At 38.6% G+C, this 144,179-nt stretch overlaps 6 protein-coding genes across 9 annotated transcripts; 3 read left to right on the top strand and 3 right to left on the bottom strand.

The window, feature by feature from the left end:
* Nucleotides 1-12,591: 12,591 nt before the first annotated feature.
* LOC137276659 (uncharacterized) lies at nucleotides 12,592-23,142 on the top strand. Its single transcript, XM_067808276.1, has 7 exons — nucleotides 12,592-12,852; nucleotides 13,325-13,545; nucleotides 13,794-13,865; nucleotides 14,355-14,931; nucleotides 15,561-15,692; nucleotides 19,293-19,481; nucleotides 19,897-23,142. Exons 2-7 carry the CDS (start codon nucleotides 13,354-13,356, stop codon nucleotides 20,133-20,135), a joined length of 1,401 nt encoding a protein of 466 aa, XP_067664377.1. The 5' UTR covers nucleotides 12,592-12,852; nucleotides 13,325-13,353; the 3' UTR covers nucleotides 20,136-23,142.
* A 1,430-nt stretch (nucleotides 23,143-24,572) lies between these two features.
* LOC137277668 (exocyst complex component 3-like) lies at nucleotides 24,573-50,249 on the bottom strand. The gene is made up of 24 exons (XM_067809533.1): nucleotides 50,141-50,249; nucleotides 49,116-49,281; nucleotides 48,113-48,169; nucleotides 47,272-47,384; nucleotides 46,500-46,590; nucleotides 45,256-45,362; nucleotides 44,832-44,913; nucleotides 44,124-44,272; nucleotides 43,589-43,702; nucleotides 42,808-42,913; nucleotides 42,255-42,338; nucleotides 41,818-41,891; nucleotides 41,102-41,203; nucleotides 40,339-40,405; nucleotides 39,458-39,550; nucleotides 39,116-39,209; nucleotides 35,945-36,015; nucleotides 35,565-35,737; nucleotides 33,821-33,898; nucleotides 30,699-30,851; nucleotides 30,305-30,410; nucleotides 29,664-29,747; nucleotides 28,075-28,167; nucleotides 24,573-26,183 (listed from the first exon to the last, which is right to left on the bottom strand). The coding sequence occupies exons 2-24, from the start codon at nucleotides 49,227-49,229 to the stop codon at nucleotides 26,106-26,108; spliced, it is 2,283 nt and encodes a 760-aa protein (XP_067665634.1). The 5' UTR covers nucleotides 49,230-49,281; nucleotides 50,141-50,249; the 3' UTR covers nucleotides 24,573-26,105.
* A 987-nt stretch (nucleotides 50,250-51,236) lies between these two features.
* On the bottom strand, nucleotides 51,237-62,215 carry LOC137277667 (uncharacterized). The gene is made up of 6 exons (XM_067809531.1): nucleotides 62,065-62,215; nucleotides 59,240-59,446; nucleotides 57,280-57,584; nucleotides 56,783-56,992; nucleotides 56,508-56,630; nucleotides 51,237-56,054 (listed from the first exon to the last, which is right to left on the bottom strand). The coding sequence occupies exons 1-6, from the start codon at nucleotides 62,118-62,120 to the stop codon at nucleotides 54,628-54,630; spliced, it is 2,328 nt and encodes a 775-aa protein (XP_067665632.1). The 5' UTR covers nucleotides 62,121-62,215; the 3' UTR covers nucleotides 51,237-54,627.
* A 519-nt stretch (nucleotides 62,216-62,734) lies between these two features.
* Nucleotides 62,735-72,541, top strand: LOC137277672 (probable peptidyl-tRNA hydrolase 2). Of its 2 annotated transcripts, none has more exons than XM_067809539.1 (6): nucleotides 62,735-63,279; nucleotides 66,458-66,688; nucleotides 67,797-67,886; nucleotides 68,935-69,143; nucleotides 69,400-69,514; nucleotides 71,457-72,541. In XM_067809539.1, the coding sequence occupies exons 2-6, from the start codon at nucleotides 66,572-66,574 to the stop codon at nucleotides 71,541-71,543; spliced, it is 618 nt and encodes a 205-aa protein (XP_067665640.1). In that variant the 5' UTR covers nucleotides 62,735-63,279; nucleotides 66,458-66,571; the 3' UTR covers nucleotides 71,544-72,541. The 2 variants fall into 2 exon arrangements, with proteins under 2 accessions (XP_067665640.1, XP_067665639.1); XM_067809538.1 differs by lacking the exon at nucleotides 62,735-63,279 and adding an exon at nucleotides 65,184-65,371.
* A 6,127-nt stretch (nucleotides 72,542-78,668) lies between these two features.
* On the bottom strand, nucleotides 78,669-104,363 carry LOC137276658 (PAS domain-containing serine/threonine-protein kinase-like). Its single transcript, XM_067808275.1, has 20 exons — nucleotides 104,247-104,363; nucleotides 97,586-97,841; nucleotides 96,104-96,312; nucleotides 95,580-95,747; nucleotides 94,752-94,892; nucleotides 94,088-94,222; nucleotides 93,085-93,202; nucleotides 92,013-92,161; nucleotides 91,549-91,687; nucleotides 90,837-90,948; nucleotides 89,397-90,143; nucleotides 88,308-88,456; nucleotides 87,605-87,777; nucleotides 86,777-86,983; nucleotides 85,918-86,043; nucleotides 85,088-85,222; nucleotides 82,259-82,458; nucleotides 81,341-81,474; nucleotides 80,651-80,791; nucleotides 78,669-80,237 (listed from the first exon to the last, which is right to left on the bottom strand). Exons 1-20 carry the CDS (start codon nucleotides 104,289-104,291, stop codon nucleotides 80,065-80,067), a joined length of 3,657 nt encoding a protein of 1,218 aa, XP_067664376.1. The 5' UTR covers nucleotides 104,292-104,363; the 3' UTR covers nucleotides 78,669-80,064.
* Nucleotides 104,364-114,995: 10,632 nt separating this feature from the next.
* Nucleotides 114,996-137,481, top strand: LOC137277663 (uncharacterized). 3 transcript variants are annotated; one of them, XM_067809515.1, is made up of 5 exons: nucleotides 114,996-115,139; nucleotides 122,473-122,632; nucleotides 129,868-130,629; nucleotides 132,294-132,418; nucleotides 132,922-137,481. In XM_067809515.1, the coding sequence occupies exons 2-5, from the start codon at nucleotides 122,590-122,592 to the stop codon at nucleotides 133,033-133,035; spliced, it is 1,044 nt and encodes a 347-aa protein (XP_067665616.1). In that variant the 5' UTR covers nucleotides 114,996-115,139; nucleotides 122,473-122,589; the 3' UTR covers nucleotides 133,036-137,481. The 3 variants fall into 3 exon arrangements, with proteins under 3 accessions (XP_067665616.1, XP_067665617.1, XP_067665615.1); XM_067809516.1 differs by lacking the exons at nucleotides 114,996-115,139; nucleotides 122,473-122,632 and adding an exon at nucleotides 126,326-126,403; XM_067809514.1 differs by lacking the exons at nucleotides 114,996-115,139; nucleotides 122,473-122,632 and adding an exon at nucleotides 127,548-127,614.
* Nucleotides 137,482-144,179: the final 6,698 nt, after the last annotated feature.

Below are 144,179 nucleotides of genomic sequence, written 5' to 3'. Positions count from 1 at the left end.
GTCTCCGTATCCCCTTGATCACTGGATTGTCTGGTCCTGACGCCATTATTTCAAGACCTACGCCATGTAGCTGGAATAGATGTCAGTTTGACGTTAAACAACAACCAAACCAACTACGAACAAGCACATACTTAGGAACATACACTCATGGAAACGACTAAGGGAAAACACGAGTGTACAAGTGTTCTTTTATTCTTTTCCAGGTTTGTTCAGAAGGTATGTATTGCGCTGTTAGTAAACTTTTGGAAATACATGATACATTTCCGTGAGTATGTGTATACACAGTATGCCCATCATCAATAATGTGCATAAAAACAACAAATGACAGCAATGTTTCAGATAATTAAAATATAAAAAACGTAATATTACCAACTTTGTTGACAGCAACATGTGTATTAATAAAGTTATCCAGGTGTCTTGTTTACTGACTGACATCTTGAGAGCGAATAACAAATATAGGAACATATACTCTTGGTTAAAAATATATTGCCGTGGCGGAATGTGGAATACTATTACAACATTTGAAGAGTTTAGAGTTTATTTAACGGAAATGTAAAATATTGATAAAAGCAAACTTAATTAAAACATCATTACATAAAGAAGTAAGGATGTAATATTTATAATATTTATGATCAACGTTATTTTTTTAACAGTGTTCTAATATTTTTTTATGTCTTTTTAACTCCTTTTAATTAATAATAAACCCTTTAAAAACGCGTTTATATCCTCTCTTCATGTTAGGTATCATAAGCAGATATGCAGCATTTGATTCTTTCAGCAATATCAATAGCAAATTATAAATGTTTGTCTGATTAGTATAAACATCTGACTTTCATCTGAAGGGAACAGCTAACCTTTTTTTCTATTACCAAAACCTAAGAACATAGCTATGACTCTGACAGACAAAGGATGATGAGTAGGTAAATCGATCATCAGAGTGACTTTGTGACCACGCCGTCAGTCTGTAGAAAGCCATTGCTGTTAATAAATTGTTTCGTAACAGCTGTGCACAACACAACCAGACTTAACAGGTCACCTTGTCTCACAACCTATTCCAGTTTACAGTTCTATTTAAAACAGCAGCAGCGCACAATGTCATATTCACCAAACATGGGGGATACGTGATAATGTCATTGTTCTGACTTTCAGAAATTCGTCATAAATTGAATGATATTTGTCCTCTCCAAAAAGTGTGTTTACACATCTTAAAACAAATGCCAATACGACGCTGTCATTGGGAATATTTCAACAGTTCTCACGGACAGATACAATATATATGCCAGACTCACACGTACTCGTGTAATAGTTGCATGTTTGTATTTCAGTCACTGATGTCAACAAGTACAGGTCGCTCTTCAGACACATTTCAAATATTTATATAAGTATCAATATTTACTTCAAGAAACTAAAATCTATTTTCAAACTTTATTTACGTACTGCCGAATTTGAAAAATACGTTTTTGTACGCTCAAAGATAACAGTACCAGCTACAGTGCAGTTTTCCTTTTTTCATATTTTTTCGTTTCTTTGAATGTAACTGATGCTTGTCATGTTTGCTTCTTTTGTTGGCAAATACATCAAATGCATCAAAACCTAGCCGATAACTGCATCTTTCAATGTTTTTCCTTTAAATAGATTTAAACCGTTGTGCACCTCGTTCCAAACATCACTATCAGGTGCAGCGGGTATATGACAGCAATATCGCAAATATATGCGGGGAAAGTACGAGGAGTAGATAATGCGGTGTTATGCCTCTATGTAATCGTTGCTCTATGCATGGGCGTTGCTTAATTAACCTGAATCGAAATCCAGTTGTTTTACTAAGTCCCCTCATTCTGCGTTGTTAATGTTAGATTTGTTTACTTGACAGAGCTCCCCGGGTGTTCTATCATGGGTTGTTGCTTGCTGCGGATTTGATCACATCAACACAGGGGATGAATGAACACCACCTTCCGTTTATAATAGATGGGGGTTAAATAAAAACAAAGGTAAATGTTAAATTTCCACACCAGAGAATTTCCAATTTTGAATTTATGACAGAGTCCATTAGCGTAAAAAGTATAACACGGAGAAAATTACACAGAATGGAAGACATGAGATCAGTGTATTTCTCACGGAGTGATTTATACTGGGTACATGCCATCAAAAATGTGAATGTCGTTAAAAACCTAGCTATGTATATATAATCTTTATGCAAATTGTCTTAGAAGGACTTCTGACATCCTTTAAGAAAGATACAAATAAATGCAATAGCAAAACTCATCTGACCCAAATTATGTTCCTGTGTCTTTTGTTCGTAGAATTTTTGCAATGTAAGTGATTGTCTTCGAAAGCGTTCTTAACAGGACATGTTAAAACGATGTCCGGTTTTGTACATACAGGACGGGTTAGAGATGTGAAATAACTGTAAGAACATGTAAAAAGGTTGCTTAAACGTCTCAAGCATTGAAGAACATGCGATGTTCCGATCCCCTGTATGCACAGGACAATTATAAGTAAAAACAGCAACGGTGATTGTGTAAATCGCCTCACAGGCTAACAAGATTGAAGTACCGACCCTGAGACGTCGAGCAGTGTAACCTTGCAGAGTGAATGTTCCGCAAACACCTGAGAGGATAACGGTATTGAGGCTGAGGGTCAGATGTGTGTCTAAGTAATAAAAACATGGACAAAAACTTGTGTCTCGGGACTCTCGGAGATTGTTGTTGATTCTTGTAAACAAGGCATATAAACATTCCTTGTGGATTGAAGTTTTTTTTCCTAAAAGTGGAGTTGACTTTTTGCTCCCTCCGACCGCAACTGTTTGTTGTAGCGCCTGCACAGGATAACTAAACATGTGAAATCTTCATTGCGACTGGTTTGTGCAAGATAGAATTCCAGCCCATCCCCAACGATTTCCCCATGATTACTTTGTATGTTTCAAAAAAAAAAGATGAAGCTGATCTGATACTGGCTCGTCAAAACCCATCCCCTCAAGTATATTTCCTTCACTGCCATTTCCGCTTCAAAGTAAAACACCAATTTGCAATTATGCAGTTATTTAAACAGTACTAATAGAAACTAGTACGGAAAACGTGCATGATATATGAGGTAATGATATGGAATATAAAAGTTGTCGGCCCTTGCAGTTTCTGTATCCGAGGCCGAGCTGATCCTGACTTACCCACTAGCCAATGGCATTGGATTGAAAAGGTATGATATAAAACGTCACTTCTTTGAGAGTCATTTAGAAGTTAAAACTCTAAGGACGGATGACCGTATATGGACGGATATCTTCTTTAGAGCAATGGTCTAAATAAAGAAGTGGTGTTAATGAATATGCTGTTATCCTTAGAACAGTGTTTGGTTGGTGACAGTTTTAAGACCATTGTTCCTAATGAGGACAAGGTTATTATTATTGGTTATACACGTTATTCAAATTAGTGGCGGTACAATCACTGAACAAGGTCGGCGGATCGCGGACACCGTTATGAAAAGAGCATTGACGTTGAAAATGGTTTTAATCTTCGATATGAAAAATTATGAAAACGTTGATTTACAGAGGCTGGCGCGTTATTGTATCGGTCCGTTCAGGCGTTATGTGAGAGTATCAGTCAAATAAACTTCCATTTTGTGAATTGCGGTTGCTAGTAGTAAGACATGCCTTTTCGAGAACATCTCGTTTCATCACTGGCTTCCAGTGATTCAGTCATTCTTTACAGCTATTTTACCCTTTACGCCAAAAGGATGTTCCCTGATAGACTGGGTATGATTTTATATCTATTATCTCTGGTATCGTCACGTGTGACGCCTGTCTGAGCTGATACTGTCGTAAGTGACTTGGAATATACGAAACCTTCTCGGAAATCTTTGGAATCTGAAATGGGAGCACAAAAGTATTTTCAAGCATGTGCCTTTCCTGATTGTTTCACTGATACAAATGTGCAAGAGATCATTATAACCCTTGTAAATGCATTTCAACTCTGCCCACATTCCGGTGATAATCAGCGACCAGACGACATAGCTATAAAGGTGTAGTCCGGACGACGTTTTGCGAACTTTGACCGATCAATGAAATGATTACCAAGAAGTTGTCATTAATCAATTCAGAATCATCTTGTTCTCTGCTTTACAGCAAGTTACATCCCGGTGACTTTCATTACAGGCTAGCTTTCAAAAATGTTCAGACAATGTCCACGATTAAATATTTGACACCTGAACAAACGAAATTCTGGAGCATCTAACAGTATTGCCTCGGGTTCATAAGCCCAAGGGCAATGCAAATTGTCTTTCGTTTGAAATGATTATCTCAATGATGACAAAGCTGGACAATGAATGCATGATGGCGTTTGCGAATTCCGGGTGTGAACTATTTCAGGTTTGCAGGAGCGGAAAACCCATTGGCACTGTAAATGGTTCTGGTGAGTTGGTGGGATGTAAGTTGATTCTGACCTGACCCGTAAGGGAATGTCCTGTTTAGCGGTAGCTAGAACTAAGGCCTTAGTGTCATGAGATTGCTCATTTCAAAATTTACCTTGGAACTCATGGTTACGGTACATAAAGACAATTTATCCCCCGTGGAGCTCAAATCCGGTCTCAAAGCCACAAACCCGTGAAGATCTGGGTTTAAACTGATCTTCAGAAACCCATGCTTGTCATAAAAATGACTAACGGGATCAGGTAGTGAGACCTGCTGACTTGGTTGACACGTGTCATCGTATCCCAATTGCGGAAACTGACGTCCATGCTGTTGTTCACTAGATTGTCTAGTCCAGACTGGATTATGTACAGAATGCGGTCATATAGCGGGAATATTGCTGAGCGTGACGCTTAACAACCCACCAACCAACTCAATCCCTCAGGGTGAGTTCCAGAGAGCGAACAAAAGCTAGGAATCGACTTTACAATAGACAGTATACACAATTAACTTAACTATGGGTTACCATCCCGGGACACAATTTGTGAACTATGTAACAAAGTCATACCCTGATCAAATCAGACACGTGTTAACATTATATAACCATATGAGAGACTGCTGCGATCAGTTCATGAGTCACAGCAGTGTAGGAAATAGGACTCGTCCGACCGACCGACCGCGACGTACTAGATTTACAGCCAGTCAGTCCGATCGTGTGGTAATAAGTTTAGATAATCTGTTCCATCCCTTCGACTCTGAGTTTCGGAGTGGGATTTCGCTGAAATGACTTTTATGAATATACTGTTCAGCAGTAAATGCAAACAGCAGACTCATTCACTGTAACCAAAAATTATCTTTGGATTTTCTGGTCTGGTTAAATCCATTTTGGACTCTATACGTGTGACCAACTCTGACGTCTGGCTGGGTTTTGACTTATTTCGTACACTGATTGCAGACCTTTAGATCTCGGAGTGACTTGAAATGAAAGCACTTGAAATGAAGATACTCTACTCTAGTTTAAACCAGGAGTTCCAAGAGCCATCCAATTTGATGCAAATGACACATTTCAGGATCCGTGTGTGACATTGAGATTTGAGTGGTGGCGATTTACCAAAGGGAACTTGTTATCAGTGGAAACACACCATGAATATGTATCACCGCTCTACTTGCATTGTCATGCAAAGTGACGTTTAAACTGAACGCAAGTTTATATCTTGTTTTGTAGGAAGTTGAAATAGCACTCACTGTTTTTACCTACTTACAGTCTCTTAAATATGCTTATGATTTCCAAAACAAGGAAATACAGATAATGATGATGACATATTATATCTGTATTACTTAAATACTCATAACTAACTGATTACTAAAAAAAATTATTATTAAACAAAATGAGTTTGAAAAGACTTAAATCAAAAGTACTACGGCTACGAGGAGCTAGCTGTATCAGTTCATCGAGTCCCAAAGCGTGATACGTTGCTCCACATCCTGTGCACAGCTGATACTAAAGTATATGCCAATCGTCATGTTTTTAATAGTCATGCATGAAAAGAGAGCTGTATCATACTTTAAGACCAAAGTAAATTCGCGTTAAGAAACTAAACGTGATGCTTTACTCAGTAGTATCTCGGTAGTAAATACTCTCAGTATGAATACATCCCATAATGGTTGATTAATTCTTTAGGTAATATATGGTATTGTTAACATGGCGTTAATGTATGTGCCCTATTTTGTTCCTTTAAACAAGATTTTCACTTTTACGGATCAAAAGTTCGAAAATTATTGAATCATAACCCTTAGCAAGTAACAACCTTCATACTGAGACAATAATACCAACTGTGACATTTAAATGGTATGGACATATCCTTACTGTTTACCAAACGCCTCATTATTTTACCTTTTTTATGTTTTTTAATTTGTTTATTCATTTCGGAGAGTATCGCCATTCGTTTACACAGATGGAAAGTAAATACGCCTTGAAATATATTCACCCTTCTTATACTTAGCTTTGTGAAACTTAGATAATTGCAGGTATGTAAAGGTATGAAGGCCAGGCTCGGTGTATACCTGAAATAGCTTTCTAGAATATACTCAGCACGCCAACAATCTCATTGTTCTTCGCGTTTGCTGATTTAAAACTTTAATCTTCTTATTTACATTGTTCTGCATTGAAATTTCAGAACGGTTTTAGTTTATTTATCGGTGGATTTGGCGGTATTGATAACAATCTGCAGTGAGAGAGGCACGAAAACACATAGAAAGGTTCGGTTAATCGCGCTCTATTACTTACCATCAGTCACTGTATGTTAAGAACCAATACATGAATTCACACACCGCCGCGACGTCGACCATACCGCATTGTCACTACATCGCCAACCATTTTCCCCAAAGCGTTGACATGTCGACGGGATTCGAACCCGGTACATATCTCACGTAACCATGTGAAAAAAATGACGTCTTTGTCACGCACACCACGTCGGCAACGCTGACACCGACACGGAGATGGTCTTCAGTGTTGACACACCGCACGTCAGGCTTAAGGCCATTCCACACAGGAATTCAATGTAAAAAAGTTAATGTTAAAAATTGCGTATAAAAACAAGATTCGTCCCCGTAAGCGTTACTGTTGCAGACTGATTTCATGTCAACAAGACCATTGGAACGTTTCTGGAATTTCAGTCTGACGTTCGCACCGCGCATGCGCAGGGGTGTTTACAGACTGAGGATATAAAACGGCTGTTTCGAGGCGAAGCTCATCATTCTAGACTTGCCAACGTGAGGAATACACCAAGTTTCATCTCTCACGATCTACGACATGGATTTATTAACACTTCTCACACTGATTACAGTTTGTGCATATTCCCAAGGTAGGTGATCTTAAGCATCAATGTTATGAGAGTTAAGTAATATCTAATCTTGAAGTCTTCTGTACGAACCGTGATTTGCATGCATTAAATTCATTAACGTGTTTGTCATGTTTGTGGTTGTTTTTGGTATGCATTCCAAAGGTAAGTGATCTTAAGTATCTGTTATTTGATAAGTGAGCTTAAATTGATTTGGTTTAATTTTCAAACAGTGTAGTTGATTCAGACTTTACTCTCTTTTACCATTTTCTTTTCTCTTTATTGAGTTTTACTGACCAAGTGTCAAAAGTTTATCATGATGGTTTTATGACAGGCTCATGACAGAAGTTGGAAAAGATGAAATTATTCATGAAAGACCTAATCGTGCATTTATAGGCTAATTAAAAGGAGTTCCGAATACCCTTCGGGGGTCTTGGAAGGGTTCTTACTTAAAGAGCTAATTCTGCAATATTCAGTATTTATAGGTCGATTCCCTGTTGTGTTATATGCTCTTAGAATACATGGCTATGGGGGGCTTAGCTGAAGATGCCGTCAAGGTCACACTGTCAAAGATGTTGTTCAGAAAGTGACAGCTAATCCACCTGTCAAAGGACAAGGGGTTCTGTTGGAAGTGTCTGTTTTTGCTAACCGTTACTGATCGGTGGTTCAAATGTAAGTTCTGGAATCTAAACTAAACACATGACACATAGTTTGATCTTCTGTTTGGGCAGAAACCATATACTTACAAAGCAGCCACTTTCAAAAGATGTGACGTTATAATGTATATGTGCATCTGTCAAGTACAGCGTTTGTTTAGCTCCATGTTCAGTAAACGTACTCATATAATGACAAAGAGAATGCTTTGCTCATGAACACTTGATCATGCTATTCTCAGCGTTGTAATCCAGAGCATGAACAACATTTGGTAGGGAAGTCTGTATCTTATGTAGTACCTTTATCCGTGGTTTGATATACCCATTATCCGCTGAGGTTAAACGTAAATCAAAATTCTGCTACCAAGGTATTTGGGTCATACACGAATCCGAGCTATCGCCACTATGAAGGATATGCGGGTTTAATGTTACTGGTGGATGAAAACATGTCTCGATTACACCGGACATACAGTGACTTAAAAGATCATCTCACAAACGTATGAAGCATATTTCTAGCATCTCTCAAGGGATAGTGGAGATTACTGTAATCTTATAAGATAATAATGAAGGCTCGGAAATGTCATCAATGTGCTTGAGCATATGATGAATGCAAATATTTGGATCATCACAGAGCGCATGTTAAGATTATTCCTTTTTTGTGAGTGAGTGAGTTTGGTTTTACGCCGCTTTTAACAATATTTCAGCAATATCAGTTTGCGGACACAGCAAGTGGGCTTCGCACATACCCATGCATGTGGGGAATCGAACCCGTGACGAGCGATCGCCTTAACCCACAAGCTACACCACCACCCCCATCCGTTTTCACTACCAGTGGTGATAAAGATAAACTATGTGTAACGCGAAATTATAAGTTCGCGATAGCCATAGCTCTATATTTTCTACGCGATGATATATATCATTGACACAATATATACTGGTGGTATATCTTCTAAACAGTTTCAGAAACGTGTTAACTGTAAGTCTCACTGACAAACTCTCACATTTAACTTGAGACATGGACATAGTGAGGATGGACAAAGACACATTCAGTACGTACAGGGTATGTTTTGAAATTAAAAACAAAGCAAACCAAATAATTAGAATCGATGGCGAAAATTAGATATGGAAATGACATACTCCGTTTAAAGTTGATACAGCGAACCAAAGAAAATATATTCTCATATTCCGGGTTTATGTATATTACAAATCAGTCATTGTTGCGCGATTGTTAGTATAAAACAAATTGTAATGGTTTCAAACAGTACACATTAATATAATTCTTGATCATTTAGTTAAAACCATTGGTAAGGCGACAACATCCGTACATCCGCACCTACAAGTACCTAACTTACAGACTACGGAAGTCACAGTGACGATGTCGTTATGTTCAGTGGAGAATGTAGTGGTAGTTTCCAGAAGGCACAGGAGTGGACTGTACACTGTAAGGGAAGTTTGCTTGCTCGGACCTGTGGTCATGTAAGTCACAGGGGCAGCGCCATGCCAGGGCAGACCACAGCACAGTCACCGCTATTTGTTTAGGTTTTTCGTAGTGCCTCGTCGACAAACATTGTCCGGGTCTTTCGGATCCTGTGAAGGATGTCGGAACATGTACCGAGTTGAATTACGACTTCCTGAATGTTTCAGCAAAACGAAAACAACTTTATCTGTTCACTGAGTCCCGTTTTAAGTAGACAAAATATCGGATGGTCAGACCCTGCTGCTACTCTCCGCAATACAAGCGATGGTGTGGTAGACGGAAGGCAGAAAGTATTGCACGTCACACCAGAAAAGTCGATATGGTTGAAAATAACACCAAGACTGGTCGCCTCGGAGTTAATATGCTCTGTCTTATTGATTGTTAAGAGGTGGTATGATAGATCAGTGGTTTAAACAGGCATTACCCCGGGCTAGTACAGACAAGCACGCACGCACGCACGCACGCACGCACGCACGCACGCACGCACGCACGCACACATATACACACACACAAAACGAGAGAGGGAAAGAGATAGAGACGCGCGCGCGCCCACATACACATACCGGTCGATCTTGAAATATTTCTATAGTTTATCTGACATAACATTGACTATTGTAATATCATAGACTCGGGTAGAATCGTCCTTCAACACTTTCGTAATATATTTTTCTTAGTTTTATCTAAGTTAGAAAGCTCACTTACATTCCCTGACTGAGCAGACTCGCTCCAGCCGCAATGACTGAGGCAGTCAGATACCGACAGACAGTACTGTTCGCATGACTTGTAAATGTCACTAAAGTAAACTGACTGTGTGTGCAGGGACCATGTGAATACTACGAGTCGATGTTCGACAACACAAACTGTTACATAAACCTGAATACGTACGGACCTGGTCCTGCGAAGATACCAATATCGATCAGAACAGAAATCTAAGCGAAATTTACATGAACATTTAAAATGTCCCTGTGAAACATATTTGTATACACTCAACCTTTTAAGGCGACAACTGGACTCTAGGAGACTTGAAACTCGATCTAGTGTCGCAAACAACATTACTGCTTTACCGTTTTCAGAAACAAAATCTGTCATTATGAAACTGATTACTTATTTTTAAGCGGGTGAAAGTGTCCAATACACTTCTGGAAACCGACTCAAAGCTTTGAATTCAAGACATCTTTTACAGTTTAAAGAAGCATCTGAGCGGTTCTCATGGCGTCTTCATCTGACGTCTCGTAGTAAACGCATGACTAGTGTTGCATATGATGCTTGCATTTGCTTTTTCAGCTGCATGTTTCATGATACGACCGTAATTTAGCGCCATACCCTAAATAAACCTTATCAATACACGGCATTGCTTAGATCGGGTTGTGTTGACATGGGAAATTGGCCTTAGGTGTGTGTCATATGTTGCTAGAGCAACTACTCTTCAACACTATCAGAAGCATATTATCACACCCACAAAAATGTCCATTATCCCTCTAATAAATTACCAGCACCTGGATAATTTGAACTATAACATTTGCAAAAGGGAATTTTTAAAAAGTAATCATGTGGTTCTCATGATCTTCATTTTTCGCTTCCTCTCCACCTTAAAAAGACCTGATCCTGTGCGTAAACTCATGCACAATTTGAGACATCCTCGATCAACAGACATCGCCTGTTCCCTGTCCTGTTTGTCTGTCTCTAGGGTTTTCTTTATTCTCCTCACTGTCCTAGTTTGTAAAGTCATCTCATACTTTATATAGACATCTGTAGTGCGGTGATCGAACTTGGAGGAAACAATTACCAGAATTTGCGCAACAGGCTTGTCGAGCAAACATGGCGGCGTTGGAAAAGAGTGTCGTCTGACTACAAACATCTACGTGATGTCTTTGTTTGCGGTGTGAGTTTAGCCAGGCGTTCAGATTCAACAATCCGTGTTTGCCTCCTCGTCAACAGAATAAAGTATTAGGGTTGTCTATAAACTGACAAACGGAGTTATATTTGTTGGAATTATTTGCGGAATTTCTCGTGGAATCGACAATGGTTGGACAACGCAAGTTAAATGTATTTTTTGAGTTAAAGAGGTTTAACTAAACACAAGCTATGCTTTTGTCAAAAGGGAAAGGATATTCCTGTTGAGAGCTGCTAAGTACATGTGTTCGTATGAATGTGGCAGGGATTATATTTACAAGGGTGGACATAGGTGGTCAGTTCATAATTACATGATTAGCTATAGCTGGTCAGGACATGTCTAAGTAGTGACATGACCATTTTCGAAATACCTTTAAAGATTAAAATGAAGAATGTAAGAGGCGACCAACGGAATCGGCTGCTCAGACTCACTGACTTAACATGTCATTAACGTGTCAACACATGTCATTGTACCCCAAATGCGTAGATCGATGCTCATACTGTTGATCAGGGGACTGTCTGGTCCAGGCTCGATTATTTATAGATCGCCCCCATTTCACAGAGTGCAGAGTGCGGCGTAAAACTAAACTCACTCACCACTGGCAGCAGGCACCAGTAATCCATTTATTTGAACACAGAGAAGACAAATTACATGAACAACATTGTGTTTTAGATGGTTGGGTAGTTTATTGTTTGAAACGACCCAGTGTTGTTCATCCGCGAACAGAACCAAAAATAGATTCCTATCCAAGGTAGATTCATGCCCTGTATATGTAGTTTCTGGTGTCGCCCTAACAGCAGAGTAAAGTTATACTCTTTCACTTTATTTGATGTTTGGATATATGTAGGATGTGCGATGGTGTGGCATTGTAGAGAGTGTCAGTATTATCAAGAATCCAGACTCTGGATGTTTTTTTTTTTCAAATCAATGGTTGATAACATGAATACTCCGCCTCGTACCACGTCTGACAGAGTCGCCAATCGATGTGTATACTTGTGTCCTTTTATAAGGACTCTATTATCAACGGTGTTACTGAAGAAATATATTAATTCATCATATCAGGTGTAGAAATTACGGATATAGTTTTACAGTAGCTCTAATGATTCCATACCAACCTAGTAAGAAGAATACGAAAAACACTTTACGTACGTTTTTCAGAAATTTTTTATTGAGAACAAATGTGACACAGAAAGAACATTTCCTATATCAAGACTAGCAACAGACTCAGCTGAGCACAAACACTTTGACAGTTGTCAAATACGTCATCTTATCGATAACAGCGTAATTTTGAAGGATAATCATATTGGCAACAACAACACATGCAGACACACATTCCCATTCCATTTATAAACAGAACGCATTATATTTAGTCCATTTGGACTCTTTCAACAAGTTGAAAATTACCTGTCATTCTGAGTCCAGAGGTGCATGAACTTATCTGACATCGTCTCCTGCAGCTATCAAGTGCCATGACTGCACCAGCTGGAACCCCTATTGCAGAGAGAAGGTGAACGAACCCTTCAGTGAAGCCGTCGCCACCGTGGACTGCGACAAGACCAACACATGCTTCCTTAAGAAAGAAGAAAGTGGAGGTTGGTAGACCTACTCACTATATGTCAATAACACACATCTCTGATATGGTAAAATAGAATACTGAAACACGAACAGCGTATCAAAAATACAGAATTTTTATTCGGTGGCACAAAAAGATTCAACATCTTGTAACAGATATTTTAAAGAAGCTGAAATAAGAACTGGAAATTTAAAAAGAGTATTATCCGGTTGCACATATTGTGAAATCATGTAAAGGTAATGTAATGTGTATTTATTAGATAGTCCATTGTTACATCTTGAAAAAGGTCATGCGTGTCGTGTACTGTTAGACTAAATTGTATTTTTTAGATTTTGAACCAACCATCATACTTCAATCCTACACTTTCATAGCACTGTGACATTCGTAAACCTATGACAAAGTATAGAGTTGCGATAGGTCGTAACGTTGCGAACGCTTTGTGGATCGGGACCCAGGTGCTTAAATGTTTCATTCATATCCTCCCCTGGCAGTTATCTCCCGTGGTTGCACCGACTGGTGGATGGAGACGCAGGTGGACATAAACTACGAAGGCTGTCAAACACAGGAAGTACAGTGGGTGGGGAAGCAGACGTGGTGTTTCTGTAAGTCGGACCACTGCAATGGCGCCTCTGTAGAGATGCTTGAGTCAGGCATCCTCCCGCCTCCTCCTCCATCGGGACCAGAGAAGGCGGAAAAGAGCAACAGGATACAAGTACGTGGTATAGTTTGTGATAACTGATTCTCAGTCTGAATCCTTATGCACAGGTCTTTATACACCTCAAGGATACTTGTTGAACGTACACTCATCCGTTGACCGTTATTTTGACAGATGTGTAAACGGTTTTGATTAAAAGAGGGAGTTCTGTACGGTCATGCAAAATCAAGCCACGATTGCCTTTCACAGTTGAAAGCCTCGCACCCCCTGACTCTGTCGGTAGAAAGCATATCTTGTTGTTACAGGATGACGGCTGGAATGGCTGGGAGTTCTCCCAGGACTGGCAGCAGTGGCAGAGGACAGGGGACACATCTGAGGTAAGCTGAGTTCATTTCAAATTATTACGAACACCAATCTCCAGCACCATGACAGAAACAAATGGGTGCTGGAGGACCCTCATGACCCTTTCTCTTGCGCCACGATATTATTCAAAGTCAAATTTGTATAGTTTATATGAATATCCTGAACCCTTTCCAACATGGCGTCAATGATTATAAGTAGACTGAAAAGGGTATTGCCTGTAGTAGGCTTCTTTTTTGACTGACTGGGTGACTTCGAGAGCGCTATGAACAGTATATCTGTTTGATGATGCCCTAAACATTTTGTCAGAAGACATCAGGTAGGACTCTTCAACAGCGTCTTCATTAGTAAGCATGGCGTTCATATGAAAGTAACACCTAATGGTGTTGGCATAGTTTTGTCTTTAAACCCTTTTCCAGTAGTATGTAAGACGTGATACACGCGGTGCTATTCGGAAGTACCCTTCGAATTCATAACAAAGTAATTGCACTAACTTATGTTTACAGGAATGGAAGAATTGGAACGAGATGGTGACAGTTCCCTGGAGCGAGTGGGAACATGATGGCACAGGTCACAAACCCACAGCAGCCCCGGTGCAGGACAACAAACCAGAACAGAAATTCGATGACGGGAACCCAGATTATCACCTTGAAGAAGCCGACCACAGCAAAGACCCTGCATGGCAGCTGTGGTGGTGGCATGCCGACTCCGACAGACCCAAGTTCAACGACTTCGAGAAGACCTGGAAGGCTCCCACGTGGGTGGAGAACAACGACGGTCAAGGCTGGGATTTCCCCATCACTGCCAGGGAAGAAGAGGTGAAGACACGGCCCACCACCACAGAGAGGCAGTGGACTTGGGGCAAAGGATGGGGTCACATCTTCCCATGGTGGTCTGGTAAGAAGGTGGCGTCCACTACAATGCGCCCTCGCTTGACCACTGCTTGGTGGACGGAAGCACCTGCAGCCGCCTCTACTGCTAATCCTGTAGTGATCCAGAACGAAGGAGACAATACGCTGCAGGAGGTGGTGGAGAAGGAGGAGAAAAACAACGTGGACGCCAGCAGCGACATCTCTGACGCAGGTGAGCTACACATGGCCTGATGTACTGGTGTATTTGGAGTCAGTCGTGTTGATCTGAGTATTTAGTTCAATCGTATCGATGTGCACTAACCTCTGCTCATCTTCAGTGATGTCATTTTTACGTCACCGTGGTGATTTGGACTGAGTAAATTTCCCTACCATTCAATACTTGTCGCAAGAGCCCATTCAGGGTTGGAAAATCCCCCAGCCATTCAATCCTTGTCGCAAGTGCTGATTTAAGGTTAGTCAAATTCCCCACCATTCAATGCTTGTCGCCACAGCTCATTCAGGGTTAATAACACTCCCCACCATTCAATGCTTCTTGCTGGAGCTGGCAACCGCTTTTTAGGAAGGTTAGAAGATAAATTGTGGATGAATGTGTGTCATGTCACGACCGTAATCTAGTTACTCATATTATGAGCCACTATTTTGCCGCAAAGGTATTTGGCATACCACGTAGTTGTGAACAAAAATTTACAATGTGTACTGAGTAACCTAACTCTGTCTTGTGGGATGAGAATTGAATTTATATTTTGTATAATATTAAGAAACTATTCAACATTAAAATTCGTTTTCGTATTCAAGACAGCTGTAGACACAAACATCACATAATGTCATTTTACGTTTCAGAATTCTTCTGTTGGGACTGCTACAGTGACAGCCCTCTCTGCGGCACCAGGGTGGACACACAGAAGGCTCACTACCTCGGCAAGACTCCGTGCCCCAGCACCAACAAATGTTTCGTCAGGAAACAAGGAGACGGTAAGTTATTTCTGCCTAGTACTGCACTGTCCATGCACTCTGACTCCAGTGTTACATATACTCAGGGCGAGAGCGCCATACCTCACTGTGCTGACATGCATCCCTCGGTTGCTCTTCAGTTCGCATCCAGGAATGGTTTCTGTCAAGTACATATCCACATTCTTTGACCTTTAAACGGGAAGGAGTGAGTTAAGTTCACGACCATTGAAGAATATTTCAGCAATACCAGGGCAGGGGACGAAGAAAATGGGCTTCACACATTATACCCACGGGGGATATTGGGTCATGGGCGTGATCAGCGAACACCTTAACCACTACCCTAACGCCCCTCTACAAAACTGGAATGTGGAATTGCAGATGCTGAAACACTGCACTCACATGCAAGTATCAGAATATGCAAACTTCATGTCAATTGCATTCCATTGTATCCATAGTACGTGACCATTAAAGCTAGAACAGTATGATACCAAGCCTGCGTTCATCTGGTTTTTCCTGTACAAATCTAAATCCCAAAATGCCGCCATAATATCCGTACTCTATATAGAACATGTCCGAATCAAACAGAATGGCAGAGACAAGTTCGAAAAACTACATTCGGAAATAAGCTGTAACAATACAAAAAGCACATCTGGTGTTCTCAGACAGTGTTAGTGCATCTTTACTCCACTTCCCCACAAAGGCCGAAATTGCAAAACAGTTGGCCCAATACACATAGCCTTGAAATCATTCTCGCACAGACAAATTTCTGAGAAAAACACTAAGGTCTTCCAATCTACGAACTATTTCCAACAGAAAAGGAAACTGTTTAGGTTACTCAGCAGATACCATTTCACAAGCAGTTCTAAAGATTCAACAGCCTTGACACACAACTAGTTTCTGTTGTTGTTTTGAAACATCTCTTTCTTGAGTTAAAGTTTGACAAAAAATTCCGTCGTAACGTTTACTCTTTCCGTACCTGTCATGTTTAGGGAGGATATTGTGCCAAATCCTTCAAAGGCATGTGTAACTTTGCTCACAGCACACGAACATTCTATATAGGCGCCATCTTGAGGTCAGAATAAAGCACTATCAAACGACAATCCTAGTATTCAAAGTACTCAACGTGGCGCCTAGCCAAACCAATGTTTGGACAGTGCCCATGGAATGTACAGCGCCACCTACCGGGACATACAGGAAACTGACGGCCTTAACTGTTCTGGTTTCAATTTTAAATCGGATACTTCTAAGAGGAAATCAAATAGTCTGGTAAACTGTCGTAACGGACAAATATTGGTAGAGTTTTAATACGTTTGGACTAAGCTATATGTTAATGTTGAATGTTGGCAAGAGTTGAGATGGGATGTCCATGTACTAAGCTATATACTGTAGCAGATCCTATAGTATAGCGACATGTGACACGACGATATTTGCAGTCACACAACCCATATAATGTAAACTGTCAAAGGAGAATGAATTTTACAAAGATATCTATCAATAATTTAGTTTGATTTCAAATTAGTGCGTGCCATTATAATGTTTACAGAATCTGTTACAACATTTGGGCAAAGTTGTAGGTTTAAGATTCAGTGTGCTTCCTTATCTGTGCAGGGGAACATCAGAATTTCCTTTGCAGAAATTGTGCGCGCTAAACTGAAAGATCCGGGTTACAATCCATCCTTGTCATGAGGACTTACTAACGGGATCGGGTGGTCAGGTTCGCTGACTTGACTGACACATGACTGGAATATTGCCTTAAACAAAGGACATAACAAAACTGATGCACAGACTCTGTCATTTGCGAACATTTTTTCCTAATTCAGTATTAACTAACAATATATATGTTCACCTGGTAGTTTGAAGACGATATTAAGCCATCATCTCCTACCACATGCAGAAAACTTGGGTGGTGAGATAGTCTTATGGTGGAAGTGTTCGCTTGTCACGCTGAGGATCCCGGTTCTATTCCCCACATTGGTACAATATGCGCAGCCCTCCTTGGAGTCCCCCTCTGGTGTACTTTTGCTGGAGTATTGCTCAAGCGGCGTACACATTTACTCTCTTACATTGTCCAACGTGTCCTAATTTCAACTTCCCAAAGTATATCACGTGACTTCATTGGAGAGGATCCAAAGTTCAAAACCTTCCAAAATACCAGAACTTGCTGAGAGGTCTGTAAGCCAATCCGTAAAACCAAAGTAAAGAAACGCATAACTGCACAGTTGGAAGCATTAACTAAGTTATGTAACATTATCTGCCACTCTTTGGCGTCCGAAGGTCTCCCTTGTGTGTTTCATATAGAGGGACCAAGCATCTGAGACCCGATTACCTGGTTTGATTCTAGATTTGCTCTTTCCGTAACAACCTGTTCCATTAGTGACACTTAATACCGTTTGCTTTAACTTCGAATATTTCAAATCAATCATGTTTCATTAAATTTATTTCAAAATCTGTTTCTTTTCCGATTCTAACAGTAAATTTATATTAACTTATTATGGCACATATTCATTCAATAAGGAAGAGGGGCAGTGGCTGATGTGTTTGCTCACGTCGAAGACCCGGTTCGATTCCCCACATCGGTACAATGTGAGAAGATCATTTGTGGTGTTATTGCAGGAATATTGCTAAAAGCGAATATTTGCTCAATCTTATTCAGTAGTATCAGTTAAAGAAGTGTTTCCTACTCGTCGGTGACCGTTCCCTTAAATTACTGCACACACACCGAATTCCAAACCCACTACTCTGAAACAAGGGGTCCCTGTTACATCAGAGATGTTGTCGGACAATATCAGTCCCTTCTATTGTTTCCATCCCCCATATAATATCCCCATAGATTAACGCCCCCTCGCTATGACAGCGTTACGGACATCTGCAGCTCTCTTGATGCTGGTTCTGTTTTCAACATCCTTGTGTAAACTTCTTTTAAAGTCCACGTGGATTAAAGAGTTAACTTTAACAGACACCGACTATATGGTGTGACAATGAGAACCTTAGGAGAACATGTTGCCGGGTTTCTGTCTTTGGGGATTATAGAAAAAACAATAGGGAAACCGAAGTGACGTCCTTGCCTTCAACCCTGATTAAGTAACAGCAACAAGACAAGAGTTGTATCACAGTCGCAAGACACTCTTGCCTATGCCTTTCTGTATATATTTGATGAGGTTTAGCGGTGAGCGCGCATCGTCTAAATGTATGTTGTGTTCAGTCCTACCTGTGTCGGAGGCCCGGCTTAGAACTGGTCTGTAAGAGGCGAATAAGGGTATTGAGTAGTCACATTTGGTTGACACATGTCATCGTATCGCACTTGCGTAGATCGAAGCTCATGCTGTTGATACGGTAATTTTTAACGATTAACAACAATTGTCAGAGGGGTAGACAATGTACGTGATCGAGACTATTGCAGTGCCGGTTGTTGTGGACGCCGGCTGATTGGGTGAGATGGCTGACTTTGTGTGGTGATAAGGCCTCTGATTCTGACAGTGGGGATTCGAATTCCGAATGGGACTCAACGACAGATAAGTACTAGAATCTGTACTTTACTATGAATGATTAATCGCAAATATAACGTATGTTGCAGATGATGTTTATATATGCATGGCCTAATGGCTCTATTTTGTCTGCCAGTTACCTATCGCGGGTGCGCTGACGGTTGGACCAGTAGCGTCATCAGTCACGACTACGTGGGCTGCAAGACGCAGATGTTGTGGGGGAAGCCGGTTGAATGGTGTTTCTGCACTGCGTCGCTGTGTAATGGAGACTCTATGGATGACATCAAGATAAAATACCTCAACCCAAACCCTCATCCATTTAAAGGTGAGACTTCGCGGGACTTCCCGAGATTTCCTTTGAACGCGTATTTAATTTATATTTTGTGTACATACAAGTTAGATACGAGAGGATTCAAATGGACAAAGAGCAAGGCAGTGGTCTCCTAGACCTTGGATACTACATGAATATTTTCGAAAAAAAAAAGGTTAGAATGTTTTTGAAGTCCAAGATTGCATTATGACATAGGTTGAATTAAACACTGTTCTTGTCTTCATTTGTTTTGTTGGGTTTGTGTTGATAGCTGTTGCTGCTGATTTGTTTTGCTTTGTTTGCCACATTTTGCTTGGATTTAGGGGTGTTTCTTGTAATTATGATCAGAATGATCACTCAGTTGACAAGGAAGAGAAATCCCTTTCGGCAACTTTATAAAAACGTGTTAATTTTTCTGTTTTCATTACAGGAAACATCTCTACGACAGCGGGCCCTGACAGCACCACAGACAACGACTACGACAACACCGGTTCTTCCGACACCACCACAGACAACACCACAGATGACCAAACATCTATGGATACAAATGCATCTACTTCCAAAGATGGCGTTACGAAGGTCACGGAGGACTCAAGCAAAGGGGAGACAACTGAAGACAAGCAGTTATCACCCTTCCTTACCCTTCTTGGTTCTAAGGGACTAGCGTGAAGAACATAAGCTGGGACTGATGAAACCTATGTATTTCCTCAACAGTTTGTAATCGTATCCCATTCCGAGAGCTACCATGGATGCACTGCTAATATACACAGTGGTTGCATAGAATGGACAACGTGTAAAACGTATCTTGAAACATTTCTGAATTAGCCCGTACGCTCGCGTTGCGAATGTTAAGATACCGAATACAAGTTCTGAGGAAACTCCACAAAATAATATCCAACTGTGATTGTCAGTGTCAGTAACCTTGACGTTATGATTGTTTCCAAGTGTGAGATATGATAACACATATTCTAGTTTGCAGTCGAGCTTCGGCGCTAAGCTCACATTTTGTTCCGTTTTAAGAAAAAGCTTAGTTTATTTTTGCCACTTTGTAAACATTAAATGTATGTTTTGTGTGCTGTTGTGTGTAATTGCCCATTGTCGAGTCACAAAAACCTGTATATAGTTCTCCTACCTGGATATGTACATAACATATAACGTCCTGCTATTTTAACCACAAGAAAGGTTTTCTTGGCGCTGTATTTTACACGTTCTATGCTTCTGTTAAAGCACTAATTACCTGTTTTATTCGTGATGTATTTTGTGTGCCGTCGCTATGTAGCTATATTATTGCCTATCTGTCGTTGATCTATGAACAGTTACTCCAAAAAGCATCAGTGTCTATACCTCATAGAGCTTCATAATCGGTAGGGGCGGCGGTGTAGCCTAATGGTCAAAGCGTTCGCTCGTCACGCCGTAGGCCCGGGTTCGATCGCTGACATGGATACAATGTGTGAAGCCCAGTCTGGTGTCCATGGCCGTGATATTACTGGGGTATTGCTAAATACCCTCACTCATAAACTATTGCTCACTCACTCATAAACTGTGCCAACTAGAATTTAAAGAGTTGAGCATCTTATACCTTTACCATCTGGACATGACAATATTTGGTCGATAATATGAGCATCAGATATGGAGTTTGATAGAAACAGCCAGGATACCTTCGCATGATCATATATATTGTATCTCAACTATATCAGTCATGTTATAAAAGTGCTAATACTCCCCCAACACATATATTACATACCAAATTCGCTTTCAGCCATCAGTGCATCGCGCAGTGAGTTAGGAACCAATGACCACTTACGTTAATACAGAAGGATATATATACATTCTGAATTTCGATAACTGCTTATTTGGGTTAACCCCTGATCAGTGGACTCTGTTTCGATTTGAGAGTTAACTGTATGAAAATTTCAACTAGATATATTTCGCTGTAGAATAGTAATCTTTCCAGGAAGACACTGTTAGTGCAGGCACTTCCTGTTTCGAGAAGAAAATCACTCTTATACAACTATAGTATGTAACGGTACAAGAAAGGGCACGGTCATCCTGTACGTCCAACATCCTTAACACTGCGTGTCCACTGTAAGAACCATGTTGGTCAAGCTGTGATATTTGTTTTCGTGTTTGCCCGGTGGTTAGGCGTGTGAGAATCTAATCAGATGTGGTGGTCAGTCTAAGTGAAGTGTAAACACAGTATTGACATGGCCAGGTGTACGTGGTGCACAAGCTTCAGTCCGCGCTTTTCCCTGGACGGCTTTAACTCTTAGACTTTGACGCTAACAGCACGACGTTTCCATTAAAAAGGAGCAGGTTGACCTTTTAGTAAATTTTAGATTACCTTTCTTAATGTGCATTGCTCTTCGACCAAAGGCGTAGCTACCATTACAGAAAAAGCCCGGCCTTACACTTGTTTTTGTGCTATGAAAGTCCTCAATACTATTTAAATATTAAACTTTGCGACATATCAGGTTGACACGAACAAATTGCCTAGCTATGCACCGGTCGACAGTCAATCTGAAAATAAACAACATTATTCTCAAAAGGATCATTACCTCATGCTGTTTAAACATTTGGATATGATTCCACAGTGATTCTTCTTAAATTACCGTTCTTCTGTCGGAGCCGATGGGGCAGCCTAGTGGTAAATGTGTTCGCTTATCACGCCGAAGACCAGTCTTCGATTCTCCATATGTGTGCAATGGCTGAAGCCCATTTCCGGTCTTCCCTACGTGATATACCTGAAGTATTGCTGCAAGCGGCCTACAGCCATGCCCAACACAGTTTGCTTTGCTCACTGTTTGGTTCAAGATTGGCTTCACTTGGCACTTGTATAATGACTCAGACTAGAGTTCCGACCACCGACTAGTCCCCGTCAGAAGAATGGAGGAGGATTGTACATACTCTCGCCAGTTCATTTTTAGATAAGCAGAAAACACATTATGTAATGTCAATCTACAGACTGTTTCTTGTAATGTTTTAATTATATATGCCTATATGGTCCAAAAATTATCGAGCTTACTGGGATGCAGGTCTTGCTTATTGGTCGGTTGTGGATCCTGTAAGAGGATGGTATTCAGTGAAGTGCATGTTGACTAGCATCGCCATTGTAGCTTCGCTCTTGTGGACAACATTGTCAACATGGCTGAATCTATTTTATCCAAGGTGCGTCTAGCAGGTGATGGAGCTCCGCTGCTGCTGCTGCTGCTGCTGCTTGTGTTCAGTGCATCATTTCAGTATTAACAGAGTGTGTTGTTTTATGCCTTGACGTCGATTGGTACAAACATATTTAACGTATTTGGTGATAATACAACAGGTGAGAAAAGTGTATTTGTGCCGCAACTACAGACAGTGGTGTATTTGTTCACAGTTAGTATTGCCGATCAGCAAGCCACTAAATATGCTTCCATTGCTTCTAAGGGTACTTTGGGGACAACTGATGTTAAGATACATCTCAAACGGACAATTCGGGGATTGTGTAAAATAGATCTATCTGTATGTTGTAGATATTTCCGCGATTTTTGTATGAATGTTATGTCTGTTAATCACTTGTTTGATATTTATTTCATGAACGCACGTGCTTCAAATGTAAATAACCATCACTTATTAGACATATGTGTATATTTGACTATGTATACTTGTTTATATGGGAAATATATCAAACATACACACACTGTACATGTATGGTTGGTTTTGTATGTTGACTTAGCATCCTGCATCTTAACGCCATTACACATCATGACAAATGTGTCTTGTTTCCGTACGCTGGTACTGGCATGACGTCGTTCGTTAGGACTCATCCAAGCACCTCCATGCCCACCCCGAAAAGTCCAGAGAGAATTGGATCTCATCTGAGGGGTCAGGGAGGGATCGACAGAGTTGTAGACAATATCACGGCGGGGAACACTATATGAGATTCACAGGTTGTACCATATGGAGAATCGAACCCATGTCTTCCGGCGTGACAAGGGGCCGTTTTAACCACTTGACTACCTTACAGACCCTTAACTCATCATAAACATTAATTTTCTAAGGTTTCAAGCTCTGAACACCAATGGTGTCACGATACAATATGTCCATCTGCACTGCAGATCAGGTCAGTGTCTTGAACTCTGGTGAAATGACACAAGCGGATACTGATTTGAATGGCTATCTGGCTCGAATTTTTAAAAGCAAGGGTCAATAAAGATCCACAAAGAATTCGTAACATTAGGACTTGTCGTAACTCTACGGCTTATCACAGGTTTACGAATACCGTAGCACTACGGGGGTTTTGTGAACCGGGGCCATGGTTTCTGATTAATCGGTCCTGAACTGATGCTTGAATGTGCGATATATTAACAATTTGACCTCAAGTACAACAAACACGTAAGACAAGAAGAGAACTAACGTAAAATATAATAATGAAGATCTCCAATGCCAGTGTTTCAAAGCGATCTGCCGACCTCTAGCGTGCGTGTCAAACTTATGACTTACGTATGTAAACTGAAGAACGGCAAGGTTCATGTGACCTGTTCCGTGTGGTTTGAAGCGTTGGTTTAGGTCATAATTTTTCAAAGTGATTCTTTCTTAAGATGACCGACCATAACATTCATGATCGCTCAATCTTTTGGAAAGTGAAGAATATAGAACTAGAAACTCATTATAGTTTATATGTTCCCTCGTGAATACATGTATATCACCTCGTTCAATTCTTGGAGCTTCTGTTGGGACAGATCTTCCCGAATTTCTCACACTCAACATTAACGATCGGACCAGTGTTGGTGTCCTGGTTGTCCTCTACTTCTTAAAACAAGCAATACACTCGCCATATCTGCGCTTTTGTTACATGCAAGCCGTTGGTGAAATATGGCTGACAACTTCAATACGTCTTCTGCACAAACATTATTCATCACGTTTCATACTTCATTTCCATTATATTCAAACATCAAAGGTATGCCTACACATTTCCATTTTGCAAATGCATGTACATTAATTTGTTCTGTCTTTTGCAATTGTTCAGAAAGACATCTAACAACAAGAACAGATGTTCCACTGTCAATCGTTCCATTAGGTTCTCAGCTTTTCTTCAAAGGTTACCTGTTCAACTATACATCAAAAGAAGAAGATATTTCCATGTTTTTATTTCACACCATCAGTGCAGTGGTGTGTATGGTGTATTTATAAATACATACAACAGAATCATTACACATGGATAATAACTGAAGGATTTGACCAGCCTTATCACACTAAATGGAAAATTGATTTACATTCAGTGATATTGAATCTGTTTGAAGGTTGTGAAAATAACCAAGTCTTCAACAGACAATCTAATGATTGACATCATAGCATCAGTCGATGTCATAAAATGCATCAACCATGTCAATAGATCTGAAAATCCAATTCTTTTACAACAAGCAGTGGTTGCTGAAGACCACCTTAAAGCAGAATCATCTCAGGGAGGCCTTGCTATTGTCATCAGCCTACACACATGCCATGACTGAACATGTATGTATACAGTCTCAATCAGCCTCAACAATGGCAAGCGTACTATATTGCACTTGATATTGGAATGATATCACAAAGTACAAAACACCTGCTTTTTCAGGAAAACAAAATAATGGAGGGAGTACTACTATAACCCACCATTTCAACATGACATGCAGTACTGTTTGTACATTTAACACATCAAGAGTTAAGTAACATTAGTCTCAATTACCTGAAGGAAGATTCCCTTAAATGTAAAAGGAAAAACAGTGTTGACAATCACATGAACAGATCACTGAAATTCTGGGATGATCCTAGGTGCTTGTGAAAAAAACAAGAATGACCGAGTAGAGTGAGTGAGTTTAGTTTTATGCCACACCAAACTTCCAGCTATATGGTGACAGTCTATAAACAGTCTAGAGTCTAGACCCAATCAACAGCATGAGCATTAATCTACAGTATTAGGATATAATGACGTGTCAAGCGAGTCAGTGAGCCTGACCACCTGATGCCATTAGTCACCTCTTACGATGAGTATGGTGTGGTGTTCCGTGGCTAGGCATGGTGTGCTGTGGTCTGGCATGACATGGCATGGCAAGGCATGGTGTGCTGTGGTCTGTCCTGGCATAGCATGGCATAGTGTGTGGCATGTTGTGTATGCATGGAGTATGAACTAGTAGACTAATACGGTGCTGGGCAACTTTATCTCATGGCACAGAGTTAAAATGGATTCACCACTGAGACATAATATACTGACTGTATGCCTACCAGTTATATCCACCAAATGTAAACCAGGGCACCTGTCTTGAAGTAAATAGTGAGGGAATGATCCATTAAGTCATGCTACAAGTAGTCAGGAAATATCCAGGTTTGTAATTATAGCACTAAGAATAAAATATTTCAGCCTTAAATTTTCTTGAGGCTGGACATACTGCCGATGTGATCAAAATGATACTCACTCACTTGAAGCTATACAACGAAACATTTATAATGCTCATTGCCAGTTCATGAACCACTTGAAGTGCAAATACATGTAGCCATAAACTGTTGCAGCCACAGGACTGTACGCTTACTTACAACTCCATGTGTTGATTTAATTTTTAGAACAAATATCTATTAAAAACTCAGCATTATATCTGAAAATACCATTCCTACACAGATCTTTGTGATCTTTCATGAATTTGCCAGCTCTGAAAAGATGCCCTTAGGCTTGTTGTTAGCGTCATCCTCTCCAAGCGTGTCCACAGCCATCTGTCAACACGAAGACAAACATGGGTTATAAACATTATTGTTGTATGTGTGAACAGGCAGGCTGGGGAGATTTACTTTTGCCCCAATGTGACCCCTCCACATGACACTGTCTAGCTGTATCTGTTGACAAAACAACAAAAACAGACTCTGTCGTAAGAGATTAGCTGTGAGGCTCTTGTTGGATGACAGTGATTTTTTTATCATTTTCATTCCGATCAGGAATCAGCGCCTTTGGGAAACAGGAAGCTTTTGGATGTAACTAAGAAGACAAGACTGTATTGAAGTAGGACATGGAATGGATTATTTATCCAGAACAGGATGTCTAAGAGGCAGTTATTTGTTGGGGATTGTATTATTAGCTTGGTTCTTTCATCCCAGGAAATGGGTTTAATTAAAAATGTCACTGTAAGGGAACTATGGTAAGGTATAGGAAGTGTGCTCTTGCCCAGTTCTTTCTCCTCAATAATATTCGACATGTTGTGCAGAAAATTTCAGAAAGTCAAAAAGCATAACAGACAGGGGGAGTGTCCAAACGCTTCATCATAAGTTATTCATTATATATTATGGCAACTAAACACTAAATGAAATTTTGTTTCCATAAATACATTTCCATATTTTCTAACTAAATACACAAGTCAACTGAAATGCTTAAATTCAGTTACAGATATTACAAAAACATTTAGTTTCCATTTTCAATTTAAATTATAAAAATAATTATGCACAAGGAAAGCATTTGGTTTGGATGTTCTACTATCAAATTCCAACAGAATGGCATTCGATCACATGAAATCCATGTCTCAGTACTGATGACAATTGTATTTAGAGATCGAACTAATTTTTTTTTTTTACTTTGTTTCATGTTAGTCATAACACAAAGGTACTGAAACATTTTTTGAATCTAAAAAAATTATAGTGGGAGTATTTTTGTGATAAATTAATGACACTACTCACAACAAATATACCTCTTTTCTTTTGGAGAAGGTGGGAGTGAACTGGACATTTGGGAGAAATGCTCCTCCGGGGAGGGAAAAGGTTTTGGGTGTGAATGGGGCGTGTGTGAAGACCTGTCCCTCTCAGTCATCTATCCTTCACTACAGTTACTAAACCAATTATATATCATGTGGTATGGATACGCTGTTATTGGTAGCTCTGTGACTCTATGGTTGTAGGATAGCTGGGAGAGTATAGAGCAAACCATGAAGGTAGACTGTTCATTTGATGTTTCTTAAAATATCAAGTATCAAGAGGTACGGCCATGTGCATGATGAAATAATTAACATCTTTGTTGAGTGTATATTTATGTCTTTTTTTCAAATTAATGGATCCACCCCTGTCCATGCCCACTCAAGAGGCAACACTATAAGAATATGATGTGAATGAACTGAAACTTGAACCTTATGTGATGATAACAAATGGTAATAAGAATATGATGGGAATATAAGGCAGTGAAGTTGAATGTTATGTAAAAACAATGTAATATGTGTTGAATATAATGTTATCACAGTATGTTATAAAATGTGTATATTATGTAAGTTGAACATAATGAAATGTGAGCATAATTCAGTATGCACATACTTTAATGTGAGTTAAATATGATCTGATGTGACAACTATTGACAATTATTTAACAAAGCTGAATACACTATAACAGTAAGTAATGAAGCTAATATCAGTGTAACTGACATAAAATGGAATGAATTTGAATACAGGAAAATGCCTTCTGCATTATGTTTCATAAAATATGTACAAGTTTTGTCAAAGACTAAAATTAGATGTGTGTGAAGAGGGACATCCCTGCACCACTCTCCATTTCTTTTAAATTAATGGCTTTGGATATTCTCCACTGTATAAAGTTACATAATATAGTGTAAGTGTAAAGTAACATAAATAACCTGTCTGGCCTCTGACTTGTTCATGTCTCCTCGACACAGGATCAGGTTGATCAGCTGCTCAAGACGGATGTCGGGGTGCTTCTTCACCAGACCCTGGAACACATCAACAGTGTGTCAGAAAGTGGGACAGTACCAGTCATAAGCAGGCACCATCACAACACTGTCACAGAAACACTATCTTAGCACTGTCACAGCAACACCATCCTAGCACTGTCACAGCAACACCGTCCCAGCACTGTCACAGCAACACCGTCCTAGCACTGTCACAGCTACACTATCTCAGCACAGTCACAGAATCAAAGCACTTTCACACATCACTATCTCAGCAGTGTCAATACATCACTATCTTATCACTGTCACAGCAACACTATCTCAGCACTGTCACAGCAACACTATCTCAGCACTGTCACAGCAACACTATCTCAGCACAGTCACAGAATCAAAGCACTTTCACACATCACTATCTCAGCGTGTCAATACATCACTATCTTATCACTGTCACAGCAACACTATCTCAGCACTGTCACAGCAACACTATCTCAGCACTGTCACAGCAACACCATCCTAGCACTGTCACAGCTACACTATCTCAGCACAGTCACAGAATCAAAGCACTTTCACACATCACTATCTCAGCAGTGTCAATACATCATTATCTTATCACTGTCACAGCAACACTATCTTAGCACTGTCACAGCAACACTATCTCAGCACTGTCACAGCAACACTATCTCAGCACTGTCACAGCTACACTATCTCAGCACAGTCACAGAATCAAAGCACTTTCACACATCACTATCTCAGCAGTGTCAATACATCATTATCTTATCACTGTCACAGCAACACTATCTTAGCACTGTCACAGCAACACTATCTCAGCACTGTCACAGCAACACTATCTCAGCACTGTCACAGCAACACTATCTCAGCACAGTCACAGAATCATAGCACTTTCACACATCACTATCTCAGCAGTGTCAATACATCATTATCTTATCACTGTCACAGCAACACTATCTCAGCACTGTCACAGCAACACTATCTCAGCACTGTCACAGCAACACTATCTCAGCACAGTCACAGAATCATAGCACTTTCACACATCACTATCTCAGCAGTGTCAATACATCATTATCTTATCACTGTCACAGCAACACTATCTCAGCACTGTCACAGCAACACTATCTCAGCACTGTCACAGCAACACTATCTCAGCATTGTCACAGCAACACTATCTTAGCACTGTCACAGGAACACTATTTTAGCATTGTCACAGGAACAATATCTCAGCACTGTCACAGAAGCACAATCTTAGGAATGTCACAGCAACACTATCTTAGCACTATCACTATAGCACTATCATAGCAATGTCAAAACAACACTATCCTAGTACTACCCCTATAACACTGTCTTGACACTGTCACAGTGAACAGTGACCATGCTGAGGTGGATGCCAGTGGTTAATAGTGGGATGACACGTTCATCAATCCACGCTGTCCTCACATTAACCAGAGCATCAATATGTGTATGTCCATGCTACTTTTCAAGTAATTATAACCATGTTCTTGTTGCATCTCTGTTCCACTCACTGTGACTTCCAAAGACAACATGGAGTTATCTTTCAGCTTAAGAACTTCAGCCAAGGAGTATAGCACGTCAAATATCGAGTTGTCCTGGGAAACACAAGTAAATATACACAGGTAAAGATTATTATCAAATATTGAAGCTACATGGTGGCAGTCTTAAATAATTGAGTCTGGACCATACAATCCAGTGATCAACAGTATGAATAGTGATTCTATGACACGATGACAAGTTTGACTACTAGATCTCATTAGTTGCCTCTTATGACAAGTCTGGGTTACTGAAGATCAGTTCTAAATCAGATCTTCACAGGTCTACAATTAGGACAAGACACAGTACAGCTGTCAGGTTCAACCTGTGCCATCAAGGTACCCACAATCAGTTCACATACACTAAATCAGGCATCCGATAAGACAAACACATAGGACCTAATCTTTAGTAGTTCATAAGCTGACGGAGGAATATGTGACCAGGTGAGTCAGTGTGTTAAAACTTGGGATGTTTGAGTGAGTTAATGCTTGAGCCTCATAATGATGAGACCAGCATGTCTTAACACTGTGAGTCAGTGTGTTACTATTTTCATCATGACACAACCTTGACACACTAAATGCACCACCACCAAGGGAGATGACTCCTGATGAGGTACCTGTTTGGGGGACACATGGTGGAACAGCTCTTTGAGGGATGTGGCTTCCTTCAACATCTTGTCTGCAGACTCTCGCCTCTCCTTGTAGTTCTTGAAGGACAGTTTTCTATAACAAAACACATCCACTTTACAATAAGCCATCAAAATCAGTTTACAGTCCAACAGAAATGTTCTCAATATCAGCAAAGTTTTAAGTACAGGTTATAATCACTTACGGTTCACTGCACAGGTTCAGATCTTCAAATACATACACAAAGATAGCTAACAACTTGCTCTCCCTGTGTGACAACATGTGCTAATGATATCATCATGAGGTTGCAGTTAAGAAAGGAATCACTCATAAAATCAATAATCCCTGCAAGTGGTTTTCAGGAAGATAGAATCAATTCATCACCTTGACAACAGAGCTCTCAGATATTCTGTGAGTATCTTCCTTTGTCCAGTTGTCACCAACATGTCAAAGTTTTTAGGTCGAAGATGCAGAAAGTCTTCATTGTAGTCTGCCCAAGTTGCACATATTATGTCTATTGCATTAGAACTGGACATCCTGCAACAAGAACCAAGAGTCTGTGTAGACATGTTATGAAGCAAACATGGCAAGAAGTGATGACTGCTGAGGAGAGTGCAATGCACATATGGTATGATTGATGACTGGTGTCTTTGTGTATCTCAGCAAGCATCTGACATGGACCAGATGCTGTCTGTGGTAGAAATAATCAAAGATTGGTAGCAGTGACCAACAGACCAAGCAATCAATCACATTTTCTCATAATCAAACACAAACAATTTGGTTGGAACTCTTCATTTTTTAGACATTTTCAGGGCCTGAAAACATGTGTTTTTCTTAGAAAACTCAATTCACTAAATGAAAAGTCATGACAGAATATTTCTTGAAGACTCCAGGACGTTTACACTCATGATATATTATAGGTAAAATGGATAGAATTATCATTAAAACGACCGCACGTTATCAGAAATGAGCTTTCCATTGTAACTTGATAATGCCCGCAAAATGCTTGACGACGGGCCATTATCAAGCCCGTTGTTACGTGACGTCATAAGTAGTTCAGCTGTTGATGTTCAATCACCTACGGCTCGTTTAAACTTGGACTCCATTATTGACCAAATATCTGGCTCACATTCGTCACATGTGCCTGTGCTATTATGCACTTTCCTGCCTGTGCCAACCATAACAATTGTACCATAAATGACAACATACAGCAACGAAAATATCGACTTGAAGCCTAACGTTGTTGATCACTGAAAACAATGGCGGCTGGTAGTATGAGCAAAGGTCAAAGTCGAATGTTGTCACTCTCAATAGTGACGTCATCTGTGTTGTTCTATGAAGTGTCTATGTTTGTAAAATGTGTCAGTGACCTCCGTCGTTTTGTTGTTGGCAGTAAATGCTTCTAAACTGATGCCGCTGTTTTTATTCTTATTTTACTAAAAATTCTATTCATTTTAGCTATAATAAGAGTAACGCTATTTTTCAGGGCATTATCATTTGCAGAAGCCCTCGGTCTTTTCATCAGCACTCCTTCGTCGGGCAGTTAATGAAAGACCTCTGGCTTCTGCAAATGATAATGTCCTGAAAAATAGCGTTACCTTTATATTAGTCATCACTTTAAAGGTCACATGCAATGTAAAACACAACTTTGCAGATTCTGGTACCTTTCGGTATGCACTTACCGAAACAAATCATAAAAAATGCCTATTCAACCTATAAAGTTGAAAAAAACGCGATGAAAAAAAAGCCCGCGAAATCAGAGTTCAAACGTTTCACTAAATTCCCCCCAGCGCTGGGGGGAAAACTGGTTTCAACAGCTGTGCTGCGCAGCGTCCATAACTCATGCGCAGTGAATAGGTTCGAGGAGCTTGAAACAGTATGCATGCCCAGCGTCTGAGGTCGTGAGCAGTAGTCTAATCTTGGTTGTGTACACAAACAAGTACATAATCTACTCGTTACGTAAAACAACTTGTTGATTGTGGTAAGCAGTCTCTGTCACAGAGAAAGCTCAGTGTCTGGTTTATTCACACCTATATGTCTGTCTGCCTGTCTGCTAAAGACAACATGCAATACACAGCTTCAATCATTTACCATGTGCAATTTGAACTTAACACCTATCAGACTATACGACATAAAGAAAATAAGTTGATTTATGACTCGTGCACCCGAGTCCCGTGTCTGCCACATTATGTAATTAGGCACGTGTGATACACCTGACATGTTTTATGTCTGTGGGTTGCAAACAAACTACATTCATTTTTTTCGGATGACTGGATCTGACGGAAACTGGTGCAAACTCTTGTCAGTTTCAAGCTTTGTACTTGGACGAATGACAGATTCCAACCACGCAGTAGTTTACCATCTCTACTGACATGATTTTTTATTGGTTCGAGCGCAAAATCAGAGAACATGTATTTTCCAAACCCAGCATCTCTATATACATTCTTCATGGATAACTACTTCTTTTCGTGTATATTATTTTGTTTGACGACAGTATATGAGTCCATACTGAAACGACGCATCAAGTACACAAAAAGAAGTTGATATCCTTAAAGAATCTTACTTTCTTGTGACTGGCTATACTTCTAAAATGTCCATCAAACTGATCATCTTTCTGCACACACAATGAACCCTCAGCATATCAGCAAATGAAACAGCCAATCGGAAGCCGTCTGTACACTTGAGTGCATATCCACCCGCTATGACTGGGTTCGGTCTCCCGAGGGCTTCGTTTCGGGGGAAGTAAGCCCAAGTACAAAATATTGCACTTTTGAATCGCGATTGTATGCTTATAATTTTCTTTATTTGTTTTTTTAAAAGCAGCAATGTATATTATATGTCATGAATAAGTGATAAATGCGTTTTAATTATGTTTGATTTTTTGGTTGCATGTGACCTTTAAAGAAGCAAGGTGCATCATGTTATACATATCTGCAATAACCAAGATAGGAAAATCTGAAAAATGATGCTAACCAGTTTCACACTAGTAATGAAGCAATCATCAATTGTGAGATTTCAACCAATTTTCAACACTAGTCTGTGGTCCAAATCACCACCAAAATGAAAACTCTACTGTTCCTGACAGATCTCCTCTTGACAGAATGGTCTTGATCAAGACGGGTTTTAGGGTTGTTTTTTTGTTTGTCTCCATACTCAACAATATTCCAGCTATATGGCTACGGTCTGTACATAATCAAATCTGAGCCAGGCAATCCTATGATCAACAGTATGAGCACTGATCAACGCAAATGTGACACAATGACATTTGCCAACCAAGTCAGGGGGTCTGACCATCCAATCCCATTTGTCGCCTCTTGCAGCAAGCATGGGCTGCTGAAGATTAATTCTAACCTTGATCTTCACTGGTTCTCCACGGCACTACTTCATTGTACAGTTAAAAACGAAACCACCCTAGAAGGTAGCCACTGTACCACACATGGTTGTCTAGGTTGCTTTGCTTATTCAGAAAACTACAGACATGACAGAGAAGGGCTTCTGGTACTCACCATGCACGAGTCATAAGTTCATTCAAGCAGTTGCTGTCTTTCAAATCGATGAAGAACTCATCCAGAATTATTCTACAGCTGAAACAGACAAAACAAGTGAGTCCTGTGATGGCAATCTGGAAATTATGGACCATACGATCAAGTGACTGAATACACTGATTCATGCTACAGATCACTAGCCCCTCAGTAGAATCCATCCTGGAAATTATGGACCATACTATCAAGTGACTGAATACACTGATTCATGCTACAGATCACTAGCCCCTCAGTAGAATCCATCCTGGAAATTATGGACCATACGATCAAGTGACTGAATACACTGATTCATGCTACAGATCACTAGCCCCTCAGTAGAATCCATCCTGGAAATTATGGACCATACGATCAAGTGACTGAATACACTGATTCATGCTACAGATCACTAGCCCCTCAGTAGAATCCATCCTGGAAATTATGGACCATACGATCAAGTGACTGAATACACTGATTCATGCTACAGATCACTAGCCCCTCAGTAGAATCCATCCTGGAAATTATGGACCATACGATCAAGTGACTGAATACACTGATTCATGCTACAGATCACTAGCCCCTCAGTAGAATCCATCCTGGAAATTATGGACCATACTATCAAGTGACTGAATACACTGATTCATGCTACAGATCACTAGCCCCTCAGTAGAATCCATCCTGGAAATTATGGACCATACGATCAAGTGACTGAATACACTGATTCATGCTACAGATCACTAGCCCCTCAGTAGAATCCATCCTGGAAATTATGGACCATACGATCAAGTGACTGAATACACTGATTCATGCTACAGATCACTAGCCCCTCAGTAGAATCCATCCTGGAAATTATGGACCATACGATCAAGTGACTGAATACACTGATTCATGCTACAGATCACTAGCCCCTCAGTAGAATCCATCCTGGAAATTATGGACCATACGATCAAGTGACTGAATACACTGATTCATGCTACAGATCACTAGCCCCTCAGTAGAATCCGTCCTGGAAATTATGGACCATACTATCAAGTGACTGAATACACTGATTCATGCTACAGATCACTAGCCCCTCAGTAGAATCCATCCTGGAAATTATGGACCATACGATCAAGTGACTGAATACACTGATTCATGCTACAGATCACTAGCCCCTCAGTAGAATCCGTCCTGGATTCCATGACAAATGTTTCAGAATTCCACAGCAAATTTGCATCAAATTTTAAATTTTTTTCAAAATATTCTGCAGTTAAATACTTGAAAATTATATAGAATTTCAAACTTCAATTCGTAGGCACAAAGTTGTCACTGTTTAGAGCTTCATGAGAAACAAGGCACAGCCAGCAGCTCGATGTTTTTTTTCATTTAGAAAGATGATCTGAAACAGCACTGTTATGAGTATGATAGGAATGACTTTACAACATCTACAAAACTTGTTGCGTTTGGTAGGCAATCTTGATTCAGCTTTCAAAATAAGTAAATTCAGCAGGAGACACATGGCAAATTCTGCAGGAAAATGAGTTTTCTGTGGACCAGTCATTTCTCTGTATGAACAGGTATTTTCCTTGATTTATTTCATAACCATGGAATCATGAAATCCATGAGGGACTGTACACGTGAACAGTCTAATCCCTCACACAACAGGGTGATGGAGGTCTGGGATGACAAGAATCACCACAAGATAAGTATTTCACTGAAGCTCTACCTGGTCACTTATCATCCATCTACTCACCACAATCTGCTAATCTGGGAGAAGGTGTCCGTCAGCTTCTGGAACCTGTCTCTCCTGATGTCTGTTTCTTCTTCCCCTTCCTCTGCCTCTTCCTCGTATTCATTTTTCAGATAACGCTTTCGAAGCTGTTTCATGTATTCCCCAAAACACAGGCAGTTGTTAGCATTGGCAATCTGTAAAAGAGACAATACAACAGTACTAACCAATGTCTAAAATATGACTTCTAAAAAAATTCCTTCACTTAATCATTTAAAAGCAAGCACATCCTCTTAACTTGAAATATCATCAGTTAAGAGTCAAAATAAATGACAAGTAACTGTAGACCTTTCCATCACTCTTTCACTATCCATACACCATGAGCTAATCAAATATAGACTTACCACATAATGTAGAAAATACTTTTGCTCATTTCTGTTTGCAAGATGTCGCTCTCTGAAGTTTTTGATTTCTCCTGGAATTTGAAGAAAACATTTGAAGACTTTCAAACATGCCCAGTACAATGACATTATTATAAAACATGAGAAGAATCAATATGCATAGAATTATATGAAAACTTGTCAATGATAAAGCAGTACAGATGATTTCACAACAACTAAAAAACCATCACCAATGATTACAAGAAGACAAAGTTACCAATATCCTCCACAATGGCAAACTACTCTTCATGAATATGTCTACTAATTATGATTACAGTATGACAATATTTTGGATGGCAGAGTGGAGGGAGAGTATTGTGAAGGAAATGTACACTACCACCAAATTCAGTCAATCATACCATATGTGCATCAAATTTTTACCACAAAAAATATAATTCATATCTGAATCTAGCCCCCAAAAGCCACATCTAGGGATCATGTTTGACAGGTGTACCATGTTTGGTTAAGTTATCACAAACAGTTTAGGACATATGCTTCAGACAAAGTCTTGCAGACAAACGGACAGACAGACAGATGGAACATGTTTGTATATCCCCCACAACTTTGTTGTTGCGGGGGATAACAACTAACATAGCAGAACCTAGAATTTCTTTCAGAAATGATAAAGTTGTACTTGGAACTAAGCAAGTGTAATGACAACAAATGATCAAGCAGTACAACAATTATCCAACAAATGATTAAACAGCATGAGAAGTATCCAACAAATCATCAAGCAATACAATTATCCAACAAATCATCAAGCAGTATGACAATTACCCAACAAATCATCAAGCAGTATGACAATTACCCAACAAATCATCAAGCAGTACAACTATCCAACAAATCATCAAGCAGTACAATTATCCAACAAATCATCAAGCAGTACAATTATCCAACAAATCATCAAGCAGTACAATTATCCAACAAATCATCAAGCAGTACAATTATCCAACAAATCATCAAGCAGTACAATTATCCAACAAATCATTAAGCAGTATGACAATTACCCAACAAATCATCAAGCAGTACAACTATCCAACAAGTCATCAAGCAGTACAATTATCCAACAAATCATCAAGCAATACAATTATCCAACAAATCATCAAGCAATACAACTATCCAACAAATCATCAAGCAGTACAACTATCCAACAAATCATCAAGCAGTACAACTATCCAACAAATCATTAAGCAGTACAACTATCCAACAAATCATCAAGCAGTACAATTATCCAACAAATCATCAAGCAGTACAATGATCCAACAAATCATCAAGCAGTACAATTATCCAACAAATCATCAAGCAGTACAATTATCCAACAAATCATCAAGCAGTACAACGATCCAACAAATCATCAAGCAGTACAATTATCCAACAAATCATCAAGCAGTACAATTATCCAACAAATCATCAAGCAGTACAATTATCCAACAAATCATCAAGCAGTACAATTATCCAACAAATCATTAAGCAGTATGACAATTACCCAACAAATCATCAAGCAGTACAACTATCCAACAAGTCATCAAGCAGTACAATTATCCAACAAATCATCAAGCAATACAATTATCCAACAAATCATCAAGCAGTACAATTATCCAACAAATCATTAAGCAGTATGACAATTACCCAACAAATCATCAAGCAGTACAACTATCCAACAAGTCATCAAGCAGTACAATTATCCAACAAATCATCAAGCAGTACAACTATCCAACAAATCATCAAGCAGTACAACTATCCAACAAATCATCAAGCAGTACAACTATCCAACAAGTCATCAAGCAATACAACTATCCAACAAATCATTAAGCAGTACAACTATCCAACAAATCATCAAGCAGTACAATTATCCAACAAATCATCAAGCAGTACAATTATCCAACAAATCATCAAGCAGTATGACAATTACCCAACAAATCATCAAGCAGTACAACTATCCAACAAGTCATCAAGCAGTACAATTATCCAACAAATCATCAAGCAATACAATTATCCAACAAATCATCAAGCAGTATGACAATTATCCAACAAATCATCAAGCAGTACAATTATCCAACAAATCATCAAGCAGTACAATTATCCAACAAATCATCAAGCAGTACAATTATCCAACAAATCATCAAGCAGTATGACAATTACCCTACAAATCATCAAGCAGTACAATTATCCAACAAATCATCAAGCAGTATGACAATTACCCTACAAATCATCAAGCAGTACAATTATCCAACAAATCATCAAGCAGTACAATTATCCAACAAATCATCAAGCAGTACAATTATCCAACAAATCATCAAGCAGTACAATTATCCAACAAATCATCAAGCAGTATGACAATTACCCTACAAATCATCAAGCAGTACAATTATCCAACAAGTCATCAAGCAGTACAATTATCCAACAAATCATCCAGCAATACAATTATCCAACAAATCATCAAGCAGTACAATTATCCAACAAATCATCAAGCAGTACAATTATCCAACAAATCATCAAGCAGTACAATTATCCAACAAGTCATTAAGCAGTATGACAATTACCCAACAAATCATCAAGCAGTATGACAATTATCCAACAAATCATCAAGCAGTACAATTATCCAACAAATCATTAAGCAGTATGACAATTACCCTACAAATCATCAAGCAGTACAATTATCCAACAAATCATCAAGCAGTACAACTATCCAACAATTCATTAAGCAGTACGACAATTATCCAACAAATCATCAAGCAGTATGACAATTATCCAATAAGAGATCAAGCAGTATCTGCTCCAAAATGAACATTATGATGTTATGTATAATATCGGTTTGTTTTGTACCACGTTAACAGTATTATAAAATGTAGGAACAAATGAGCGCTGTATATACATCCTAAAACATGCGCATGTGAAAGGTGTAAACTATTATCTACATGTATTATGGACCAGTGGCCTCCTTACTGAATAAACTGTCTGTCTGTCTGTCTGTCAAGCAGTATATCAAATATCCAACAAATCATCAAGCAGTATGTAGTATTTAGCTCAAGCTCAGTATGTAAGCACAACAAGATAAAACAACATAATATACCATTAGTCCCTCACAAGACTTGGTCCTCATCAGGGTTGTTGATTGCTCACTGTTCAACTAACCTTCATACTCTGAAGCATATTGACTCAGTTCATCAGCAAACAGCTCCAACACCTTCTTCACTAGATCTTGACTTATCAGCTGTGCCACTTGAAGCTAAAGTTGACAACAAAATAACCATGTATACTATACATTTCTACATAACATGTTCTACTCTCTTTAGTTTTTCAGAAGCACAACAGACAGTAGAAATTAGAAAGAAATATAAACAGCTGCCCTGGTTTATTCACCAGAGTGGTGTGTGTGCATGTGTTTGTGTGTTATTTAGCATATTTATAATCATCACCATCAATAACATCATCATCAGCAATAGCATCACTATCATCCTGCTCCATACTACTCACATTCTGCTCCATCATCTGGAAGATAATGACTGGGAGAGGAGTGTTGAAAAAGCCATCTGCATCTGCTTCCGGCTGCTCATCCTTGAACCAGTCCTGCAAATAACGGTGACCAACAGAGTGAGTGAGTGTCTTTAGTTTTATGCTGCACTCAATATTCCAGCTATATGAAAGCATCCGGTAAATAATGGAGTCTGGACCAGACAATCCACTGATCAACAGCATAAGCATCAATCTGCGCAATTGGGAACAAATGACGTGTCACCCTAATGAGCAAGCCTGACCACCCTATTCCACTTGTCGCCTCTTACAACAAACAGGTAGGTGAACAACAGAAGTTTAACATGCAAGTAGATTGGAGATACATGGAAAAGGAAATTCTAGAGAAATACATTATATATCTTGATATGCTTGATACAAGAACCTGTAAAATCATTATCCCCAATAAGTCTGACAAAATCTATTGTATACAGATTGCTCAGTTGGAATGAGAATGGTATAACATGCTACTGACAGCAGCATTACGCATCTAACCCTCATTAGCAGACTTGGTCCTACCTGTCTAAGCATGAAACAATAAAGAGTGAGTGTGAGTGAGTTACATTGCTCACAACATCCCAGATACATCAATGCGTGTTGGTGTGATGTGAGAGGAATGCCTGGATTCTTGGCCTTTACCATTTTTGTGAAACACACAAGTAGACTGTGGCACTGACAATCCTTGAAAGGGGGCTTGAGCCCAAAGTCAGAAGTTACTGGGCCACCAAAGTTACAGCACAGCAAAACCAATCACTGCACCTGGGGTAATCTGGGTTAACAATGCCTCCACTACACTCGCTAAGGAAGTTTCTATTAATTACTGAGTGCAAGAGATAAGGACTGACCTTGTAATCTGACTTCAGGGCATTTCTGGTCCACTCTGCTATGTTGCTCTTCATGTTTTTCAGGTAACTAAAAGAAGGGAACAGCTGCCATGATCTCGGGTTAGCTCCGCTAGCCTTGTCAGACAGGAGCACACTAATACAGACCCTTGTAGGGTCATCATAAATATGAGCAAGTTTTTCACTACCTCATGTGTTCGGTCTGATGTAAATACCTGCTACAGCAATTCATTTACTCATAAAGTCCCTCATCACAGACACCAATCTCCTGTCATGGCAAGTTACAGCCTCTTGCATGCCATGTTACAGTCTCCTGTCACACCTTATTGTTACAGTCTCCATTTCATGCAATGTTACAGTCTCTGGTCATGCCATGTTACTGTCTCCTGTCATGACAAGTTAGAGCCTCTTGCATACCATGTTACAGTCTCCTGTCACACCTTATTGTTACAGTCTCCATTTAATGTCATGTTACAGTTTCCTGTCATGCCTTGTTACAGTCTCTGGGCATGCCTTGTTACAGTCTACGGTCCTGCCATACTACAGTCTCCTCTCAATACCTAATGTAACAGTCTCCTGTCTGATACAGTGACCTGACACACTATAACACATGTTTATCATGCCATGTTAGCTTCCGGTCATGTCATGTTTCAGTCTCCTGACTTGCCATGTTACTGTCTTCTCATGCCATGGCACAGTCTCATCATTACAGTCTCCTGTCATGCATGCTACAGTTTCCTTCCATGGCCCGTTACAGTTTACTCACTGGTTCTGCAGATCCTCTATGACGCTGTTCTCAAGTAGAGGACCCAAGCCTAATTCCCTTGTGTCGATATTTAACCCTGGATGACGTAACAGGTCTGGCGAGCTGCAGAAACAAACAGATGTTGTAATGATGACAATAACACACACTCTAGGAAAATAAAAATAAAAAATATGATGGATAACAACTTCTACATCATATTATGCTGAAATGTTTGAGATTTGATTCTCATACTGTTTTCAAGTGTGGTCTTGCTTGACAGAATAAATATCTGTACTAGAACCTGTCATCCATAAAGTATGATTCCTTTCTCAATACTCATTAGTCTAAAACGTCAACCAAACAGATAACTCTAGAAAGTATGCATATGTACCTTCCAGGGACAGGAACATCACTTAACCATGGTAACTCTGTTGTCCAAGGCTATCTCAGTACTGGTCTAACAGCATACTTTCGATATAAGTTGCACAACAGCCAGTATTACAACGTAATGTCACCTAATCTCAATAGAAGCTTTTCTGGGTTCAATTATATGACTCAAGCTCAAATGGGCTCTGCTGAGGGGATCATTTTACATTGTCTATATTTATATACAGACTACAGCATTTGAGAGTCTACATAAAATCAACACAACTTGGTACCTCAACACAAAAAGTATCAAGTATTACTTCACACCAAACGTCTTGACTGTAACCTGATATAAAATATCTACTACTTACTCATAAGCATGGACCCACTGTAGAAGGGAGACAATCTCATTTCCCTCCAGTTCCTGGTCTATCAGCTCCACCAGCTGTAACATCAGGAGAACATTTCTATATGACACACGCAACATTTGGAGTGAAGGGGAGTAGGGAGATCAACATCACAGTGCTACCCTGTGGGGCTGATTATGTTCAACCAAAGCAATTGCTTCAAAATGAATTCTGGGACACTAACCCTGCATTACTGCTAAGTCACATTTGTCGAATGTAAGATTAAGGACATATTTAACACACAGAAATAATTTAATACAAAGTGAATAAACTCCATCAGAGATTCTTTTAGGCCTCATTTTGCAAACTTTTACTTGTAATAGCCAAAAACATATTGGTAAAATATCACAACTTAACATGTTAGTCTCAATGTCCTGGTGGAGATTACTCTTTACACTTACATGACTTCCAAGGGCTTTGTGATACATCTGGACGTATCGCTTGACTATTTGGTACTCCGGGGGAAAGACTGGAGGCAACAGTGTCTGCAACATACAGCCTCTTTGTCATGAAAGCAGCATGCATGTACGTGCATGTGTGCAGCAGAAAGACACAACCTCACAGGAAGTGTAATAGCTCAGAGTAATCAGTACAGAAAATTATGGCATATAGACAGACCTTTCCTGAGTGATAAGCTGCCAAAATCATCGATCACCTTCCACTTGACAATCATTAGCTGTAGACATGAATACTCCTACTGACCCACCTTGAAGAACATCTGCTTGACAATAATGACATTGTGACACTAACATTCATACTTTATCCAACAGTGAACATATACACTTACCAACTGCATGAATATCAGCCATCAAGTGTAATGGAGGCTGACAGGCACTGGTGCACTACCTGGTCAGGATATGCAGTAGGCTGGGTGAATCATATTATCTGATTTTGATACAATGTCCACATTTGGCCTGGAAGGATCTCGAGACATTCACTCCCTCACTGACTCACCTTGACCACCTTCAAGTTGTCAATCATGAGCTGTCGGGTCAGCTCCAGGTGCTTCACTAGCCACATCTTGTCACCAGAACGGTCATTCAGCTGGTTCCCCTCAATCCTGAAATGTCATAATGAGACAATTTATTATAACACAACACCAAGGTCCATTGAGGCTGTAGTTCTAGTTTATTTACCATGGTTGACTGTATAACACAAATCTGAAACAATGTATATGAATATATAATGCTCCATCAAAACATCAATTTTATCACACTAAATTCATTGCACATTGCTCAGATAACAATTGCTGTACTACCACTGAACATATAAAGAGAACTCAAAATACACTGACATCACAAAATTAATGCTTCTAATGCTCTAAAGACTTAAATGAGTTAAGATATTAATTCCATAAAGCTCAGTGGCTTGTCTATGTCACTTACATAGATACAGTTGTGTGGTTCGCAAAACAAACTGAGTAAAACTCACCACTTTCTTAAGCAAGGAAGCCCATCTTTCAAAATGACAATCTATATTCACATTTCAAAATTTCATGACTTAATTCACTCTGACTGTCAATACTGTCAATACTCTGTATGCATAGTTTGTAACCATCCTTTTGCACTGATTAGGTTATTATAAGTGAATCTTCCTCCAGTGATTGTTAAAGGTCTGCCAAAAGTTATGAGATTTATGGCAATTGTTGACGCAAAATGTGTCATGATACTATAAAGTGATCAGAAAAACTGACATATGTTCTTTTTTAAAATCATCGTCAAAATGCATCACTTACGTGGCAGTAATGGACTCTTCAAACACAGCAAAGGCCCTTTGCCTCCAGTTCTTAGGACGTCCCGGGGGCATGAAGCCCGTCTGCTCCTTCTTCCTGCTCCAAGCCTGATCCATTCTGAAGGACGGAACATTTCACTGCATCTTGAGTAAACAACGTCTTTATTTGTTATCTAAAGACACACTCAGCAATATTCAGACTGTATGATGGCAGTCTGTAAATAATCAAGTCTAGATAAGACAATCCACTGATCAATGTTATTGGCAACAAATTGTGCAGTTATAGTACTGTAACATATTATCAGCCATTTGACTAAGCATGACCACTCACCATATAACAACCAAGATGGGTTTCTGTGATCATGTTCTATCACCATGTTTCCACAATAGCAAACTATGTGCTAAGTCATGACAACAGTGTATAATTCAAAACCTGTGAAGGTATTTTCACACTTCAAATAAATAACAGAAAAGGAGGATTCATTTCATAATGAATTTTTTACTGCTGATGAAAACATGAAGCAAGGGAGGTAACTCACCTCTCCTCCCTCTCAATGAGCCTGAGAGCTGTAACAATGAGTGTTGGTTCACGTCGGACAGCTTTCAGAGTTTGGTGCAGGATTATCCACAGTTGTTTGCCAAGATCCTCTGAAAGTTTTTCTACATCAGCAAAATACCTCTTTAATGTCTGAAATGGGAGTGAGACACAGTCTTGAGAAGATTTATAATGAATGTCAATTATGGTGATGAAATCTGCATTAGCAGTCTTCCATGGCTGAAATCTCATCACTGAAACTATATGACTTTGTCAACCTATATCAAACTCCAGTGATTTATCACAAACTATGTCTTCCTATTCCAACAAGTCAAGTTTCTTTCATTTTAAAAGCACTGCTGAGAAGGTCAGAATGTGACATCACCAGTTACAGTGTTACGGTTCATAAGACTGCCTCGTATTTAGTCACACACCTTTTCCAATTATTCATTCCAACCTATATGTATTAAAACATGACAACAATCATAAGTGCAGTCCAAACAAATACATACACTTAGCATGCAGAATGATGCTAAATCATATTATTTACACATTCGTATTTATTATGTTTTAGAGCAATATTTTGCTTCCTATTTAGAACCAAACAATGTGGATTAATACATCATATTGGTGACTGGAATGTCAACCACTTCACTCCAGGAAAAAGTACACTGCGTAGAGAACTTGAAGGGTTACGGAGCAATGCACTCACATTATTATCAGTTGGGCTCTGGTTAGGCTGTCGGTGAAGTTCAAGTAGCAGGTCATCTCGAGACATCTCAAGGTCAGCCAGGCTGCACCAAACAAATCAAACAGTATTCCCAATTGTAAATGGCATGTTTCTCTACCTGACATTCATTATTCAACTATTACATCCTCCAACTGAGTCAAATGTTTTGCAGAAATACAAAATCACAAGAAACATCACCACAATCACAAAACACAAGAAACAGTAGAATAGTTACCAAAAAGATATAAATCTGTGCTAAATGACACGTGACTATGTTTGATCTGACCGATTGTTGTTAACACCTCACTCATCAAAATTTAAGTTGTATGACGATGGTTTCTAAATAATGTTGTCTCAACAAGGCAAACAAGTGATTGACAGCATGACCACCAACTGGGAAACTCACTGTTTATGTGCCTGTAACAGTTTTCCATCGTTGATGAGGTCCCTAGTGCGGGACACACTCTCCGGAACTGTGAATATGTGCTTCAAGTTTTCCTGGGCAGCTGCAAGCTGAATTACAATTATTTTTTTATAATTTTCAATATACCCTGCTCACAAGCGAGTAACATTTTCTATGTAGCCCTACTGGGAATGCCAAACTCATTTGATACTTTATCTCGAATGACATTAAATCACATAAGATGTACAGAAATTTCCAACATTGGCAACTGCAAATCAATGGACGGGAAATAACTCTAAATCTGTTCTTCTTGTTGTCTGCAAAATCTAGATATGGCTACAATATAAGTTATCACATCGTGTTGAGGGAAATACAGGGTTTTATCAGTCCCTGGACTGATAAATCCCAGTATTTTCCTAGACACGATGTGATAACGCATTTATCTAGTTGAATGTTTTCACTAGATCGAAACAAAACAACACGCAGCACACAACACGTTTCATTGCTGCCATGTTGACACCACCTGATCGTTTCACCTAAATGCACCGTACGTTGCTAAAGGCTTGTCGATGCACGCTTTTCTCAATTCACATCATCACCGAGGCGTAGCGGGGTGATATGACTTTCATAGTGGGAGTACACGACTTTTATACTCCCGCTCGCGGATCGTGATTCTTACATGAGGCTAGATATAAAGCTTTGTACCAGTGCTCCAAACAATTCAAAATTAACATTGAGGTGTTCAGTAAGATAAATACATTGTTCACTGATCCCTCGGGCCCATAGGTTGAAGTACCGTTGATGATTGTTTACGTTTACATAACACAACATAAACATAAATCAAGAGTACATCAAGCCATGTTCCACTCATAACCAGTGAACAACTTATATTGTCACTACTCCATCCATTTAGTTTCTTCTACAAGCATAGGCTGATGGGGGTATCCTATATCTGAAACTCTGTTTGGTGCATATAAATTGTGCAACAACACAAGCTTTCCCCTCTAAAACACATGCTAAACACAGCCATGTTCACATTCCAATACTGTTATTAGACCCTAAAGGCCAAAGAGCTGAAGATTTCTCCAGTAGTGACACTTGTATTAGCATATTTTGTATAAAAGTAAAGCGAAAGTATTGTAATATTTACCTCACCACTGACATTTTCAAACACACCATCACAAAGTTATGATGTACCGAGGGATAAACTTATATCTGTGGTTTTCTATGGTATTGGGAAGGTATACCTGGCAGAACTCTGAGTTTTCTCTCTTCACCTCCTTCAGTTTGTCATGTAACGGCTGAATGGACTTGTAGTTTTCATCCACCTCGTCCAAACTGGTAGAAACATAATACCAAGAGTTACATCCTTGCTGTTTTCATGATAGAGAAACCATGAGATTCCACTGATTCAACAGATTCAGATGACACTTCTAATTTATACAATGTTACTGTTGATACTCAATTTCTAAAAATAAATTGCATAATGACCAATAGTTATACCACTCTTAAAATTTGTGAAAAAAAAACAAATAAATGTTGAAGAATTGTTTTAACTGGGGTAAGAACAACTCATTGATATGACATACAGATAGACCCAACGGAGAAGAAAGTGAGGCTTTTACTAATTCTTTCCCCACATAAAACTTTGAGCATTACTTCAACCAGCCTTGATATCTCCAGGGTCTATGTCTGTGTTCTGACTGCTATCACTGGCAAGCTCTGTTGTAACAGCGGCTTTGTTGATTGGCTACTGTGAGATTGCAGGGGCAGTAAAAGGAGGTAATAAACTTACTGAGCCAACCCATAGATGCATCCAGGGCATAGTGGAGACTTATCGGAATGTATACCCTGGAAATATCGAGGATGTACCTCAACACTTTACTCATTAAAAATTCACAACTATCAACACACATGTCAAATAAATTGAAATAATTAAATAATGTTAAACTGTCATCTTTCTTCTAGCACTTTAACCTTGAAAATCTTCAAAAAAGATTGAAGCTAGTCTGTCCTTACGATTGTTTGATTTCATATACATCCTGCAGAGCACTCTGTAGTTGGTTCAGTCCGGTCTTCACACCATCCAGCTGTGACTGTACAGCTGTCTTCAACATGGCCTCCACTGATGCCTGTGATCACACCAGGAAAGTACATCACAAAACAACAACAACGCTCTTTCAAACTTCACTCCTTCTCTCTAGTGAACACAGCATTCCCATTTTTCCCCACTCCTTTCAGACAAGTGTTACTTAACATACCTGTTATTGCAGATATTTATAACATGATGCAACTTGCTACTTCAAGTGATGACTAATGTATCATGAACATACATTTCCTGGAGTCTTCAAGAAATATTCAGTCATGACTTTTCAATTAGTGAAGTGAAATTTCTAAGAAATAAACATGTTTTCAGGCCCTGACAACTTAGAAGATATGTTCCAAAAAAGCTAGTGTTTCAAAATGAAAACAGCAGTTCCAAAATCATTTGTGTTGATTATGAGAAAATGTGATCAACTGCATGGTCATTTGGTCACTCCAAACTTCGATTAACTCAGTAAATTGGAACACAACTAAATGTAACAAATGTTACCTAAACCACTAAGACATCTGCAAAACAGAAATCTGTTTGACAGGCAATTTAAAAGTTGATGAATTTTGGGAAAATGGTTATAATTTATGGATAACAACTTCTGTATTTTATTATGATACAATGTTTCAATATAGCTTCTTATACCATTGTCAAAGGATTTGTTTATCCCAACCCTTATTCCCATACCACATCATCGTCTCCCCAACCTGTCCCATTTTGACACTGACAAACATTTAAAGGGTCTGTTAATTTGAAAAAACAACTCACCTTCTTACGGGCTGCTCTTCTCTTGAATTGATCAACCTTTTCCAGCTGCTCTGGGCGCTGAAAACATCCATATGAACTCAATACGATCATACTACAGATGACTATTAAAACATTCATGCTGAAACTGAACCTGCTGCAAACCACTAAATAAAAATAAGTGTCCAGCAGATTTAGGTTACATTGAGAATGTTTTTAATATACTAATGTAATATAAGTCTTTAATATATGAGGTAGGACCTGGTAAACTTTTCAGCAGACCAGTTACTATCGAAATTATAATCTCTTAGCACTAATGAGCTACACATCCAGACCAGATTATCTGATTGCTGTATTTTGGAAATATCAACCTATTGCTCTCTTAACTCACCGTTAACCAACAGTGGGCCTACTTTCAATGTACACCTCTTACAAGCGGGTACATTACAATGTACCCCGCTGCAAATGGCGACTCATTCGGTACTTCATGGCAGTACTTCTTTACTTCGAATAACATTGAATCAAGCATGTTGTACAGAAATTACTGATGTTTTGCAAATGCAAACTAACAAAAGGGAGATAACTCAAAATCTGTTTTTCTTGAGTCGTCTGTAAAATCTAGCAATGGCTATGAAAGTTTTGCCTCGCATTCCAGTGAATAAATTTCTACAAAATGTTCAAATGTAGTCCCTTGTGAATGTTAAGATGGAGAATTAAACCACTGGAATTACACAATACAATATCTGCGGGGAAAACAGCAAGATGGAAGATTCGAATCATATGATTCACATAGGTTGACTGAAGTGTAAGATCCGATACCCAGGCTTCAAACAGTTCAGAATTAACACTGAGGTGTTCAGTAAGATAAATATGTTGTTCACAGGTCCCTCAGGGCCCATGGGTTGATGCTCTATCGAGGGAACATAAACAAACCCCGAAGGTACATCAACCAATGACTCCCTCGTGACCAGTGAACAACTTGGATTATCTCCCTTTCTCCTCACCTGTAACAAGTTTTTCCACTTACCTGTAACAAGTTAGCAACATATTTCATTGCAGCTTCCCTTGCAACTGTTTCAACTCGACCAAGATCCAAGGGAGCAGGAGCTGGCCCCTGATCATGGCCTTCATCTGACATCATAGAATGATTTCCTCGAACTACAAGGTAGTTTTAGATCTGCAGGAACATCAGTCTGAAAAGACCATGATGATATGATAATGCATTTTGTTGTGTAACTGATGAACAAATACTGATTTTCTTCTCATAATTATTTACCTCCATGTTTTATTTTCTAATCAATGTTTGGGACGATAGCCTTTTACGGGTCCATGCCTTCAGCAATTAACCCTAATGCTAACCTAATCCTAAACCCTAAGCTAACCGGAACTTCCGGGGACCCGTACAGTGCATTTCACAACTAACTAGCTTAAAAAGACGTTTCTTTGATTATCTGAACATTCTGTTCTTGCCCAATAATTTCAATCATGTAAGTACTATCATGCAGTTCGCTTGAATACGAATGTTTCTGAGAGATTTGTTTCACGATTCTTGAAACACGTCAGTCTTATCCAAGCGTTACATCTCTGTTGCAGGAAATGGGAGAAAAGTGGGTAATAATATTTATAAATTGATATATACTAGAACTATTAACAAACCCCATCACAACCATTACACAAAAAATACTAAAAGCCCTAAAATTAAGTACATCATATAGGGTTGTACCACTTTGTTGCCTCTGTTAATTCCGAAAAATGTATATATGTGATGCATATTTGGCGTAGACCGTTAAACAGACCTCTTGTCGATGACATACGACTCCAAAGATATATTCAGGCTCAACAACTAGGGCAGTACCAAGGATATACTAGTACCCGGAAATATGTGAAATCTCTACACTGGCCACTCAGCTCTAAAATCTCTCGCTGACAGTCACAGTCATGTTTATCATTGCGATCAGTCGTCATAAACAATCTCTTTTGTATAATCATTAAAGCTACAAATATACAATATGTGTAGTTGTCCAAGTAATTCAAAATTTCAAGTGCACAAACCTTCGATATGTACGTTTCAAGACAAAACGTGAAGAACAATGTACCGTTATGTTTACGCCTACAACATGGGCGCAGACATATTGGATCTCGTAACTTCACGGAATCTCTCGGTATTTTACGTGCGCTTCACACTGAACGTCTTTTCTTGTGGAGAAGTGGCACCAGTTTGGAAAAAAACATGTCACATTACGACAGACACACAAGATCCTCTTTAGTTGTATCGTATGACAAAAGGTGTCAGTTTAAAGTTGTTTTTTATACGTTTAAGCATACAAGATATTCAGTACAGAATATTTCGGAATGTTTATCAAAGTTCTCTTTGCAATGATGCATGCTGTAATGTATTTATAATGAAGGAAAACATTTGTGGTTCATTTAAAACAGAAAGATAATCAGAAAAACCTCATATGTTCTTTGCGATATACCAGTAACACCATGCAGTCCCAATCATTATGTGTATTCCATCTGAAATATACAGCAAGTGACTTGAACCAACAGACAGTACAGTAAATCTGTCAGATCATTGAGTGTATTTGTTGTAAACGTTTTCTGTGGATTCTTGGCTTCATTAAAATAAATCAGTAAATGTTTCATTAAAAGCTCTTTCCTGTTCTTATAACCCTCCTACCACTACTTGTTCTCTGTTGTTGGGCTTCTAGTAAGTAATTGAAATATTTCAAAGAATAAAACCAAATACAAAAAGAACAACGTAAACACACTCAGGCCATTGTAAGCAATGTATTATGTCCAGTTAATGTAATCAAGATCTTGCTGGTACACAGGTGGCCCATCACCCAAAGAGCAACAATTTACTGGAGTTGCATCCCTCAAACATGACATGGGTTTAAATCCCAACTTCACCTTGGTCATGGCTTAAAGTTCTTTGAAATATACCTTGTGATGCCCAAAGGTTGCACTGAAGTTGTAGGCATCTGCACAAAACATTTCAACAGCATTTAATATCAGGTCAGAAAATCTTTCCCTTTAAGTCCTCTCTAATAAACTCTTCTGAGCATAACCTGCCAATCCACAGACCTGCTACGGAGGCCGTCTGCCATGACCTCATTGTGCTAGGGTAATAAATACATGAAACATATTCTTATCAAATCTTTATTTACATAAGTATACATTCAACATACTGTAGAAACTAGCAGAACACATTTGGGATATTGAAAACTGTGAATGGAAGGTATCAAAAACAAGGTGAAGAAAGTTTGTGAATGAATTCTCTGAATTCTTGTTCTGGGCCTTAGTATCATGGTACATGCACCACACTAAGTCTACTGGGAGTAACATGTCATCGCAGACCCAGTTGTGGCATCTTATATCAGTATCTCATAAGAATTTCACTATAATATCCTGGATGCAAAAGCCTGTAAATGTTTAAGCACGTTAGCTGACTACAAGTCTTCATAAAACAAGTGCAAATTATGTACTAGTATACACTTTGTAGCTTGCTTGTTCAAGGCTTTCTACAAATTAGGAAACATTACATTAGGTCCCATATAAATTATTAGTGCCCTTAGCAGAAATATCACTGTCTACATCGTTTATCACAAATACACTAGGATTATAAACATTTAATTACCCTATTTCCTCTAATGAGCGCCCATTCGTTTCTTTTTTCTCAAACAGACTTCCAGACACTGCACTTATTAGAGGCCCAGGGCCTAGATTTTCGAAGCTCTCTCAGACTTAAGATATTCTCTAAGTTAATGATAATGTATGGCACATACAACTATCTTAGCTCTAAGAGTGTTTTGAAAATGTTGGCCAAGCACTTTGACGCAGTGTACTTTGTTTATTTCATAAACTCCTGCTTATTAGAGACCATGGCCCACTTGCAGGAAGCGTTCTTAGCGCTACAATGATTTTAACTCTCCAATATTGCCTTAAGACAGTCATAGCCCTCGGATCACTTTGTGCGAGTGGGCCCTGGCCCTTACTAGAGGAAATAAAGTGGATTTCATTTTACAATGCTGCTGCCTATTTATACACACATTGCCTGAGCAAGATAATTTTACCTGCAAGACTCTTCAGCATGTCCAGATGTGAGAGTTCTTTAGAAGTACTCCCTCTCTTACAGGGACACATCATTTACATGAAGTCCTCTCCTTCCAAAGAACTATCAACCATGGTTTTGCGAATTGCATCAACCTGCTTTACATAACAAGGACATGAAGTGAGTGAGTGAGTATGGTTTAGCATTATTAGGGTAATATAAATAGGGGGACACACACACTGTATGAGTATACAATGTCATTTTGAAAGTGGTGAAATGTGACATATGTTTTATCTGGGATTACACTTTCTTAATAAGTAGAGATTCTAGTACTTTTGTAGCCCACCCAAAAGCGCATGAAGAACAGTGGAAGCCGCTCAGTGGAAGTGACTGAGCGGGTTAGGCGTCTGAATTTGTGTGCTGGTGATGGTGACTGTAGGTTTGAATCTTGGATGGGACTCGACCCATCAAAAGTACTAGAATCTGTCACTAATAATCTTTCATTAAGAAAGCGTTATCTCAAATATATATGTTTCACACACTGCATCCCACATGGGGAATAGACACAATAACCACTAAAATACTCCACCACCCCCAAGTACATACAGAATAGAGAGTTTGGCACACAATGCCTGGACAGGCAAGGGCATTACATGGAGCAAAATGTGGAAAATATTGATAATGCTCTTTTGATTATTTTGTCTTAGTCAGTTTTGACGGATTCTTTTGTAACTACTTTTAAACAAAAACTGTTAGCTCACTCACATATCACTCATTTCCATACTTTTCATACTTTCTTTGTCACATTCATGTCATATGACCAACAATACTTGTTATCAGTCCAATAAATATACTATTTACAGTTACAGTTCACAGAACATCAGTGAATGAAGTGCTTAGCAAATAGGGAACTGGACAAAAAAACATACTAATATTTGCATTGTCTATGAAATGTACAAACAATTCACATTCCAAAGACTCCTTTACGTGTTACAATGCGATTCCTGTACAAACCACTAAATGTACAAATACTCCAGGTCAACAAGCAAGCGTTGATGATAAGCATCACACTGACAGAGCACTAGATATGCATGAAGTAGATGCACGAGTTCTGATGATTACATTCAACACAAAATGTTCACTCCTCCAAATCTTCATGAAAACACAATGAAGATATGAACTCAAATGGACATGAACTTCTTATGTGTACCATTCCAATGCTATTTCTTGCCCCTTTATCATTACACAATACAAAGATGTTATCTGGAAATCATTGCATGAAAATGTAATAAGTTAGATCACCTTGAACACTAAATGCATTCATAGTTCAACAGCCAGCTGTTTATATATGGTAGCTGCCTATCAATTAAGATTTTTTTTTACTCTCTAGTGACAGCTGAGGTCAAAGCAATTCCATGATCTTTGCAGTAAATCGTTCTTATTGTTTCAAACTAAATCACTGAAACAACATTCTTAACTTCTGCACTGCATTGGTGAAAATACAAAGAATTAAGAATATACAAAATAGAAACAAACCTGAGAGCTTAATATCAAAATCCACCACTTCACTGTTATGGTGTTAATCCCCTACTTTAGAACAGGATTAGATTACTTCAGGTCTAACAATAAAAATGATAAAAAAAAACTTAACAGTGTATAAACAGAACAATGGATTAATTGCTTGTTGACATTTGAGAGAAAGTATGTACATATTCTTAAATACTTTTGGTTGTCAAATGTATAACAGGTCCTAATTTCAACCAAATAATTTACCATTTTAACACTTAATATGTCAGATGGTTGCTAGACAATCCTCAATGAATGCAAAATAACACATAATGAACACTATCATAAATATGCCTAATGTTATTACCCACTATTTAGTAATGTACAAACTCAGACATCAAAATTATCTGCAAAAGCATCATCAACAGCTAAACCATTAACACAAGTACAACAGATATCTACAGCATACAACTGCCAACTCGAATGCTGTGATTGTTGATGAAAATGGAAACTGTATAGAATGCACAACATGCACAAGAGAAGTACACACATGTATGCTGATGTATTTAGTCAGTGTATGAAAAAGAGTTCAGCCAGACATCAGGGCTGGTAACTTCAAAATGTAACCAGTCCCAAATGGATTTACTTGGATGTTTAGACTATTTAACAAATGAAATCATCAGATGATCCAAAGGGGACAGCTGGTTCAACGCACTCCCCTTGTTTCAGACATCATACATGTATCATGTGTTTCTGTTTACTTGGTGACATGAAAACAGGCTGCACAACATTCTGTTTTCATGACACTGGATTCTGCATCTGGGATTATTTCGTCATGAGTGATGTCGCTGGATTCATCTAGAGGTCTCCCATTTTTGGATAAGCTTAACAAGATTCAGTATGTTGCCATTTGATCAAGAAAAGCACACACAATAGTATCATTGGAAAGGAAGCCGACATCCATGCTGTATATACACATCTACTCCGCATCCCAAGAAAACTTATGTCTAATTTCAGTCATATCTGAAGGTTGAGACCTCTCAATTGTATAAAGCTTATCGGGGCTGTCCAACTCTGAATCTGTTTTTCCTGCTGGTTCAGCTTCAGTGTCACCTACTTCGCTGCCACTCTTCACACCCCATGCAAACATGTGGGACGTCTTACGACTTGATCGGCGAGTATTTACTACTGGTTTTCCTGTCACGTTTGACTTTTCTTTTTCTTCAGATTGTGGATGATTTTCCCGCACTCCATCAATAGGTGTCTGACAGCCGCTTTCAAATGTCACCTTACTCAGGTCACTTTCAATTTGTGCACGAGGAGCATTTTGCAAATGTGGCAGAGGGACATTGTAGAACTGAGTCTTTGATTTGGGACCTGGTTTCCTTTTTCTAAGTTCCACTGTACGGACTACACTTTTAGCCTCTTTAGTAACTGGAGGTGAATGGGTATTTTTAGTGCTCCCACTTGGTGATACACGAGTGGAATTTTGTTGGGATTGTTTAGAACTATCACCTTCCTGCTCCAGCTTATCACTTGATGAGAGAGTATTTGTGCTGGGGTTATATGTTACACATGTTGGGGCAATGGATGTACAAGCAGTTTCAGGCATAATTTTCATCACAGTTCCCGTTTCATCACTGGCTTCTGGCATCACGTTACAGCGAGCAATGATTTTTATTTTCTCCTTCACTGGTCCAGGTTTTGGAGCAGACGCCATGGTATCAGGTTTGTGAACACTGGCTGACGCCTTAGATGGTTTGGTTGCCATGGACTCTTTCAGTTTCATCACAGCAGCCTCTTTAAGTTTCTCAAGTGCCTCACCATCATTACATGTGTCCATCAAGACCTGACGAATTATTGTCCCCTTCTTCCCTTGGTCTGCAGTCTTTGGTGGCACTGACACAGTTGCTGAAGGTTGTGGGATAAGGGAAACAGTCGCTGATGGTACATGAGACACTGTGATTGGTGTCAGGGAGTTGTTCTTTATAACAAAGCTGTTGCTACTATCTGCAGGAAGGGTGGTTATTTTGGCAGAAGACAGATTCAACGTGGAATGTGAAGACGTGCTGCTGCTGCTACTGCTACTTTCGGCTGGCGTCACCACATTTGTAGGCACAGTGACCAATCTTTCCTGAGACTCATCCCGCTTTAACTCCTCTTCAAGTCCAGGAGCATCCATGGTATCCTCATCCTCATTATCCTCATCATCATCATTCTCGAAGCAGACGTCTACCACCTCCTTCTCACCATCACTGTCATTGTCCTCCTCATCAGAGTCTGCATTCTTCTCAATGATGAAAGCTTTTTTGTTGGCACTCATGTCCATGAGATACTCAAACTTCTCAGATTTCCGTTTCAGGGCCTGCTTCCTCAGCTCGAACTGTGTCACCTTCTGTTTCAGTGCTGCAACAACAAAGCAGGAAGAAACAATCTTAAGTTTGTATTTCTTAAGAGTAAAACAGTTTTAAAATAAGTTTATGGCAATAATTCATCAAAAGAAGTTACAGGGCATTTAATGTTAGCTTAATGCTGATCTGTTCTGTATGAGAAACAAACTCTTCATCCGCAGGACAACCATATTTACAAGTCGAACAAGGGATCTTCAATGAGAAACTCCAAGAACAGACCGGGCCAGAAATACCAGTGAAATGTTCTTGAAATATCTCACTAACAAGCTTATCATGCAGTTTAACATGCTGAAATCTTCAAAGTATCATCGTGGCCTTGAAAATTATGTGAAGGTCACAAAAATCAACTGGCACCTTTCACATACCATGATGAATCTAATCAACGGTTCTTAAGATATTCCAATTCCTACAAGTATTTTGATTACTGTATTCCACAACTGCATCTCACCTTCCATTTCTTTGTCAATTTTGGCCTGTTGTTGGTCCATATCGGACTTGAATGCTGACAGCCTCTCTTTCAACTTCTTCATCAAACCCAGAGTACGCACAATGTTACTCACACGAACAGCATCTGTTAACAATAAGCAGCACAATGACTGATAAAAAAAGACCCATTATGATCAAGTCTCTGTGAATGCAGTTACATCTCATTTTCCTTGAAAAGAACCTCCCATACTTACATATCTCTGCTATGATCAAACGACAAGTCTAAATGGTACTTACCACTGGCCCGGACTTGGTGTGTGACAAGGTCAGACTTGAATACATCAAGAGTTATTTTTATTTCCCTGAAGAAGTGTTCCAGGAGTCCCAGTTCCATGATTCCAATCCAGAACTGACGGTCCTCTTCTGCTGACTCAACATCGACTTCCAGGGGTTCAATATCTATTTCCTTAGCCTTGGAGAAAGCTGCAGCAACATCTGGAGGTAGCACTGTAACAAAGCATCATACAGTTCATAAATACATGCATAACCTTCATGTGGTACGGATGGACAAGATAGTCATAAATAACTTTGAGTGACCGAGGGTTGATACTCCAGTGAAATTAAAGACAAGCTGTTTCCTCACCTTTAACAACTTTGATAACAACTGACCTACATTTCATCAGTTTTTCAACCTTTTCTTTATTGGCTTCTGAGTTCATAGAAATGTTCTCATTACACTTTAGGAGTCCAATACACTGAACTGATCTACACAAACTGCTGTAAAATAAGCTCACCTTCAGTTGACGTTGCAATAGGTTTCTCCAACAAAGACTGCAAGAGCGCCACATTGGGTTTCACATCCACTGGTTCCGGAATACCTTTCATCTCAATTGTTGGAATATTGGCCAACCGTGACTCACTGTCATCTGGCAGATGGCAGTAAGTGTGTTCATTTATGCTGCTAACAAATTCCACTTTAGGAATCAGAGCTGGTGGTGAAATTACGCTGTTTCTGTTTACTGGCGATCTGGCTATGCATCTGCCAGTGCAAAATTCATCATGGCGATAGAAATCCAGGGTAGAAGATTCAATGTACTTCCTATGGAAAGAAGCAGTAAACATAACTGAAAAATTCATCACAGTGAAATATACAAAGGAAATTTATAATATATGAGGCACATTGGACCTGTTCCACTAAAAAATCTCAACAATGTAAATGTAAATCACAACGTTGTAAATGTAAATCTTGTAAATCTATCTCACAATGGGAGTTCCCGAGTTGTGATACTTGTACTGTTAAAACTTTTTCATGAAATGAGACTGACAGACTGTGACTGAAACATATGCCAAAGATACACTGCATGTGATGTCAAACACTGGTGACTGCAATATTCCAGCAATATCACAACGGGGGACATCAGAAATGGGCTTCACACATTGTACCCATGTACGGAATCAAACCTGCTTCTTTGCTGTGACAAGAGAACGCTCTAACCACAAGGGTGCCCTACTTCCCCCTTATTGTCAGAGTACTGCTGAGTGTAGCGTATAACGTAACTTACTCACTGAAACACCGATTTACCTGATCCAGATTAAACTATTTACAGACTACATAAAACACGCTACAAAATGCATATATCTGGGTAAAGTATATGTTTTATTTTATTACTTAACAGTAGAACAGTTCTTGAGGTTTATATGTCCATTCACTAATTCATTATGTGAAACTGTTTTATTAAATGACACATGTTTCAATACTGGTCAACTGCTGTGCAACTTATCTTGACATTTCAGTTATTTTGATTCGCAACTGAAGGTGAAAATATTTATAAAAATAACTTCAATAAAGTTTGAAAAAGAGACATCAGAGTCCATGATTATAGATTTTGATTTGAAACTGAAACCCAAACAAATATCAATCAATATATTACAGAATAAATATAGTAATGTGAACATGCTGAAACAACCAGGTTTTCCTAGACCTCATTTGAGTTGCATACATTCATTAATCTCCTAGCAGTTCAAATCCAGAAAGAATAACTACAGTCTAAGTAAACTTAGTCTCAGTGTATTTCGTTACACTCCACCACTGAGTCTAACAAAACCTAGTAGAAGCTCGCGTCAGGTAACCTTTGAGCAACCAATGACCATCCAATCAAACGCGAGATGGTTAAATAGATTTAACCAATCAGACAACGGCTACTATTTAGGGATCGGAGGGACTTTCAAAGTATTCAGGTCACTGACACCGATCTTTCCACAAACAAAAATCTGCATATAACAGAATTATTTGACCTGCAGTATATACCCTTTGGGGTTTCTGTTGACATGTTTACTATTAGCTGATATTTCCGCAGGATCACATCCTTGAATATTGCCCAAAACACCATTTTCAGTGACTGTTTACTCACCGTTGTCATGGTTGTACGCCGTGTGCATCACCCGGAAGCGACCTTAAGCTAAATAGCATTCGGAATCGTTTGGGTGCGAACGTTTTCGAGATAAAAGTTCAAAAGGTATGTGCAAATGTGCACTTTCACGATTTGGTAAGCTGTGTTCTGATTGGTCAATCTCAAAGGTTACCTGATGCGACCCCCCATAAGGCCTTGTTAGACTCAGTAGTGGAGTGTAACGAAAAGTACTGAGACTAAGTTTACTTAGACTGGAATAACTAACGTAAGAATCTGGTGTTCTTTAACATGTTTTAAAACATTTTATTAAAATTCTCTCATTAACCTAAATTTCGATTCCTACCTGACTTGGATGCCATTGATTCTGATTGCATTTTTCCAGTCTTTGAGTTTTTCTTTATCTCCCATCACAGAGAACACCTTTGGTGTAATGAATTGACCTTGGAATTCAATACACTCTCTGTGAATGCCTGGGCAGTAAAACTTGTTCTTGTGTAGATGACCCATGACACTGCCACATGTGATCTTTATTACTGACATCTCTGCCATCCTGAAAAATATAACAGACAAAACTATATCTTTCACAATGTTCACCTAATAACTGTGTTTATGACCAAATATTCAATCGTTAACAGGGACCATCAAGGATCCTAATAAAAGCTGCATCGACATATGTACGGATACAAAATATGCATGATACTTAAGGGAAAAAATTAAAAACCATAGCAGATATGCATCACAGCAATGGTGTATAGTCTTACAATTATTTACAAACGTATTTATCTGGAAAACTATTGTTTTAATTGACCTGTTTACACAAGAGTAGCAATGCTGTGGTGCATATATGAAATGAAGCAAAAGATTACTGATACACAATTAATTTCCATTCACAAGATTACTGATACGCCATTAATTTCCAGTCAATATGTACTCCTGGTGTTGAAAGATGACCTGGAGCCCTGGATAACTATACTGAAACTCAGCTTACTTAAATTCTTCACTACAAATGCAAATGTATGAAATCCTTACTATGTTCGCACTATATGAGGTAAGAGGTTTGTTTACATAAATTTAACTTAAAATTTAAAATTTCCATGCGTTTGGATCAAACTTGCTTGACACTTTTGTTGGTCAGAAGATCAGAACAAATTCCAAAAATATAAATGTATTATTATAAGCCTTATACTAGTCCTTAGTTCATATTATACCATCTGCAATTGAAGCTGACAAATTTAAGCTCGCAGTTGACAAAAACATTCAAAGATGAGAAATGTGTTTTAATGACGTCTTTTTCCTATGTCATCAACAAGGCAAATAATATGTCGTACTCTTGCAAGATTACACACATACAAGTTGAACACCCCAGAATGACTTCTAATGAATTTGCATGACTGGTTGTCATTGGATAATGGCATAGCTCCTCATGAAAAAAAGTTGATGTTATGGTTTTTACTGATTATGCAACAGGGTAGATCAGTTTCGAAGTTTCTTTTTCTAAATATGAAATTAATAATAACAAAATTATCTTCATTACAGAGTAATTGGATTCTACTATCAGGAACAATAAAATAAATTGCCCATCAAGCATGATATGCAATATATATAATTACTAACTTGTATTACACCATACAAAGATTACTATCTGTAATGTTGTATATTGACACAATGATGGAGTAAAATCATTCAGCCAACATTGACGCTTGCCATGTGAGAATGAAATGACAATGTAAAAAAAATACAATCATATCCAGTACATTACAAGAGATTCATATTAATTTTTTTTTAATTTTAATAAATAACATGATATGTTATTAACATCATTAGCATATCTGAAGCTGGACATAGATCACCTAACTGGGGCACAAAATATATCTTCGTGGTAACTTATGGCTGTGATGTGATATGTGAGACAATTTGCTGGATGTCACCGAAAGACCTGTATTCCATCATCGACACAATCAAAGGAAACAACTTTAGATGAGACAAAAAACCAATGGGGTTAATTTTAATGAATAATGCTATTACTAACAAAGACTTGAGGCCTTCTCAGTACCTGGAGTGAGTGAGTGAGTGAGTGAGTTTAGTTTTACGTCGCACTCAGCAATATTCCAGCTATATGGCGACGGTCTGTAAATAATCAAGTCTGGACCAGACAATCCAGTGATCAACAACATGAGCATCGATCTGCGCAATTGGGAACTGATGACATGTGTCAACCAAGTCAGCTAGTCTGACCACCCGATCCCGTTAGTCGCCTCTTACGACAAGCATAGTCACCTTTTATGGCAAGCATGGGTTGCTGAAGGCCTATTCTACCCCGGGACCTTCACGGGTCCAGTACCTGGAAAAGGGTGTTTTCCATATTCATTTTCTCAACATTACATAGTGTGTATATACATAAACCAATGCAGTGGGACATGATGGAACTATTATACAATGCAATATACTGATGATTGTCATGTACTATTTTGGAACTAAAACAAAAAGCAATACATGTATCTTTATGTACAAACACTAGCAACACTTGGTATGCAACTTTGTTCAGTTATTAAAATTGAATGTAATTTAAGGTGTCATATTTTATATTTTTAAATTAATTAAATTAACAACAATGTAAAAATGACAGAATACCATTACTCTTCTGTGAGAAAAAACTATAAGATGTAGATCTGTACATGTTTATATGTGGAGTAGATATGCTATTATATTTTATACAGTGTCATGAACACAAATTCCATATGTAATTAAAATTCCGTACGTTAAACAAATTACATCTGTGAAGCATAACTACACGTGTACATTACACCATGACAGTCATTAAAATGCAACTACAGACGCTAGAAACCCCATGTGAAAACAGCACAGGACAAAGTTGAAAATAACATGGTGTGTTTTCACGGTTTGAGCTTCGGAGCAAAATGTCTTGAAAACGACGACGATGAAACACCAAAATATAATCTCAACAGGTGTAAAACATTCAAAATGTGCAGCCCACGTAACAAGTACTTCCGTTGGTCACGTCCAACGGAACGTTGTTACTTTCCACAACAGTGTTGCACTTGATTTCAAATGCGAAGGTAAACAGACTAATCGGGCAAGGTGAGCGTCAAGTGAGGAAACGTACTTTCAGCAAAATTCATAACAATCTTCAGTAAAAGTACTACTTACTTTTTGGACACTTTACCGAAGCCACGGCCTCGACTGCCCACTCTATTTTTCATCATTTTGCTACCAACACGTCAAATTATGGCGGCCAGCACGTTATTTCCTACAAACCTCATGACGTCACCGACGTTCCCGCACACGCCAGTCAGAGCATAGTATTTCCCTAACGTTGAGTGTCGTATTTTAGAGCGTCATGCGAATCTTACAATAAACGAACATCATGAAATATCACATTGAATTAAATGATAAGGAATGAATTGCAAAACAAACATCCACTCAAACTACACGTAAAGTGTGAGATAATTGTGTACGTGTAGTTGGTTCATTCGGTTACAGCAATTCCAAGTGAACAATTGTAAGAAAATGTCAAAACTAACTAAATTTTCAAATATTAACAGATTTGAATTACACACGCACCGGGTACATTAGTCCAATATCCCGTTTATGTTAAAAAAAACCCCCAAAACATGCAATAATATATCCATGATTGAATATATTATCAGGTTTAGCTAATAATTACATGCACCTATGCGTTATGCATTATTTAGTGCTCAGTTTGTATGTTTTCGTGTAGAGGGGTATTAAATGATGCATTTATGTCACTCGCCTACCATTTTCCCTTTCGACAACAAGGAGAACGGTGTATACATATGAGACTAGTTGTTAAGAATACACCCTGTCATTGTTCTGCGCTGTCAGTGGTGTTTAGGGCCGCTCGTCTTCATCGTGGCGTGGATGGGTTGGAGCGCTAAAATATACTGATAACGACTAAAACGGCTCCAAATGAAGACTTTGTGGGCAATATACAAACTGTCATAGCAAACGTTCATTTCTAAGCAACCGTTTTTGTAGAAACGTGAATGACTGCTTCAAGAATATGAAAATGAACGGCTACGGCACGAGTTTACAAACGCCTTTGTGATTGACAGCTCGGTAGTGAACGTGATTCCGAGGTCACCATGACCTGACCTATTTCCTTCGTCCTGGCTGGTTATGTTCGATACGGCTTCTCACTCGTTTCCGGAGCTTGATTAAGGATTTGTCACACGTTACAAGTTAACTATTATTCCCTGTATTGTCAGCTCATTTGTAAACGCTTCAGTCGTAATACCGCCACCACTGTTGACTGAATACCAAGGATTTTTCTCTGAACAAAGTTGGTCAACATGAAATTTGTACAAACGATGCCAAGCGCGATGCCAGAAGATTTCTAATCGAGTATGAATAAATATGTGTGTCAAATTTATATCTAAACAGGAGCTGTAAACTTATCATAATATCCATACGTCTGGGAATATATACATTCATGTAAACCATACCCTGCTACAATATTGTTGTGTTATTGAAGATATATTCACACGCAATGTATTCTGACTTTTCAGTAGTAGGACATCATTAGTATGTAGTCATATTTATTAATAAACACGGTGTTCATATCGTGCGGTCTTTTCAGGGCCCAATATAAATAGCTGGAATATTGCTGAGTGCGGCGTAAAACTAACCTCACTCTTTTCAGGGCAGTAAGGTATACGTTATACTGACACGAACAGATTCATTCAACATTATGATTATGTTTCCTGATAAGCAGGTAACGTTACATAATCCAGGGGGTAAGCCGTGGAAAAGGAAATGCCTGTTACGCATTACTATTCTTCTAGGAAACCAGGAGCAGTGGTGAACAGACAAATACCTTTGACAATAGGGCAAGTGAGATGTTGGAGTTACATGTACATCAGGTTTTTTCCCCTTTCTGCTGTTAAATGATTTCTGTTGGTTATAAAATTTATTTCGATTGTAGAGATGAATGATCAGCTGCGTCACTAAGACGCTGACTCACCGGATCTGTACATCTAACCTACGCTTTTCTTACAAATGTTGTGTGTTAGGGCATAAGATGCCAGATAACCCCGTGATCAACACCATGAGCATCATTCCACGCAACTGGGATACGATGACGTGTCAACCCATTCAGCGAGTATGACCACCCGATCCTGTTGTAGTCGCCTCGTAAGACAAGCATGGGTTGCTGAAGACGAATTTTAACCCGGATGTTCTCGGGTGTGTTGAGAATGACGTTTGCTTGTTGCATAGAGGGTGGGACGCGTGGCAGATGTACGTTCTGTGTGACGTTGTGCCATTAACTTGCCCTGGGCGTGTACCAACTGCATGTATTCTGCATAGCGCTATTGGGGAAGGCGTGCCACGTCATTATCCTCCCGTCATCGTTTTGTTCCTATACACTTCCTGCATGCATTTCCGAGCATAACGTTTTCAACGACCTGTGTAATGCTGGGTTTACACTACGACCGTTTTTTTCATGTGTCGCGTTGTATTGCGTTGCTTTGAGTTATGAACGGCGATTGTTCATTCACACTACATGCGAAATCGCTTTGCCCAACGCCTACGATTTGTACCAAAATATATGCCAACTGGCTGCTTTCTATTTAATCACTGCATTTGTACTTGCAATTTCAGTTGACTTTGTTGATTGATTCAGAAAGCAATGCAACACAACATGGTTGACAAGTTCAAGGCAAGTAACAGAAACGTACATATGCAAAATATTACTTCTGTTATATATATTGTTCAAGAATGGCAGTGGTTGAGTATAAACTGTTACTTGATATCAACGAAGCACTCCAAAATGCGTGATAATCACCCACCTCATTTTTTCATCCACGTGGGTCTTCGGGAAAGTCCCTGTTGCTCGTGCAAAATATGACGTCATCGATAGGAATTCCCATGCGATTTCCCTTGCTTTGCGTCAAAAATAGGTGCAGCACCTATTTCCAACGTGACGCAACGCAACGCATTAAAAAGTCTGTCGTAGTGTATTGCAATAAATGAAATTACATGATGTGCGTTTTTTGTACGCAACGCATGACGCATCGCATCCAAAAACGGCTGTAGTGTAAATCCAGCCTCAACACGACGTCTTCTCGCCTCCACAGAGAAGGCAAAAACGTGAGTCGTCACAAAATGAAACACGTCTTCGTCGCTCTTCTGTTCTTGACACAACTGACCGACATCATAAACGACGGTACTGATCAGTCAGAATGACGCTTCAAAATGGTCATCTCGAGTGAATACTGCTTTAAGCAATATCACGGCGGGGGACACCAGGAATGGGCCTCATACACTGAACCCATGTGGGGAAGAGAACCCGGGCCTTCGACGCGACTATAGCGAACGCTTTAACCCCACCACCCCTGCAGCTGTAGAGATGGTCGTGGTGAGTCTATCACTGAAATGGCGAACCCGCATGAACCTGTCCTTCGCTGCAGTTATGACGCGTGGCCTCTCGAATCTTGTAAGTCAGGTTTGAACCCCTGCGTCCGATAACAGTTCCATAGTCTTGTAATGTTCTTTTCCGATACGTGGAAACCAACCACAATCGATGCCTAGTCGCTAGTCTGCAGTCGGCCGATGCGTTGACCGTCTAGTCGTGGCATGTTCGAAAATGTTACATTTGGTATTCAGTTTGTTTGAATATCAGCAAAAGTCCCTAAGATTTTTTTCTACTTTTCCTCCTGGCACAGTATAATAATATTTGGGAGATAAAAATACTTGGTTGGAATATCAGCTAGAGGTATATAACGAAATTATAATAGCTCTGAATTTCATTTAAAACCGAATGCGTAGGGGAGAGTTTGGCCGTTACAATGGCAGATGATGATAGTTGATCCATTTGTCACTTTCCCGGGAGGGGTGACTCGGTAACTTGTTAAAGCGTTATTTTCAGTGAAAGTAAAGCATTTTACATGAAGTTATGATAAATAGTAATGTCAAGTACGTATACAACATGTATGTTGTTATGCTATAGTTGGTATTTTGTTTTAAGATGAAGGTTTTGAATACAATGTACTCGATCAATGTACCCTGTTTCCTACACTTTCATAATGTGTCTTTTATTTGTCACATTAATTTTTATCACACTATAATTTTAACTGAAAGTGTACTTTGCGGTGAGCTAACAGCAGACAATGTGTATCATTTATGATATAAGGGGGTTGGGGAAAGGGTAGCTCATTGCTCGGAAAACAATATTCCAAAACCTGCCATAGGCCGTTCTGCTTTCAGTAAGAAAAATAAGAGGGTATATCAAATGACCACATCTAATTCAAAAATTTATTTCACCAAAAACGTGATTTATTTTCGCAAACTACCCATAACAAGTCTACCATTCGTTTCGTGAAATCATTAAATGTACAGTTAACAGTCAGTTCATCTCTATACTTCACCAATCTGGACTTTCTCAGGGAAAATATTTATACGTTTTCATTCCTGCCAACAAATCGAGAGAATCTATCAATGCGCAATATCCCCGCTTCGGAAATTTTGGCCCCGTCAGGCGATGACTGGTCGAAGGGAACTAACTCTAAATTAACACCCACAGTTCCTTTCCCAAGATGGATGCGCCCATCGACAACGTGAAATAGCAGTATACTTGGATACGTCGACGTGGGATTTCAGCTTTGTTCCCAGAGTCACTGTACGCCAGTCCGTCATCATGGATGAAGGAGAGAGCAGCACAGGCGCATCTGGATCAGATGCAGAGTTCGTACCCCGGGAAGATCTCATTAAGAGCGTGATGGAATTGGGCTGCAGCAGAAATGCGGCAATAAAAGTGAGTTCCCCCGGCTTCACCTCGTTCGGTTTGGGCGTTCGTCCGGTTACAGGCGAGTTAGACACGACTTACTCCAGTTATATATCCCCACATTTAGAGCAACTCCTTTTCCCATTTGTAAGACAGCATCACGTGAACTAACGTGAACGTGTTAAACTTAATGTCTTTATCAGCTGCAGTCATTGTAATTAGGGACCGTTATGATTGGGAGATGTGATGATGCTCCTTATGGAGAAGCATGTACAATGTGAATGCCCCCGACCCCAACAACTACACCTATAATTTATGCATATTTTTAGCTACACACACCCACACTTACATGTCATACAAAGTCAGTGACCGCCTCTCCATAATTTGTAAGTATAATTTTTCAAATATTTCTATGTACCAAACTGATGACCCCACTAGAACATGTGTACAAACTTTAGGACCCAAACCTACCTCACCAGAACAAAATGGGTAACCCCCACCCCTTAGAATCCACAGTATTTCAAGGATCTGATCATTTAATTTTCAGACATGATTTTTTTTTATACCACAGCTGTCACTTTCTCTTTAGACATCTGGAGTGAGTTGAATTTTATGCCCCTTTTTGCAGTATTCACCCAATACCACAGAATGGGAAACACCAGATGTGGACATCATATATTGTACTCATTTCAGGAATCAAACCTGTGAAGATCCATGTTAGAACTGAACTTGAATAATCCATGCTTGTAAGACTAAGAGACAGCTAGCAGTAGCAGGATCAGGTGGTCAGACTCACTGACTTGGTTGACTCATATGATTGTATTCCATGAACAGATCGATGCTCATGCTGTTGATCACTGACTTGTCTGGTCCAGACTGGATTATTTACAGACAGCCACCATATAGCTGGAATATTGCTGAGAGCGTCATAAAACTAAACTCATTCACTCACCCTATGGCACAATGAGCAAACGCTATAACTGCTAGACTGCCCCACCACCCAGGACATCACAGTATCTCATCAACATGATAACAATGTTGAGATCAAATGTATACATTTTATGTGAAATATGTGTTGCTGCCAGCCTGTTACTTCTATGAATTATTTATTCTAACTGATTGTGTGTTTCACTTTCAGAGTTTGTTCTATACAGGCAACTATAATGCTGAGTTGGCAGCTGCTTGGTTATTTGAAAACTCAGACAAAAATCTTGATGGCCCTCTGGAGGTAATTGCAACTGAGTTCTTCATTTCAGACAGGTCCAGTCATCAAGTACATTGAACACTCATAGGTAGTATGAGAAAATTACATTTAGCATACTTTTGCCAGGAGTGGGAAAGAAAACTTTGACAACGGGCCATTTTCTGGATTATTGTATCAATAGTATACTTCAAAACTTTAATGGACCATTATTCATTCTAATGTGCAAAGTGGCCAATGGCCCCTGCCTTTCCCAATCCCTGTAACTTATGAGATAATCCTTCATTGTGAATTTGAGGGTGCTCAATGGAGATTCAAGACCTTGTATTGCTTATTGTAACTTGGATGTGAGCACCTCAGCATCAGGTTTAGGTAAACATGGTCATAACAACATCAGTGCCAAATATTCACATTTATGGATTATAAGAGTTTCCCCAAGCAAGTTCATTACTTGAAGTACCCTCAGCATCATGTTCTAGTTTTGCTAAAAGTGACTTCCAAAAACATGTCACTGAATTCTCTACCAATATGGAGAAAAAGCACTAATATAACCATGACATGATTTTGATTTATTAAATGCAATGTTGAACATTGGAAGTGTTACACCCCTTGGATTCATTTATATTAGTTGGGGTTTCTGAAAGAACAAATGACGCATCAAGAATTGTTCTCAAGAATCAGTCATGTATTCTGACAAATGGCGAGGCTCCTGAAGTGGGATGTATAACACACACAATTTGTACATCACATGGTATACATGAGTACTTAAGTACGATCTTATTTTTGAAAAAGGAATGCTGTACTTATCTTACACAATACTGCCAATGTTTGTCAAGGGTATTGACCTTCAAACCAAATATTAACTTGGCTAGGTGATTAGATGAATCAAAATCACATGAAATATATATTAATGACAAAATATCAGTTTTTCCATGTTGTCCCCATATATAGTTTATTTAAGAGTCTAGTAAATCCCAGGAGTGACATGTGATATTGACATCTGTTGACATTCATCTCAACTGGTTCGAAGCTGTATTTGAATTATATCTTCTCTTTCCTATTGTTAACCCCACAGGATGATGTTGAGAGTGGTAGCGACAGTGATGTTGAGTTCATGTCGGGTGGCACCCTCTATAAGATGGTGTTCGTAGTGAACGGAGAGCTACAGATGGGGGTTGGCAAAGTTGCAGCCCAGGTTGCCCATGCTTGTCTGGGGTTGTTCCGTAAACTCATTGATGAGCAGATCAAGTATGCAGAGATGCTCATCAGCTGGGAACAGTTTGGGTGAGTTTGTGGCCCCAAAATTCACTGATGTTTTTTTTAAGGATAAAAATTACTGTTATGAAATTTTCGTTTCTGAAATTATAACCAAACAGAACTTTTTCAAATGAGAACATTAATAGTACAAAACTACGTAAGACTTCCTTATCAGTAAAGTGTAGATTTATTTCAATTTTCCACGTATTACTAAATTTGATAAAATATGTTAAATATTCTGCAAAATGATTATTTTGAACAGATAAATGTAATTGCTTCACAGAGAGACAAAGATTGTAGTAAAGGGGGAAAACATTGCCCAGCTGAAAGAATTACAAGCCAAGGCAGAGAGTCTAGGTCTGCCCAACTACACAGTACAGGATGCAGGTAGAACGCAGGTAAGTCAGCACTGTCGTGGTACAGCTTGAACTAAACTATACTGTCTCCTGCTTTTGTTTATCAGTTTTAAATTTTAATCAGTTATACTGTCATATCACAGCATATCAGCTGGTACAAAGGTTTTTCAGTTTGCTTGGTCCAGAATTTCAGTGTATTAGGAAACAGCCACACTTTCATCTGAGAAAATCACATTGTCACAGTTAAAATTTCTGTACTGTAAGCACCAGTTCAACCTTCTCTCTTTTTGTTCAGGTTTTATGATCGGTGATGGAATTCCTCCAACTTTTCTGCCAAACCACTGCATGCCACTCCATTCAAATTGTCTCCTTACAAACAGCCACAGTTCCTCTATCACTCATACTTAGCCTTACGTTTTCTGAACTCCTTTGTTTGTTTCTAGAAACATGACTACCAAGCTGCCTCTTGTCACCGACAGTTAATTTTCTGGACCTGTTACAGGGATACGTGTTTTACTTGAAATCACCTTAGCTGATGTCCTTGTTGTAATACTCAAAAATCGACATCCTCTTCCCTAAATCATCTGTACTGAGGATCACTGAAAATGGTGTCTGCTGGCAAGTGAACAAAGGGGGATAACTGTTCATAAAAAAATTAACAGAGTTGTCTCTCTTGAATGAACCCAAGCACTTGATAGCTGGTCAAGGTTGTTAATACTGAAAATCCAATTAAACATATTCCTAAAATTCTCAATAAATTTTGATCATTCTCTATGTGTATGGAAAACTGTACTGATGCAAGTGTCAGATGTCTACTACTTTGGTGAAACTCACAAGCACAGGGGTAGTGCTTAAAATCCTTGAAAAATATCATGTCATGTTTGAGATTCACATCTGCATACTAAATTACAGCACCTTAACTGACTGTTTTACCCATGCATTTGAGATAGGTAACACAATTATTAGATACTGATGATTAGTTACTATGTCTTGTTTTCATCTGCAATATATACTTGACCTCAACCTTGTCTCGGCTGTTTGTACATGTTGACAATCAGCTCACAAAGGTGCATCCCTTCACTATAATAGACCCAACCAGTTGTAACAGGGTCACACAATGCATTAGTATTCACTTGATCAGGTCAAGCTGAACAAGCTGTGAGTTATTCTAACACATTTAAACCTTTTGTCTGACAACTAACATCCTCCATTTACTTGACCAGCAACACTCCAGGCTGTCTAGTGAATGGTGGGAAGGCTGGTTATTTAACACCACACTCAGCAATATTTCAACAATATGGCAGCAGTCTGAATGTAATCAACAGTGATCAACAGCATAAACATTGATCTTCGCAATTGAGATACAATGACATGTGTCAATTAATTCAGTGAACCTGACCACTTGATCTCACGACCAGCATGGGTTGCTGAAGATCAGTTCTGAAATACTGAAGGAATGAAATGGTTGACATGTTAATTAACTGTAAATCCTGCCAGGAAGTGATGATTATACCCCAAACATTGTACTGTGTATAGATAATCAGGACCATTTTGTCTTGAACTCCAAACTGACTGACCATAGCATGTTCAAAATGTGGGTTATATATTTTGTAAGTTCATATTTTTAAGAAAATATTCAGCATGTTAAGAAACCTTGAACATTGTATTTTCAATGCCTGTTTGCTCTCACTCTAACAATGCACGGAAGTAAAAACAAATATATCCAGCACAAATTTCCTTCCCCATAGTATTCTGAGTGATGATATAATCTTTGCTGTTCATAACTGGAGCTTCAACTGACTGATCATGACTGGTCATTTGGTGGAAACTGTGATGTCATGCCCAGTGGCTTTAGTCATTGCCAATTACATCAGTCACTGGACTTTCTGGTCTAGTTTCAGTTGTTTACAGCAGACTCATATAGTTTCAGAACAGATGAGATTATACTTCACTAGCAGCCAACAGATATATCTGTTCGTTTCAGATTGCAGCTGGCTCCACAACAGTACTGGCCATTATAGGAAAGGTGGATGCTGTTGATCAGGTGTCTGGAAAACTGAAGCTGTTGTAACATCCCTTCACCCACACTGTCATGTCAGTGCAGCATCCAGTGTCACATGACTTGCAGGGTGATGGTGGAGCAAGGCCGTCATCAGCTCAGCGCCACATGACCATGCAGGATCCAAAGTCACATGACTTGCAGGACAATGATGGAGCAAGTCTGGCATCAATTCAGTGGGCAATTTGCAACTTTTGTGATTCAGTTTGTTAGCAGTGAGCACCATTTGAGAATTTGTTTCAAAAGAAAACAATAAACATTTTGTCTCATTTTATCGTCAGTTTAGAAAAAGCATCATCCATCATTTTATCACAGTAAAAAGGTGTCAGTTATGATTTGTAATAGTATAAAATTATATTTTTTTATATTATATTTTTGTTAAATCAATTCAACAGTTATACTCTAGGACAGAATTGACTGGCTTTCTATATTATAAGTGGTTCTTGGGAGTTTATGCATCTCTCCGTTTGCAGATGTGATTGAAGGCATAATTGCTGCTTCTGACAGTGGTTGAATATCGACAAGCCGTGTCTACCTGAAAACTGTTTTAACAAACCAAATCCCACAATGAAATACTGAATGTCAATTATTCAACAGAGCACGGTCCTGTTTCACAAAGCTCTCGTAACCTCTGGCTCTCGTAACTTTTCTTGTAGCACTCATACTTCCTATGTTGCTGAATCTGAGGCTGTAAAATCTTGGGCTTATGAGAGCTCTGTGAAAGGGGACCCTGGTGTTACAGCTGTGAAACCCTCCATTTCATGTGAAAGTATTTATGGGGATATTATCATCCATGCTGTGCTCTAATGATGCACAAATGAACGAACGTCTTCGGTGAATTGTTAGAGGCGTTTTAAACTACCCACATGGCCAAAGGTCTGATATGTATGCAACTATTGTTGTTTATGAGAAACCACTTGATTAAACCTGTTTTTGTTTCTTTTACATATCTGAGTGTTTATTGAAATTTGACATGACTTCTACCGTCGACATATTTATATGCACAATAACAGGGTTTGACAAATATTTATTTAGTTAGCAAACAAAAGTAGATGACACAATAGAACAGGTATTTTTACAGTTTCATCTTTTGCATTTCACTTTTCCCAGTTTGTCCATACATGTGCCAAACAACAGCAAAGACAGGTCCTGTTGTCATTTTAACCAGTTGGCTCACCACAAGTTAAATAATGAAGTGTTAGTTGATGTTTGAAGTCATTTGTTTTGTGGGTCAGCGTCTTGATACCCTGCATCAGAGTTATCTGAATAGTTATGGCAATACTCCTCTCATCATGTATTTCAAATGTAAATAGAATAAAAGACTGTTCATTCTGATTATATGTGTCATGTTTTCAAATATGGAGATCATTGATCAGTCCACAAAATGATACTGAGTAAATAGGGCAGTATTTCAGCTGTAGCTCCATGTCAGCCTGTGGTGGGCTAGTCAGCATTAGGTAATCAAGTCCAATAAATATAGTAGGGTAAGTTGTAAATAAGTAAGGGTACCACAAATCACTGATCTTGTTTGGTTGACTATGTCCTTATACCCTGATGGCAAGGACATTGTTTGATGTCCATACATCCTGATGGTAGGACATTGCTTGATTCTGTCCTTATACCCTGATGGTGAGGGACGTTACTTGATTATGTCCTTATACCCTGATGGTGAGGGACATCCCTTGATTATGTCCGTATACCCTGATGGTGAGGGACATTCCTTGATTATGTCCTTATTCCCAGATGGTGGGAACATTGCTTGGTTGACTGTCCTTATACCATGATGGTGGGGACATTGCTTGGTTGATTGTGTCCTTATACCCTGATGGCAAGGACATTGTTTGATGTCCATACATCCTGATGGTAGGGACATTGCTTGATTCTGTCCTTATACCCTGATGGTGAGGGACGTTACTTGATTATGTCCTTATACCCTGATGGTGAGGGACATTCCTTGATTATGTCCTTATTCCCAGATGGTGGGAACATTGCTTGGTTGACTGTCCTTATACCATGATGGTGGGGACATTGCTTGGTTGACTGTGTCCTTATACCCTGATGGTGAGGGACATGGCTTGGTTGACTGTGTCCTTATACCCTGATGGTGAGGGACATGGCTTGGTTGACTGTGTCCTTATACCCTGATGGTAGGGACATTGGTTAATTGCGAGATTTTTTTCCTGATAGTGGGACATGGCATGGTTGCTTGTGTCCTCACATGCTGATGATGGGGACATTGCACAAATACATATATAGTATCAAACATTATTTCCTGACACCATTACATTAACAAAAATGAATTTCTGAAAAAAGACAAGACACCGCATTCACGTTAAGATGTATTTCTGAAATATACAATTATGCGCATGGCAATAAGTTAAAACAGCTTACTGAAGCTAGCAATAACACAATGACAATTCACAGACTAAAGTTATTTTTTCTGTTGTAATTTCATTGCATCTAATGTACAAATTAAAATAATAACATTCAGATAATGGAAAATCCATCAAATTAGCTTAACGTCATCATTTATGCATAATATTTCATTAAACAAAAGTATCAAAATTCATTTGTTACCAATCAACAAAATTTTCTATTACCCACAAAAACTGCTCCACCTTGTTTGACTTGTGAAAGAACTGGTCAGCATTTTGTACATTCTACAATTATTACTTCCAGATCTGGCAGTGGCAGACTTAAAAGGGTACATATGATTTCAAACTTAAAGAATTCTTTGTTGCACAACTGGTTCACTCTAACGAGTAAAGTATGCGAAAACATCTATCTCATATGCCTTATTTCTACTCAAACAATAGCACCAAAAGGCTGGTTGAACAAAACAAAGCACAGAATCCCTAAACTCATTGCCATATCAACCCCATTTCTAGCCTAAAGGAACAGCAACAAAAACTGTAATTTCATGTATTCTTCATTCATGGATATTTCCATATAATCAGAATTATAGCAGTGTTGACGTTTCTCACTCCCGATTGCAGCACAGATAGGTAGTGCTATATAAATTACCCAGGGGCACATATTTTGAAGTTTTCATGGTGGTGGTGGTACGTGTGGTGGGGAAATTGGTTGGTTGATTGGTTAGGAATAGGAAGGCTGTATTATTGATATGGACAGACAGTACCATCCTTTCCAACATTTCTAGAATCAGTAACCACAACATGGACAGTGAAATTCAGCTACTGTGGACACTCCGCCTATCAGACTAAAGTGTCAAAGATATAACATAATGACTGATCTTCAGTAACCCATGCTTTTTGTAAAGGACAACTAATGAGACTGAGTGGTCAGGCTTTCATTTGGTTGATATAGATCATTGTATCTCGGTTTTGTAGATGGATGTTCATGCTGCTGATCGCTGGATTGTCTGGTGCAGACTCGATTATTTACAGACCACTGCCATATAGCTGGGATATTGCAGAAGGGATGTTAAACAACAACCAACCAACCAACCAACAAAGTAATTAATAGCTAAGTAAATTTGAATTCACACATTTCAAAATCAGGGCAAAATACACAAGAACACCTGTTTAATATGGAACATCAACCCAGTAAAGTACATCAAACAAACCCATCTTACTATTTTCACATCAGTAACCTTGATAACTATGTCACGTAATACTCAGGACAAACAAGGATTGCTTCCAGTCATGCCATTTGGACGGTCTCCATGACTACTCAATACTACTTCAGTTTAACAGTCATATGAAAAATTGTCAATTAGTGATTCCTATACTATGTTTCTCCTGGCTTGGAAAGTGAAATTCATAAGCTGGTTAACATTTTACCTTAGAAAAATTTGTATCAGGGGCTGACAAGTGGCAAGTGTGGTGAGTATTTACTGCAATCTGTGAACATCCATTGTTATTGTACCTGTTTCTACTATGAATCAATGCTATACTAGATTCTGATTGGTTGTTCACAAAAAATCAGACGACATCAATCTTGATTGATGCTCACCTGATTTTAAAGCCGCTTCACAGCATAGGTAATTATACATATTGGTATATGGTGATGAGTATCACTAAGTTAGAAAACAACTCTACCTGCCCTGGCCCTGTAGCTCACCGGAACCTTGGAATATTTTCAACACAACAAATCCAAATATGAATATTATAGTCTGGTTCATAATTATTGAGAATTTTTCTTCTTACTTTGAGCTATCCTAACACCTCAACTGATTCACTGATACTTAAAACTAAGTAATGGTATAAGGGAGGTAACTCATCTTGGCCTACTGAGTATAGTACAATTAGAGTTACCTCCCCTGAATTTGTAGCAGACGTCATTTTCCTCAGCACTGTCAACAATGTCTGCTGAAGATAAAAGAAGGTTGATTTTTGAGTTGTGTAATCAAGGAATTGATGATGTAAATACATTGGCAGAGAGAACAGGAACTCCTCTTTCTACTGTGTATAGGATTAGGAAGAATTTTAAAGAGGGAAAGGATTTTGGGCACCGGAAAGGAGCAGGGAGACCCAGAAAATTGGACTTCTCAGATCGCGTCCGGCTGGGAATTTTAGCGTCTAAAAAGCAAAGGCCAAGCATCTCCAACATCAGGTATGAAATGATAGAAAGGGGATCAACAGTTGTATCAAAATCTACAGTTAGAAGAAATTTGATTGATCTTGGATGGGAGAAAAAGACTGGAATTCCTTCTCCTCTCATGAAACAAGAACATAAAGACAGGCGTGTTAAGTGGTGTTTGGCACATGAAAACTTTGACTGGGAAAATGTGATTTTTACTGATGAAAGCTCAATATGGGTATATCCCAATAATGTGAAAATATGGACAAAGTCTGCGTCAGCACCGTTGTATCGACGACCTAAATACAGCCCAAAGTTTCATGTATGGGGAGGGATATCCTTACTAGGAACGACCCCGCTGTGTGTGTTTGAGGGAAATCCGACAAATCAACGCTACAGTAACATATTAGATATATTCTCCTTCCAAGTGCACATGTGTTTTATGGAAATGACTGGATTTTGCAGCAAGATAATGATCCTAAACACACCGCAAAACATGCCAAGCAGTGGTTTCAGGAGAAAAATGTGACTGCATTACCATTTCCTGCATATAGTCCTGACTTAAATCCCATTGAGAACATTTGGGGGATGATGAAGGAATGTGTGAATCAAAAGGGGTTGACAAAAATTGAAGACATGAAGAGAGAAGTGGTCCGATACTGGGACAGCATAACTCACGAGACACTAACCTCTCTGATAGGAAGTATGCCTACCCGTCTTAGACTGTGCCGTGAAGCTCAAGGAGACTTGATAAAATATTAAATTGTTACCTACAAAACATGAAAAGGTCAGTTCACTTTCACAATACATTCAATCTTATCTGATTTGTTCTCGTTTAATAATATGAAATGCTTTAGCTATTCTCAATAATTTTGAACCATACTGTATAAGTAGATACATGGTCAGTTTCTGATATGTGAGTGAGTGAATAAGAAACATATTTCACTACTTTATGCAATATTCCAGCAATATCACGGTGGGGAAACACAAGAAATGGGCTTCACACATTGTACCCATGTGGGGAATACAACCTGGGTCATTAGCATGATGATCAAACCATGAGGCTACCAACCACCAAAGTTTTGGTTGATGGTTGACAGAGTTTCACTGGCCTTGTTCAGGTGAGCTATCCGTTTAAGTCTGGATTAATAGGTTACGTTAACAGTGACTTGACATAAATAGTTAAGACAGTTAAAGAATTGTCTGAAGTATCTTGCAAGATGTACATTTGATAGATACAAGGATTATTGGAGGTAGCATAACTGGGATACATGTTTAAAAAATATCATCAATCAAAAATGAGATTTTCATCAAAGATTGCAACAAAACCTGAAATGGCAGCAACCATTTTATCTTTTTCTTTGCACCAGTGCTTCAAGATATTTGAAACTATTTCGATTCACCCACAGCTCCAATTGGTAGGACTACGTTATATGGTGTATTTTATGATGGAAAGAATGGTCTTGTTGTATGTTGCCTTTGAAATGAGAGTTCATTTTTCTATTAGGGCCTAATGTTTATATACATGCGAGGTACTTTTAATGTCAATTTTAATGCTGTATTTCACTGAAAAGGTAAAGGGTTAATACCAAGGACAATAATGTGATTAATACAACTCATACAATTCCTTGCCTCTACCAGTGAGAAGTATACACTGTGCCATGTAACATAACTTTTGGTGAGTGCATTTGCATGACAGGTACACGTCAACAATAAACCCTCATCTTCATGGCTGTGGTATTGCTAGGATGGTTCTAATATTTAGCCTGCTAACAGGGATTTAATTCAGTCTGTATGCCATACGTGTAATGAAATCAATTAAAACTGAAAAATAATCTGAGACATGGTTATAAAGTGTATTCAAACTCATAGTAATATGCATACACAGACCTTCCTTCATCCCAAATATCACGATTTAAATAGGATAACTCCACAGCTCCCAGACAAGTCAGGCTCATATTCTTATTTGTTTAAGAATAATGAAGACGTTATGTTCAGGACATCCACATTCATTTTTGACAGGCCGAACACATTTTATTCCTTACTGTTTCAGTCACGTTACAACCTGTCATTTTGTTGGAAGGAAGTTGAAACAGAGGATGTCATAGAAGTTTAATCCTAAAGTGAAACCCACATCCATAACTTTCAGATTGTTAGAACACCTGCCATAGTTAGGGATCAGTCTGAGGTACCAACTAGACAGCAGATCCTGTCATTGCTATGGGACACAATCCATACTCAATGGAATTAAGACCACACCTGGTTGTACTATCAAAGAATAATAACATCCTGGGTGCAGTTGTACAACATAACCTTAATGTTACGAGTGTCACAAATCTGTGATATGGTATGGAAGTTACGATTATCTCAGAGGTTAATAAAGTTTGACCACTGAAAGTACACTCAATAGCAGCCTTTTTGTATTACTGGATAAAACCCCATGCTACAGATAAAACAGGGACTTGTTGAGCAGCACAAGAGACACAGGTCTGCATAAGTTAACTAAAAAAGTCACAGGAATTGAAGCAGTCACAAGGACCTCAAACATATCACAAATCTCAATCACAGATATATAACAGAGTTCTTTAAAAACTTTGTACAGATATTAGTTCTTTTTTTTCATCGGGAGCTAACATTCAACTGTTAAAGACAAGCTTGTTATTCACAAATGGAAAGAGATCAGTATTCCACAACATTGCCTTGTGTGACCATCTCGAATGAGTAGAACTACACTGGTTTAATGGCCTACCTTACGACAACTCTACTGACAAACGCAGCTGGCATTAGGATATCTATAGAATTACAAATGTCTGTTGTATGTATTATACTATACAATTAAATACAGATCATCCTACTTCACCAACCATCCTGCTGACAAAACCATAAGTGTACAAAACAAAAAATCTTTCCCTTGCAATCAATTGAGTAAGACAAAAACGACTCCATCATACAAATAGACAAAACCATAATTTATATAACCACCTCCCATTTTGTGAGTATTGGCACAATACTTCGGAGTTCAGAAGAATTTCTACAAAAGATGCATATTGTCATGGTTAGTGTTTCTGTTTACGTGACAAAACCTTAACTTTGTACTAACCAGGAACTGAAACACAAAATGTGCAAAATCAGTGAGAAGTATGGACAACTAGCATCATTGCTATCCTCCCACCAGCAGGTATGCTCTCTTCTCTCTCTCATGTCATTCATACTAACAGGAAATACTTAACTTTGACAAAAAGTGTTCAGCTCTACTGAGAGCCAGCCAGTTCAGACTGTGGCTTCTCATGTGATGGATTATCTGAATCAAGTTAACATTTCTGTGGGCAGATTTCATGGTTTAAGGCACTTCCATACAAGTACAGTTCTGTATGGCTGTGGGGAAAACCAGGGTACATCACAACCAGAGACATATTTGTTTCAGACAACACAACACTTAATATCCTGAATTCTTTCCATACTTTAAGAAGGAATAAAGCCATTATGTCTGGTAGAAAACTTACAAAAATATGTAGTGAAAAAAATATATATAAATTTGTAAGTACTGATAATAAACTGGCAGTTAACAGAAATGACTAACATTTGTTTTATGAACAAATTATTCTTCAAGCACCAAGATGAAATGTCTGTTATTTATTATATTATAACATTAAATTGTAATGATCATCGAGTCTGAATGACAGACTATGTTATCATGTCTGTATACATCTTGTGTGATATTATATGTGATGTAGTGTAGACATAAGCGTGTGACTGACTTCGTATTATGACCAGAAGAGTGTGACTGATTCCTATTCCTTGTCCTATTGTTGTAATGTAGTTATTAGATCAATCACTGTGTTGTAGTGCAAGTGAGCCCGGCATGTTTTTTAAACTTGAAGAGTTCCTAAATGATTGATTGACTCAAATTCTGTGTAGTAGTGTGACTGACATATTCCTTGATGAAGCAGAGTTCCTACATGACTGACAAAGTCTGTGCAATGGTTTTGTCTCAGACATATCCTGTTGTGAAGGATGTGTCAATCTCCAGCACTTCCTTGAGTTTCTCCTGCAGATCAGAATCATCACTGTCAGGTTGGTAGGGTTTAAATCCTGGGACATTTGCTGGAGGCAGGTCTGAGGGGGAATCGGGGCGGTTGTCAGCTGCATTATTGCCATGAAACTCTACAACAAACACCAAGAATCAAAGGTAAACTATGTATTTCTGTGTTAAGAATGCAAACATAATTCTATTTTAATACCAAAGCTTTTAACTATATCATTATTATGGCCTGAATAGTTTATAAACCATTCATTCATCACTTCTAAGATTAACATGCAGTGCTGGTCTGGTATCCCAGGGAAACAGAGATGAATCATGCCCCAGCGACAAGCTTGGGGTGTTGTTCTATTTACCGATCACCAAAGGGAGACATGCAGTGTTTTGGAACTGACACAGCACCAGATTCCTCAAGGGAAACAAGCACATGTTGGGGAACTATACTGCATTAGATTCCCCAGATAAGGAGGGTGTGTCTGAGATATACTCTTCCCTGGTCTCCCCAAACAGGACTTGCCATTCTATTTGAAAGACAAACCTGAGTTAGGCAGCACCTCCTCCCACTTGTACTGCTGGATGTCCACCTCCTGCTTGACCCAGGCATTCCTTTCCACATCCTTGATGGTGGCTCGACACACTGGGTCTCGGTGCAGCATCCACGTCACCAGGAACATCAGGGCTGGAGGCAACACAGACACTGCAGCATTAGCTTACATGGTTCATGTGTGACACTAGACACAGACACAAAGACTGAGTCAGAGTCATAATCATAACTGTAAATCTACTAATAATGCAAGTGTAAATATTCAAGTCTACTGAAAGTTTTGCTCACCAGAATTGGCTAACAGACTGAAATGTTTCACAGACTGTAGACTAGTACTTCTTATGTTATTGTTTCTCTGCAGTACAACCTTCAGCAGAAGTCATATACCCTACAGCTAAGAGCCTAGACAAAACAGTCTCTAACTGACAGTACTTCAGCAATGATTTCCAGCGGAACTACACACCATCACAGGAAGGACGGGATTAGTGCAGGTGATGTTTTCAACCAATGTCACCGTTTAAACTGTTTCTGTCATACATAATAAAACAAGTATCATTGGACTTTTTCAAAGTGGGCAATACTCTGAAATAACTAGCAAATCAGCTCAAGGCAGCATGTAAGACCTCGCTCATGTAAGTGATGGTGATGAAGACACTATGTAGATGTATTCTACTAGATACTTACATCTGGAAACACCAAATGGTGGTTTAAGTTTACACTGTATTGTCTCTTCGACATCGAAGAACGGATTCTCTCCAAACACCAATGTGTAGAGTGTTACCCCCATAGACCACATCTCAAGCTCTGGACCTCGGTATCTGAAACAAAAACAAACAAGAGTTTGAAAAGTGGTCGACTGGTGTCTGTGTAATCCCCGAATGTAGGCTGACACCAAATTTGAAGATATTGAGTACAACAGTTCATGAGATATCATGTCAACAAGAATCGGGACATACGTACTTTAAGAATGTGCTTATATAGTCAGACACTGCTGACTGCATAGTCCTCCCTTCCGCGTTGTGGCAGGGGACAATTAGTGAAAAGGAGCAAGAAGTTGACTGAACATAGCCCTACATAGTCATGCATAGCAGCAACAAGAACTGATGAAAAGACATATACAAAGAGTGAAAATATGAGTGAATGTCTGTTCATGCTGTAGTTAGCTTTATTCCAACTGCTTCAAGTAGCCAGAAAACCAGTGTATGTGAACATTTGGTATAATATTCCATGACATACAATCAGCAATGTGAGACACTGTCGCCATTTAATCCCCATTTCAGCTGCCTCTGTAATTCTGTTTGTTGTTCAATGCAGCAATATTTCAGTTAAATGCATTCTTTTTATAATCATTTCTGCACCAGATAATCCAGTCACTAACATCATATGCATCAATCTATTCATCTGGGACATGATGACATGAATGTAACAAGAGAGTAGGCTTGAGCCAATGAACCCTGCTGAAACCTAATTCAAACCCTGATCTTGATGGGGAAATCTACATTGACTTCACTGTGTGAAAAGCTTGCTACGGTCATGTGTAATCTGGATGCAACTAGTACACTGCACGTCCTTATAGCATGACATAAACTGTGGTGAACTCACTTGTTTCCTAGCAACACCTCTGGACTGCAGTACTCCAGGGTTCCACAAAATGTACCAAACAGTTTCTCGCCTCTCATGTAGGTGGCAGCACCAAAGTCTATCAGCTTGATACGAAACCTCTCATCAACAATGATGTTCTCATCCTTAATGTCTCTGTGGACAATATTCTTGCTGTGGAGATACGAAACACCAGCCACCATCTGCAGAGGACAAGTGCTAATGTAGCAGGATGGACACACGGTAAGGTATAAGGGTGGACAAACAGTAAGGCAGAAGGATGAACAGTAGTGAGTGAGTGAGTTTAGTTTTACGCCGCACTCAGCAATATTCAAGCCATATGGCGGCGGTCTGTAAATAATTGAGTCTGGACCAGACAATCCAGTGATCAACAACATGAGCATCAACCTGCGCAATTGGGAACCAATGACATGTGTCAACCAAGTCAGCAAGCTTGACCATCCGATCCCGTTAGTCGCCCCTTACGACAAGCTGAGTCGACTTTTATGGCAAGCATGGGTTGATGAAGGCCCATTCTTCCCCGGGACCTTACGGTTCAGGATGAACGGTAAAGTATGAGCATGGACAAATGGTAAGCTAGAGGGATGGACAAAAAGTAAAGTAGAAGGATGGACAAACGGTATAGTAGAAGGAAGGGCAAACAGTAAGGTAGAAAGATGGACAAACAATAAGGTAGAAGGATGGATGAACAGTAAAGTAGAAAGATGGCAAAACAGTAAGGTAAGTGGATGGACAAACAGTAAGCTAAAAGTATGGACCAATGATAAACAGTAAGGTAGAAGGATGGACAAACGGTAAGGTAGAAGGATGGAAAAACAGTGAGGTAGAAAGGTGAACAAACAGTAAAGTATGAGAATGGACAAACAGTGAGACATTGGAAAGGACAAACGGTAAATAAAGAAGGATGGAAACAAGAGTCATCAGAAGATGACAAATCCCCCCCAGCCCCCACATATGTGAAAGGACAAATCATCCGACAGTTACTTATTGTGTTTTTAGACCAAGTCTGAATTGTTTCCATGGAATTCATGAAAAACATTAAAGCCATATATCTGTAATCAGAAAAAGTCACCAATTCAAGATCTGTCTCGTATATCTGCCAAGATCTTTTGAAATGGTTTTTGAGTTGTGCTCCGTAAACAAAGTCAGCAACGTGTTCATGGAACCGAGAAAAATAATACATCATGAAAACCTGTAAATAGCAAAAGGCACCACTTTGGGGTCTGCCACACATATCTACCAAGTAACACTGACAGATTTTAAGAAGTTTTTGAGTTCTGCTCCGGAAACGGAACATACCTCTCACTTTTAAGACTAAGTCTGAAACATTTCCATGGAAACCGATAAAATAATAAATCACAAAAACCTGTAAGCAGCAAAGGGCACCACTTTAGGTTCCGATTGATATATCTACCTAGTTTTGCAGAAAACTATTGAACGGTTTTTGAGTTCTGCTCTGGAAATGAAGCCCACCCCACCATTAGACTAACACCAAAATGTTCCATGGAAAAACGAAAAAAATAAAAATGCCAAAACTCTGTAAATAGCAAAACTATAGGTTGAGATCATTATATCTATCAAGTTTGGTCTAAAAATATTGAACGGTGTCTGAGTTATGCTCCAGAAACAAAATGATTACAGACGGACGGACAGACGGACGAGGCGTCGACTATGTAGATAAAAAGGTGAGGAATCAGGACGGACAAATGGTAAGGTATAAGGGTGAGAAACAGTATGGTGTAAGGATGGACATAAGGTAAGGTAGAAGGATAGACAAACAGTAGGGTAGAAGGAGGACAAACAGTAGGGTAGAAGGATGGAAAAAAGGTGAGGGATTAGGATGTACAAATGGTACGTTATATAAGGATGGACAAATGGTAATGTAGAAGGATGGACAAACAGTAGGGTAGAAGGATGGAAAAAAGGTGAGGGATTAGGATGTACAAATGGTACGTTATAATGATGGACAAACGGAAAGGTCTTAGGGTGGATGGACAGTAAGGTATAAGGATGGGCAAACATTAAGCTAAAAGGGTGGGAAAATGGTAAGGTAGAAGGATAGACAAACAGGTATTAGGATGGACAAACAGCGAGGTAGAAGGATGGACAAACAGTAGGATAGAAGGATGGAAAAAAGGTGAGGTATTAGGATGTACAAATGGTAAGTTATAAGGGTGGACAAACGGTACGGTATAAGGATGAACAAACAGTATGGTAGAAGGATGGACAAATAGTAAGGTAGAAGGAAAGAAAAACAATGAGGTAGAAGGGTGGACAAACAGTAAAGGATGGACAAACAGTGAGGCATTAGGAAGGACAACAGGTAAGGTAGAAGGATGGACAAACAGTAAGGTAGAAGGATGGACAAATGATAATATGTAAGGGTGGACAAATTATAAGATATAAGGGTGATCAAATAATAAGGTAAATGACAGGAATAGCAGTAAGGCATAAGTAAGACAAAAGGTGAAGTAAAAAGTCAATCAAATCTAACAAGATCATCGTTTCGTCCTACTGTCACACAAAAACGATGCAAACAATATTTTGTGTGCATGTTTTGCACACATAGATTCTGATCTACTTAATTTTAAAAAATACCTTAAAACAGCAACATATAAGAAACAATAAATTTTAAAATGATTCAGGATTGTAAGGAACATTTCACACGCAAAAGATTTGGACTACATATTTATCATTTGATTTCTGCACGCACTTGTACAAACCTACAAAACACTGTCAGATTAAAACAATCATAGACAAGAAAGTGAATGTTGTGTACCAACAAGAAGCACTATCCAGCATTAAACTCACCTGTCTGAAGATGTAGCTGGCCAACGGTTCATCCATCGTGGGGTTCCGATCAATAAACTCAAACAGATCCATCCCACTGCCATGCTTCTCCATCACCATCTGTACAAACTCCTCGTTCTGGAACACGTCTATCACCTGGAGGTCATGCAACAGATCCACACTCACAAAGTCTGTCCCATAAGTTCTTCTAAATGTATTTAAGATATAGCAGGTCACCCAGCAAACAATTGTATATCTTGTAGACATTGTAGCAATTCTGCTGTAAATTGAACATCTCAGTTCTATTCAATTTATCACTTGTTAGCTAAATATCTAACAATGTATTGTGGCACTATAGCATAACTGCAACAATATTTACAAGTTTATGTCTAGTCACGTTTTATAGCTGCACCTTCACTGATTCCATAAAGTCAAGCAGGTACTCTACATCTAAGGGGCCTATTTGAAGTATGTCTATTTCTTTGTATGAAATATACAATCTGTTACAAATGGTAGTTGCTTTGCTTGTTACATACACAAAACTCGTGTCAAATACACATGTAGTGCAAACAGGCCCAAGTTCATTTGAGAACAAATCCAATTTGTGTATTTACAGCTGCACTAAATATTCCAGTTACAACGGCAAAATGTAAATAAGCCAGTCAGATCAGACAATCCAGTGATCATAATTGTGTTCAACAATCCTCGTCTTGGTTTCAATGACACACAATCAACCATGAGAACTCCCAATATATCTGATTCTGTTACTGCCAGCACAGGTTGTTGAAGATCTGCTCCTACCCAGAATCCCAAAAGGATGACACATTCACGAATGCATAGAGGGCTCTCACCTTGACAATGTTTGGGTGGTTCAACTTGAGCAGCAGACTGACCTCCATGGGTATACGGCCATGAGCATCATCAAACACCCAACAGTCCTTCAACACTTTCCCCCTCCGGATGAACTTAACTACCACCTGTGATAACAAGGAGGAAGAGAGGTCTAAAGAATACATATAAAATATAATATTTTTCCAAGACTACTTATGGTGTATATTTATGTAGTTGTTTTGTATATTTAGTTGTATTTGGTTTGTACTGATTCTGCTGTTTTACACAGTGAGAATTCTTATCAAATACAAATCACTTCCATCATGTTCCACCCCCAAAAAAGTCATCCACATAGGGCTATCCTTCCTTGATCCACATTTCCTCTATGATTTACACCTTGCTCACCACCTCAATCTCATCGTTTCTCCCCACTTTCACCTCTCTACTCTTCTGTGTCTGTCTCAACTTCTTGCCCATCATCTCTCCTCTCCCCCAACACATCGTCTTCCAACCTATCTAGTGTCCACATCCCTCAGACCTAACACACCAACCTACAACATCTCTCATTCAACACCTGATGCCCTCAACCCCAACTCAAGCCCCACCATCCAATCCCACCTTTGTCTCACCAAGCTACACCCACCATCTCTCCCTCAACAACTGATGTTCTACACCCTAAATCCAGTCCCACCATCCTCACCCCTAATACACAATCCTTCCCTACTGTGGCCAAGGTACACCCATCCTCTCTACTTCAACATCTTAAACCCTAATCACCCCTCCCAAGCTGAAAAACCACCCACCCACCTCTTCAAATCAAAATGTCTCGTTCTGTAATCTTTCAACTGTTTCTTTCCCACCCATGTGATGTGACCCTACCTCCTCTTTGTCCATCTTCCTACAGCCCAGCTTGACAAAGCCAAATGCTCCTTTCCCAATACAATCCTGTGTGTCATAGATTTCATCATACAATCCTGATCCAAGCATGTCAACCACTTCCTTGTCCTCCTCCACTGCATCATCCATGGGCTCCTCATCATCCAAGATGTTCGTCTTCGACTCAGAGTTTGCCTTGTCTGTCAACAACTGGTAAGAAAAAGGGTTTATGTTAAAACATTCATATCATTATCATAAAAGTGCAAGATTGTCTATGTGTCACTGGAAGCTGCACCCATCATCATTTCCTCTTATATGTCTGGATTATGAACTATGAATAATGACCCTTATAACATCGACAGTTAGTGAGTTCAGCTTTACAACACTAAAACTGCTAGGAATATTTCAGCAATGTCCCTACAGGGGACACTAGAAATGGAATTCACACATTGTACCCATGTGGGTAATGGAGCCCAGGTCTCCAGTGTGACAAGCAAATGCTTTAACCACTAGGTTACCTCACCGCCCTTCAACAGGGATAGGGTGTCATAGGTCAGTCAATGCTGACCTCTCAATCCTATTCATCACCCTTTAAAACGTATCCTCATTATTCCTAAATCCCTATGGGATAAGAAATTTACAATTCATACCAAAGGCCAAGTTGAAAGCCAAAAGCTATGGAATATGTACAATGACTACAAAGTGAGGACAGTCATATCGTACAAAATACAAACATCACTTGGTCAATCCACTACATTTAACACACAAACTACATGCAACAATAGCCAGAATTCCTAAGTCAGAAAGTCCTTGGTACTTAGATGTACCCACCTCTCCGAGACTCATGTTAGATTTATCAAGAGTGCTATTTAGACTGGAGGCGAGGGTGAGACTGGCATAAGACCTCCCTCCTTCTCCTGGCTCTTCTGGATCTCGGGATGTCCACATGCAATACACAAACTGTCCATCATTCAGCTCCACTCGCTTCAGTTGGAATATGATACCTACACAGCAACATATATAATATTTAGACCAGGACTACATTGTGACACGAATATCAAAAACACTATGAGACTAAACGTATTCTTATTTTATCATTAGGATTAAAAACAATATCATGATTTTCTGGCACAGCCTAAGTATCACTAATTCTGCAGCATGTTTTTTATTTCCGTTTTCCACACAAATAGAACTTTTGATGAACATGCATAATTTGTTTTGTGCTCTTGATTCTATTTCTTTCAAAGTATTACAGGTGTATGGACACTTGGTCTCCCTGCCTGAAGAGTTACCAAGATGGCCACTATCAGTCGTTTAAACTTGGATGAACGGATAAAGGTATCAGGCAATCAAGCAATTATCATAATTCAGGTAGGGCTGCATTTTCCAAATCTGAAAACAGGAAAGGGCTGCCCATCTAATAACTCTTTTTTTAAATGTGAAAATCTGATAACAAATTCTATTTCAAAAGCCTTATAGAAAAATAGGTAACACTAATACTACAATCTGATCTGACACATATATGCATTGTCACCTAGCCTGTGTCCATCTTTATGTCGACACTGTCCTGTGAAACTGCCCTCTGGAATTTGGCTGGGACACTCTGTGTATGAGGTCTGTGTACCCGACTGCCGAGAAGATGGACGGGCATTGAAACTGTTGTTACTGTTGTTGCTGTTGCAGCTGTAAGATAATGAGATTTTTCACACATATTTACAGTTACCTGAAACCTTGTGAGCTGTCACTAAACTACACAAATACCTAATATTGATGATGTTCCTCAAGATGATTAGTTGACATAACATTTTGTTGCATTTCTTTTACAGTGAGTGAGTGAGTTTTATGCCACATTCAGCAATATTCTGGTTGCATGGTGTCGGTCTGTCAACACTTGAGTCTGGACCAGACAATCCAGTGATCAACCACATGAGCATCGATCTGCGCAATTGGGAACTGATGACCTGTGTTAACCAAATCAGCAAGCCAGACCACCCAATCACATTAGTCGGCTCTAACAACAAGCAAAGTCGCCTTTCATTTCTTTTACAGAAGCCTACTCTGCCATGTCTACAAAGACAACTCTACTTGTCTTACCTCACACATAAGTGTTGCTCTCTGATTGGCTTAGCACTCTTCTGTTTCAAATGTACCCCACTTGCAAGAGACATTTCCATGTAACCCCCCTGAGAATGTGGAACTCATTTGATACTTTGTGGTGGTAATTCTTTATCTCAAATTACACTGAATCATGTATGATGTCTGGAAATTACCACTGTCTTGCAAATGCAAATCAATGGAAGAGAGACAACTCTAAATCTGTTTTTCTTGATGTCTCCAAAATCTAGTTTTGTACTCATGCTCCAAATAATGAAAAATAAACATTGGAGTGTTCGGTATGAATAATACGTTGTTCACTGGTCCCTCGGGAAAAATGGGTTGATGTACCCTTGATGTTTGTTGGCATGTGTGTCATATGCCACTCCTAGCCACAATGGAAAGCACAGGCATATGTACACTAAGGACATGTAGTGGTTCAAACCAGGGTTGAACCAATATTCCAACCAACTAACCCTCTGCTCATGTTTTGAAAGTTCATAGTCAGTTTCCCTGACATTCCTCTCACCTGTTAGATGTTTTATCCCTGGCCTGACTAGACGTTTGTTGAGGCTTGTCTTCACAACCCTTCCCACTCAGTCTGCTGTGTGCTGACTTGGCAGACCCACTTGAGTCCGAACTTGGGTGAGATTCTAAACCATCCCGACTGAAATAACTTGACTCTTCATCTAGGTGAGTATCACCAGTTGAATCTAGTGTCTTATTCATATACAAAGGCAGCAGATTTGTAATCTGTTCCCCAAACTGAGAATATGATCCTTCAGCAGAGCTGGAACTTGAGTCTCCATTGTTCATTTCATGCTTCCTAGAAATTTGTTTCTGAAGCTCAAAGAGCAAGTCTTTTTGCTTGCGTTTTTGGCAATTGATTCCTTTCTCGGATGACATGGCCAGCACATCTCCACTAGTGTCCATTTCATTGCTGATATCCCCATTGTATCGATCCTGACTGCTCTCTACTCGCTGTGAATCTTCAGAAATACAGCTGTCAGTATCTGTGGACTTATCAAAGTCAACCTGTGGGGGTGTAGCAGACAGAATGTCCTCTGTGCTCTCACTCAAACTAGAAACATCTTTATCTTCTAGGTAAGAACCACTGAGGTCCTCTTCTGGTTCTCCTGGAGACTTGACACTTTTAGCACTATTGATATCAAGCTTGTCCATTTCACTCAACACCTTATCAATATCCCCATTCTGACTGTTGTTTCGATTACTGCATTCTTCTGCTGCCGTTTTGGAATCCTTTGTTTCCTCTTGCCTAATTAGAAAATTTGGTAACATTAACTATCATCTCAGATATCTATCAATAAGGGGCAATAAATGAGTGCAAAATAAGTGTCCAACAAGGGGATCACAAAGTGGGACAGGAGGAACAAATATATCATTAAGACTTATCATTTCATCTGTGAATTGTGAAATTTGAATTGTGGTATTTATGCAACAAAACACTAAACTTTATTAATGACATCTTCAATTTAATAACAATGATGTCTCATGTGCAAAAGTAAGGTTTTATCTCACTATTAGGAATATGAAAGCAATATCATGGCAGGTGACACTAGAAAAGAACTTCACACAGTGTACCCATATGGGAAATCCAAAGTAAGTCTTGACCAATGAATGTTTTATTCACCAGGCCATCCCACCATTATCTTCTTCATAAGAAGAACCATTAAGAAGTAAAAGGCAAGGCAGGTGGCTGATTTTGGTCTCTTTGTCAAATCATTCTGCTGATGAACTAACAATGACATGTAACCACAAATCACTGGAAGAATCAATAAAACGGCACAGTACCCTCCTTCCTGTATGGGCATCAAAGTCGTCCAACATTAAGATTATAAACAGCTGCATATCACAAACTTTCATGACATACTTCTTTAGGTCCACTACATCTATGGTTGTGTGAAATACAACTAACTACAACAGTAAACCCTGCTAGTGCTGTAGTTACCTGTGTTCTGATGTCTCTGTGGGTATTCTGGGCGTGGAGGTGACACCTGGCTTGTGCACACACAGCTCCTTGAGAAGATCACACCTCTCTCCATTCACTTTCAGTGGCGTTTCTGTCAGCAGGAAAGATACAAGTTAGTCTTGCTTCTTGAGACCGACACAAGATAATTTATAGGTTAAAATTACCACCTGTTCAATACTACTTATTGTGCACCTGTATTTCACCAGTTCAGTAGTAATTAATATGGGATAAACAGCATGGTGTATGCTGTGATTATTCTGCTAATCATAATACTACAGAAGCAACTGAAAGTCTTGGACATTAACAAATGTCAGAAACGATCTTGGATGTACGGTGTACGCAATGATTATCTTGCCAGCTATGAAATACTAGAGCAATGTAATCTATGATCTTAAACCCACCGTATTGTGTTTGTGTGTCTTGTACAACACAGGTTGTAATTTATACATAACTGTTGATAAGTCTCTGAGATGATATCTGGAAAAAGGACTCTTTTGATATTGGAATACAGATTAAGAAATCATAAATGCCTTAGGAGAGCATCTTATGTGGTAAAGCTAGTGTGGAAAAATGGAGAAATGTGTACCTTGTTGATCTTTCTTTACACAAATGACTCAGGTCCTTCAAAGAATATTAACCTCCCCTCAAAGAAGAATTCAACACATACATATCACATACTCCTGAAACTTACCAAGTTTCCCCTCTAAGATATCTGGCTTCAGATTCATTGGTACTACATCTTCCTCGTCCTCATCATCTAGTGGGGGAAGGGGGATCCCATCGTCAAGGTCAAGGATGTCGTAGAAGTCTGGGATCAGACAGGAGATGTCCTGGAACAAACAGCATGGATACATCCCGTACTACCAGTCAGGGTGATCTGGTCGCATATATAGATTATTTATACACCTACAAGAAATTATGAATGACACACCCAAAGCAAAATACTTCAGTGCCTTTATATTTTACAACAGGCCAGCAAAGGCCTAAAAGGACACATCAGCTCAGTTGGCCTAATCTGGAACTCGGGCACATAAAATCGCTTGCACAGTCTTCTGTAATTAGTTATGATAAATCACTCATAAAATGTTATATTGCAAAGTGCCACTTAAACAATACATACCAGTTGAGTTATTCCGCTAATCCTCAACAACCTACCTTGCCCACAAGCTCCTCCTGGCTGTAGCCGAACAGCATGCGGGCGAAGTTGTCATTAACACTGTGTATGGTGCCGTCAGGCAGGAAGGTGATCATCCCACTGATATTGGCAAACACCCACACCACACCAGTGAACACAACTTCATCTCCTGCAATTCAGAACCCTTTAGTGATTCATTGCTTCCTTGCAGTTCCACCTCACCAAGCCCCTTTTGAACTGAACTCACAACTACAGTCTGTTTGCAGTGAGAATGTGCCGATGAATTTCACTTTAAACTAAATGGTAAATCCAACAAAGTGAAATTAAGACTGCGAATAGTCATAATTGTACCTTGCCAATTGCACATTTAAATATCACACTTTTGTTTAATGAGGATAAAAGTTGCCTACAAACAATCATAGCTACATATTTTTATTACTGGTTTGCATTACAAGGGGTATGTACTTCAAATGAAACACCGAGAACAACTAGAGTTGGTCAAAGTTAACACTCATCACGTACCACACATGCATTTGTATTCCAACTACTGTGCTTACTCCCTTGCAATGCAAACCAGTAACATATATTTTCATGTATTAAAAACAATTAAGACAATATTGAACATGATCAGAATGGATGCAGTCAAGTTTTTACTTGTGTAAGATTAGTGATGTGTAAAATTCATCATGGTGCCAGCATCTATCAACTTGAAGTGACAATGTAGAATACACAAAGTATGAACACCGCCAATTATCTGTCAGGCCATCATCAATATAACAAATGGTGACCAAGGTATCAGGGCCTCATTTCACAAAGACGTTGTAGTGTAACACGCGTTACATTTCAGTTTACACCTTCTCAGTAAACATAGATTGTAGTACTATAGCTTGTTTTGAGTCCCATCCAGATTCAAACCCTGACCCTCAGAGTCAGACACCTGCACACAAGTGAGTTTACTCTTTAGTCTTACACCACACCCAGCTATATGACGGCGGTCTTGCAAATACAATATACATTTCTATCAAGCCACATTTCGCTGAGCCAAATTGATTCCCTCATAGAGTGACATAAACAAAATGCAATCTTCCCTACTTTCATCTGGGGGGATGTTCCTCCTGTCTCGATCTTCATCTGTAGGTTTGACCACAATACTGAGGGGAAACATGGACCCGTCACGTGTCCTCCCTGTGGCTCGCTGCTTCCGAGTTTCCTGAACCAGGTCAAGTTGAAATAAACATTACAAAGCTGACTTCATATCAAAAAAGGAACTTCATTCAGTAATTTTATGTCAATCTCAATATTGTATTTTTAATCTCAACTCCTCCTGAAACTATTAGGTGCACCAAGTTTATGTGGCTTTCCCATCCTTTCGAGATACCCATTCACAGCTGGGCATTCATGTGGCCACCATCTGGTCATTTTCCAAGAGATTTCTGTGTTCTTTTGAAAAAAGGGTTGTGTATTGTACACTAGAGGTTGTGGCAACACTGAAAGAGTCTGCACACTAAGTTGACTCCAAGGTGTTTAACTACTAAATAATAACAAGAAGACAACGTCTTGGTGCGTATATAGCAAAGTGGAAGGAGAGTATTGAAAGGTTTTTAAGTTCTGCTACAGGAAGGAGCACTTCCACCAAAATCAGTCAAAGCCAAACTTGTTGGCATGGAACACAAGAAATATTTTATTCAGAATTCAAAAAATACCAAAAGGCACCAGTACACCACCAGAATGTATCTATGTGCCAAGTTTGGTGAAGAAATAGTGAATGGTTTTGAAGTTCTGCTCCAGAAAAGACAAATATGCATGGGCAAAAGGATGGCAGACAGAGTACATTTTGATACCTGTTGTGGGGGATGAAAAGCAGTGTCATCACACAATAGCTTAGCCGGATGTGAAGTCAGTAGGTTGCTGTCAGTATTGATATACATAAAAATGGTAATCATTTTAATTCCCAGAATATGTATTTGGAGCCAGACGAGAAACTTCTCATGTACAGTTTCATTTTCCACTTTGAAAAAAATAGTAGTAACGGACACAAATGGCTTCTGTAAAGCTTTAAACTGCGGAATGATGAGTGTGGTGGATGAACATATACCTTATCTAATGACAATCTGGACACAGGACATTTGAAGGCAGGTATTAGATCCTTCATGTGAAGCCCACTAACTTCTTCTGGGTTGGGGAAGCCATACAGTGAAGCCAAGGTCTGGTCACAGCCCAAAATGCAGCCCTGCAAATATTATATCAATGAATGTATTATTGGGTCATATTAAGTATGAAGACTGTAGCTTCTCTGTAGTAACAGGAACATTCCAGAAGGTCACTGAAATTCATTATGACAGCATCAACAATATACTGACCAGTTTTCAGCATTTCCCATTCCCAGGTTTGACAAATAAAAAATCATCATCTCAAAATTGCAACAAAATGAATGTGTGGCAACAAATTCATGAAGATGTTATTTTTTAATGTACAATGCACTGCTGCACAAGCTTTAGAAATAAAAGCAGAAAGTAGACATGCATGGCCCATTTCAGTTCCTTTTGGACACATGTTTGTGCTTGCAGCCAATTTATGGAAGTTTTGCTGTGCAAAACACCCTGCAGAGTAAGGTACAATAAAAACTGGTCTCCAGTGACTACAAGAAGTGAACACCTGACAAAGACCTGTCCATGAAATCAGATGGAATGAACATGTACTTGATCATTACACTCCGTATACAAAGGAACTACCAGATTACCACTGGCCTGCAGCCTTACCTTTGTATCAAACTTGACTGTGGCAACAGTTCTCTCAACAGGCTCCATTACACACAGGCATCTTGGCTCCTTTAAAACCTCCAGCTTTTTCACCCACATAGACACAGGGAGGATAAGTCCATTACTGTCCACTGCATCAACCTGAACAATCGAATAGACACACCTAGTAGCAGTCCTTCTGTGTCACCTTGCAAGACATCGTTATATAAAGAAGCTCCTTCTATAACTGTCATGACATAAATCTGAAAAGGAAAGACCTCCTCCTGTGCTGTATTCTGGTGGACTATTTGATTACAGGCAAACAATGCACAATAACCATGTCCACTATTAACGGTGAGACTACAAACCTACTAAAATACTACATGCTTTAGTGTCTTTGGCAATTAAAGGAAAGTAACCACAGGCGATTATTAGCCTAATTCAGTAGGTCATTTTGATAGTAACTTCTTTGAGAGGCATTCACAAGCAGTAAGGAAGGGTAAGAAATACGTGGTCGAACAACTTCTTGTACAATGTAGATTCGTTAACAAGCATGTGAGTGAAGATCATGATGCAGTCTTGGAACCTACATCAAAACATTGCCATATATTGTTACACTTCCATTTTGATGTTGACTGTGAAATATACCCTGATTTGATGCAGCCATTCCTTGGATTACGAAATTGGAGTTCAACAGAAGCATTATAGTAGCATGCCTAAATCATTTGTAACATGAATCAAAGTTTGATATGGCAGGAATACTTCTCAGCAGAACACCACTATGAATAGCTACACATAAACTACACAGAGAAGTGAATGAGTGATAGAGTTGATTTCACTGCAACTTACCACTTTGCCTGAGATGTCGATGAGTTCTCCATTCAACTCTAGGTGAGACTCCACCATTGTCTGCTGGTCACGGGGTTTCAGGTGGATGAGATCTCGAAGCCTCCTCCCAAGCAGCTCATCCTGCTCATAACTGAACAGCTCACATGCCATCTCATTTGCCACCAGAATCTGTAATATCAAAATGAAACTGAATTATTAATTTACTTGATACATGAGAAGAAAATATTCTGAAACAAATAACAAGAAGTATTAGAATGAATACCCACACAATTAAGTTTTAATTTCTACCTAAGATCATCAACAGTTTCAGTTTTGATCTACGTAAATGTGCAGTTGTAAATGTGTACTTTTAAGTGTATCCTTTACTGTATCATAAAGAGAAACCACTAGGAAACAAAACACAATGTTTTTCATACATCCGTCCTTATTGTGAAATGTAGCATAATGAAAAATATGATAGTCTTTCACATCACTATTAGGACTTAGCTGCAAAAGTCTCTGCTGTGAATCTCAGTTCAACCTACCTCTGACGTATTGGCATCTATGGTACAGATGGCCTTGTTTGGGTTCCTGACAGTGGTAGGAAAGACCATGCCAGACTGACCACCCCCGATATAGTTGTAGAATGACCAGCTCTGGTTCAGTGACATACCACTTGAGTATGGGTCTGGGGTTGCCGCAAATGACCCTTTGCAGAGTCCCGGAGAAAAGCTGACATCATTCAAACCATCACCTTCAAAAAAAAAGATAATGTGCATTGAAATGGATGCTTTCCTTTTTATACATTAAGGCTAAATACGTCTAACATGTGAAAAATACATCATGTCAAAATGTACAAAAATCATCAATACCATTGTTTGGCCAGTACACTTTGCACCATGAATTATTACCATTACTTCCAACACTGAATTTCATTTAAAGTGATGCCAAAATACAGGTTTGAGTAAATCTAAATAACTGAGAGTAAAAGAAAAGTATTCAAATATATTTGGTGCCAGAGATGAAAATATAACGTTTGCATCAATTAAAGCATGTGATACATAGAGGATATTAAACGACCTTCCATGTAATACCATTTTCATAAAACGACCTGATGATTTGGTATCAAACAAGCAAAAGAGTATTCCTTTCCACCATAAATTGATAGAAACTGTGGCAAATGGCCTCTGAGACTACCACAAGTCAAGCAAGGTCTAGTACCATAGCGACAGAGGTATTAGCAATGTCATTACACTGTCATAATAATATTACATTGCACTATCTTCCACGGGCTAATAATAAAGGTGGAACAGAGCTTGAATTCTCTTGCAGTTAGGTACGTTCAGTTTGGTAACTATATACAAAAGCACAGAAGGCACTCACTTGAAAAATGGATGCAGGCAAAACAATGCAAAGCGTAAATAATAGTTTTCCTACTTAGAATCTAAGTTGACAAACTTACTCTGCCAACAATTGAACAGATCCCACACCCTGCCACACTCATGCAAGATTTCAAAAAGTTTCCACTAAAAAACCCATTAAGAATCTTGAATGAGTTTCCAAGTATGGCAGCCATGGTCATGTCTAAATATCACTTAAAATTCAGTGTAGAAATTTCAGAGACACCTTCGCTAGGATCACTGATGTAAAGTTTCATCATAAGAGACCTTATGTAGTTTCAGGGAAGATGTAAAAAAATGTATAACTGGAAATAGTGGGACAGAAGGTCAGAGGTCAGGTTTCATACACCTTGTCATATGGTGTTCTGCAATGACAACATTTGCTGGATATATCACAATGATACATGGTAAAATACCTGAATATTTCCCAAACTGGCATTCTCAATATAGTGGCCATGTTTACAATTAGATCAGAATTCTGTCAACAATTTTCGATATGGAGTTTCAGGTCCACATGTTTTGTAATTTCAACAAAGACATCAATTACCAACACAAATGTACTGCTGATGCATAGAAAAAGACAGCACACACAAAACATGTCCACCCAGATGGAAATTGGATACTCACACTGAAAGTTTTTCAGATTGACTGGTGTGGCAGGTATCTCAGGCTGTAGTTTTGACTTTGTGACCTTGGGGAAGGACTGATTGGCTTCGAAGGACTCCTCTTTGTTGGTAGCTATCCCCATCTGTAGGGCCCGGTCCCTGCGCCCTGTGCGCACCCGATCCAGTGGGGAGGGGTACGAGGGGCTTCCAAACACCATCTTGTCCATGAACATGGGTTTGCCCGAGATGTTCAGGTGTTTGTTATTCAGCTGAGATTTCTGCAAAGAATCAAGGAAAGTTAGTGAATTAGAGAATATTTATAATGCAACTGTCAGCAAAATTCAACCTATAGTCATAGCAGGTTGTAAACAATCAAATCTGGACAAAACAAATCAGCAACATTCTATGTCATGCAGACTTGAAGGCACTATCAGCTGAGTAAAAGAGCATGACGATGATGATGCCTTGTTCCAATAAGCAACTTCAGTACTTAATTTTTATATGTCCATGTTATGTATAGTAGTTAAGACAGTGAAAAGAATGGGGCCTTGGAATAAAGGGTCAACATTTGTAAAGGCCAACCTCCAAAAGACGCAACATTTTTTAGTATGTTCTTCATCCAAAATACTCTGAAACACTGAGCCCTCATATTGCTATAGAAGTTGACATCCATAGCATTTCACCCTTACTATGTATACTAATCCTTAGTCTCTGAATATATATATAACTTTGACAGAAACAAACAATTTCATTTAATTTGAAAAAGAGCCTGATTGAAAAAGAGAGATTCTGAATATGAAGAAATCAAGACATCTAGGGCTTCAGCATTGCACAACTGAGTAGTGAGTATGTTTTATGCCTCTTTTAGCAATATTCCAACAAAATCACAGTAGAGGACACCAGGAGTCAATTTACCCATGTGGGGAATCAAACCCGGGTCTTCAGCGTGACAAGCAGATGTTTTAACCATAAGGCTGAGAGAAGGGGAAACAGTGGTTCACGGTGTTTGCAATGACACAGAAAATCTGTGTATTTGACACACAAAGTATCTCAAATATGCAGTGAATTAAAAAGCTTGCATCATTCTGGATGCAATGCCACTGGGCATTCTGACATTAGATTCTGACAATCTAGGTTTGTAATCTGCTGTTTGAAACTACTTAGTTTATGGTGTTTATTGTTCGCCAGTTGACTGCTCAGTGCTGATTAAATACCTGACCTGCTTTACCTTGTTTTTTTATCATTAAACAATCACCTTTGATGTCTTGATGAGAGTTCCATACTGAAGGTGACTCCCAAAAACATGTCCATGACTCTCTCTCATGAGACCATCGAGTCATGATAATTCCTAGATTTTCATGTCTGGGCAAATACTGGGATACTGGGTTCAGAGACTGAGACAGACTGCGTGTATGTGTATCACTTCTAAATGTCATTGAAGGACTCTGAAATGCCAACAGGTCTCGGCAATAAATTGAGCCTAAGAAGCAACCTCAGGTCAACTATCAAGGTCCAAACTGACATCAACTTATTAAATGTCTCCTACACACATTATAAACAACACAAATTTTTAACATGGAATATAACACTGGCATCTCCACAAACATTCAAACTGAATGCCTATCAAAGGTAACAAACTATCACTCTCTAAACCAAAAAAAATCCATCATTTGACTAAGTGATAATCTATTAATGAAATAGGAATGTGAAGTTGCCTATTCCTAGGTAAGCATTTAGATTGTTAAGTTATTTCATGGTTGCCAAAGAAAAAGGTTGGTATCAGATCTGTACAATAATATTCCAAACTGGTGCAATAAACAGCCTTATGCACAGAAAATATCAAAGTCCTTAAATATAGAATGGAAGTTTGAAGGATCAAAATTCTGTAGCACAAAACCTGTGATCAATGTTTAAATATTCATAATCATTAAGACGTCTTTATATGATTTGACAGAGAAAGGTTTTACGCTGCTTTAGCATTATTCCAGCAACATCATGGCCACTTGATCTTGTGAACTTGGTAAACATGTACAGTTCTTTGGCACTTGCAACAGCAGCATTCAATAAAACAAATAATCTGGCTCTACAGTCAATTAAAATCAAACCAGTTGATAACCAGCATATGACAAACATAATAATTTGATACATATGATAGAACATCACAAAAATTGACAAAAATGTACTAGAATAAAAATCACACTTTCCCTACCTGAAGAAACCAAAACAAAATTCAAGACGATGTATGATGAGACAATCCTCCCTGCTGTATGCCCCAGGTGGGACTCAATAGTGACCATCCACTGGAGACATTCTAATGCTTCTGTGTTCACCCGTTATATGCCACTGAAATGCCATAAACGACATACCCATCCATCCATTACACTACACCATTACTGACAACTCTGTTATTGACGTGATGTTTACACTTGACTCAGACATACTGTCCCTAGCAACTCATTCATAATTCACAGTAGGATCTTGAGGTGTTTACATGGTAACCAGCAAAGAGCCAATCAATTCAATCAGTTGTTCTACTCCTGGCTTTATGTCTCAAGAAGTACGACAGAAAATTCTGTTAAGAAATTACAAAGCTGCATCAGTGTTGAGGGGCTGGCACTGATGTAATTCTCACAGCTAGTTTTGCTGCAGCGAGGCTCCTAGCACGAGGATTACCACGCTGATCTGTTGATGAATCAATACATGTGTCAGCACTGACATGTCAGCCACTGACAGGAGGGGGTAAAAGATGGCTGGCAGCAACACAATGCCTGGGCTGTGTTAATGTCATGCCAGGTATTGATTACTTTTAAGGAAATTATAGTTTCATTTTTTTCCTAAAATGATAAAATAAAATGGAAAACTGTTACTCAATACTAATTCTCTATCTTAACCTACATAAAACCTATTCTTATGAAATATGCGCTTGTTTTAGGTTTACCAATACTGTCAATTCCCACTGAATCAATTTATTTTATCTCTTTTAAGAATGTGAATTAATGCATGCAGCACAAATTTATGCTGCATAAAGTAGAGGCAAGATATTGGGTTATCCAAGTTTAATTGAACAGATTAGCTGTGCAGCCTTGGCAACAAAATCAAAAGCTTTTCAAAAGAAAAACAAGGAACTGAAATCTTTTGACTGGATTTTTCACAAGTATATCTACAATCAAAAGGGTTTGAGATCATATTAATCAATACAGACATTTGATTCTAAGCATTATGCATGCTGTATGCAACATACCCAAACCACATAATGTCAGTTACTATTTACCAAAACAACCTTAAAGCTAATTATAAAATCTCAAAAAAACACATTGCAACTTTGTAAAAAAATATTTTGTGACGTGTACACAGAATTTGGTTTTCAACTAACATGTTAGTCTGTTTCACAGTCCCTGAACCATATGTTTTCCCCTAAATGTCAGCCCTGTTTTCCCTGCAAAGCTAAAGCCTAAATGAAGCAAGTCTAGATTTCCCACGGTTCTCAATCTCTGGTCAGACTGGAGTTCTTTTTCAATTTAAATGGGTTTATTTCTAACAATCAAACTTATATATATTCAGAGACTAAGCGTTAGTCTACTAACATGTTTAAAGATTTTGAAAACAGTTTTTCTACCTTCCAGCAGTTTAATAAATGTCAGTCTCAAAAGTGAGTGAGTGACTCAATATTCCAGCTATATGGCGGCAGTCTGTAAATAATCGAGTCTGGACCAGACAATCCACTGATCAACAACATGAGCATTGATCTGCGCAAGTGGGAACCGATGACATGTGTCAACAAAGTCAGCGAGCCACACCACCCGATCCCATTAGTCACCTCTTACGACAAACACAGTCGCCTTTCATGGCAAGCATGGGTTGCTGAAGGCCTACTCTACCACAGGACCTTCATGGGTCCAGTCTCAAAAGACAGAAAACATACAACTTTATGGATAAGAACTTCCGGTCTATTGCATTAAGTATCTTTGTGACATAGATCCTTACAACACTATTGGCAACAAGCTCTGATTTCAGTAATATGATTTGTGAATATAAACATTCTATTGTCTTTCCACTTTTCCTGTCCAGTTTGAAGCTTAATTGATCATGCTGATGGTTTGTTTGCATGTTTAGGTGCTGCAATCGGCAATATTCCACATATATATGACTGTGGCTGTTAAGAATAGAATCCTGACCAGATAACCATTGACATCATGAGGTGAGGTGAAGTGAAATGGTGTTTCATGTCATAGTGGAGAAGAAATAAAATGACATGCATGCATGTGTATGTGTTGCTGCTTGTACAAGCCCAGACTGAAGCTAGTTTTATAGTGCTAGGTCACTGTGATTACTATGCTGCAGTAAAGCATGAATACCCCAATCAGACATATAATACTGCCTTCAGGCCAAACAGTCCTTGTAGTACCTATTAATGCGCCAGGAAGCAACCAACAAGTGCCATATTTCAACGTTTTTTATATGACATACAAGTTGGATGCAATGACATGCATAAACCAAGTCTCCTGATCACTGGAGTAACCAATCATAACAAGTTCAGGTTGCTTGGGACCTTTTCTAACTGGAACCTCCATGATGGTCCAAACACTATAGGTACATGTATAAACCACCACAAATCTTCATTTCAGTCAAAAATATGAAAAAGATTACAAAGTCATTACCACTGTATTTTACAAAGGAGTACACAATGGTCTCACTGTTCATGAGACACAGAGAGACACAATGTGAAATGAACCAAAGCTAACAAGGTATCATGTACCCATGAAGTCGGATGTTAACTTTTGGAGTAACTGACAAATTCAGACAAGCACAGCAAAACAGATGTGCATGTTTCCATGGTTACAAAATGGTTTTAATGATCAAACATCCAAACATTTTTGGCATCATTCTGGCTCACTGACCAAATTAATCACATCAATTCACAATTTTTATGCACACTTGCACAAAATGCATCTGACAAAAACCTGCTGACACGTAAGCTGTTTCAGAAAAACTCAATGACAATTCAATACACTGATTTACAAGCCATGTAAATGATATATACATCATATGAACAAAATGTCCAAGGAATATACTGGAAAAAATGAAACAGAAAACAGTTTCGTAACACTGTAGCTCACCTGGACATGTATTTCAAAGTTCAATATGTCATCTAAGAGGCTCAGAGGCATTTAAAACAATTGCTATCAAGATTGTTATTCAAATATTTCAATATCAATACTAAACACAAATCAAACAATAAATATGGATCAAGTAAATCAAGTCTTCAATATTGTAAAATCTGCAAGAATGTGTGTATGATATTGAAGAGTGGTGTTGTGACAACTATACACACACTGAAAATATCTTAAAAAGTAATTTTGCTAGAGCCATCCAACTTTTCAATACTAGTTTTAATAGAGCAAGCAAGTTTAGTTTTACTCCACACTCAGCTATATTCCAGCAATATGGCGCAGTGTGTAAATAATCAAATCTGGACCAGTCAATCCAGTGATCAACAGCATGAGTATCTATCTGCGCAATGACATGTGTGTCAACAAAGTCAGGGAGCCACACCACCCCATACCGTTAGTCGCCTCTTACAACAAGCATAGTTGCCTTCCATGGCAAGCATGGGTTGCTGAAGGCCTACTCTACCCCAGACCTTCACAGGTCACTTGTTTTAATAGCTCCATCTACATTCAAATGATGCATAAGATGAACCATACATGCTTAAGTTTAGCTTCATCAATCTGGCAGTGCAAGAGAACTTAGATCATTACCATGCAAACTGCAGCTTTTTCAATGTGGTGGCCATGGATATCTGATCCTCTTGGACAGATTCAGTTTTCACTGTTGAAATAAGTGTGTGAAATTTTAACTGAGTTAATTTCTAACGTTTCTGAGAAGGTGTGTACACTAAATGGAAATGCATTTTGAGAGAATTCGTTTCATCAAACAAAGGTCAAATAATGGTCAAATTTAAAAGTAAGGAATCAGAAAACAGAACCTGTGTTGAGCCCTATTGACCAATCATGCCAATTACATGACATTTTGAACTGAGATAACAAAGAAATGTAGATAACTGTACTTCCATATGGCTGTACAATTCAAAACTGTTGTACAAATTGGGGTGCCATCATGAGCATGATTGAGGGAGAAATAAGTGAAATTTCACATATATATGCGTGTAGGTACTTGGACTTGTCAGGACAAAGGACTAATCCAGGCACAATGAATTAATTTACTTTTCTCACTTCAACATTTCTTAAGACTGCACTTGGTGGAAATTAGCATCTTTTCTGTCTGACCTCACAACATGTTTAAAGTGAACATTGCTGGCCATGTTCCTCCTGTATGTCATGTTCTTTGCAAATTTCATGCAAAGCAGACAGCAGCAGTTGGGACAAACAATACATGTCATTTGTTCTGACTTCTTATCTCATGGCTCCTGTCCAAGTTAGGTACAAAAATTTCGTGTAGCAATAATCACTAAAAATGCATAACATGAAAAAAGTTGTTTGCCTGTGTAATGTCAATACTATCACTATAACAAGTAATGGAAAAAAACAAGAAAACAAACACAAAACAAACAAAATCTTGTGTCATTCCAAAGTCCATTAACCATATTTTCTACTAAAAGGCATGTTAGGATCGTTATAAGAAACACTAAGATACAAGCAGCACATGACCAATAGGTAACTTACCTGATGTAAGAAAGGGGATGATTTGAGAAGTCTGTCACCAAACATATCTGGTGAAATTGGACGTGGGTCATCAGGCAGACTGTACCTTACACCCCCGCCTCTGGAGGACTTGGGTGTGGACATTGCCACCCTGAAATAACACAATAAGCACAATACAGCATTGAATCAAATGTGTTGGGAACTGAGTTGAAATCTCAAAATTGATGACTGCTTCATTACCAATGAACAATCATCGAAAAAGATTGGTTAGTGTCATTTTTCAGATTTTCCTATCCAGGTTGTTATTACAGATATGTATAACATGATGCAACTTGCTACTTCAAGTGATGACTACTGTATCATGAACATAACTGTCCTGGAGTCTTCAGGAAATATAGTCATGACTTTTCAGTTAGTGAAGTGAGTTTTCTAAAAATTCAGGCTCTGAGAACTTTGAAGATTTGTTCCATCATCATGTGTTTCAAAGACTATAACAATGTGTTCAATAAGTAAATGTGATCATTTGCTTGGATGTTCGGACACTGTAACCAATATTCGATTATTTCAAATAATTGGAACATCATTAATAAATATGTAAAGCTTTCACGACTTTCATCCTTTTACTATGATGAAAAACAATAGGAATACAGACATGAGAGAGCATAAACTGTAGAGTCCAGAGAGATTTTCCTACCCCTAAAAGTTCCTACTATTTGCAAGATTAGATGGCTTCATCTGATGCAGAATGATGCAAATATGATATAGATCAAAAACACCATCTATCAAAAACACATCTTCTGTAATAAATATAATACCAAGTCAGCAGCTGATGTACTATTTATAATACATAGGGTGAAAATAACAATATGAATTATTTCACAAGTTGACTATGTTGACTGTTAATTTGTCTCACCATACAATGTTACTGTCAGATTAAACATATGAAAATGTTGATTACAATCCTGACTAGTCTGGATAATGGATATATTCCATTTTAGATATCTTCCTTTCCTAAATAATACCCCAAGTGAAAACAAGTGTGTTTAAAAATGAATGATGAATATTTAATTCTAGTGATCAACTTCTTAATTTGAAAGGACACTGTTCAATTCACCAAATACATCTTTGACTGATTCTATCAAAATCATCATCAATCTTTTTCTTCAGTGGGACATCAGACATTCCTGACTAGTCAATTTGTTAAGTTCTTTAATTGTAAATGAAGACCTTTGCCAGAATATTCAACATATTACATGCGACCACAAGAATCAAATATTTATTACTTGTTTTGAAAAGCTAACATCTTTACCTGAATTTAGCACGTTATTTATCAAAGCACAATATGCAACAATGAATAAATCCAAGCCAAGCAGGACAACATTCTTAACAATTTGATTTGACTGTAATGTTGTCACTGGTTAATATTGTAATATATTAACACTGTCATTATGGTACAAACATGTCTACTAAAGAATTCATTTTCCTATTGTTTCCCTGAATATGACAATGATAGTACATCAAATGCTGACTTGTTTCTGTATTTGATACACAAGCAACTCCAGATGCAACCATGGGAACCAGCTGAAATGGTCAGCAGATGACACTTCACTGCTGTACCCCTACTCAATGTAAATGAGTGCAGACAGTAAAACCCTTTGGTTTACTTTTTTGTTTACAATGTTGATAAACATCATGTGGTGGTCAATTTCCCAGTGTTACTGAGTATTTGAAGCATGGGAATATTTCATTTGAAATATTGGTTTTAAATGTATTCCCAGGCTTCAAATACATGTACTCAATAACACCTGGAAATTGGCCAACACATGATGTTTATCTCCTGATTAAAAGATTAAGGAGTACATACTCATGATGTTGAAAAATTTTCTGGAGTCCTGCAATATTCTTTATCTGTATCATGTTCACGTTTTACATTGATTTTGAACATGTTTTGCTGACCATGCTGACTGAGAAGGAAACACATCACTACCAGAATGCATCATGCTGGATGATGAGCATAACTTTATTCATCATGTTCATTACCTTAATGCACATAATTTAATTTGTACATGCACATTAGGCTATTTCCATATTTTTGATACATATCAACCAAAAAATGAAATATGGTCAGAAGGAAACAGTGAATATACTCCACAATCAGAGTTTGGGAAGAATATACTCCACAATCAGAGTTTGGGAAGTCTAAGGGACACAACCTGTACAACAAACTGCAACACTATTCTATCTGCAGCTTGCAACATAAACTTGATTACACTGATAAGGTCAAACACTCCAACTTTTGTCAAATAGTTATTATTCAATGAAAGTGAAAGTCAACTTACTGAGCGTGTTGAGGTCATCGTCTTTTAATCTTAGCACTATTTCAATGTTTAAACAAAACAACAATGGCTTCAAATAAACGTATACATTGCCAGCTTGACCATGTAACATGTGATTAGTCACAATCTACCTCAGAGATAAGACTGAGGGATCATGAGAATATTACCACATAGCTGATATTTGCATGCATGAAGAATAAGACTGTAACCATGGAAATGGGACAAGTGACACATAACATTTTCGTCAGTGTCCATCTTTGCAGAGATAAAATGATGCAAAATGTTGAAATGTAAGCTTAACATATCTTAAGTGTGAACACTGTCACAAAAGTTTTTTCCATTGGGTAAAAGCATTCTAACGGTTACCTTCCATGATTAAATTTCAGCAAAAACTTTGTAAAACCACGATTAACACATAAAAACATGTATATGCACTTATTACTTATTATTTTTCCACCTGTTACAGAAATATCTAACAGTTGATGAACAGAAGCAGGTATCATGTGACATGAAGTCATATGTGCCTATTGCCGATGACTTCTTTTCCGATGTTAAATTAACTGACAAGTGCAGTAAAGATGTTCCTGATGCTATTCTTGACATGGATGTTAGACTATGAATACGAGTGAGTTTACTTCTTGCAAGAGGAACATTCATTGAATTTCAAGAAGAAGAATCAATTGGAATGGAATGTTTTTTAAGGAGACAATATAATTTATCAGCAATTATATTTGTCATTAAATATGATACACTTCCAACCAGCATACTTTTCCCTTTAACAAATTACCAATTCTATCTAACCCAAATACTTCACAGGTAAAAATTCATAGGTAATGAGATGTATAAAGTGTACTAAATGTTTCGGAAGAATATGAAATAAAAGTAATTTTAAAAAAACAAAACAATAGAATCTGTTTTTACAATGAAACATAAATGATAATTTTTTGCATTAAAAGTTGGGGTACATATTTCTTTTGACTTTGTCTTTACAGCCGTTATTGCAATTTTCCAGTATTCTCTAACATGTTAAGAGATCAGTGAAAAACATGAGAAGTCATTCGAGATATGACATAAGAGGATCTTTCGTTAGTTTAGCTTGACTTTAATTTTACCGTGCACTGAGCAATATTCCAGCGAAACAGCAGCAGTCGGTAAATAATCAAGTCTGTACCAGACAACCCAGTGACCAACAGCAACAGCATCAATCAACACTATTGGGATACATTGATATGTATCAACCAAGTCGGTGAATCTGACCACCTGATCCCATTGATCACCTCTTATGACAAGCATGACTTACCGAAGACCAATTCTATCTAACCCAAATAGTTCACAGGTAAAAATTCATAGGTAATGAGATGTATTAAGTGTACTAAATGTTCGGAAGAATATGAAATATAAATAATTTAAAAAAAACAAAACAAAAGCAATAATGTAACAATAGTGGATACAAGCAAATTAGTGCACCTTGCTAATGGAACACTGAGGTCACAAAATTGGAACTTATGCATATTACATGTATTTTACATTTACCTTTCATCTGTGATTAAAGGCTCGTAAAGTTTTGTAATATATTATCGATACATAACATACAATTTCACTTTTAGAACAAGTAGAAAGATGTTGAACTTTAACTCCTCCCCTCATGGAATGCCAACAAAGTGAATAATGGCACATAAATATGTACATTGAAGTACTTTGTGAGTTTTCGTGAAACTTGAACATATGTTAAGGAAGATAGGTGATACCTACTGATCAGACACTGATATGTATGACCTGAGGTTGAAGCTCTATGGACATGATGGAATGACCCAACTGTCACAATGCCGACGGGTCATACGAATAAATCCGCTGTTTATCTCGCGTTTACAGTTCTGTCTTTTACGTTTTTAGCATGAAACCAAAATGCATACAATGCCGTGCATACAACATTGTTTAGAGACATTAGCATATTGGAATACACGACTTGGAATCAATTCAAAGTTTCTTAATTGCAAAAGAAACCAGTAAGTTTTCAATGACATGACGTCGCTCGGGTCAGTTTTGACACTCAACTCCAAAACATACCGATCTACTCATTATGACTACAAAACAACTAATACAACTTTATAAAATTTGAATCATGTCAATTAACTCATCGGTGTTTTTTTCAAAATCTATGCATGTCGAAACAAACACCGTTCGTGGTAAAAAATTCAAATATTTTACCTTTTCAAGTTATCCGCCATTACTTAGAGAAGGTGCGTGCGCACCACTTATTGATCTAATTTTGCAAAGTAGCTCCATTCAACTCGAAAACGCTCTCTGTTTGAAACATAACACTTCGATTATTGTTATATATTACTTTGAATTAACTACATGGTCGATGGCTAATATACACATCAACTTTGCTAAAATAATTTTCACATAAAAACCAAAACAAGGAAAACTCCCTCCGTTGCTAAAACAGGTGTATTTTGGCGAATGATTTTGGTTTCAAACAAACTGTTCATGAACACCACACTACCTACGTACAGATGCATGGGCATATCCAGAGGTGGGGAGCGGTTGTGCTCCCCGAAACAGGGATAATCTACCACATACATATAGTCTCCCTGCCCAAGAATTCTTTCCCTGAGGAGCATTTCCACATAACGCTTGGACTCCGTGATTTAAGTGTACGGCCCCTTCTCCAAAATCCTTGATCCGCACCTGAATTCTGTCACCCATTTCCATTTCAGTGTTATGTTACTCGTCGCGTACCCCGAACCACATTATTTTTTCGCCCTAGATGAAGCAAGTCTAGAACCCGAAGATGAAGATTCGGGGTAGAATAGTCCTTCAACAGCCCATGCTTGCCAGAATAAGGCGACTATATATATGTTTGTCGTAAGAGGCCACTATCGGGATCGGGTGGTCGGTTCCCAATTGCGTAAATCGATGCTCATGCTGTTGATCACTGGATTGCCTGGTCCAGAATCGATTATTTACAGACCACCACCATATAGCTAGAATATTGCAGAGTGCGGCGTAAACCTAAACTCACTCACTAACTCACTCTGATTCGCTGGTCTCCATAGGAATCCCTTTCAATTTGAAACGGTTTTGTTTGTTACTTTCGAAATGTTATACAAATATATATTCAGAGACTACTCTAGACCCGGGCATCAGAATCTGCAGGGTTGTGTTCTGCGTTGCATGTGACCTTTGAGTGGCGTTTAGAAGTTAGGGTGACGAAGAGGAATACTTTTTATGGATATACAATTTCCTTTTTGCAGGGGATGCGACGTTTTGGTGTAGATCTTAACACCGTTATCAAGCTAATGACGCAAAAACATTTGCTCAAGGAGGAACATGGCTGGTACTTGAGTTTTACAATAGAAGAGGTTTATGTTCAGTTTGTTGACATGGTTATAGAAATGATTGAAACCAGTGGACAAGAGTGGGTTATTCGTGATTAGGTGAGTGAGTTTAGTTTTACGCCCCACTTAGCAGTATTCCAGCTATATGACGGCGGCCGGTAAATAATCGAGTCTGAACCAGACAATCCAGTGATCAACAACAGTGTCCACCAAGTCGCCTCTTATGCCAGGCATAGTCGCTTTTTATGGTAAGCATGGGTTGCTGAAGGCCTATTCTACCCCGGGACCTTCACGGGTCACTTAATTAGGTCACATAAGTTGATCGTAAGATGTAGGGATGTAATGGTTTATACCCGGACTGTCGACAACAACGAACAATCCGTCCAAATTACTTGTCGACAGTCCGGGGAAAGGGAGATGATGTTCCACATGAGTGACTTCACGCCCAGTTTGCTCGTAATTAACAAACCAATTAAAGAACAAATAAACTCAATGTTTTGGTACTCTTTTTACCACTGCATATGGAAGACTGCTGGTCATAAACGGAACACACATTTTTAAACAAAATCTTGTGGTTAATTAATAACTAAAAAGCTAAAAAGCCGTCTGCTTCTCTCTCGCCCGCCAACGAAACCACAGACAGGTTACGTAACTCTGTCGTCAGAGCCCTGCCGTGTCGTCCTAGAAGGAACGATTTTCAGTTAGCTGTATAGTAATTGTGTAGGAAGCTCGTCATTTTGCTGATTTCTCGACGAATCCATTGTGGTAAAGATTCTGACTTAAATTAATGTTGTCAGTCAGTGTAACCCGCACCATAGCATTTGCCATTTTTACAGTGATAACAACATTTTTCTTATCTATTATATATACCCAAGTGATACGTGTTCTTAACAGGATTTCAATAATCCTGCTACTCCCAATTTTACATCAGTTTTCGTGGATTTTTTGTTGTTTGTTTGGGTTTTTTTTCTTCTTTTTTTTGTTTGTTTTGAAGCATGTGAAACTCCAAACTCCATCCTTTCCGCATGATACGCGCATAACGTAAAATAACAGTCTGTTTGCAACCGTAATTCTCTTGCTAAAAAATTAACTTAACTCACAAATTGTTAAAAAGACAAAGTTAATTCATTTCCTCACGATAAGCGAATAACGTAAAGTAATAGTCTGTTTGCAACCTTAATTCTGTTACAAATTGTTAAAAAGACTACCTTTATTCAATTACTCATGATTGACTAAGTTCACAGTTTGTTGACCACGCTATGTCGACAATCCGGGGTTTCACTCTGTCGACGATTAGCAACATCTTAATTTTCATTTGTCGACGAATCGGGCTGACACCGATGTAATAACCCTGATCTCTGTTGATGGTCGGCTGAGTTGTTTGGTGTTGATTACCTCTAAGAGTTTCCTTGTCTAGTAATCTGACCGGTTGGCTTCTAGGATGCTGATGTTGTTCCAAGGGTGGTATGGTTCGGGTGGGCTTGGGTATGGATGGAAATGGCTGATTTTGAGTCTTTTTCTTTACAAATGTCTGATGTTCCTTGATTCTCAGGTTCATGGGTTGGGACGTCTCTCCTGTGTACGAGCAGGGATAACCTACAACTGTCAGTGTCTCCCTGGTACGAAATATATCTTTGATAGGCATTCTTGAAGTTGAGTAGATGAGGGCTTATGGATACTAATATATACAACTTCTTTTATTCAGTGAGTGCGACGTTTCGACATAGATACTAATGTGGTTGTCAAGCAAATGGTACAGGGTAATGAATTTGTGGAGGAGTGAGTGAGTTTAGTTTTACGCCGCACTCAGCAATATTCCATCTATTTGGCGGCGGTCTGTAAATAATCGAGTCTGGACCAGACAATCCAGTGATCAACAACATGAGCATTGATCTGCGCAATTGGGAACCGATGACATGTGTCAACCAAGTCAGCGAGCCTGACCACTCGATCCCGTTAGTCGCCTCTTACGACAAGCACAGTTGCCTTTCATGGCAAGCATGGGTTGCTGAAGGCCTATTCTACCCCGGGACCTTCACGGGTCATTTTGTGGAGGAATATATACATGAATTGTTGTTACAATGAATGAGAAGACGATGAGTTGTTTATACAATTAATGGGGTTGATGTGCACAAGCTGATGGGAAGCCAGAAGTTAATAAGGAGTAGGGTATCGGAGATAGGAAGGCAGTAGAATGTTGGTATAACAAAGTGGATTGAAGTACAGAATTATTTTATCAAGTGATGATATGCGAGTGGGATTTGGAAGCCCTCATCTCTGTTGATCGCTGGTTCAGTCTTCATGATGTGGAGTGCCTCTAGTAGCTTGCGGATTTTGTGGTCTAATTGGTTCTTTTCTAAGATTTTGATGGAGTGGTTTGGGTGGTCTCTGGTGTGGTCGGCAATGGCTGATTTGGAGTCCTGTTTACTAACTGAGCTCTGGTGTTCCTTGAGTCTGTAGATGAGGGGTCTGGAGGTTTAACCAACATACGTGTAGCCACAGTCACATTCAATGTGGTACACTACACCTGCTGGTTCTGGCTTCTGGGATGCTGTGAGCCTGCCTGATGCTTGCAGGAGATTCTGGATGGTGTTGCCTCTTTGGAAGGTGACGTCGATGTTGGCCAGTTGTTTCAGGAGTCTGCGTATGTGGTGGCTGGTTGATCCAATGTACGGGATGCTGATGGTGAAGGGAGCTGATTGTTGTCTGGTGCTCTTGGTGGTTGAATGGAGGGCGCTCTTGGTGGTCTGGTTGACAAAGGAGGGCGGATATTCGTTAAAGGTTGTGAAGGCATATCTGAGGTGGTCCAGCTCGATCTCGAGTAGTTCAGGTGTAGAGGAGATGTTTTGGGCACGACGGGTCAGGGTTGGATGGGATGGCAGGAGGAGAAGTGGATGTATTGGTCGGTGTGGGTCGGCTTGCGGTATACGCTTGTGGTGAGGGTGTGGTTTTCTCTCTGGACCAGTACATCTAGGAAGGGGAGTTTGTTGTCTGTCTCTGTTTCCATGGTGAACTGCATCCGGGGATTTTGGGCATTGAAATGTTGGAGAAGGATGGTGGGGTCGTCAGATGGGGGAGGGATGACAAAGGTGTCGTCAACTTTTCGGTACCAGCAGGTTGGTTGGATGGGGGATGTCAGGAGTGCTGTCTCTTCAAGGTGGGTCATGTTGATTTCAGTGATGAGTGGTGATAGGGGTGAACCCATGGGGAGGCCATGGGTCTGTTGGTAGATCTTGTCTTGCTAGGTGAAATATGTAGAGCTGATGCAGGCGTTTGATGAGGAGAAAGGTGGGTGTCAAGGGTGGAGTGGGCATCTTGTACTCTGGACTTGTTTATGGTGAGGGCTTCTTCATGGGGAACGTTGGTGAATAAATCCACACGTCATAGCTGAGTAGTTGGCCGGGTTCCTGGAGGGTGCTGATCTTCTTGCAGAGTCTGCGATGAAAGATTTGGCTGTCTTTCCTAGTGGGGCAAGCAGGCGGGAGAGGTGCTGGGCGGTGTTGTAGTGGACGGTGTTTCTGGAGCAGACGAGGAGGCGGGAGAGGTGTTGGGCGGTGTTGTAGTGGACGGTGTTTCTGGAGCAGACGAGGAGGCGGGAGAGGTGCTGGACGGTGTTGTAGTGGACGGTGTTTCTGGAGCAGACGAGGAGTCGGGCCTTGATGGGATCTTTGTGAACTTTGATAATTGCTCGGGCATAGGGCGGCTGGGGGTGCTGGGTGAAGAGCTTCTTGTGGAGGGTGGGGGTCTATCTCGTTGTTGTCAAGGAGTTGCTTAAGTAAGGCACGGTGTTGTCTCTGTAGTCGGGCTGGGGCGAGAGTGATTTTAGGGTGAGCTCTGAGTTGCCTCAGGATCTCCCTTTCTGCCTTGTTTAAGTGATCTTTAGCATTGTTTTGATTAACTTGTTTAGCATCGGTTGGTTTATTTTTACCGAGTATGTCCGAAATTTGGTGTCTGAGGTATTCTACCCTGCCACAAGGTGCTCATTGTTGTAGGCCTTTCTCAACTTGGGCAATGAACAAATCATTGTTTTGGCGGAGGGTGGGAATAATTTTGAGGCCTTTGGACAGGGCTGTGAGCTCTTGACTGGTCAGGCTTCTGCTGCTGAGGTTGATTGCCGTTCTCATGATGTAGTCATTTCTAGATGGTTTGCTCTTGGGTTTGGGAGGGGGCATCATCTTGGTAAGTTTGGTGATGTGATTTTTCTTGAGGTTGGTATCCAGTCTTTGATTTGCGGCTGTCTGGAGGTTGCGTAGCTTGTTGAAGGTGTCAGTGGGGAGTGATGACCTGAGCTGTTCTTGGTGATGAGCTATGGAGTTGAGGGTTAGGGCTTTCATGGTACGAGTCGCTCATTCGCTCTGAGTGCAGCAGAGAAGGCTTGACGGTTCTTTGTTACTTGTAGCTGGCATAACGTTCGCTTGTATGGTATGCTGAATTGTTGTGTCTCCCCGGAATACAACATCTATGTTGGCTTGCTTCCTTAGTATCAACGGATATGGTGACTGACTGTATCGATCAACACCAGTGATCAACAGCTTGAACAACGAGTTACGCAACTGGAATACGGTGACATGCATCGTACCGGAGACTGTATTATATGGTCTCCTGTCAAACACAGTTTTATAGATTTATCGATCTACGTAAATGTGTCTCCTATTTCGATGTTATGAAGATTTCAAGAATCCATACAAGTTTTGATTGTAGTAACTGAAATGATTTATCTGATTTATCCGACAACGAAGAAATGTGTTCATTCTTTTAAGAAAACCCAAACATTTCACATATTTCTGGATGGAGGTATAAAACATCTTTCCACTTTTAAAACAAACTGATTAGTATAAAACTGTCAAGAATAATTTCCTTCAAATGAAGATTATTATGTGATTTCATGACTTAGAACATTGTTCTCAGACAAATAAATCGTCGCGCGAATGCATTTCAATAAAAGATGGTCCGCAGTGAGAAAATATATCTCGAAAACCGTTTTGGTCACATGCTAACATTGTAACAATTGGAATTGCGTCAGTAAAATACTCCTCGATTTCTGAGATACGTTCGCTCGTGTTACCGGACGTGTTCATTCTGCCCGTGATAGTAATGCATCTGCCGTCATAATACTTGCATGTTTTCATGTTTTTGTGGTGGAACAAATATTATTGACTAACACATGGTTTAAGAAAAATGATGGCATGTTTTCATCGAAGCTGGTACAGTTTGGAGGAATAATGGGCGTAAAATAGGTAAGAAACGTGGTATTTTTAGTCTAAAGACGAAAGCGCAGAGGCACCGTTATTGTAAAATGAAACTGTAACAGGTGCTCGGTTTTCGTGCGACTAGCATTAGCTTGTTAATCTCTCACTTATCTGTGGCATAAGTATTGTTTTATGATGTAAAAGTATTAATTGCCTTATTTCACAATGCCATGTTTCAATAGACGAAAAGAATCTACGTTTTCCGCATTGATAACATAGACGTTTGTTAGAACAGGTATTTATCAGTTTATTAATGTGAATATATGTGAAATTAGTTAAGTTTGGGATACGGTTGAATGAGGTGATAGGTAAGAGTTCCACCCGTAACCCCTGCCTGAAATGTATTCTATTTATTATCATTATTTTATAGAGGTTAGGGTTTAGGCGTATGGTTTAGATTTAACATAATGTTGGGTTTAGGGTTAGGATTAGGTCAAGCTTTTTATAAAAATCATCTATTTCTAGACATAGGATGATTTTACCTTCGAGGGTACATGAGCCCATGGACACCCAGGAACCAGTGAACAACATATTTATCTTACCGGACACCTGAATTTTAATTTTGAACTGCTTAAGCACTTCGGTTAAATATGAGGCAAATCGCCATTTTGCAGATGACACAAGGTAAACAGATTTAGAGTTATCTCCCTTCTATCGATTTTCAATTGCAAAACATTGGTAATTTCCATGCTTGATGCGTGATTCAATGTCATTCGAGGCAAAGAAGAAGTAACATGAAGCACAAGATGAGTTCAGAATTCCCAGTGGTGTACATTGAAAATAATACATCGCCTGTAAGCGAGGTACATTGAAAAGAATAGAATAACGCTTAGCCAATCGGAAAGAGACATTCATGTGTGAGGTAAGATAATGATTAAAGTAATACATGTGACCAATTGCTTAGTTAAATAGGCACAGAGGCATGTAACACTAGAAACTGCCATCAAGGTATGTGCTGTCACTAACAGGGTCTTAGCACTTTTCAGTGGTTTCACATTACTTTTCAACTCGATTTGCTCATGCGCAGAGCGTGTGAAAATAGAGATTGGCAAATTTCCAGTTTGGTCATCGATGCTATAAATACACTACACTAAACAAAAGCTTTTATATACATCATTTATGAATGGAGCAATTCATGGCTGAGTACGTACATCCAGTTGCCCATGCTTTTCAATGATCGATGTCCAATTGCATAACAAATATAGTGTTGTTTAGTGTTGAGAAGGAAATGTGCAGGAAGGACTGTGGTGGTGAGCTGTGTTCATTCAAAAGCTTGTTCACATAAATTTAGCTAATTATTTAACTAATCCAGTCATGTTTCAGAAATGAATCGAGATCATTGGCATTCAACATAAAAAAATGTATTTGTTTTGATATTTGTTTTCGTTAGTGCATGTTTACACTACTGGTAAAGCATATGACCAAATTGGAAATATTTTTACATGCCCTGCGTATGCATACTGGGAGTAAAAAATTAATGTGAAACCAACCAATATAAAATGACTTACATATAGTGCTAAGGCTCCGATAGTGACAGTACTTGCAGTTTTCAGTGTAACAAACCCCAGTACAAATACCAATACTTCTCAGAAGTATTGTGATACATATGAGGACAAATTAGCAATTTGTAGTAGGCAACTAAATGTTTGGGATGTTCAGGCTAAGTGATTTGGCTGACAGTGTGTCACCTCACCTCAGTGGTTTTTGGGGTCCAGACTCGATTACTTACACTGTCATGGTATTACTTGTATGACATCAGATCATCATTATATATTCAGTCATTCAGAAAACAACATAAAATGTTATGAAAGCAGAACATAAGATATCCCATTTATCTGCATCACTGAGATCAAGTGTGTTCTTCTAAATCATTTTCATCAGTATCAAGGTAAAAAATTTCCAATTTCCAGTTAATTAGTTAAATTTGACATGCTGAAGACCTTAATAAAGGGACCATATTTTCCTATGTATGTCCAAACGAGAATAATTATGGACTTTCATCTGGAGAGTGAACTATGTTATTATGGTATACACTGTGAAGCATACATAGTGAGAAATTGCATTGTTTCATTTCAGGCCTAAATAAAAAATTTGTCTTTCCAGTTACCTGACCCATGAATTCTGGAGCCAACCCGATTTTTTTATGCAGTATGAATAAAATAACTATTTAGAAACCATTGTTTTTTCCCCAACACTGACAGACATCGGTAATTCTGATAAAGTTGACTTGATTGCCGCAAGCTTGATTGAATAAACAATTACACATTGATAAATGTGTTATTAGTTTGTACTTTACTTCTTAAAAAACTGTAAACAAAATTCAAAATACCTATCTACATACCTACCCTAAATTTTAAAGATCTGTGATCAGAACCATATCATTTTTTTTATTTGACCTTAACTCAGGTAAACATGCTAAACTCAAGTAGACATGGTAAATACAAATGCTGTGATGAAAGATACTGACTACAGTAGAACCCTGTTTACTCGGACCCCACATATCTGGAAACCCTGCCTTTCGGACGATTTTTATGTGAAACGAAACTTACGTTCATTGATTGTACTCGGTTAACCGGACCCCGCGCTTCCGGACCCCAACAGCGAATTTTCAAACCATTCCCATAGATTTCCATTGATAAATGATCCTGTTATCCGGACTGAGAGATGTGTGCAACGTGCATGTGTATGTGTCACATCAATACCGTTTGCCGCACGACTATGTGATTTCATTCTTAATCTATTGGAAGGCATTTGGTGTGAAATGATTAATTAGCCATCAAAACACTAGTGACACGTGTGAGAACATCTCATCAGGAACGAAAACACATGTTTAGGATTGAGGTAAGGGGGATTAAGGTAAACTACACTGTAATTGTACTGTATTATAAATCAACCCCTGCTATCTGTCGTGATGCAAATTAAAAATAATTGATAATTAAATGATATAAGTCATGTGGTCCCGTCCGGAAGTTTACTTTCTGCAGACAGCATAACTTTGACGCGATGTCATATGTTTTTAGGGCATTTGAAATTTAAAAAAAACATACAGTTGGCAAAATAGAAACTTTTTGAAACTTACATCTGAAGCTCCACACGCTACATGATTACATCCCAGACAACCTGACAAATGGTAACCTGCATTCCGTCTTGCATGTGTTATCGGTGCACTTATATGTTATGATGATTCACTGTTATTACTATTGACTGTTGATTTATTGATATACGTACGTGAAAATTTTTTTACTTTCACTTAATTTTCACATTTTGCTTGTTTGATCCAGTTAACTGGACGTCTCGCTATCCGGACGATTTTCGACTGAAACCAAAACGTCCGGATAAATGGGTTTCGACTGTATTCACAATTTTTGTTGCATTGTCTATTGCACTAAATGTATCATATGTGTAGAGATCTATAGAAAAATTCTGTTATGTGTAATTTGTTCAGAGATATTAGTTACCTGCACATGACTGAGTGAATATAGACAATAATAAAACAATAAATTTGAATGCAGTTGTTGGAAGATCTTAATTTGGAAACTACCATTGTGTCTAGAAAAAAAATAGCTTGCAGACTTAATTAGTTGTATCCCAGCTGTGTAGATCTTTGCTAATAATGTCAGTCAACCATATTGTCTGGTCCAGACACAATAACTTTCATACTCCCTTATAATACCAGTAACACAACAAAGTGTTGAGTTATATGAACAAGATAGATATGTATGTATCTGGTGTGAGGTTGCATTGATGGATCTAGAGGTGAGGTGCGCACCCCTCTTTTTGTCCTGAAATTTTGTTAAATGACCATTGAAACTCGCTTTCTCAAAAAGCTGTAACCGCCCCTGGGTTGTACCTTTAGTTATATCTTTAATACTGAAAAAACAGCAACACATAACAAAGTGTTTGTCACGTCAAATGAAATAACGAAATCTTCCAACATAACAGACATCTGGAATTGAAGGCTCTTATAACCCCTTATGTTACTATTTTATATACTGCTTGTACAGTGTTTATTAAGGACCACACTGTAGTGGTGTAGTCTGGTTTGCTTGGCATGCCGAAGACCCAGATGCGATTCTCCACATGGATACGATGTGTGAATCCCATTTGTTTTGTGATATTGCTGGAGCATTTCTAAATGGGTCGTAAAAGTAAACTTACTCACTGAAAGAACACAAACAATGATAATACTGCATGAATGAGCTGTCATACTGTGAGTAGCAATTGTTAAAATGGCAATATTCATGCAACTTGTCTAATCTTGCCATGTCATATGATCTCATTCTACACGTTAGTTTGTTACCTTACAACGGTTCTCACAATTGGTTTTCAGGCAAAATTCAAGGACTGCATAGACACCAAAGGCAATGATTTGATTACACAGGCACACCATATGGTTGAATAACTTACTATTGTTTAGTATTTTGTTAATTCTGATTTCAACCCCTACAATCACATATCAGTAAATTTAACCAAATGTTTCTTTCATGAGAACTGATGTTTAAATTCAAATATTATACATTAACCTCTGTAACAAAGCTCTGTTTCCCTGTACGTGCTATTAGTTTTGAACTCACAAGGCAACACATCTAATTTTCTTTTGCTTAAGTCAGGCTGTATCAAACTTTCATTGAAATTGAAAACACTTTAAAGGCATATTTGAAACTGATGACTGCAGTTTTCATTGTCACTAGAATACCTGTACATGTTTCTTTTCTGGCTAATGGCATGTTTCTGCTTGGCTCGTCAGGAGTAGGTCATTAAGACATGCTGGTTTCCTGGTGGGAATGGTTTAGAAAGTACTTTTTTCTGATCATGATAGCAAGCTTTAGGCAAATGGGCCCGCAGCTAGAAAGATTTCCTTCTCAGCGGTGGACAGTGACCTTGGACTGACATCTTGGTGTTCACAGCTGAAGTGACATCTCAGAGTTGTAGCTGCGACTTCTGTAATGAGTATTACTGACTGCTTAAAACATGTAGAACATGGATGAGAATTCTTTTAAGGTAGTAGTACTAGTAATATATTTTGTTTGTGATTTGATATTTGTAGATTTTACTATTTGGAGGTCATTATCTTTTGTGGTGAGGGTTTATAAGTCACCAGCATGATATGTGTGTTAACAATGAAGTCCCTATGAACATTCTTGATCATGAAATATCTAATAATTGTATTGCTGTATTGACATCCAGGTCAGTAAGTTCTTACTGTACAAGCTTTACTATTCTCAGTGGTAGACTTACACTTGGTCCCTGAATATTAGGGCTTCAGTGATTCAGTTCAGTTCATAGAAAAACATATTTGACACCCCAGTATCGATTTTCGATAGCTATTGTCACGATTTTGATTCAATGTTTGAATACCTATTTAAATTATTTCCACACAGCCAGAACCTAATTTTGACTCCAAACTCAGGCAGTTTCAATCGCTGAAATAGGGTGAAATGTGATTCTTGGATGGCAAGTTATTTACAATTGTCTGCAATTGTTGTTAGTAGACATTGCCCATTTGATGATGGTTTTCATGCTGAAAAGACTGACTCTGAGAGTTGAATGAAGTTGGATGTTTTACTTATATGAAGACTTGAAAGAGAAGTGATGGAATTGACAGTTTGATGTCTGTATTGATGTGATATAATTAATATAGGTGAATTGTCCACTAGCAGAACTACCAGTACTTGGGTGCAAATGACACCACATTGAATCAGATATCAACAATATTTGGTAACTAATACAAATATTTTCCACCAATGCCATAACAAGTCAGCAGTTGATGTATTAATTATGATGCATATTCATTGAAGCATAACAAAGTGCATTGTTTTGACATGTTTAGACAAATTGTTAAGTTGTCATGGTAATGACTACATTACATTGTAAACAAAGCAAAAGTGTTGACTAGTATTATCCTGCCAAGCTCAGACATACTCCGTTTGGCATGTCTCAACTCACTATGATATATAACAAACAATTTCAAGAATAGACACTGTCTTCTAGTGATTTCAAATAACAACAACAAACCAAATTCATGAAGAAATATGGTTTAATTCTCCAAATAAGCAAGTGAATCATAACTGCCTTAGTGTATAGTATGATGGATACTAGAGATATGTTCTAGAAATTATGTCCCTTTTATCATTCTGCCTTAAAAGAGATCCTTCAAACTTTGTTTTTATAAATGGACAAAGGTGGGCAGTGTGTGGTCAGGCATTGTTCACAATAAGGACAGCTGCAGGCCTGTGACAGAATGATCATGTATCTGGCCCACACTAGTTGAATTGTCATCTTCTACGTTTATGGCCCACGAAGGTCAGTGGTTTAAATATTGATCTTCAGTAACCCATAACAGGGGTTAGATGGCATAACAGGCATCTAATGAGATTGGTTGGTCAGGCTTGCTGACTTAGTTTACATATGTCATTGGTTCCCAATTTCACAGATCGATGCTCATGCTGTTGATCACTGGATTGTCTGGTTCAGACTCGATTATAAATGGAAAGCTGTCATATAGCTGGAATATTGCTGAGTTCTAAACTAAACTCACTCACTCTTCTACATAACATTCATTAAATCAAAAATAAGAATTCAAAACAATGCTTTCTTGTGTATCGTGAGTCAACGTAATTACTTGACATAAATAAGCAAAGCTATGTATTCACATCTGCTGTTCCTGTACTAGACATTGTCTTGTGTATGAACAGTGTCTCGCGTGTGTTATAAGATCATTTGACAAGAATGCCAAAAGTGAAGACATTGTTATGCTCAGTTGGTGTCTGTCATAACTACTTGATTAACTTGTGTAATCCAACTGACCACTCAGGACATTGGACTTTGTGAGAAGCCATAAGACTAGCACTCAATTATATTAATAATTTAGAGTTCTGTTATGTAAGTGTTTGCCAGCTTATGCTGTGAACTGGATAGAACATTATCTTCCAATATGGAAATGTGTGACTTTGGGATACTCACATTTTTAAAAATTATTCACATGCAGATATTTGGGGTGGTGGGATAGCCAAGGGGTTAAAGCATTGGCTTGTCATGCCGAAGACCTAGGTTTCATTCCCAACATGAGTAGAATATGGTATCCCTTACCATGATGTTTCTGGAATATTGCCAAAAGACTCACTCACTCACTCACTCACTCACTCACTCACTCACTCACTCACTCACTCACTCCAGTGTCACAGTCAGTCAGAACAGATGATTAATACAGTCAAACTCTGTTGTTGTGCCTGTCAAGCATGTATGGAGCCTTAGCATGAATGCAGTGACACATGCCAATAGTACTATCACTTATGTACGCATGACCCATCATACATTTCAGGTGGTAGAAGCCATATGGCAGTGGTGAGATGAGCGTGACCTAATTACCTGGTCCGTCATCGGAGTCGGCTGCTGCTGTTGCTGCTGCTGCCACATTCCAGCCTCCCTCACCTGTCCCATGGAGAGCATCCCCCATGCCGGCTCGCTGCTCACATCTATCGGTAGGTATCACCCTCCTCACGTAGCCTGTCTCACTTCACTGCAACTACTGGCTTTTTATGTTCTGTTTAGCCAAAATATAGTTGTTCACTTTTGATTATATTTACCTTAAGTTTGATTGCTCACCAGGTCTCTGCAGAGTCACTGTTTATATGATGTATCCTTTATGCTGCTCACATAAAGTTAAAGAAACACCCTTCTTATTTTACTATAGAAAAAAAACTGTCAAGCCCTTAAATTGTTTAGGATGGTATGTAATATGACTGTTTGTGTGGTCTAATATAGAGGGTTGGCTCATAGAAGGGCGGGCCATGTGTTAGAGCCATTGCTCTGTCATAGTGGTGAGTCTTGTTAAACCTGCATGGCACTTGGGATTAAAAGGATTAAGGGGATAAGACAAGCTCCAAGTCAGTATTGTGTGAGTGGGGTCACCATGATTTATAAGCCACCAACCAGATTGGCTGGTGAGACTCAGTGACCTGATTGATGATGCATTATCATATCCTGACAGCCTAGGCCATTGTTCATCATATCAGTCCCTGGATTGTCTGGTCCAGACGTAGTTACTTACAGGTACCTGTCTTTAACTGCCATGTGGCTGGGTGCAGCATTACATATATATATGTATATATTTGTGGGTGGGTGTGTGTGTGGGTGGGTGTGTGTGTGGGTGGGTGGATGGGTGTGTGTGTGTGGGTGTTATATTGGTCTTTTATTTTTGTGGGAAGGGGGGTTTATGTTGTGATTTTTTGTTTTGGGTTTGTTTTTTTTCTGTTTCCATCATTCTGACTCGGATGTAAATGAATACATCCAGCAGGATGCCATGGCCAGAAGTCCACTGACAATAGACTATTAGAGATTCCAATATCTAGATGTGTTCCATTAGCAACCGATCCAAAATGAGCTCTGACACATTGTCTTAACTTTGGTATATAGCCTTTGCAAGATATGTAATGGAATCAGCCACTTGTTCTTTCAAAACAGAGAGTAAGCCCCATGTCTCCCGGCTAGTGAAGAATTCCCACATTGTCAGAGCTTTCGACCCGTACTTGTCTTAAAGTACACAATAAATTTGTTCTTCGGAAAATATATGGTTATGGGTGTAAATTGTCTCAGATGAAGGATAGCTTTAATGTAAAGAGGGACATGTCTGCCTGAGGCTGGGAGCTTCCATTGCTGTATGGCATGTTCAGTATGTGAGCTCCACATGTTCTGGTAGGTAAGCTTTTCATGTAGGACATACTTACTTTATTTATATCAGTTATGATAAGAATAGAATCTTTACATTTTTGCATAAGTGTTGTGAATGGCATTTTTTGGCTTAAATATGTTTTTGCAGTCCAACCCTCAGAGTCAAACACATGTTGAAAGGTAGTATTACATGAAAGGTTTTATGTAATCAGCCCAGTGCCCAGAAAAGTTATATCTACACTAATACACCTTGGTTGTATGATGTCCTCATACTCACTGAAGTGTTGCTGAACAAACAAATGTGTTTCAGTTTTGGTGTCATAACAAGCATGCTCCATTATTCGGGGAAATTATCAATACAGACAAAGGGTCAAGGTCATTCTGAAGGTTAAGAAGCTTTAAATGTATGTCAGGGATACTGAAGTAAAAGTCACCTTTAGTAGAACTTAACAACCTGGGGCTTCCGTAACAAGGCAACCTTCACTAAGGTTAACCTTAACTCCCATTCTTTAACACTGCACTAAGATTACCTTAGTGACTTACGATCACCTTAGTGACTTACGATCACCTTAGTGCTTTGTGCAAGGAGGCCCTACTGACTGACGGTGAGGGAGTGAGTATGGGTTTACATGGCTTTTGACAATATTCCAGCAAAATCATAGCAGGGGACATCACAAATGGGCTTCACACATTGTACCCACATGGGAAATCAAATCCGTGTCTTTGTCATGATGGGCAAATGCTTTGTTCACAAGGCTGTCTCACAACCCCCAACTGAGGGTCAGTCGTAAAGTATGGGTATTGTGGACTGCCGTTTCCTGCAGCTTTTTTTAGTTTTTATGCATATTGTGACTTCACATATGGCTTTAATACTTGTATGAAAAGTGAGTTTTGCCTCTGTTCATCCAGCTTAAACTGGGTACCTGGTGGGATAAGTCATGTGTCTATGCAGCTTTTGTTATCCAGGGTAGTAATGAACTGTGACTTGTATGTGCTTAGAACCTGTCTATCTGTGATAAGGATGGAGCTATTAAACTACTCTGGTGACCTTTGAATGTGCATTATGGTATATTTTATGATAGAATGATATATACCTTTTGTTGTGAACATGACTTTTATTGAAGTACGTCATGTTTTGGTTTTGTGCTTTATGACCACCCTGAATGCCTTAAAATACATAAGAGGTTAGATGCCCTAGATGATATTTTGTACGTATCCTAAGGGAAGGGCATTAAAGTTGAATCTTCACCGTCAAGTCATTCTACGACTTTGTGTTGTGAATGATCCTTGAGGCAGAATGGTCTGAGGGAGCTAGCAATTGTATTTATGACTAGAATTAATTCAGTTTGTGTTTAGGTTAATTTGTGGTCGAGGTCATTTCAAATTGAGAACTTGTGAACTTTTTAGCAATAGACTTCCTTTTTCAAGGTCCAAGTAAACAGAGACAGTTGTAAATTATTGTCTTTTCTCACACCACAAGATGCCATTAGCACCAAATATCATCTTTAAGATTACAAGTAGATATGAAAACTCTTATCAGCAAACTGAAAGTTATATTTTGTATTTTAAAATTTTGTCTGTTTCCATAAAAGGAGTACCCATGGTTGTGACAGTGTTAATAATACTGATAGCCTTTCCAAGCAATTTTAGTTCGAAATACTCCAGAACATGAGGCTTCATTTTGAGCATTTTATCTTTAAATGTTAATCATATACTGTTAAAAAAAGTAAGGGAATGTACTTTCAGTGTAAGATTGTCGAAATTGGGAGATGTATAGGATTGAATCCCTGCTTAGAAGCCAATATTCAGGCCTTGAAATTACAGTAAACTTTGACAGATAGGATGTAAAAATTTCCTTACTTGTGTAAATATAGATGTGCCATCTTGACCTGTATATCACTGATAATTGGTTAATTGAAACATAGGCTTTAATGTAAATTTATACAGTTCCATTGAAGGAAAGCAATGTGAAAATATAATGTTGAAAAAGGAAAATAATGAAAATAAGAAGTTTTAAATGTAAACTTTGATCCAAATAACATCAGTGTTGAACAAAAAAGTTCATGAAGAAAGTTCATGTCAAATGAAGAAAGTCTCATGACTCCTTTTCATTATATTCTATTTTTCTAATGAACTCTTTTATTTTTTGTTTTTTTCCTGCGAAATATGTACATTTTAGAGACTAGTTGTTAGGATGCTATGATCCTTAAGTTTGTTTGTGTGGTATGTTACTCAAACTGGCAATTTTACCTAGTTTGGAATGGCAGATGAAGCCCTGATAGATATGGGTTGGCAAACAATGCTCATTAAGTTTACAAGCACAGTATGAAGGAGTAGGTCAGTAATGTGCATGAGGAATGCATCAGTCAGACATGGGTAGCCTGGCCCTGCCTGGTCCTGTCTGCCCATGTGGACATGATAAACAGGAATCCAGCTCTGTGGTCCTCTAATGAGAAGGAAGATATACGGACATGTTATCCAGCAGAGGCAAAACTCTGTGACGAATTGGAAGGCTGAGGAGACGAAGATAACCCTGCATTGTTGTGGGTGATAAATGTCTAACAGGCGTGGTGTAAACACAGGTGGGTGTGGCCTGACTTCCTCTTCATCCTCACTAAGCAGAATAAATCAATGCATGTGAATCACTGCCTCATTGTTTTTACACATGAAATATGCTGAGGATTGTAGCATCAATGGGGCTTCAACAATGCTGACAGTGTATTTCAAAGTGAAGTCAAAGCTAAATGAAGAAAAGGTAGGATCAGTAATCAAGTGGTCAAGTAAATTGTAATTTGGAATTGGACTTTGAGAATGTTGTTTTCTTAGCTGTGTTAATAAATGAGTAGAATTTCCAACCATTTGAGGTACTGGTTTGTGAAGTGGTTTCGGAATGAGACACATTAATGTTACTTGGAAGGTGAGAACAACCACATCTCTGGTTCTCTCAACTTTCACAGGCACAGCAGACTGGACCTGACAAAGTCTGTATGCATGCCTGGTATATTCTGTATACATACCCAGCAGATTCTGTATGCATGCATGACAGATTCTGTATGCATGACAGGCAGATTTTATATACATGCCAGCAGATCTGTATGCATGCTTGACAGATTCTGTATACATGCCTGGCAGATTCTGTATGCATGCCTGGCAGATTCTGTCTGCATGTCTGGCATATTCTGTATACATGCCTGAGCTTTCTGCAGTATCTCCACTAAGACAGGACCTGACACATTAGCCTTCAGCTTGAGGTCAAGATGTCAGTCCTTAACGAAGTTCTGAGTTATCTGTAGCAGGACAAACCTTGTCACACACCTCCGCTGTCAGCTTTAGTGTATCTCAATGGTTGTAAACGACCCACGCTTCAGTGCCTCTGTAGCAATGACACCACTCACAGAAGGCTACCCTTTCTCTCTCCAGTCTTGTGTTTCGTGTGGGCAGAGGACATATCTATATTCTTACTCATCCTCTTACACACCAATGTTAGGGCTCGCGGTGCAAATGTGAACAATATTGTTGCAATAGTGATAAGAAAAGTGGTTTTTAATGTAACTACTTGACATTAAACAATACAGTGAACTCAAGGATGATGGCCTGTGTGGGGGAACAGAATGGCAAGGCTAAGAAGACAGATGAATGGATCTCAGCAGGATATTATTAGGTGGTATTGAGTTAAGTCACTGTCCTTCGAGCTTGGAGGAGTGTCAGTGAGAGTGTCACACAATGATGTGGAGTGTTACGACACTGTTGTGTATGCAGCGTCTGTGTTTGCCTAGCATGATTATGCACGCAGGTGGGTTTCTGTTGGAGTTATTTTTTTTCAAATATTTGAATTTCAGAGTGCTGTGGTGATATGTACCTTATGTGAATTTGGTGCAGCGAGTTTGATCCTATTGTACTTCCCATGTGATATGTATTGTGTCTTGTAAATACAGCCATGGAACTGCTTAGATGGAATAGACGCCAAAAGGGTTGTTTATGTACGTATCACAAGTATCACAGATTCTCACTGTCTCTGTTTTGACTGTTGAAGTATAAAATGTGAGGTTTTATTAGTATAATTTGAAAAGGATGCTATAAAGGCATCCGTAAACATTATGAGACATGTTTAAATTTTTTTTCTATGTTATTTACGAGGCAGTCATGTTGTTGTCAAGTTGATTTGTCAGTTACCTAATTAGTCCATGTACTGACAGTTAATCCCAACTGACTTGTAGTTTACCTCGGTGAAAGGTGCATCATCATCATCATCATCATCATCATCATCATCATGTATTGTTATTGTTAGTATTACATTTATTACTCCCTTCTGTGCATGTATGTGGTGGAAGTTTACGAGGCATCTCAGTTTGTCGTGCAGAGAAGCAATAACTTTGAGAATCCATGTAGGTTTCAGCTGTTTCTTGGGTTGAATCTGACATTCTGAGGTGACCCAGATTTTGAACTGTGGCTCTCAACCAACACTTGTTTCCATAGGTTTCATTAGAGTAAATACTATATACAATCTCTGTCAGTGAAATACCCTTTATCATACTTTCTCATATACTCAATGAGAAACACTTGGTAATTCAATTTAAACTTGTAAGAGATAATCTTAGGCCAGTATTTGATGTTACAATTCACAAATTAGAGGTAGGTGTTATTGCAGTGAAAAGTACTGTTATTGCTTAACAGGGTCACCTGGATAATAAAAACTGCTGGTTTAAATGCTTAGTTTTATGTTATTGTACTGAACGCAGTGTTTGCATAACAGTGAATTTAAGAAAATAAGTAGTACAGGGTGTGTTAAACATATCTTTAAATGACTTTATTCATATCTTTACCAATGGCATTTAGTTGTTATTACTGATAAAATACCCTATTGTGTGTGTGTTAGGGTACTAATCCTTGTACTTGTAACCCCATCAAATTGCTATGAGATGGTGGTATGATCTGGACATGACAAGTGCTTGTTATATATGAACAGATTTCTCCTTGTATATTCTGTATCCTGAAACTTAGTGTATACAGTCAGCTCACTTATCTTCAAGTTTCAGATTCATGTTGCTTTAGACAGTTGATTATATTTGAGGTAACAGAGGTCAGTTTCCTTGTGAATCTGTTTTATCAAGATTTTGTTATGAGTGAAGATGGTTCAAACTAGTTTAAATATTTCCTCATCAGAGACCTCATGTGGTGTAGTGGATAGAGTGCCTGCTTGGAGTCAAGAAGGTTGGTCTTTGGATCCTTGCTTAATCATTTCAAGATGATGCTTGTTTGTCTGCCTATCACTTCATTTGAAGGGCAAAAAGTTAGGAATGGGTGGCTCAATGCTGCTGTACTACAATATAACTTATACTGTGTCTCGAGAGAGGTAATATGCAGCAAGGTACCTGGACAAGGACTACCAAACCAGGCTTGTCAGACTCACACACAGACATAGAGACGTGTGCACTATGTTAGTGCACTATTCGTGAATTTCATTTCACGTCACCTTATCTGGCTAGACTGTCTGATGAAATGTCAGGTATGTCGATGTTCATCAGCATGGGTGATGATAATGATGTACATGGGTGGCTTTGGTCGTAGTTGTAAGGTAATATGTGCTTTGAGATGCATTCTTTAGAAAATATCTGTTGGTTTAACTCCAGGATTTGTGTTTTTTTGGCTTGTAGGCACTATACTCTGTTGTCTAGTATAGTAAGTGTCCTCTCCCTACTAACTGCTCCTTTGCTCCCACTTTTAGCGTATCTGATTCTCAAAATTACTGCAGTTGATCTTCCATAACCTGACATAATAAGTAAAGTATGTGAATACATAGGCTGTTTAATTTCTTTGGAGTAGTTTACTAGTGAAATGCTGAATACTGTGAAGATCTGGTACAGAACTTATCTCCAGCAGCTTATGCTTGTCATAAGAAGCAAGCATCAGAATCCCTTGTGCCCAGCCCTTTCTGCAATCCTGAAGATCCGAGTTTGAATTGATCTTCATTGTTGGAAGAAATGACAGCAAAATACTAAAGCAGCAATAACCCACTCACTAAATCACTCTTGTCTCACTGTTTCAGGTACCGTGGTGTGTGTGGTGACATTGTTGACACTATGTCTCCCTGCCCATGTCATCGCCACTGTATCCACAACAAACACGCCCCTTTCGGACACACCCCACTCCACATCTATACAGCCCAGTTTCAGCTCCAGCCTCCCCCAAGGATCAAGCATCACACTAACAATTCCATCTAGCAGGCTTCAAACACATAGCTTGGCAGACATCACAGACCTGCTCCACGTATCATTTTCAAGTGACACATACATATCAGAGCCTGTGACAGGTGAAACTTTTAGTGAGCCATTTCAGACTTTTAGTGAGCCATTCTGGACCACATTTTCAAGTTTGTCAGTTGCACTTGATATCCACCATGTCAGCAGCTCGTCAGACAGTCAATATGACTCAATCAGTGCAATCTCAACCACCAGTTTGGTGTTGCAACCAGCCCGTCCCACCCCGTTGTCATCAGTGGTAGAATCCACAACAGTACCTGGATCGTCTTATTCTCCAGAAGTAGGGGGTATGAACAAATCAACAACTACAGTTACTACAGTGAGTTCACAGAGGACTACAGTTGTGAGTAATGACTCAGTTACGAAAACAACATTGGATGGTATTGGAGGTGGGACAACAACAACGACGTCCCCAATTTTTGGTAATGGTAGTTGTTCAGGCAACAACACTGGATGCCCAGAGTATAATGGCCGCATCAATATGGAACTGTCCACACCAGCTATCATTGGCATTGCTGTAGGTGCTGCAGTTTTTGTTATTGTTGTAGGTAAGTAGTATCAAGAAAGTTATATTGTGATTGTTGTAGGTAAGTAGTATCAAGAAAGTTATGGATCGATGAAATGAAAATAGTTATTTTTTCAGCCAGTTACTTCTTGGAGCAGCATATTTGGAAGTTAGTGAATCCTGTAAGGACAAACTTCTTGGGTGAACAACTTCTTTATTCAGGTGATGCGACACTTCAATACAGATTTTTATATTGTTGTCAAGGAAGACTCTTTTACCATTGCCTCACCTGAATAAAGAAATTGTTTGTCCATGTACACCCGTGAAGGGTCGGAGTAGAATAGGCTTTCAGCAACCCATGCTTGCCACAAATGGCAACTCCGCTCGTCATAAGAGGCGACTAATGGGATCAGGTGGTCAGGCTCGCTGACTTGGTTGACACACGCCATTGATTCCAAAATGTGCAGATCGATGCTCATGCTGTTGATCACTGGTCTTGTCTGGTCAAGATTCGATTGTTTACAGACCCCCACCATATAGCTGGAAAATTGCTGAATGCAGCATAAAACTAAACTCACTCACTCACACCTTATCCTTATCAGCCAGTTGCTGCTCATACAGTGTAAAAAGAAATATATTGTCAGAGATTTATTTTTAGATTAATCTTTGGTTAACAAGGATCGTTCTTTGTGCCATCACAAATATTCTATATGATTTCAAATCACAATTAAAACTTCAGAAAATAATTTCCTGATGGTAGTTATTTTGGAATGGTCTGAGCAGTTGTCGTTTCCCATAATACACATTATATCCTGGGAATAAGACCCCATTATCCATCAAAAAAGAGTGTATTACAAATCTTATTTACTACATAGGTATTGAGTGTAGGTCCTTCTTCATATCCAGCAGTGACATTATCATTTGTATCACATTTCTATTGATATTTGCATCTAAAGTGACAAAGTCTGAGTGTAAACAGTGACAGATTTTGCATATAGTTGTTAAAGGTAAACACCCAATTTTGCTTAATGTACAAACTGAACTTGACCAATGTTGGTTGTCCCATTATCTTTTACAGTTTTTTAGAATGGAGCTAAGATAAATACTTGATTTGATTGTGATGAATATAACATCTAAAACCATGTTGAGTCAGTTTCCACATTAGTATTAGGTTAAACAGTTTCACCTTGGAAAGTCAATTTGTGTATCTCATAGTCATAATTCACTCACTCAGGTGGGTCATATGAGGCATGCAATGCTCAGTAAAGGACTTGGTTAACCCCAGTTGTATTTCTGGGTTTGTCAGCTTTGGCTTTGCTTTGGTTTTGAGTGGTTAACATTTAAAACATATATCACCTTAGAATTTACTCATACATGAGACCCCTCTGTTCTATCTCCGCCGTATCATAGCAAAAGACATCAATATATGGTATTGGGGCATGGTATGTCAGTGAGCTAGCACTGTAAGACCAGCTTAAATCTGGGCTAATAAATGCAGCCACATATACACACATATCACATCATCATTTGAGTGAAATATTTTTATGTACAATGTTAAACCCCATTTCCCCTTACCTTTTTTACATGACGCTGGTAAGCCGTTGTTTTACTGAAATACTGTTCTCACTCACTCACTCATGACCTCACTCATGACATCATGAACTCACTTGTGACCTCATGAACTCATGAAAACTGTCCTCATTTCAGCATGTATGGTGATCTTCTTGTGTCGACGTCGACGGACATTATCAGGGTCAAAGGCTGATCTCTCCACCTACTGGGATGACAATGTCACCCTCAGTTACATCAATGGTCATCTGGATTATCCCAAGGTCAGTCTTCATTAGTGTCAGTCTGACTTTTATGTTCATTTTATCTATGTATACTATAACAAGGACATTTAGAGTTACAGACAGATACAGACATTACTGTCTTTCAATATTTCTGTCAAAAAGATTTGTGTACCCTTGAAATTTGGGTTTCTGAAATTTAAGATATACTTCTTGTTATTTTCTTTGTCACATGTACAATTATAAAACATCTCATCAAAGATAATCTATTCTGAACGCAATCATTTACAATTTTTTGTATGATGTGATACCTCTTGTTAAGGCTGAAGCAAGCACTGCTGTCTGAAAACTATGCTGGATCAGATGGTCAGACTGGTAACTTGTTTCATTATTAGCAATGTTTCAGATACAGTAATTAACACTCTAGAAGGCTCTTAATTATCCTCAGCAATCACTGACCAAATGATTTATTTCAATTCAATTCAAAGTGTTACAACAAGTGTCTGATGATGGTGAAATTTTATTGTTTCATTTTATTGTTTCAGGATCTGAGTGATGAGATGGTTTCATTAGACAATGATTCCTTCCTGAACAGCCTAGACAGCATGTCCTTCTCCAATGTGTGGGCTGGGGAGAATGCCAAACACACTAACTTCTGACACACACAGAGTAGGCCTATCCCAGCATGTAGGCCATCAAATACCCCACATGCTATTACTTCTGGTACATGCAAAATAGCTCGGTAGACCAACCAGATCACCAAACACCACGCACTATTTCTATGGTTTTAGCCTTTGGAATCGGACATTTGAGATCTGTGTTTGGCATGAATGAAATGAACGTTCATGGTGTCTTAATACAAGGTGTTGGTATGTCCTTGGTAAATAGTGTTCAGTTTTCTGTAGAAGAATGTCTGGAGGACATCTGGATTTGTGCAACATTTGTTAACAGATGACATTTAGGAGATTGCTAACAAGGTCTTGGAAAGTGTTAAGTAAAGTTTCACTTTGCTCTGAGGGATGTTCTTTCATGCAGATTTGTGGATGTGTAAGTCATTGGTATCCTTTTCAATGCATTTTGGCCAAAGTTCTTTGAAAGTCTTGGAACAAAACCTTGAACAGTGGAACAAGATCTTTGAAGAACAATGGAACAAGAGCTTTGAAGAACAGTGGAACAAGAGCTTTGAAGAACCATGGAACAAGACTTTTGAAGAACCATGGAACAAGAGTTTTGAAGAACAGCGGAACAAGAACTTGAATATTCTTGGAACAGGTTCATTTGAGCAGGTACTTTGATGAACCTTGGGGAAGATCTTTGGAGAACAGTTGAACAAGTACTTGATTAATATTGGAACAAACACGTGAGGGACTTTTGAGGAAGTACTGAAAGAACATTATGATAAGAACTTCAAAATCAGAAACTTGTGATCCCAGTTTGGAGAAGTCTTCACTGAAACATCACAGATGATACAAATGTTCTTGGAGACATGATGCCAACAGAAATTCACACTGTGGTCTTGAAAGCAGTGAAACAAGAACCAATGTGTGCCCTGAGATGATGACCACATTATGCAGTATGTCCAAAATATGCTAGTCTATGTGATTGATCAGGGCTGTTGCATGAAACAGAACAGCCCTAACTATGGATATGTCCTATTCCGATGGTGCTGATGTTTACAGATATGAATGAAGGAGGTCACACTGACCTATGTGAGAGATGTGTTGTTTTTGTTGTTTAGGGCAGAAATTAAGGCAACTTCGTGGGTAACTGTTGTTTTACAGCAAGTGTAATCACACTGAGATGTCAGAATCTCAAAAAAACATATCATATATATATATCCTATCAAAACAATGTCAGAGCAATCATTACTATTAATATGTGCCGGTAGAACAAGCAGTCTTCCAAATCCAAGGTACAAAGTCAACTTTGACCAATTTGAAAATGTTAAGAAAACAAAAATATGCAGAAAGCAGATAAACTGCATTTCCCAAACCAGAGAAATCTGTTAAGTTTACATGTAAAAAGATAAGCTTTAGGGGGGTTAAGTTCAGCAACATGTGATGCTTTGTTGATTTGGTTTCGTTCCCTGGATTTTGCTCAGCTGACATATGTCAAATTTGAGGCAAAACGTACCATACAGATCAGAAATTGTTCGTTTGATAATTGTATGTGCCAAGATTTAACACTTCATGAAATCAACCTTGAGAAGTGTTGGGTTTCTTTTCAAATGTGTAGAGTGTGAAAATCAGTATGAATTATACGTTTATGTATATTCAGAATATGCTAAGCATTATTGATAGCAATGTGAGAAGTGTTACTATGACAACAGTAGATAAGTAGGCCAGTCTGAGCAGGACTTGTTTACAGAGTGTTTTTGTATACTTTCTGTTAGTTTTCTCCTGTTTTCAAGAATAAGATTATTACTGGTTGTAGGTGTTTTATTGTTTCAAGTGATTAGTGCTGTTTTGCAATCCTACAATGGTCAGCTTGCATAAATCTGACATTGTCAGCATGCTTTTGTTTGTGCTTTTTATTTGGATGTTGAGTTATTTTACCAATTCCAGCAAAATTGATGTTTTCTTTAAACCTATATTTCTTAAACCAAATTTCAACCACTTTGCAAAAAAGAATTTTTCAGAAAAAGTGCAATAAGCATGAAAGGTGTGTGTTGACTCTCATTTGAATAGGGGTTAACTCTAATAGGCCAGCTAGTGCAAACATGTGAGCCTCATGTCAGGAGACAGATGTTGTAATGCAAACATGTTTGAAAAAGTATAGTCATGTCAAAGGATTGAAATAATTTTGTTAATGTGTTGAACCCAGTGGCTGTACATCTTTTGATGTTTTTGATTCAGAAAACCATCATGGTTACACTGCCTATTTTAAATCAGTTTTTCTACTGTGTGTAGTTTCAGGCTGATACAAAGGGGATTTTGATTTAATGCAAATTGTGCAATAGGTATTATATCAATAACATCATGATTACCATTTTATTCAATTTTTGGCAATGTGTGTTTGACAGTTTACATTTGAAGCATTTAAGGATTATGTACAAGGGTGCATGTAAGGAAGATTGGTGTTTGAGGATAAATGTGTAGCCAGTGATTCACATAGTCAGTCCATCGCCCACTTGTTACACATATATGCAGCACTGTATTTTTATAGAAGTGAACCCTGTATTATGTATGTGTCCCACAGATCCTATTCCATGTTCATTGTCATCTACTCATGTCATATGTATCATCATTCTTCGAACAAAATGGACATTGATACTTTGAAGTTTTTATTTGAATACCGGAGGTATTTTTCCTTTTTCTCAAAGTATGATGCAAGAGTTTTGTAGGCATTTAGTTTAGAAGTGGCAGAACATAAATGCAAGAAATGATTTGGGGATAATGGTGTCCTCATTATTTGTTGATGTGTTTCAGGGTTCTTGATCTTTCATCAAGGTAATGAATCAGGGCTCACTTCAGGTTAATGACAGTTTCTGCTGTCTTTTCATAGACTTAGTATCAGCTGTCCACATAGCCTGTGCCAAAATTGTTTTAAGTCTATCAGCCGAAATTTGCCTTTCGGCATTTCAGTATTTTGGATTAGTTCCTTACTAAATTTTGATGAAATAATTATATGGACCAGCCTATTGACAATATTTAAGGATTTATTTGAAGTTAAATTAAGAAATACGCTTTTGAAATTACATCTGTATTAAAAATGCAAAGGAGATATTGTTCTTAAAAAAGCTTATAACAAAAATGATTATATGTTTAACTTTTAAAGAGAAGTAAAGAACATTCTTGGGTGGTCTTAGTATACGCATCAGTAGTATTTACATCAGACAAGGGCAACTAACTCAATCTGTAGCCTGTGAAAATTAAATAGATTGTAACAATTTTCCTTGATATTTGTAAAGTGCCCTTTTTGTGTTGGTGTCATTATCATAATGGTTTTATCCAGAGTTTGCATATCATTTGGATTGATTCGGAGTAGTTGTGCAATACAATTAGTGTAGTATGAGGCAAGTTTTGTTTCTCCAACTAGCGATTTTTTTTGTTAAACAAGTGACCATGTTATTAAAGTTTAAGTCACCAGTTCTCATTGAGTTTGGTCTCAAATGTGCCATATTTCAGAAATCAAACATTTTATTCAATGTTATTGTAATAGTCAAATAACTTGGGACATGTTTGTTTGACATCCGTGATGAATATTTCTGCCATTCATTTGTATGAGTGTGTAGAGTCAAAGATCAATCTAAGTAGCAAATATAGGCAATGGCAGGTGACCACCCACTGAGTATAATATGTCACCAATATTCACAGAGGCATAACATTTGTGATGAGCAGTTTGAAGAATTTAGGATGAATGATGTCAGTATTTTCCGAAGTCATAATTTCATCCCACTATCTGTATATAATGTGAAATATTACTCATATCCAATCATCCATCAGGTCATATCATCCAGTAAACTCATTCCTTAAGACCAGAGAATATGATGCAAGAAGATCATATGAGGTATAGCTGAGACCACACAGGATCCACTCAGTCCCTCTGAGCTGTAGCCCTGATCACTAGGGAACTGAGGACAAGATGTTCGATGATACTTGTCATGATAGGCTGGCAGGCTGTTTCAGTCTCAAAGGCATTACTTGTAAGGGGGAATCTGTTAACGCAATGGACATTGTGGGATGTTTCAGGAGTACTACTTTCATTCGATTAAAAGGCGATATACCAATAGATATCACTACACTGGAAACAGCATGGTGCTGTGAAGTAGCATAGTAGTTAAGCACCTATGGACCAGGTTGGATCCCCCACATGGGTACAATGTGAGAATCCCATTTCTGGTTACTCCTCCTATGATATTGCTAAAAGCAATCTTAAACCATACTTATTCAAGTAGGTCTAAAAGATTTGTTTCTCCTTTTATCACTAACCTCATGCAATATCATGTTTGCTGTTGTCCACAAATTATTCTACAAGGGTTGTGATTCTATATCTTGAAAATATATAACATAAATAATGTTTTGAATATTTTTAGATAACTTTATTATTGAACATCTTGTTCCTTCTCCATTTGATGATCAGGTTTAATGCCATAGAAACGAAAAGCCAGACCAGATTATTTTGTTTATTTTAAATATATTATTATTAATAATAATAATAGTCAGTGTGCCAGTATGTTCTCACAGGGTTGATGTAAGGTAGTTGCTTGTCTTCCTATCCAGGAGCATGTTCAAATCTGAGTCTTCATTTTGATTTCATGATAATATGTTTATGTCAGAAGGATTTGAATTTCAATTTCCATTTTGTCAAGCCTGTTTTAGAAATGTGCATTATTTATATCCTTAGGCTCAGAATTTCTATTTCAACTTTGTCAAATCTGTATTAGAAATGTGCATGTTTATTCTACACTAATATTTTCTTTATGAAAATATCATAAATTAGTGTGGCCCAAGGCTCATTTGACTAATCTTGTGGCCAGAAATGCAAGTTTGTAAGAATATTCCATCATTCTCAGTGTTTCTCCAGTGTACATATATTCCTTGTATTTACCAAAGACTGGACCTGTAACCAGATGCATATCACATTACACATGCAATATACTGTGTATACATGTTTGTCCGTGTCAACTATGTGTCCATCCCATTGTTTCCATGGTTATCATTTGTCTTGTTGTCTTCCTGTGGCATAATATGGCACTTTGTTTAAGGCCTTGTTGTTGATTTTTATTTTATCAGATTATATATATATCTATATATCTATCTTTTTATGCTTCCAGTTTTTATTCCAACTCTGACAAGCATAAGTTTTCCTAAGCACTGCATTTTCATTCCAAACCTTCTCTTCGCAATTTGTGTCTAGCTTTATGAGATATTAAGATATGAAATGATGGCTCCCAAATTGTGGAATCTGAATAATGGTTTATTTGAGTATCGTTAGTAATGGTTAAGTAAATATGTGTGTATATATACTGAGGGAAACAAAAAAGGGAGCACTACTTCATGACAATGTATCTTTACAAGATTTTCGCCCTCAGTGTAATACAAGGCTTGCAAAGAAACATGGACAAAATAGTGGAACACTTGTATTTTCATGTGTTCCCCTGTTTGTTACCCTCAGTATAGTTACTGATCAACATCATACAAACAGTACAAAACCTGCAGAGTGGGGAGGCAACACTACAGGGATAGAAAGTTTTTGAATTTAGCAGAAATATTTTGAAACATTTTATTTCAGGTTACATGTTTTACTTTGGTGAAGCTTTATCAGGAAATATCACTTAATAGAATATTTATACCAGTAGTTTGAAAGTAGGATTCCTTTAGTGTAAAGAAAACTGGTACTGTGTTTTGGTGACATATTTGGTGTGTGCTCTGATGGTGTCTGCTAGCTAAAGCCCTGTAGCTTTAGGCTTGATATATTCTATTTTCCGTCTCTCTCCTGAATCAGCACAGAATTTTGTTAAGATTCTTTGAAGCTAACTGTCTTAGATATGTGTATGTGTAAGATCTGTGAGTGTGTGCATATGAGATGACAGTAAATCTTATTCAGTAAAACGTCCCATGTATTCATTAATCTTGATAGCGTGAGTTGTGGTTTTGCAACCTGATCTTCTAGCTTTTAGGATTGACAAAATAGGTGTTTCTTGCATTATGACAGACAGACAGAGACAGACAGATCTTTATTAGTATATATGGCCATGAGACCAACAGTACAAGTGTACATTATAAGCAGTATTTGTAACCTGGAGATACATTTATAACATCAAAATAATAGATACGTTTTAACAATTTACATTTTCCTTAACTTGAAAATATGGTATATAGCGACGGCTAACTTAAACAGGAGATCACTATTTTTAGTACCAAGAAGTATGTAGAACTTCTGTCTTGACGGTTGGTAGGTATAGGTGTAGGGCAGATATTTTTGTCTTATTTCTGAGTATTTAGGGCATATAAAAAGTACGTGGTATTCATCTTCAGGAGAAAGATTACAAACAGGGCAAGAGACATCTTGTTGGGTTGGAGATTTGGTGAAACGTGCCGCTTGAATCTTGAAGTTATGTGCATTACATCTAAACTTAGTTAGTGCGCGCTTAAGTTGTATCAATTTAAGCTTCGAAAGATAAGTTTCTGTTTCAATACAATATTTAAATTCAGAATAAAAATTAACACTGTCTGACGATCGTACTTCATTATACCAATCTTGTTGATAAATGTCTTTACATCTTTGCTTAAATATATGCATAAAATAATTTGCGTCATTTACATTTTGCTCGAGCCAGACATGTCCAAAACCATGACTAAATAGGAGTGTTCTAACAAAGGAAACCCAATTTGTATCATGTGAACAGTCATCTAGTCTTTTGAGCATGTCATAGCTACCTCTGGAGTACCGTGTAGATGGTTGCCTCATCAGTCTGAGCCAGTAAGAAATTACTCGACAGCGCGTATTGATAAATAGTGGGAAACGTCCACATTCCGCCAGAATAATCTTATTCGCACTTCTATAGTTTCTTGCATTATGTGTTCTTGTAAAGTGAAAGTACAGAGGCACAGAGTTGTGTTACAATCTACAGTTTTATGATTGTTATTTACTTGTTCACATGTTGTTTTGGTTTTTCATTCCATTATTGCAGGTTTTTTCCATTTTGCTACTGTTTGGGTTGTGATTGTTTTAACAATGAGTGTGTTTACATCCACTTGTATTCCAAGTGGTTGTGGTCCTGGTGGATATAGTTCTCAGCTGAAACAAGAGTTCATCTGAATTTGGTTTCCCCGTGACTTGTGAGTCAGAAGAAATATGCATTTATAATTAAATATGCACTGTTCCTTCTCCTTATGTGAAAATGATACCTTTAGAGAATGTTGGAGCATTAAGTTTCAAATTAAAAGTTCTTTTGATAGCAAACAGAATTTTGTGAAATTAGTGAATTTGTAAATCTCAGCTATTGTTATTCCACAGAATTATTATAATTTACATAAAAGGTGACTATGCTTGTTGTAAGAGGCGACTAACAGTTCCCAATTGCGCAGATAGATGCTCATGCTGTTGATCACTGGATTGTCTGGTCCAGGCTGAGTGATCGTGGTGTAGAACTAAACTTCCTCACTCACTATTACAATTTAGATCTAATTTCTCAGGTTTTGATTGATACATATCTTTTGTGAAAAAACAGTCAAGATCCTTGTGAATGTGATGGAGACTGCACATATTTCATCTTGTTGCATTGTGGCAATGAAGTGACACATCTCTCTGCCATGTTAATTGTTTAGTGATTCAGGAATTAGAATGTTGAGATAAAAGATTTGTTCTGCAGCTTCAGATGATGTTTTTTTCTCTGCCATGTGATGAAATTCCTTGCAGTTCAATGCAAATACTAATATTTGTAACTGTAGACAAGAAGAGGAAGAACATGACCCTCTCTTTGAAATATGCAACATGTCCAGATTAAACTGAGCCTGAGGCCTTTATACTGTCGTTACAGTTTTCATGTATTTTATGCATGAGTTCTGTGTCTGTGTGACATATGCTAAACTATTGTCCTTAGTTTTCTGATGGTTCATTTGTGAAGGATGTGTTGTTCATCAAAACTTGCATAATGTTTAAAATGTCTTATTTGTGTTGTCTTCCAATCCCTTAATTTTGAAAAGTTGCAACTGATGTAAATTCAGTAGTGTTTTAAACATGGTAAAGAATATATATTTTCAGTGTAAGATTATCTGACAAAGCAGATTCCATCTCGCAGACAAAAGCTACAAGCCTTGAGAATTGTATATGGTTCACCGAAAAGCAGTGTTTGCACACAGGTAAAACAAACTATTCTGGTATTTTTAAATCCAACTTAAGTATTGTCTGCAAGTTTCTTGGCAGCTGGTGTCAGAGAATTTTTTTAGTCTTAAATAAATTTATTCACTTGTCTCTGAGTCACTGAGGCACATAGCAAATGATAAATCTTGTTTTATCTGTTTAGTGTTAGATAACTATTTTGGAACATGAGTAGGCCAATCGTCAATGTCTGATTTAGTGTGCAAAGCTCCATCTATAGAGTCTTTATCCTATGAAAGTAGGCTTACATACCAGCTCTATGTAACATTTCAAGATTTGTCAGCACCGAAATGGTGCTGTATGTTTCATCCAAGTGGCACATGTCTGTGCCCTACATCCCTTAGTGCATTCCATACAAATCAGGGGCAGTGAGTTAGTCTAGTGGTTAAAGCATTTGATTGTCAACCCAAAGACACGGGTTCATTTCATCACATGGGTAAAATGTGTGAAGTCCATTTCTGGTGTTCCTGCCATGATGTAGCTGGAATATTGCTAAAAACAGCACAAAATCATACTCACTTGCTCCATGCAAGTAAAGCTATAATGCAGTGATATAGTTGAAAACTGCATCACTTCATGTTTTCCTCGACATCAACCTGACATGCCATGGTATAACTGAAATATTGTTTGACTTGGAGTTAAACTCATTTCACTCACACACTACAGAAATGTTTACCAAAGTCTGGTTAGTGCTGTCTTGTTTGTTTATATTTTAATTTCACATTTTCTTTTCTGTAAATTTTATATTTGTCTTGTCAAAGATCTGTCGATAATGTTGTAGCTACCACATATGGTCACTGAAGTTTTGTGTTTGCGTGTAATTGAAAAAATGTGAATTTATTACATATTGTTCTTAATTCAGACATATCATATGTATTTCTTTGAACTGTTGCCAGGTGTTTTGATGAGAGCCAGCAAGGAATCAGGACAATGCTTTGTGTCATGGCTATGCACTCCAGGAATAGAACTAATTATGAATACGAAGTCAGTTGATTTGTTTTTGTAAAGCGCTTTACTCGGAAGTCATACACCATACATAAATAATTGTTCAACATTTTACAGAATATTTCATTTGATTGTTTGGAATGAAAAGCTATAACTGGACTGATTTACAGTTTAATTTTTTGTTGTCTGAAAAATTGTTTACAAGTTTAATGTAGGCATTTGTAAGACAAGTCATATGTGTTGCATTTTGTCTTGCAGTTTGTTGATAAAGACATGTCCACATAACTTACAATTCTCTTGATACAGTTTGATAGTTTCCCCATCTAATCAACAGAAGGAAAGATACTGGTCATGCAAGCTGACAGCTTGCATGTGGGTTGCAGCCTGACCTGTGGGTTGTAGCTGAACCTCACTCATGTCAGTTGTAGCCTAACCTCTTGAATGTGGGTTGTTGCCTGACCTGATGGTCGTTGCCTGCCCTCCTGCATGTGAGTTGTAGCTTGTCTCCTGTATTCGGATATCCTTTATTTATCATATCATGGGATGAACACATATTTCACATGGTTGAATCCCAGGTCTGTTGTATGTGTTGTAGTTTTTCTGTGTTACTTTGTTTTGTCTGTGAACCCCATACTGATCTGTACACATACGGAATGGCACCCCGGAATCTTTTGTCAAATACATGAAGTACTTACAGTTGTTACATGCCATGATATTTGGAAGAAATAAATCTCAAAGAAATATATATCTATAAATTACATGTTGTTATTTTGTTTGTAACTCATATGGGTGTTCTGGGCATTATGTCAGCTCCCGAATCAGCTGTGTTGAAGTCCATGTCAGGACATTGCACCAGAAACCATTCATATCAGCACTGTACAATCAAAATCAGCACCATCATCCCTTTAAGAGTTATGTCAATATTCTGCTGATCCATGGATTTCCACCAATTTTCTTCAAATTGATCAATTGTGTGAATTGTCAGCAGTGCCACCCTGACCTTCTCCTCCCCCCCCCCCCCCCCCCCCATTTGATGACAAAATATTAGGTTTTCAGGTCACTGTTCATAGGAATATTACACAGGGAACCATTGTTATCGGAGATGTGCAGCCAGAATTATCCTCCCATCTCTATCAGAATATTGCCCCAGAAAGACCATCCATAAGGGTGCAGCTAGAATCAACATTACAATCCTGTTACAGACATTACAGCAGAAAGAAAATCTGCAGTGTTTGGGGGAGTTGATCTGCCAGAACGAGCTCACTCTTGTTGGGGTTTTACCTGCAGAAAGCAGCACCACACCACAAGAAATCAGATCATTTATGTGTGCATAAAAACATAAGGAATGGATCAACCATCAGTGTGTAAGGGTTATGCCATCCCAAACTAGAAGGACAGTTGATGTTGGCACAACAACCAGATGAACCATCCATTTTGGTGACATGACACCAGAAAAAGGTCATCTTTGTACTGGTTTTCCGAAAGAATTATCGCCTGAAAGTGACACTTTTATACATGACAGGCGGTGAGCAATTGTCTGTCAGCCTCATAAGTCATACATAGTGCAAATGACCATTTAGGTCCTTTGTTCTCCCTTTGTATATTGGTGGGTCCCTCTCGTGTACAGCTCGTACACTGTGATATCATATGGCCATCATACAGTAGTTCAACAGGCAATGATTTCCCTGATGGCTTCAGTATAAAATCAAGTCTTACGTGATTAAAAGTTGAAACAGATCATTCGGTTTACAGTTATTTTGCAACAGCAGGTCAGTGAAAATATCACAGGTATTAAAAGCCATGCCCCCATTTCACTCACTCACTCACTCACTCACTCACTCACTCACTCACTCACTCACTCACTCACTCACTCACTCACTCACTCACTCACTCACTCACTCACTCACTCACTCACTCACTCACTCACTCACTCACTCACTCACTCCAGTAATAGCGCTACGTTGGCTTTGAGAAACGGGACCCTGGTCTTAGCTCTACGCTGTCCTATGTAAGGTACTAACATCGCTTTGTG

This window comes from Haliotis asinina, chromosome 3, assembly GCF_037392515.1.
Source record: "Haliotis asinina isolate JCU_RB_2024 chromosome 3, JCU_Hal_asi_v2, whole genome shotgun sequence".
Lineage (NCBI taxonomy): Eukaryota > Metazoa > Mollusca > Gastropoda > Lepetellida > Haliotidae > Haliotis > Haliotis asinina.
This window is presented reverse-complemented; position numbering and strand designations above follow the sequence as displayed.

What these genes read in the sequence shown, in the direction of transcription:
- LOC137276659 (XM_067808276.1), top strand. Translation starts at nt 13,354, where the DNA reads ATGGAGACGCAGGTGGACATAAACTACGAAGGCTGTCAAACACAGGAA. An exon ending in AAAAGAGCAACAGGATACAA is followed by an intron (nt 13,546 to 13,793) that starts GTACGTGGTATA and finishes TTGTTGTTACAG; the next exon opens with GATGACGGCTGGAATGGCTG. An exon ending in AAACCCTCATCCATTTAAAG is followed by an intron (nt 19,482 to 19,896) that starts GTGAGACTTCGC and finishes TTTTCATTACAG; the next exon opens with GAAACATCTCTACGACAGCG.
- LOC137277668 (XM_067809533.1), bottom strand. Translation starts at nt 49,229, where the DNA reads ATGATGTCAGATGAAGGCCATGATCAGGGGCCAGCTCCTGCTCCCTTG. An exon ending in ATGTTGCTAACTTGTTACAG is followed by an intron (nt 48,170 to 49,115) that starts GTAAGTGGAAAA and finishes GGATGTTTTCAG; the next exon opens with CGCCCAGAGCAGCTGGAAAA. An exon ending in AGTATTTTCTACATTATGTG is followed by an intron (nt 35,738 to 35,944) that starts GTAAGTCTATAT and finishes TCTCTTTTACAG; the next exon opens with ATTGCCAATGCTAACAACTG.
- LOC137277667 (XM_067809531.1), bottom strand. Translation starts at nt 62,120, where the DNA reads ATGATGAAAAATAGAGTGGGCAGTCGAGGCCGTGGCTTCGGTAAAGTG. An exon ending in ATCAATGGCATCCAAGTCAG is followed by an intron (nt 57,585 to 59,239) that starts GTAGGAATCGAA and finishes TTCTTTCCATAG; the next exon opens with GAAGTACATTGAATCTTCTA. An exon ending in ACACCAAGTCCGGGCCAGTG is followed by an intron (nt 56,631 to 56,782) that starts GTAAGTACCATT and finishes TATTGTTAACAG; the next exon opens with ATGCTGTTCGTGTGAGTAAC.
- LOC137277672 (XM_067809538.1), top strand. Translation starts at nt 65,285, where the DNA reads ATGGTCGTGGTGAGTCTATCACTGAAATGGCGAACCCGCATGAACCTG. An exon ending in ATCAGCTGGGAACAGTTTGG is followed by an intron (nt 69,144 to 69,399) that starts GTGAGTTTGTGG and finishes ATTGCTTCACAG; the next exon opens with AGAGACAAAGATTGTAGTAA. An exon ending in AGGATGCAGGTAGAACGCAG is followed by an intron (nt 69,515 to 71,456) that starts GTAAGTCAGCAC and finishes TGTTCGTTTCAG; the next exon opens with ATTGCAGCTGGCTCCACAAC.
- LOC137276658 (XM_067808275.1), bottom strand. Translation starts at nt 104,291, where the DNA reads ATGTTTGGTGACAGACTTCTCAAATCATCCCCTTTCTTACATCAG. An exon ending in CAATCTGAAAAACTTTCAGT is followed by an intron (nt 96,313 to 97,585) that starts GTGAGTATCCAA and finishes TTTTTTTTGAAG; the next exon opens with GTGATGGTTTGAATGATGTC. An exon ending in AGGAGGAGCTTGTGGGCAAG is followed by an intron (nt 91,688 to 92,012) that starts GTAGGTTGTTGA and finishes TGTTTGTTCCAG; the next exon opens with GACATCTCCTGTCTGATCCC.
- LOC137277663 (XM_067809514.1), top strand. Translation starts at nt 127,548, where the DNA reads ATGTGGAGTGTTACGACACTGTTGTGTATGCAGCGTCTGTGTTTGCCT. An exon ending in TAGCATGATTATGCACGCAG is followed by an intron (nt 127,615 to 129,867) that starts GTGGGTTTCTGT and finishes TCACTGTTTCAG; the next exon opens with GTACCGTGGTGTGTGTGGTG. An exon ending in AGTTTTTGTTATTGTTGTAG is followed by an intron (nt 130,630 to 132,293) that starts GTAAGTAGTATC and finishes TCCTCATTTCAG; the next exon opens with CATGTATGGTGATCTTCTTG.